The sequence below is a fragment of the Scardinius erythrophthalmus genome (genome assembly GCF_964197995.2).
Source record: "Scardinius erythrophthalmus genome assembly, chromosome: 19".
In the NCBI taxonomy this organism is placed as follows: Eukaryota; Metazoa; Chordata; class Actinopteri; order Cypriniformes; family Leuciscidae; genus Scardinius; species Scardinius erythrophthalmus.
Genome location: NC_138239.1, coordinates 11,443,698 through 11,568,826, shown reverse-complemented (window position 1 = coordinate 11,568,826; position 125,129 = coordinate 11,443,698). Strand labels below are relative to the sequence as shown.

At 37.7% G+C, this 125,129-nt stretch overlaps 1 protein-coding gene across 2 annotated transcripts; it reads right to left on the bottom strand.

Annotated features, from left to right (window-relative positions):
• Positions 1-7,547: 7,547 nt before the first annotated feature.
• LOC308707841 (uncharacterized protein) lies at positions 7,548-95,538 on the bottom strand. Of its 2 annotated transcripts, none has more exons than XR_014032226.1 (5): positions 95,350-95,538; positions 28,331-28,512; positions 25,068-25,174; positions 16,815-16,883; positions 7,548-8,891 (listed from the first exon to the last, which is right to left on the bottom strand). XR_014032226.1 is itself a non-coding variant. In XM_081394533.1 (5 exons), exons 3-5 carry the CDS (start codon positions 25,121-25,123, stop codon positions 16,559-16,561), a joined length of 306 nt encoding a protein of 101 aa, XP_081250659.1. In that variant the 5' UTR covers positions 25,124-25,174; positions 28,331-28,512; positions 95,350-95,496; the 3' UTR covers positions 15,981-16,558. The 2 variants fall into 2 exon arrangements, 1 of the variants encoding a protein (XP_081250659.1); XM_081394533.1 differs by lacking the exon at positions 7,548-8,891 and adding an exon at positions 15,981-16,739 and having other exon boundaries at positions 95,350-95,496.
• Between the last annotated feature and the right edge of the window lie 29,591 nt (positions 95,539-125,129).

Here is a 125,129-nt window from a genome sequence, read left to right as displayed (position 1 = left end):
CCTCAGGGAGAGGAAAGGTTGGAAAAAAACATGATTTAACCACAGTGTTAATTTGTTTATCAAACATAATCTAACTAGAAATGTTTAACAATCTATTACATTACACATTTCAGGTAATATAATCATATTGATTTGAATGGGATAGTCTTGTACCATATTGATATAAAAATACAGGAGTGCAGAGTACATGTCGAAGAGGTTGGGCTGACAAAAAAAAAAGGAATTTCTGAACTACATACATACAAAAAGGAATTAATTTGTGCATTTGAATGTGTTTGAAAGACAAAAGCCTCTGAAAGACAGTAATACAAGGTTAAATTAGGCAGTGGATTTTGAATAATTTACTGCCATTTTGTCAATAATAAGTGGTGTATCAGAAAACACACCTTTTTTATTCCATCTTTTAACTATATGTATCCTTACTCATCATATTCATTTATATACCTAAAATATCAGTTAATCATTAACCTTAACAGTAACCATTTATATGACTATATTGTGTTTTATTCAACATACAGTATATATGCATTCTTGAGTTTGAATGCTTATGCTCCATATATTCCACATTTAACCTTAAGCCTGTGTCCCTCTTCTTAAGTTTTACCATGCATTTCTGCTGTTGTTATGAGTGATGACTTATTTCTGCTATTGTTATGAGTGATGACTTGTTAAGAGATGTCAAAACCACATTAGTTCATCAATAAGTTTGTCCTGCACCTTAACATTTCACCGTGACCTTCTAGACATTCACATGACCTTTAAAAAGTCCCAATAAATTATGCTTTGCAGCAGGTAATTCCCCGTCATGCAATCTAGCCTATAAAGTAACTTATTGCAAATGAGACTTCTTGCATTTTGCATTCACTTCATAAGGCACATCTTCTTTTCTTCCTTGAACTTCATCTCTATGAGAAAGAAATAGTTAGTCGCAAGTTAGTACCATGGAGAAATACATCGACTCACTTAACTTCCGTTACTTTAATTCGATTTTTTGTTATCTTTATTTTTTTTCAGTCTGCCTGGATCACACTGCATCAATATGTAATCATGTAATCAATTAAAAGGTAACTGTAGTTTGATGATGAGTATTTTAAAATGTAATATAATCTAATTACAAGTACTTATGCTGTATATAACATGCTTGCAGTTTCCAGCTGTTATTTAGTTCACCTTTTAACACCTAAAAGCAAAGCATAAAGAGTGTGCGGCAAAAGTAAATCCAACAAACATTGCCTTCTGACCCAACCTTGACCTGTCAGCAGCCATTAGCAATGGTCTACAGATGAACCCAGACCTGAGGAAATGCTCTGCAGTGTATGTGAGTCACTGGCAGGAGAAAAAAAACAACAAAACAAAACCAAAAAATAACCCCGCACATAATGTTTCTGGGAAGTTCGTCTTCAATAATGCCTTTTCTGAAAGAGACCAGCAAAATTGACCGAATAGAAACAATGATGTTAATTGCTGGCTGACCAGAGGTTTAATACCCCAACTTTATCAGAAACCATACTTTAAGTAAAGCTTTTGGAAGACTCAGGCAAAGCAGCTTTGTGCAAATAACAGGCAAACCTTGCATGTCATTGACACAAAGCATTGCTGTTATGGACAGGCTTTGAGCTCAGATGGAAAAATCACATGAAAGAAAACGGCATCTATAATTAATAAGGAAGAACTTAATTATTATGCATGTTTGAGAGAAATAAAAAAATCCATTAGAGACAAAAAGAAAAAAACACAGTTTGAGCTGCTTTTAAAAAGTCTTATTACAAAGACGCGGAGAAGGGGGCACTTGTGCTTTTAGTCTTAATTTAGAGAAGTCTGTTAAGGGTCTGCTCCTTATGTGCAGTACTTTACCATCATTGTTCAATCCTCCATTGCTTTATGCATACATATGAATCCTGCCTGAAAACATAATCTAATTACCATAAATGGCCTTAGATTATGAAGGTCACTTTTCCCCACTATGAGCAAAAAACATTTCACATTTACCTTGCAACAAAGACGTAAGGAATAATAATTCAAAGAGGAGTGAGCGCGCTGTGCTCTTGCCAAGGCCACTCAGGACTTGTTGACTGCAATTAAGTTAGTGTTTTATTCTTCATGGAGTGAATCTCAAAATATATTGCACTTGAGGGTCTTTGGGAGAGAAAAAAAATTAACCTCTATTAAAGTGCTTATCCGGTTTTCTGTGACAAGAGACTGTAGTTTAAAGTGTAACTTTGCCGATTTTCAACCTGTCTTCGTAATGTTACAATATCTGTAGTATATGTAAATGAACCATGTTTACTCATTCTCTGTGTTACCTGGACCGAGAAATTCATGTTTATTTGCCAGCAAAACACGTTATACGGGGGACTTTTGACAGCTCCAGGGCTTTCATGAAAACTACAGATATACCTACGCATTTCTGTATACCCGCACACGGACAGTCCGATCGGCAGAGGGTTATTAACAGAACAGTAATTGTAAGAGTACTAGGTTTATTGTCTACTTTTCAAACAGCAGTATGGTAAAAATTGAATATTATGGCAACATTTCTTACCTGTACACGACGGTGTTTTCATACTTGTATGAAAATGGCATTTTGCTTCGGGCAGAACTGACAGAACGCAGTTTCTTTCAGTTTTTCCCCTCAGATTGGCATAAATGACCACAAACACAGAGGTTTTTCATATGTTCCATTGCGGCGTTCTCTCTGTATTTACGATTCTTCGCAGCCTTTAACCACTACAACATGCTGGATCCTTGACTGGAAACCGAAACGCTAACGCTAACTCATACTAAACGTTTAGTCTTTGAATTCTTGCACCCGATGGGAACAATTCAAGTCGACACCATTATGACAATGTTTGCTAAGTAGTTATTTCCTACTAAAGCAAGGTAGTATTTGATTCTGGTAAGCGCATCCATACGCTGATTTCACGCAGCCGCCATTTTGAAATCGAAAGTAAGGCTCCGGTGGGAAAAACCCCGGAAGTAAAGATAAACAACAATGCCTTTGGACTACCAACCTGAACCTGCTGCCGCGATTTACACTTTTGGATGTTAATATCCAATATAGGATATGTATATAGTTCATTCCTGCTTCTTTTTTTACTTTCTGAATTATATATAAAAAATATTTTATTTATAAATGAATTTCACTGTAGTCTAAAGTATTAAAGAAATGTATGTACAGTTTTAGAATTGACACAACATCATTAAACACAACAATACGCCATCGCATTCAAGACTCTCCTATGATCCGGTTTTCTTCCCACCGGAGCCTCGCTTTCGATTTCAAAATAACGGCTGCGTGAAATCAGCGTATAGCAGACTGGTGGAGTGGCCTTGGACGGCAACATGCCCAGTGCATTATGGGTGTTGAAGTTTTCCTACCTACTTGGCAAGAGGGAGGACAACAGCCTTTTTTCTCTGTTCAGGTAGTACCGATATAAATTTGTTTCACCTTTTTACTGTATAGGCAGCCAAGTTTTATCGAAAGCCCATTTTTGCCAGCAGTGAAGTACCCCCTTAAAAACTAACTGATGTGGATTTTTATTTATTGATTGATTTTATCTCACAGTTAGAGTCGTTAACAAAGTGGATCTATTGCTATATTGTCTAATGAAACATCTTGAATGTTTGAATGAAATTTAGAGCAGGGCTGATGTTTTGCACATTAGAATTTAGAGATTCTAAAAAAATAAAAAAACATTATTTACTCACCCTCATGCTGTTCCCAACCTGTAGGATTTACTTTATTCTGTGCAACATGAAAAGAAAACTTTTGGTAGAATGTTTCAACAAAGTATGAAAGCACATACTTTCAATATATGGACGAAAATACCTTTCCAAACAGTTTACAGTTACTCGATATCAGGTAGCCTAATTGTTACAAAGATGACAGATTTTAAGTCATGGCAGCTTAACATTTTATTTAATTAAATAAATGTAACTCAATAAAACCATGCAAACTGTTGCAGTCATTCTCCAAACCCACATTTTTACAGTGAGGACTGATGTTCTTTCTCTCTCTCTCTCTCTCCTCCAAAACGAAGAGATTAGTGTGAATAAATAGTGGAGAAAAGGGACTCAGGTGCATGTGGTTTGGGTGATCTCACCCCGTCACACATGAGCACACATGACAAAAGTGCCCGAGTGCTGGCAGGCCATCAGACCTCTTTGTCTTGTGTGTGTGGGAGTGTGTGTTCATGAGACTTTCCAGGCCATGCCAAGTTAAGGAGGTTCGGGCCAACACCTCCTGACAAGGGCAGATCAGCATGGAGAGAAGAGAGTAGATCGGTCTTACTCTGATCTTGCTGCCTTCCAAAGCATCCGGGACCATTACATTACATTAAATATGCTTTTATTTGTATGGTCAACAGGATATTAAATTACTTAAGACAATGTCGTAGCTTCTGAACCAGAAACATTCTTCTTCTTTTTTTTTTTCAGTTAAGCTGAGCAAATTTGATTGACACACACTATGAAATCAGTTAAAAGTAAAAGGTGTGTGTAAAATAATCATAGTAATGTTAAAATTAACCTCTTATTTCCTTAGATCTTTTTAATAAGTTTCTCTGACTTTATAACAAGCATTTTTCAGAAATATGACTGATATTTTTTCAAACTTAACTGTTTCTGTTTGAGATCAGTGACCCTTGAAAAAAAAAATCACATAAAAAAAAACACAATAAAAATGACTAATTTAAAATAAATTTTAAACTTTTTTCAAATGTATTTATTCATTAATTGTATTGTTATAATACAAATCATTTTATTGTTTTCATCTTAAATGAATTGGTGCGCGTAATCAAGTTGAGATCGGGTGTATGATACGTCCTCATAAGCGTTAAGTATATTTTGTGAGACATTAAAAGGGTCTTGGGGTCTCCAAACAGAACATGAGGGTCAATTCATCATGACCTTAAAAAGAGTCCACAGAGAGTGATGTAGCCACAGTCACACTGTGTAAAATTGTCCTGATCACACAACAGGAAGTAGTGGTCTGATCCACCGTCCCAGCTGTCACACAGCTTTCACCCGAGCCAGTCATGTCAATTCTCCCAGCGACCCAAGGAATCCACGTAATGAAGTTATTATACATTTACACGGTTTCACACCCGCATCTGCGCACGCACACACACCAATACAGATGCGCGAAATCACACGACGTATCCTCGCAGGGGTGAGGCTCGAGTTGAAACGCTAAACTAGGGCCGCCCGAAAAAAGCGAACCTGCGAGCCAAGCGGAGTGGTGCACTTTTGATAGACGCTGTGTAGTTGTCAGCCTCTTTGATGTCGTCGGATTGATCTGGCAAGAGCTGGGGGCTCTTTGTTTCTCTCGGCGTCCCCGCGAGCTGTCTGATCCCACAATGCAGTGCGACACTGAATCTCTGGGGTTACCATCATCTGGGCAGGCTGGGCGGCTCGCAAGAGAGAGCCTCGCTGGATTTCTCCCACGTGAGCCGGCTCTCCAGATGGCCTCAAAGAGTCGAGCGAACGGCTCAGCCAACATTTCAGCCCCAACACACACAAAAAGGAAGCAAATGCACTCTAAATATTTTATAGATATTCCACATTCCCTCAATGATGGAATGACAGACACTGCATATCATAAAGCGGAATAAAAGAGAGATTTTGATGAAAGATTAATCACATCTTTTGCCGTGATTTTCAACACTAGCACTGTTTACTCGCTCCTGATGAGTGTTGGGAGATGAAAGAAGCACCTTGGTTGATTGTTGGAGAGCGCCTTTGGACGGCAATCTGAGAACGAGATCAAATAGTTGCGCATAGTTTGATTTAATGACTTTTGTGACCGTTGGAAAAGGGCCTTGTGAAACGGCGGCTCGATCATGGGAATCTTGACCGGGAGGAAATCACGAGCGGGTCTGGGTGTGTCTTTCGAGGCGTCCAAAGGTATGTCACCGGCATCGTGACTCATCCGACTCTACCGGTGAAACAAACGGAAGCGGTTTCATTTGTAGTCTCGCGATTGGCCTTTTCCGCATCTGATATTTCAGCCGCACGTCAATAGTGGCACCGATGCTCAAAGTAATTGGTGCTTAATTTGTACATAAACAGCAGAGGCAGTTTCCATCACAGCCTGTGTCTTTAGAAATCATTAATCTCTAATTAGGGCCAGTTGGGACCAGCAGTTAGAAGGTTAAAGAGGTTCTGACAGCCCTAATCATTGCTCAGGAAGCTGAAAATATATGCAAAGTCTCAGCAGATGGGGCGAGATCAGCCTCTGCCAAGTGATAACTGTTATTCCTTTGCACCTCCAAAGCTGTCATCCTAATAGGCACATTTTGAATTTATTAATGCTCTAGTTACAGTGTCTGCTCGGTCTCTAATGGTATGTCAGCCGGAGAGTGTAAACCAAACGATTAACTCGTATTACCTGGTAATGATAGAAATGTTTGTCATGATTACACTCCCCTCACACGAATTAGCGCAAGAACGCTCAGACCAAGAGGGAGACCCCTGAACAGCTCTTGAGCCAAATTTGCGTCTTGCTTCATGGTTTTTTTTCCCCCTTCTTCCCTTCATCTGTTTGTTGTGACACACTGTGACATGCTTATTTATTTTTAACCCGTTCTTTTCCGACAAGAGAAGAACAGCTTGGTGCTAAGTGATAGAACGCTCCGGGCAAAAGAGACCACGACAAATTAGCGTGCGCACATTCTCCGTCTGCTACAGCATCTGATCGTAGTCCGCATTCTCTGTTTTGGCTTTTCAAATGTAGCTAAGATTTTAATATCTAGCTGTTGGTGCCACAGATGTAAAATTAACAATTAACTGGGCAACTAGGAAGAAACAAGCCACTCTTTTCTCCATCAAACAGGTGGCTTTGAGCAATGAGAAATGCGCTAGTTGCACTTAGCATCAGTGCTATCGCTTAGACAACAGCAACACGTGTAGAATACTTCTGATTAGCAAAGTGGCACAGATGTAGAAAAATGAAAATGCTGGTGGAGTAAAAACAGGTTTTTTTTAAAAACAGATTGTTTAAAAAAAACTAAGATAAATAAATAAAAACAACAACAACAAAAAAACATGATTAGATGAGCTAGACTAACTGGTGAGAATAATTGGCATGCTAGTAAGCAGAGTGCATGCAGTGGTAATTATACACTGCAGTTCTCCGTCCACAGAGCAGGTACATTAACTGGCTAGCGGAAAGAGCAAATTACACTGAAAGCTTTCCTCACCTCAGCCAGTGAGGCTTTGAGATAATAACTTCGCTAAAATATATTCCACTCACAAATACTGCCCTCCTTTCATTCACAGTACTGGATGTTGTCTCTAATGAAGTGTATTCATGATGGACAAACATGTAGCATATTCAGCATATAATTTTCATTTAGATTTACATAGATGTTAGAATCAGGAGCAATCTTGCTTTTGCAAGACATTAACTGAAGAAATAATTGTTGGAGTTACAATTTTACACAACAAACAAAGAGAACCCTTAAATTGAAAAAGTCTTACAAAAGGGTGTTATGTACAATTATTTTTTATTTATCTAAATTTTATTTTAGTTATGTTCTTTCTTTTTTATATAGGTGTCACCAATGGTAGTTGCGGCCTATTTGGTGGCCTAAACAAGATGAAACATGACCAAATGTATTTTACATTATAACATTTAATGACAGAGTATTCAAATGGTACTTTTTTTGGATTAGATTTGTATTATAATAAGCGAAGCAAAATGACACCTCAACTTGATAGGCAGTGATAATGCATTTTGTTAAAGAGCAATTTGAACATTTTGTTCCACCAAAAAAAATTATATATAAAAAAAAAATCTAAATGTGAATCTAAGGAAGTACAATTACCTGAAATTTAAAGAAATGTGTATATTTGTCTTTTTTTTTTTTTTTTTTTTTTTACTAACATAGCACAGTTAGTTTAAAAGTAATTTTTAGTGTTGACATGAAAATGTATTTGTATTTTAATTTAGATCAAACTTTTGTGAACCAGGTGGAAGAACATTAATTTCCTAGAATGCATCAACTCATCAATTCTCTGAATTGCAGTTTAGTAAATTCCTTTTTGTGTCACTCTAATTCAACTTCCTGTCGGGTGTGGCCAATTCCACTCATATTCCAATTTATAAATTGAAAAGGAGGCAATTGATTACTGACCAAATTTAGAATCTGCCACAGTGTGTTTTTACCCAAAATGATACTTAAACGTAATTGTAAAAGACACCCAACAAATGACTATGGAAGTTGCATTCAAAATCCATCCAAAATGCTTTTGGTCACAGGTGATTTCCAAGGCAAATGTGTCCGTTTAGTAACAGCACACCTGAAGGGTCTTCCTCCTGTTGGTGAGCTCTGAATCTCTCGACCCCTCGTGGGAGGGAGGGCAGCATGAGAAAAGATCTGTAGCACAGATGAAAGAAGAAGTCTTCTAAGAAGCTCATGTTACATGCCATCACAATAACAAGGAGCTACTGTTTCCCTCCTTCACTTCTTGCGCATTGTCTTGCATTTTGACACCTCTATTGACGATTGAGACAGGATGTGTCCCGTCACAATAGGGTCTATGCTGAAAACGTTGATTATCTTTATTTGAAATCTTGCTTCATGTTACTGTACAGTCCTCGTACGGCTCCTCCGAACAGGCTTGCCCTCGACCCTGACACGCCGGTGACTTTCTCACTCTCTCCACAATGATTAAGAGAACAAAGTCTCACATTATCAGCGCTCAGAGTCTCTGTCACTGAAGGCTTTCACCCGTTTTAATACTTCTGCCCGTGCATGAAGAAACCAAAGTCGACGGCCTTGTCTTCCACTCAACTTGAATGGCCTTTGTTTGGTGGGCTGTTTTTTTGTGCATGTCCGTCAACCTGTGGCCTCGCCCTGAAGAAACCTTCAGTCAGCGTGTCCTGAGCTCTGAAAGATGGGATTCACATGGAGTAAAATATTTATACATGAGGGGCAGCACTATCAGTTTGACCCTGTGACCCCTTTTCATTAGAGTACAGGTCGGGGCAACTGTAACTAACACTTTTTACCTCCCTCAGCTCAGTTATAATGCCACCCTTCACCGGAAAGCATACATAAGCGCACACGCACGCACGCACGCACGCACGCGCACGCACGCACACACGCGCACACGCACACACACACACACACACACACACACACACGCAAACACACACAGTAACACACACACACACACTAACACTTTACAATAAGGTCTCATTTGTTAACACTTAATGCTACAACTAACATAAACTAACAATGAACAATACTGTATATTCTTACAGCAATTTTTACCCTTTATTAATGTTAATTAATGAAAATGTCCATGTTAGTTCACAGTGCATTAACCAATGGTATCAGATACAAGTTTTGATCTTAAAAATGTATTAGTAAAAGGCTGAAATGAACATTTAAGATTAATAAATGCTTTAGAAGTATGTTCACTGTTAGTTAAAGTTAACTGTCTTACCAAATGAAACCTTACTGTAAAGTGTAATATATGCATATATGTATATATGTATATATATGAAGAGTTCAGATGCAAAAGCCTCTAAATGCCATCTAAAATTTTCTTATAGAATGACCATTTTAATCAAGCTTGTATATGTAATTCAGTAATTTCACTTAAATGACAATAAATAGGTAATCTTCATTGCCATTTAAGTGAAATTATTGAATTTAAATATACAAGCTTGATAAAAATGATCATTCTATAAGAAAATTTCAGATGGCACTTAGAGGCTTTTGCATCTGAACTCTTCATATGTATATGTGTATATATATATATATGTGTGTGTGTGTGTGTGTGTGTGTGTGTGTGTGTGTGTGTGTGTGTGTGTGTGATGTTTCAAAATGGGTTTTAATACATCCTATTTTTTGTCCTGTATCCCTTTATTAATATAGGCATTGATATGGACTTAATTTTCTCTTGTACATATTTCACTCCTTTCATCTTGTTGGCTTAAGAAATCCTAACACCACATTGCTAAAAATCCACAAAATGCGAAAACATAAAAGATTTCTTAGAAAATTCTTTTCAAGGCTTCAAGACAAAGCATCATTGTGTGCTGTTGGCACTAGAGAAATGCATCCATACAAATACTTACAAGGATATGCTTAAGGCATTTTCAAAAGCATCTCTCTTTTGTTTTGATATGCATCATACTTGAGTGTCGTCTTATTTTACGAATAAAAGATTCCAAGGACAGTCTCAAAGGAGCAGAATGAAATGACACATTTCAATTAAATAGCATAACTTTTAATTAACTTCTTTATTCCGGTTTACTTTCTCACATTTTCTCCAGTTTTTAAGATAAGATTTCTGGAAAAATATGCAAAAAACTACTTCACATTAATAGTGAACTGCTGTGTGTGGGAGATTTTGATAAGGCGCTCCAACCTTTCAAGTTTTACCTTACTGACCTTTTATTCTCAAGCTCAACTTCCATCAAACACGGTTGCACTAAAATTGCAGTTTGTTCAATTGAAACAGAAGCTCCTATGGAACTAAAACAAGGGTTTGGTGATGCCTTGTAATTTTTACCATAGGAATCCAGATTTTTTCAACCAAACTTTTTTTCAACTCTAATTTGCTGCATTGTTCCAGATTCCCCCAAGGCAAAGGTAAATGAAGGTTAGCTTTGGCCGATGGCTGAGCAGACAGAGAGAGAGAGAGCGAGAGCGAGAGAGAGAGAGAGAGAGAGAGAGAGAGAGAGAGAGAGAGAGAGAGAGAGAGAGAGAGAGAGAGAGAGAGAGAGAGAGAGAGAGAGAGAGAGAGAGAGAGAGAGAGAGAGAGAGAGAGAGAGAGAGAGAGAGAGAGAGAGAGAGAGAGAGACCTGCTCACTGTGCCTTTGCGATTGTTCTAGCCCTCATCCCAGCATGCAAGAGCTCAGTATGAGTCTGCTACAGCAGGTTTTAAGTTCCACTTCGTGTGTAATTTATCCATCAAACTGTCCACCCCATGTCCCTGTACTTGCCAGTCCACTGAAGGAGACCTGAAACTGTTCAGGGAAACACCAGTCGCCTCGTTTTCTCATGTTTTAGATCTTCTCTCTCTCTCTCTCTTTTCTTTTTTAGTCCTGACCACCTTCACACTATAACTCAAACAATTCAAAATGAAGGAGGCAAAGTCACGGAAAGTCATTTAGAGTGGAAATAAGTCAAATTTTTACTTTTAATTTTATAAAAGCAATAATATTACATATTCTGGTAAAACCTCTGCATTCTTTAAGCAAAGTCATTCTTGCCAGTTTTATGGTTGTTTTAGTATCTTTGGCATTACGTTATGGCAACAAAGTAAAATTTGAAACAACTATACGCAGAAAAAATGTTTGAGGATTTTTTTCATACTAAAATCATGTTAGCACACATATTGTTTACAGCTTGTGGCATATTATTAAAATCTGGAGTCATTTAATTTTATCGATTGTTTCCTTCATACTTCTGTAACGTTACTGTAATTCATTTTTATGCCACAAGTGATTGCTTAAATTGTAGTGAACCTGGAATATTCCTTTGTTGACTTGTGTGAATTTGCATTTGTTCGTATTAAAACGAAAGTGTGTGATGAAAATGTAAACAGTGAAAATAGAAAGCCTTTTACAATGAGATAGAAAAAAGGCAGTGAAAAATTATGAAAAGTGAATCTATAGGACTGGAAAAGAGCTGTAACTCATTCTCTATTCTAAAACATGAATTCAGTTCATTACATCTTTAATTAACAGGGTATTAAATACCAATATGTGAATGGTCTTTGATACCCCATCCTTTAAACATTCAAAACTGAGTTAGGATTTACAACTTTTGCTGTTATTATCTAACCTACAATAAATTCAAATCCATTAGTTATTACAGTGAGAAAAATAAAGCTAGTAAATAACATGACATTTCAATGTCTTTAACCCTCAAAGTAGGTAAGAATGCTAATAGCGCATTTGATTAGAAGAAATGCTAATTCATGGAATGTATAATCATAAGGGGGGTTTATATTAAGCACATTACATACAGTACAAGTGCTTCACGTTTCTTTATGAAAGCATTCTTCCACTTAGAGGATGTGAAAGGTCCTCGGATAGATGCGGAGACAGCAAACGTAGTCCATAGCTAATTAATTCATCATTAGCCTTTCTTTGGTAAACACAAAGCCACAATTGCAGTGCTCCTTTAACCTTGAAGTTCAGGAGTGGCCAACTGTGATAATCTTTCCCACTGTCGTTATTATTATCAAAGGGCTCAAAGAGTGGTGAGCATTTGTGCGAGCGCACACACACACACAGAGAGAGAGCGGGAGTGTGCGAGTTAGAGGAAATGGAAAAAAGCGAGAGAGACATTTCAGGCTGTCCTTAGCGCGGCCCTTTTGTCACAGCAGAATCAGATCTGCATTACCCGTGCTCATCAGATAGTGAGCGTTTAGAAACAGGAGGGGGATATTGACTTTTCCTTTCTTTTTTTTCTTTTCTTTTTTTTTTTTCAAATCACTGGCGAGGCATTTAGTGCCTGCAGGAATGTCAAATCTCCAACCTGCATTTTGATGTCTATGCCCCAGGTTAGGTCTGCTCTGGCATGCTTGGAGCTCCGTTGTTTGTGCTTTAGCATCCATTAAGCGTCCTTGACTCAATGTTACCCAGGGCCTTTATGGTCAGCTCAGGGCGTCATGGCTACAGCAGGTCTGAGAGCAAGGTGCAGGGATCGGGTGGAAAGAAAGAGTTTCCTTTAATAGCGCTGAGCTGAAGCAATTGCTTTTGACTTTTCAGATCTTGCCACAATAAAGATCACTATTAAAGTGAGTATCAAGGGTAAGTGGTGTCAAAAGAATTTGCAGTTTGGCTGAATGGAGGCTGGTGTAATGTGTGCTTTTAATTAATTTTACAGTAACTTCCCAGTGCTAATGCTGTTAAAATATGCAGGATATTTAGTTTAGTAGTATACTGTTGATATTGAAAAAATATTTCATTTAAATTCTCTAAACAGTGCCTATGTATATTAGATTTTATTAAGCTAAAGTCTCTGGTGAAATAATGGACTTTAGGGTAACCTAACTTATTCCATCTGTCACTATATGAATAGTTTTGATTAACCTAAAAAAAAAAAAAAAACGCCTGATGAAGGCGTATCTATCTATCTATCTATCTATCTATCTATCTATCTATCTATCTATCTATCTATCTATCTATCTATCTATCTAGATTAGCCTTAAAAAAACGCCTGATGAAGGCGTATCTATCTATCTATCCGTCTGTCTGTCATTCATCTTTAATTTTATTTAGTGTTTCCTCTTATTGGCCAATGCATCACTCAAAATATGAGTGAAGGGAGGTAGAGAGAGCGTTTGCAACCATAACTTTAAAAAAGCATACAATAAGAACTCACTGTTGATTGGCATTTCCTGCGGACTTGGGTGTTTGCCAACTTTTTTTACGGAATCCAAAATTTTGTAAAATAATTCTCACAGTGGCAAACGTGAAAGCTGAATTATCATCATTTATGTATAAACATGAAATCAATATTTCATTTGTTTAAGTGTCACAGTTATTGCCAATACCGGTATATTGTGCAGTCTAAAGCTGTGTGATACCTTTGTGTGAGGAACAGACAGAAATTTAAGCTATAATTCACTGAAAATGACTGTCATGGTCCCCATTCAATTTAATTGTACGGAAAAGAGCAGCATGAACATTATGTAAAATGTCTTGTTTTGTGTTCCGCTGAAAAAAAAAAAAAAAAAGGGGTTTTGAAAGACATGAAGGTGAGTACTGTAAATGATGACAGAATTTTTATTTTTGGGTGAACTTTGTCCTTAAAGTGTACACAGATTGGGACAGTTTCGTACAGCAGACTCTCACACTTTGCGACCAGCCAACAGCAGTTATAAGCACTATATGGTCAAGGCAGCAAGACGAAAGCCTGCCATTCCATTATTTTTTCCCACTGCCATTTTCCTCAGTCATTTACAAATACGGCATCCCGTACTTGGTTTTGGCAGACACACCCATATCAGTTTCTGTCTCTATTATCCCTACAACTGTGTATGCATTAGCCCACCGGCCCCATATTCAAAACCCTCATTATGCCCGACCGCTATCTGATGTTACAAAAACGGTAATGGCACACATCTCTAAAGATGGCAGAGAAGCGGTGGCCACAAAAAAAAAAACAAAAAAAATGAAAAGAAATATCCCCGCTAAGATGATGAGAGCGAAATCAAGCCGCCGGAGCATCCTTCTTCCTTTTACCTCAATCATCCGACCCGCGTCCCCGCGCCCTCTCGGCCCTTACTGCCAACACCCTACCGTCGTCCCCCTTCCATACCAATTTCATGTTGTTTAATGCCACCCTCCTCTTTTGAAGTTTTGAAGCAAGGTTCAAAAGAGCCAGGTGCTGAATCATAATATTAAAGCAGAGGAGGGGGGTGGGGGGGAGGAGGCTTCATAAAAGCAGGAAGATCTGAGCGGGCCAAGGCAACAAACATGGCTTTCAACTGCCTTTCTGTCGGCCCCTTCTGCAGATGTCACCAGTTGTTATCCCCAGCAGAGACTTCAAGCGTGGAGCAGCGCCCCTGGCTCCGTCCGCGCACACGTTTCAAGTGTCAATCACACGGGGGAGGGCTTCCTGGTCACTGTCCTGTGTAAAGTGCCAACATTTTGCCATTGATTTAACTCACTCAATACACAAAGATGGAGCCAGCTATGTGCGTTAGGGGTGGGGGGGAAAGACCCTTTGGCAAGGTTATTTTACTGAACGGCGGTTTTGCACTCTGTGCTTCTTGGTTTGACTGCCACTTAACAGCCGTCTATGCCTGATCTGAGCGACGGGGAAAAAATGAAAGGGGAAGGAAAATTGTTTGGAGGCGAAAGAACATGCAAACTGAAAGGGAAATCGTGTATTGAGACAGATAGCAACATTGTCTGAGACAACAAAACTTCCTTTTAACCTCGTTTAGCCTCGAAATACCTCCTGGGAGGCCGCATTGTGAAGGTTTCTTTAAACATGTTTAGCACTTCAGTGCCTCGGAAAAATGAAACGAATACTTTGTACACTCGGTCAACGCTGAGAGAGGTTTTGCTTGTTGATTGTTTGATGTTACTGCTAGGAGAGACATCAAACAGGAAAGCGTCAATAGTCTGACTAACGTCGAGGCAAGTGCCTCAGAATAGATGCTTTTTTCAGGCTGAGCTCGTGGAGCTGCTAGAACAGAAAGAGAAAAAAGGCCAGACAAAAATTCGAAAGCATAAAAAGCTTTTACACATCAGTTAACTGGCTTATTTATTTTTTCGCCATAATCACTAAACACCTGTCAACGCCATTCATGTTCCCACTCCAGTCCCACAGATTTGTCCAGTAACTTTGACCCCCAGGACCTTTAGGATACAAGTAACAATAAGACTTTTTTCTCGTTCTCTTTCACGATCGACGAGACCATCTGTTTGGAATGTGTTTTGCTCCCACAAAAGAGGAAGAAAATAAGACCACAGACACATTTGACCTTGGCACGTCCTTTCACCTCCTTGTACCTCCCTCTCCCCCCTCAGGCCCTCAGGGGTCTGGCCATGAGGACACTGTCAGTCTGAATGGGACATCCTGGATACATAATCGTGGGTAGCCGTAATGGATTTCCCCTGTTGCATGATCTTTCAACAGTTTGACTTTGGGAAGAATTACTTCAAGACTCCATTCAGTCTACGGCAGACAAACAAGTTAGCAAAGTCTTGCTGTACTTTTAACCCCTTGTTCTGACCCCTGAAATAGCAATGTTCTTGTTATATACAATCTATGTATATAACAAGAACAAACAATATATTGTATATAAGCAAATACGTAAATGCATTATTTATTTCAATTCAATTCAGAGAAATAAAGAGGTGCACCACGCTTGAAGTCCCTGCTGGGGATATTTATCGAGCATATTTTTTATTTATATTTTATATATATACTATGGCCATTGAGAAAAAAAGTATTTATAATAAATATACAATACACTAAATTATAAAATAACTGAATAGCTTTATAGACTGTTTATTAATATATATGAAAAAGGCTGTTTAAATCAGTCAGTGATACACAAACAGTATTGATTCTTTCTTGTACACACACACACACACACACACACACACACACACACACACACACACACACACACACACACACACACACACGTTGACTTTCCATAAAAAAATATATTTTTATACTGTACAAACTGTAGGCCATATCCCCTAACCTGGATTTCGGATATTGCCATCTTTGTCCCCATAATGTAGGGTTTACCAGGCCACACACACACACACACACACACTGAAAAAAAAAAAAACCTCCCAAATTTTACTTCTGTTTCATTTTCAAGGTGGCAATTAAAGAGACGGTGTTATACGTCAAACACATAAATATCTCCTCCACACCCCATCCACCTTTTGAAAACTTTTTTGCAAAGATCAACAAGCCTAATTCTGGAGAGTTAATGTGAATTCCACAGGAAATTAGTTGTTTTCAAAAGGGGTCAAATTAAACTTGGGCAGAGCGACACGTGCTGACAGACACAGGAATATACGTCATTAACCATATTTGGCGATGCCCTTTCAACTTTACGGGTCACAATGGAAGCGTGTTTGTAATGACACTGGACGCCTGTGATGAAACATGTCACAATTAGTCATGTGCGAGGTTGACTCTCCAAAACTGGCCGAGCACATGAAGGGGTTCCTGTAGATCTCGCGTACCCTCACAAGCGTGCACTTTCCTGAACCCTGTTTGAACCACGCCAAGCTGCCCAAACACAGAGAAACAGAGCAATCCCATGGGTCCGGATTTTACAGGAGGGCACTTGGCTGTGTCACGTACCTCAAACAGAGATGATTGGCCCGAGGAGTGATGCAAAGGATCTTGGGGGCTGCTTCGGGCTTCGCCGTTCTGTAAAATAGCAGGAAGCATATATCTGTCAGTCTCCATTTAAAAGTTCACCTGTAAGGAAATGTTCTGGCCAGCAGTGCTGACACAATCACGGCGCCTAGCAACACATCCTCCTGATCCCTGCCTTTTGTGATATGACATGCTTCTGAACCACAAAGTTTCCTGCTTTGTGCACAGATCGTCTCAAACAATCCTCTCGCCTTTGTTCAGAACGTAGGAGGAAAAAAAAAAAAGATAGAACGAGGCAAAAGCGAGAGGCAGAACAAGGCAGAGAAAAAAGAATGGAAGAGATGCCGGTGTCCGTCATTGTCCGGCACAGTGTTCTCTTTTTTCACAGTCACATGAGGGATGTCTTCAGAAAATCACATGGCTCTTTTTGTTTGACGGCCAAGAATACTGAAGGTTGTGATATAACGATTCTATTCTTCTGCCAACAGCACATATTGAGTGGCTCCTCTAAACACTGGGAGGACACAGCTAATGCCCTCTCTTTGTTTGCCGAGAGGTAGATTTCAATTACATGGGTGGGAAAAGAACTAGTTGTACAATAATTTTTTCCCCCCTTCACATAATTTCACGATCAGAAGGCTGTTAATGTCTGACACCAGAGTGTATGGCGCGGGGTTAATACCGCGGGGGTGTAGAGCTGTGTAAGAGTGACAAAATTGTTAGGTGACTTGGGGGCCTTACAGTGTCCAACTGGCTCAGTTTGCTGCCAAAGTTTCTATCACACCTCTGAGATCGCTAAGCCCACCTCTTCACCTCGCTCCCCTGGCACATGCCTTGTTTTCGGTGTTGTTTTATTCCCTGTGGAAAGGGTCAGCCAATGAAATGACCTCTATGGTCCTCCAAATCCTAAACCAAACCAGACCGATTTGCATAAAAGACAGGAGAAACCAAAGTTGAAAAAAAGAGGAAGTAAAGGTTTCCCAAATGGGGGTTCATCAACAAAAAGTTGAGATTGTGGTGCTAAAATGTCAAACTAAATTAAATAAAACACATAGTAATGATAATAATGCAGCTGTAATCATTTCAATAGAAAAAGAGGTTAGTGAACATTCAAAGGTGATTTAAATTCATTATTATTGTTAAAAAAATATTTAAAATGTAATATTAAAGGTCATGGGTTTAACTTGACAAAAAAAAAGTTAGGCACTAACAATTGTTTTGTACAAGTGACTTTTGACATGGCAGTAAAACGTATTCCCATTTGTATCCTTGCAAATAATAAGTGTATTTTTAAAGTGTTTGAACTGAGGAAACACCCCTTAAACTGGTTATAAATATCACTAAACACTGCTGTATGAATCAGAGTCATACGGCTCTTTTCGTCTTCTCAACTGACCGTGTATTGTTCATAATGGCAAACGCTCCTTGTGTGTGGGTGTGTGAGCGTCTGCATCTGCCTTAACACAATAAGAGTTATTAGGTTGCAAGCCTAGTTCAAACAAAGACTCTTCTGGAGTACCTAAAAACATCTGAGCGTACACATTCAAAGGCCGCCGCAACGGATCAAGCAGCCCTTTCTTAAGAACCGCACATACAGTAATATGAGCTCTGTCCCAAAAAAAATGTCTCAGTCCACTCCCTAGTTCACTATGTGGACTATATGTATCAGTAGAGTGTGAACACAAAGGCCCTGTTCCAAATGGAACCTTCATTCCTCGCGATCTTCATCAGAGTCTGCATTTTCGTGACGTAAAGCCACTTTGATCGGCAGGTAGAAGTCTGCTGAGGTGCTCTGGCATATTGGCCGCATATTCTGAAACATAAAATACAAAAAAAAAAAAAAATGGGACACCCTATGGTCTTGTAAGTGACCCTAAGTGCATATGAAGTGTGCCATTTGGGACGAGACCAAATTGGAGCACTAGCAAGGGCTTTACTTAAAACTGGATGACCTGCTGTCCTGCGACACGTTTACATGGTCACGCATTAAAACATCACTGTTTTTTATTACCAAAATTGCTATGTAACACACTATGACTTAACCTTTTAGTATAAATTGCTTTGCTAATGCATCTTCATTGTATCTGTTAAAAAGCGCAGTGCTATCATTAAATATGAGCTGATATTCCATTTTTGTGAGCTTGAACTGGTCTGTGTTGCATTGTGGGAAATTTTAAGAGAATTTTTTTTGTTTCAGCACACTGGATCGATGTTGACAATGAGACTGAAATCCTGGGCAGTGCACATACTACTGAACTAGTGAGGTCCTTCTAAGCCAGCATGTTAACCATTATGAATCTCATAAGTCATTTCGAGCGCTTACCGCTCATGCAGCAGCTTGACTTGACTCAATTTAAATAGTGTTTGCTGTTAGCATGCTGCTAAGCTAACGCCACAATACTTTAGACATAAAAAATACTTGGCATACAGAAATAGGCCAATACAAATACAGAGTAAAATAACGACTGTTATATATATACAGAATATATATTCTTTCATCTCATCCATCATCTTGGATGGCTTTTTTTTCACTGAACTATTGCAATGCACTCTTGCTTTCACCATGAATCACACATGGGATGCTGCCTTATTATTTGGCTAAAATGAGGCAGCATAATTGTGTTTACTATTCTTCAGATCAGCTTTCACATTCTGAGCACTGGAGAAGTCTTACTAGATTTTGCAACAATAACATACAGCAACTTGGACATCTTGATGTGAAAAAAATTGTCCCTTTAAGTGCCGCATGTATAATGGACAGGACTCCCCTCAGGATCACAGATTTGCTAAACAGCTGACGGTCATTGGCTAAAGGCATGGTGCTGGCTGCATCTGAGTGTGTGAGCTTTTTTTCTCAGCTGTCATGTCTATTCACCCCCTAAATCATGACAAGCATGTGAGAGGATCTTTACAGCTATTCTTTCAATGATAAGCACTTGTTTTTCTCGTATACGGCCATTCAAGGACTTTAGTTATGGGTTTAATATGATTAAAATGTATACATTATTCTTGTTTTATCAAAAAAAAAATAAAGTTGTTTGCATGTGCAGCAGTAGTCATGACCAAGAAAGCAGGTATTTTTATCTGACTCTAATGCCATCAAGTCATAAATCTCCACCTGGAAAAAAGAAATGAATAAAATCTACAGTAACTATTTTTCCACCTCTCTTACCTCCTTCCTAAAATTTCCTGTTTGGAATCACATGAAAGTTGGAAAAAAGAATCTTCTTTTTTTCCATTCAGGTTTGGGGGGTCAAGGGCAGGTGGTGCAGTGGCACACAGCTGCATCCAAGAGTTGTTTTCCACCTCTGCTTAGCTAGAAAAACAGCTCTATTCCATCTCCGTCTCAGATCGGATTGATGCACTGCTTACGTATCATACGGTGGAGATAACTCGGACAAACACAGGACGTGAAATTTGCCATGGTGATCTTAGTTTGATTATAGACTTGATGACATTTTTGTTTCGGTTGAGATGTTTTTTTTTTTTATGTATTGCTTTTATTATACGAAAGAAGCGGCATCAACCAAAACAAAATTAAAAAAAGGACATTTATGATCTCTTGACAAATCATCCTACATTGAACCTCCATTATCTGCTTTTATCTCTGCTTAAGTCCAGCTCATCTCAGGGTATTGTCATTCTCAAGTGTTTAAGATACTCTTCCCAACCCAAATGTACAAAGCAGATGTGAGCGCCATAAGCTCCAGACTCTCTCCCTTCCATCTCTATGCCTGATGTCTTCTGGATGAGTTAGGTATTAAATATGAGAATGTTAACAGCTGGTTGTTCATCCTTACTTGAGTGCATTAACCTCTTTAGCTGCTTTTTGATTCCGGGAGAAGGGACCCTGGAAGCGCCCGGGCTTTGGCAGGGCGACAGGACGCTAAAGTCCAGAGGCAAGAGAACGACAGCGGCGAGGAAGGTAAACACGGGCGAACCCGGATGAGGTGATCGACTTGGGCAGCGGTCACCTGCTTGCTCGCTTGCACAAGAAAAAGCAAAGGTCGGGTTCGTCCAGGCAGAAAAACACTGCACTTTCTTCTGCTTATTTGGCAAGCAGGGTGGCAAAGCCACTTTTGGAAGGGTTCCAGGGACAAACATGGATAAGACACACACATACACACACACACACACACACACATACGCGTGCGGAGGATGGGTGATATCATGCCTGCTGTGGCCGGCCGAATCAGGGCTCCGCTGGAGCACTGATGGGTAATGAGGAAGAAAGAGCACATCTGCACAGGGATGCCGTGCCCTTGGAGCTTTTAGTGTATTACCACACCATAAAGACACTGCGCATGTACGACTCTCGCATGAGAATGACAGATGATAATTATGGTTATGGACAGTACATTTGTGATATGCTTCATTTATGATGGAATATCTAGTTTGGATTTCCTGTTGGCCGTGAAAATGCTGGAATCATCGTATAAGCGTAGGTTATTCTGACACAGATTAAGGTCTGCCTAAAATGAAATTCAGATATTATTCATTCAAGTCATCCAACCCTGTACACTTCTACAAAACTAGAAATTTTCTTTCCATTCAACAATGGCACTATAAATTGGTCAATATGCGCTATATTCCAAGTCTTCTGGATTCACGTTTACGTGACTGAAATTTAAAGGGTTAGTTCGCCCAAAAATTATTTTCTAACCTTTATGTTGTTCCAAATCTATAAGACTTTCATCTATCTTTGAAACACAAATGAAGATATTTTTAATGAAATCTGATTTCTGTTCGTCCATTGAAAATACACACAATCAAAACTTCCTTTAAAACGTTCATAGAAAAAGTAATCCATATGAAACGAGTGGTTAAATCCAAGACATGATATACTGTATGATGAACTTTTATTCACATATAAACATTAATCAACTTAAACAGAGCACGTCAAATATGGTAAACAAATGCCTGCTTGGACTTTCAATGGAGTGGACAGATATCTCAGTAGTGTTTGGAATATGATTGAAAGACTTATGAGCTTGGAAGGACATGAGGGTAAGCATTTGATGACAGAATTTAAATTTTTGGGTGAACTATCCAGACTCAAATATGATGTGTCAACATGAATGACAATAGCCAAATATGACACCACATTTTTTTAATTGAGTCAAGGTCTTGCAAAGGGGCAGATTACTATTTAATTGTCATCTATTCAAAACCATTGTATGGCTTCAGAAAGTATGGTATGTATGCTTGCACAATTCATTTGGCCCACTTCGATGACCTTTTTAGAGCTTGACAGATATAGTCAGTTGTTGTATGGAAAGATCTGCATAAATATTTAAAAAAAAAAATATATATATATTTATGTTCACAAAAAAACAAAAAAATTAACAGCATAGTGGATGACAGAACAATATTACAAGACGGTGAGTAAATAATAACCAAATTTGAAATTTTAAGAGAACTCCTCCTTTATGCCATGCCCTGGGCTAAGTCGCACCCTCACTGTTGTTTCTTTATTTGTTAAAGACAAAGCTAAACTGCGTCCTGGAAATAGGTTTTTATATGTTAGATCCCATCAACATCACAATAACTAATGCTCTAGGCTGAATAAATACAGACAAATATGCAAACCATAGTGGTTCACACAGACGTCAAGCTCCTAAAGGCACTGAGGAAAAAAGGATCTTTTGAATCACCAGAGAACAACTCAGCAAAAACACCTGCCAGTCTCAATGTCCTCGGTTTCAAGACCAGGGTTAAAAAGCATGGTCTCTTTGAACTTGTTCCTCCTGAGTAAATATTGTCTTATCAACGTGTCCCTAATGGACTATCCCCTGTCTTCTAGTGAGGTAATTGTAAAGAAAACAGGGTTTGAACAGAAAGCTCCTTTGTATTAATATTTCTTTATCTATTGTTTCTATATTGCAGACATTATCATTTGTGGTTAAGTTCTCCCTATTGAATACGACTTGGCAGGTGGTCATGTTTGCCAACAGAAGAAAAGTGAGCTTCTGTCTTAAGTGTGTCAACAACCTGAGAATTTTATGAGAACAGAGAGAGAGAGAGAGAGAGAGAGAGAGAGAGAGAGAGAGAGAGAGAGAGAGAGAGAGAGAGAGAGAGAGAGAGAGAGAGAGAGAGAGAGAGAGAGAGAGAGAGAGAGAGAGAGAGAGAGAGAGAGAGAGAGAGAGAGAGAGAGAGAGAGAGAGAGAGAGAGAGAGAGAGAGAGAGAGATCAGTAATGTGCAGCTCTTTTTTGTTTGAATCTATTAAGTTGTCTATGGAGAGCATGTTTTAAATTTCTGAATTATAAGTAATTTGCATTCTTTTGTGCTTAAAGTTAAAAATATCCATGTGGTGTAACAGAATGAAACAAAGAAATAAGTCTAATTAACACTTACATTTTTGCCTTCACTTTGGCTCAAATAGTTTGACATAATATTGAATTATTATTTTCGTCACACTTTATATAAGGTATCTTAAACTACTATGTACTTAGATAAAAAAAAAAATTGTGCAATGTAAAAACATGGATGTACACAATAAGTGCATTGTATCAAATAAATTAAAATGCAAGTACATACTAATTAAATACACTACTTTATATATAAATTGGGACCATTGTTTCTTTAAAAATAAGAATCGGTTTTGTTTTAAAATATGATTATAATTTTATATAAAAAGTTTAGATTTTATATTTGTAAATCAAATTCACTGACATGCAGCAAGTCATTTTGTCATCATGTGACAAAAAAAACAAAAAAAAACAGGAAATGATCTCACTGAGAGGACCCCTGTAGACTCTCATGCCTATGTGTCAAAGTCAGAGAGTTAAAACACATATTCTGACCTTTACATGACCGAATGGAGTAACCCTAATTAAAATTCATGATCTCTCATTTGAAAATCATTTGAAAACTCTAATCAAATATCAGTTTTTTTTTAATAATGATACAGTATTGTGTATTAAAAGTGTAATATTTTATCACTTTTTCAGTGATGATTACACCATTACTTTTAAAATGATATATATATATTTTTTTTACAATACCGAAAAAAAAGAAAAAAGAAAAAAAACTAGAAGAGATTACATTCATAATAATTTGGCACATGCATTGTGAACTAGATTTTTAAGCGATTTCTCCTTTCATCATCTCGGACATCTTTATTTGTCATTGACCCTCACATGTAGAGGGACATCACATCGCGGTATTCTCTTTAAAACATCACTTTTCCCTGTCACTTTACAGACAATGGGCACAAGCTCACAGGGTCGAATCACACCAGGGCCGTTTCACACGGCAACCCAGAGAGAAATTAATTAGTGAAGAGACGTTTACATGACACAATGCCCGCGTGTGACATCCTCGCCACCTTCAACTGAAGCCAGCGGAGCCCGTAGAGACCCCGTCCATGCACGCGCTCTCTCTCCCCCTGCCCCATGAGAGACACCGCAAACTCGCCCCTTTTCTTTTCACTTTTGCTTTTTTATCGCAGAAAAGAAAGCACTTTTACAAAAGTGATCCACAATGGAAAAAATAATATTTGGCCAGGAAAACCACATGAATGCAGCTGTCTCGACCCAACTGGCTTTTGATCAGTGCGGCCCTCCGCATCAAGTTTGTCTGCTGGAGACAAGAACGCCTCCAAATTGTTTTCCCCCCTCAATGGCTGGAATTAATACAGCAATGTAAAGAGCTTACGATAAGTGTCTATCTGCCTCCAGCACTTGCACACAGAGGAAGGCTCGCACGCTTCGCCTTAATATGTGTTAATTCATTTGGTCACAGACTGAAATGTGTGAAAGTTGATCCTATGAAAAGGGAAATTACAAAAAGAAAACATTACGAGCGAAAGCACAATGAAGACCCGTACGACTAAAGTCAAGGGTGGGTTTGCCTGAATGCGGCAACATTTCTAAGTGGATGTAATTCCATGGTGATTATAATAAGCGGGTTAAGATAAACCCGGAGGACACTAGCATAATGCACATGCGTCTATTTGTCATGTTTTTCCTTGTATTTATTGTATTCACAAACTTTAGCAGCACTCTCTTACTTATCAAAAGAATGGCCAAATACGTATTATCCCCGTGATAATTCGTCGAGAAAAAACAGCAAGGATGATGGATGGAGAAAAAATAATATGTCTTTGACATTTTTGTCCCAGAACATCCTCCGCCAATGACCTTCTGTACAAGACACGGTGAAAAGAAATGCTTCTCAAAAGATGAGCTGGCCGTGGAGGAAGAGGAGAGAGGAGGAAACAGAGACTTTTTCACCTCTTGCATGTCGCTGGTTTCCTCATTGGAGAGGCCGGCTCCTCACCAGCTGTCATCCTGTAGGAGAACAGAGAGTCCGGAACACCTCCTTCATAGCTCAGCAGACTCTGCAAGAAAACACACACACACACACACACACACACACACACACACACACACACACACACACACACACACACACACACACACACACCTTTGCATTTAACAGTATTAAAACTATTTTTAAACTATTTTTTAAAACAAACACTCTACACAACATGTTATAAGCCCATTTAAGTCAGAGTATCTGTTATCTGTTATTAAAATAAATGATTCATAATCCATGGCACCCCATGGTCAAATATACACGTTTACATTGTTACAAAACAAAAAAAACTATTTCAAATAAATGCTGTTCTGAAAACAAAATGATCACGATTTCCACAAAAATATTAAGCAGAATTACTTGTTCAACATTAATGATAATAAGAAATGTTTCTTGAGCACTAAATCAGCATATTATTATTTCTGAATATTATTAATATTCTGAATATTATTTCAGTGACACTGAAGACTGAAGTATTGTCTGCTGAAAATTCAGCTTTGCCATCACACAAATAAATTACATTTGAAAATATCTTAAAATGAAAAATATTTGTGATAAAATGTACAATATTAATGTTTTTACTTAATTTTTTGTTCAAATAAATGTTGCCTTGCTGAGCACAAGAGATTTATTTCAAAAACATAAAAAAATATTTCCGACCCCAAACTTTTGAATTGTATGTATAATTTGAAATGTTATATTATATATATATATATATATATATATATATATATATATATATATATATATATATATATATATATACACATATACATATACATATATATACACATATACATATACATAGACATGCATACATATACATATACACATACATATACACATACACACACACTAACCTGACAAACTTGGTATTGTAAACGGACAAAGAAGCTCAACTTTTTACAATACAATCGATTCCTGTCATTCCTGTACTTTTACTCTTAAACACATCACATTACTGAAGTAATATGTCTTGTAGCAACAATTCAAATGGACCTTGGTACTTTACAGAAGTAGTTTTAAAAATACAAACTCAAATGATACATAAATACATTAATAAATATGAAATGTTTGTGACAGTGTAGTCTGCTAATACAAGACAGGACAGAAAAGCCCCTCAAGGAAACTCACGAAGACAGCAGACATTCACAAACTGCTCAGGTATGGTTTAATAATGTGTTTTGTGAGAATTCTTTCAGGGTTAGGTCTCAATCTCCCTTAGAAAAACTCAATCACAAAATGAACTGAAAAAAATGTATAATAAAAAAGCCACTTTTTTTCATTTGTAATGGTTTTACAATGAAAGAGCTCTGCAGTGATGACGTATTTTTAGTATCACCCTAGTTCCCTCAACAAAAAACTGTCATGATAATCTACACAAATGAGCACAACTTTTATAAATGTTGAAGACTAAATACTATTTCCATAAGTAAAAAGCTAAACATACATTCGAACTACACCAGGGTTACATGATTTAACATCACCATCACTAAGCGTCCGACAACTCTTTCAATCTTTACTTAAAATCTACAAGTTGGAGAGTTTGAGTTTGGATAGTTTGCAAGTGCGTGAGTATAAACACAATGAAGCTGTAAATGCGAACTAGTAAGTAGACGAGTTTACCTGTTCGATGTGGTGATGTTATATGTCCCATAGTTCGACAACCACTGTAGTCCCATTTAAGTAAAAGCTTTGAAAAAAAATGAATGCTATGAAAATGCTAACTCGTTGTTTCTGGGTTTAGGCCAACAAAAATATGTCAACCTTTGCAGCACTTCATAATGTCAATAGCGTCATTTGGGGGCTTTACCCTGCAAATATGTTGATATGTGATTAATTGTGATTAATTCAATTTATTAATCACATCATGCATATCACATAGCCTAATTAATTTCATTTTAAATTGACTGACAGCTCTCGATTTTTTTTGCTTTAAACCTTTTAGAAGATAAAATAACTGCTTAGCAAACCTGAAAAACAGAAAACACACACCATGAGTTGGGTCCAGTAAAAATCAAGTGCAATAACTGACCAAACTTGGCCAGACCAAACTGTCTGGGTGTTCCCTCTCAAGAGAGATAGACCGACAGAGATAAAAGAGATTGATAGCGAGAATAAAAAAAAGAATGAGAGAGCGAGTGAGAGAGAGTAGCTGCACTAATCTGTGCAAAATGCTCTTGAGAATGTGAAGCTCGAGGGAAGAAGTCTCAAAACACAAGCTGAGACATATGGCAGCCATCATCTTGATTAAACTCTGGCAGCACTTGCCGTAGGATTACAGTGAAACCCTCACAAGACAACTTAATAGAGTGAGAGACATGCATCAGGATCACTCACCCTTCTCCTGTGAAAATGTGTCACTGCTGTTTAGCATGGAATAATTTAATAATGGACTGTTGAAGGGAACGTATTTGCTAGTAATGTAATGTTAGGTCTATCAGTTTTCAGCAGCCATTACTCCAGTTTTCAGTGTTACATGATTCTTCAGAAAATCATTCTAATTCCTTGATTTGGTGCTCAAGAAACCCTTCTTATTATCACAGTTGACATGATTGCGCTGCTTAATGAAAAGATAGTCTTTTTTCAGGATTCTTTGATGAAAAGAAAGATAGCGTTTATTTTAAATGGAAGCATTTTGTAGTATTATAAAAGTCTTTGCAGTCATTTTGATCAAGTAATACATCCATGCGGAATAATAAAAAAAATCAATCAATTGCTTCCCAAACTTTGAACTCAAACTTTAGACCCATAGTGTAGCTTAAAATATTTCTAATATTTTTATGGTCATGGTGTTACCTAATATCATATCTTTGCAACATTTACAGTAATTTAAAAGTAAGATAAATAATTGTCTGCACTATATTCCAGGGCATCATTCCCAAAGTCATGGGGTTCGATTCCCAGAGAATGCATGATAAAATATATTCATTAAATGCAATGCAAGTCATTTCGGGTAAAAGCATTGACAGTTTCGCACTTACAATGGAAGTCAATGGGATAAATTCACAACAACTACCCTACAGACTTGCATTGTTCCCACAGACACTGATGATCTGTGTTAAAACATTATGAAATGCAATTGTATTTTAGCTTTCTTGTGTTGTTTCCATGATATTTAGATATGATTCCAAACTGGAGGGCTCGTTTCAATTTCTTTGTGTAAAATTGGTCTTACTCAGTAAAGATGAGCGTTTGTTGTGTCCATCTTGCTGAAGGCAATAGCAGTCTCCTCTGTGTGAATGTTAAGGAGCAGATGCCCACCTGGCCCACAGAGGAGCCTTTTGGACCAAGAGACACCCATATGTTAGAGGAGATGATTCCTGCCGAGGATCACATACTTTGCTGCCACAAATCTTACTGCGAAGAGAGATGGAGAGAGAGAGATTATAGAGAAAAAATACATTTATGATAGACTCATTCTGCACTGTATATTCTGTGAATGCACGTTTACTGTTAACCAAACAGCATGACATTAAGGGAAAGCAATTGAAAACAAACAAATAGGAAGCATCCAAGCGATGGGAAAGTCATTTTGTTAATAGGCTGTTGAATCTGCATCTACAGGACAGTTGTTTAATCCAGCGAGACATTAATAGGTCACAATTTGTTTTTACAGCACAAAAAGGAGTTCTTGACATCTTAAAAAATGCTGCTGTGAGAACACTTTCCCCCGAGGCCAGATTTCCGAGGAGAAATTGCTGTAGTCTTCAAAACGTCCCTGTTTGCTCATGTCTACCATCAGCAAATGATCTTAGCTTTGACTTACAATTAAAGACATAATGACAGACTTTGTGAAAATAAACATGTAAATAGAGGGGCAGAATCTATTTATATCAGCAGATTGCCTTGTAGTGTGGCATCAGCTGAGCAGACAAAACTTAATTCATCTCAACTGGAAATGCAGTTATCTCGGTTTTCTTTGTTTCTTTCTGACAATGATATTCTGAGCAGCACTTTTACATGTATATAATGCCTTTTTTAACAACACTGGCATAAAACCAGGCCTAGTGGGGGAAACAGGTCCTTAGAACATTATTTTAATCTCAAAGATGATAAATGATGAGATCATGTAGTCAGGATCTATGATAAACATTTGGCCACACCTTCCAATAGCAGGTGGATTAGAAATATTTACTGGCCATTAATATTTCTAAATGCTAGAATACACCAGGGGCGAGCGGGACACAACCTAACACTTTTTGACTTTCTCAGTTAGTGTAAATCCACTTGGGGTTATAAGAGTATTTTTTTCCCACATTAATTTAACACGTCTAATACAAAGCAGTCTTTTTTTATTATTACAGTGTATACCTTTTTCTTTATTTACCCTGAAAGAATGGAAGTGAAATGTGACAACATATTTTAATATGTTAAGGGCAGGTTGTAACATGACCATATGACAGATTAAAATGTTATCTGATCTAATAACAAATATACAAGACAACAATCTAAAATGTGTTTTTTTTTTCAATAAAATACAATTTACTTTATAATAGTATTAACATTTTCTATTAATTAAAAAATAAACCAGTTTTTTTGTGTTTGACAATGAAAACACTGCAGTTATGCAACACACTGTAGTTCAAAACAATAAGGGCAAATAGATAAAGAAACATACTCGGACATTAAAAATAACATAGAGCTGGAAAAAACACACACCCCTCCCAGACCTCAACACACTGCTCTCACAGAATAGGGGACAAATAGACAAGCCAGAATGCTTTAAATTTCTTGAAATTATAATTTCTGAACATTGACTTTAAAGGGTTAGTTCAAGCAACGAACCCTTTAAGTTTTAATTCACCTGTTTCTCATGGTCTCTCAATAAAATGTGTAAAAGTAATTCATGTGAATTATATCGCCAACGTCATAGAACAGCATAGTTCTAATAGCGGGACACATTGTGCTAAACAGATTGGAGATTAAAATAACAGCAGATTGGTCTCGTTTTAAATAAACGCTAAAAACTGAGATGAAAATTTTACTTTTACTATGGTTAAATAAACGTTCAGTGATATCTTCCAAAGATTTACCTAGTTCTGGCATGAAACTCTAGATGGCACGGGCTGATATAGACTCCCTCTGTGCCGGGAGCAGCAGCTCATTTGCATTTAAAGGGACACACAAAAACGGTGCGTTTTTGCTCACCCTCAAAAAGTGACAATTTTAACATGCTATATAAAAATATCTGTGAGGTATTTTGAGCTAAAACTTCATGTACACACTCTGGGGACATCAGAGGCTTATTTTACATCTTGTGAAAAGAGCATTATACCACCGCTTTAACATTGCCATATTAATTCCCATGCCAATCTCTATTACCATGCCAATCTCCACGAGTTGTCATGACAGAATTTTTAATTTTGGCACTTTAATTTTCTATATAGTGTTGATATGGAAATAGTAAATACACCAAGTTTTGTCATGCTAGCATGTATGGAAATGTTTAAACCATGTGTGTTACAACTAGCCCCACGTTACGTTGTGCCTAGTCTCAGCCTCAGACGTCAGGCCCACGGACCGTTGGCTGAACGTCTGATGCATATGCCACACTTTTCTGGAAACACTTCAGGAGTTTCGAAGCCGCGATCTGATTGGTTGAATTCTACAGGATGTCCAGGATACGCGTGTGTCGCATTCTTTATCGGCCCGCCTGGAAACAAATGCTGTGATGCCAAAACCCCTCGTGGAAGAAGAAAGCCGTTGTGTTTACAACTGTGACAATGAGCGCTTGCCAGGATCAATTAAATGTTTGTGAAGTTCGCGGCTCCATTGTTACAGTAAACTTGCACAACGTTCTTGAATTAATTATTTAATAGATGCACACCGGTCTGTTATTGTAGGGACGTCGACATTATATTGCCACACCCCTAAACATGACACCGGAACAAAACGAACTGTGATTGGTTGCATTACATGTCAGTCAAACGTCCTCTTGGGCAGTCCTTGGCCAAGAAAAGCTGCGATAGAGTCCAGACCTTCTGCTGTCAGTCTGAAGGTCTGGCTACACGAGACTACATTGTGCCCCGCTCACCCCTACATGACTTTTGCCCAGATTTGCAGTCTGGACGAGTCAATGTTTCTAAAAGTCAGATTTCACAGAAAACTGCGTAATGTAGGATGATCAAAATACAGAAAAATACAGATGTTTTCAATCATCATGCTTTGAGCCGGTTTTAGAACACACATTGTTTTATTTGTCATGTGTCTGCTTTCTCTGTGTGTTTGCTGTGTTCGAAAAGACTTGAAAGTCTGGTAGTGTGTGATCCTTAGTCACTCGATCTATGATTGCCAGTTTTTCTCCGTAATCATTTATTAAGTTGGCAAATGTATGATGCCCTGTGTTTTAAAAGTCATGTAGTGTATTCAAGTCTTCCCACTGAAAAAAATTATATTAATTCAATAAATATATAATTATTCTAATTTGAAAAACACTTTTGTTCCTATAAACAGAATTATTTACGGAAATAATTATTTAAAAAAAAATATCCCCCTATAATATTAGAGCCACCTATCACAAAAAGTTGAAGAAGACCCATTGTGATTTCATTCCTCATAACTTTTTTTTTTTTTTTAAAAATAGGTCAATTAAATTTTGCCAAATAGAAAAAAAGGCCAGGATCATTCATTTATGTTAAAGGTGCAACATTATGTTAATGAATGTGTGATTAAACATGTAAAACATTTTAATTTGGTTACTGCACTTCAGATAAACAATGGCGCAAACCTTGTCCGCTAAATCAAAGGGTTTGAAGTGTAACATATTAACCCGTCCCTGCATCGAGATCCCCCATTTTTCCATATGAATATGAAAGGCTTGTATCTGCTCCATGACTCTAATTCCCTCTGTCTGTTTGACTGATCCCTAGAGACAAGTTGTTGACCTGTGGTAACATTGTGATACACGGCCACTAAGCCACGTGGCTCCAGCAGTCTTTCCATACTCACTGGATGATGAGAGACGGGGAAGGCAAAGAGAGAGAGAGAGAATGAGAAGAGGCTGGGGATAAAGAGGAAGAGAGCGACATCGTTTTATAAGCAAGTTACCATGAAAAATTTGTTAGCAAAATATTTGCACAGGAGTGCGCTCTGTGCTGGGTAGATAACCTATCTGTGTTTGACTTTAGCTTCCCATGCTCTAAATACTCATCTTCTGCCTGTTTGGCTTATTGATTAGTTTGGCAAGAAACTAGGCCTCTCTAGCAGTGACCAAGGTCAAATGACACACACATTTAACTCACTGATTCTCAAACTTCTGTTCTCACACACACACACACATACACACCCACACAAGCAGCATTTAAGCTAACGACACAAAAATAGCTATTTTAAAGCGGCATTATCTAGAGCGTTAACGCAGTTCTCAGCACCATCAACTTGATGTCTCCAACTTTGAATCGAATATCTTTCAAACTATCCAGTCCCACCCGATCTGATGGCCTCCCTTTTCTCAAGCCATGCAGACTAATGCGATGTGCAATTAAAAAAGATCTATTGAATCTTTCTGCCGGCGATGGCCTCATCTCATCGCACTGTCCCGCACCCTGAGTGCACCGAGTGGGGAAAAAAACATCAACTTCCGACCTCAAACTTCCTTCTGATTGCTCTGGGGCGGTAGCAGAGGGAAGTTAGAGTTGTCGTGTTACCCTGTACACGCTGTTCATGCGATTAGCTGTCTATTCTTTAATTAGTCCTGGTGGAGTATGCGGGCAGAAGGCACTCATTCCTCCCCCTGATCGATGGTATTGAAATCTGAAGGTTATTTCGGGGGCGTTGGGCCTCAGATTGTCGATGTCATTCCCATCACATGTGCATTGCCCCTAAGCCTTGTTCTGGACTGGAAGCGTTAGCGAGCAACAGTGCAACAAAAAGGTCCTTAATTCTAAGCACTTTGATTAACCTCTGCCAGCAAGGACTTGTCCGAACTGACTTGACGTACCCATGTGACGCCCTATTATTAGCCCGTATCGAGCCACAGCACACTCCCAACCCCTCAAACTGGCGCTCCCTCCCAACAACCACCCCCCAACCTCTAAGTTTGTCCTTATGTAGATGTATACATATCTGCCTACTTGCAGTAGGGGAGCGGGCACATGACCTCCCATTGTGAGGAATACTTGGCACGTGGCCCCGCTCCTCAGTTAGAAGCATTGTTCTGTTGCAGAGGAGAGTGACACTGCTGGAGAAGATACTCGCTGACATTTTCGACTTTTTAACCACCATCAGCCCATTAATCAATGGCCGCATCTGTTTCAGGGGGAACGGGAGCGAGGGAGAAAGATAGAGGGCGAGAGAAAGAAAGGGAAATGGGGAGAGTGAGAGAGAGATGCCCGTGTAAATACACTAGCGCTAATCCGGCCAGACAAACGTGTGGAGGAGCTGAGAGAGAGAGAGGGTTTGACTTTGACTTGCGCTGAGAGGGGGCTTGTGTCAGTTCCACCTTTGCTTTATCTCATCAGCTCAGTATTAGCACATTGCATTTGCCACTCAAGTGTTTAGCATATATGTAAATTTTATAGCCCTCGACATGTTTGTCCCTGCTGACAGCCATGGAAATGTTTGCCCATGAGTTTGTGTGTCTGTGTGTGTGTGTGTTGGACATTCACTTTTTGGGGAAGTGCATCTGAATGATGCTCTGCAAGGTGTGAATGTGCGTGTGCGTACGTGTGTGTCCGCTCTTGGGTGTTAGTTTCCGTATGCGCTCTGATGATAAGCGAATGAGAGCTCCCTACAATAGAACACTTGAGTATCTGAAGAAAAGGGAATTGTGTTGGACACAAGATGGCGTGAACAAAAATCCGAAGACACCTTCTTTTGCTTTGAAAGGAATCTGCATTCATTCAAAGGGTTCTTTCTTCTTTAGGTACAATGGTTTGAAATTTCCTGAGCAAGTAGGCCTCTTCTTTACCCTTCAGTTGTAAAAGCAAGAGTGTTTTGTAGGTGCGAGACACGGGTGACCTTTCTTTGATAGTCGCTGTGATATACGATGGGCCTAAAAGAATAGTCTGTTCCATGCTTTGCATTCAGCTGGCATGAGGGCTTTTTTTCCCTGCTGCAAAAGCCACCTCATAATGTTTTTTAATTCTGTTCTATTTTAAGAGCATTACAGCATTCTATTTTAACATTGTCTGAGGATCGCACCACACATTCTCTGTTAATGACCTTCACTGAAAGACCACAGGAAACATACAACATACTTATGAAACTTATTTCATGTTCACAGTAGATTTGTTAGTGTATACTTAGTCAAATTAATATAGAAATAATGCTACTTAAAGATATGTGTTGATTTGGCTGAGTAACATTTCCAAAGACATACTATAAAATATTGCCATGTTGTAAAATAATACACACCTACCCCTCCTCAAAAATACTAATTATTTATAGGATTTGGTCTCAACACTGTTCATACAGTATAATATGGTCCTGCTGCACTTAGTGTTTTGCATTAAGCACAGACTTTGACAAAATATCTCTAATCAAGCACTGGAAGCCATGGATGAATTTCCAGCATCCCTGTTATGAAATTTTGGGAGCCTCCCTAAAAGTGGTGACATCATGTGCTAGCATTTGTATTGGGGGTAAAATGTATTTGATGGAGATTGTGATGTCATTTTGGACATATTGATATGACTTGATATGATATGATATCAATCAGTCACTGTGGCATGAATTGGCAATCAGCATCTGAGAGTGTGATATCATCATGTTCAGCAATTGTGATTGTGTGTAAATATATTTACACTGACTCCAGCATTAAGTTTAAGTTTATGTAAACCAGGGTTTGGGAAAATTCAGAATAGAATTGAATGGGTTACACCCCGCAGGAAGTTAAATTACCTTCTGGGAAATTAAGTCTGTTTATCTGTCTTTCTTTCTATCCAACCATTCATCCATCAATCTATTCATCAATATCTAGCTCTCCTGTGTTCTTTTCCCACTGAACCATTTAGTCATCTTATGTCTCTAGTGGAACAGAAGAATTTAGCAATGGATAACATGAGTTGATCACTTTGTGGGTCATATATGGTGGAAATAAGCACATCAAGGTCTCTGGAGATGGACTTAAATCCTTGAGATTGTCCATGCTTGACAATCCTCTCTAGCTTCCCAGATTTTGGAAGCATATACAATGTCACAAAGAAACAAGGCCTTTTCTTTATTCAGACTAGTTGGATCAGTGATTTTTTTTTTCTTCATTATAGGCAATTGATTTATTGGCTTTACATGCACACCAAAGAAAATTCTATGTGGATTAATTTTTGATTTGAACCATTTTCCTTGTAGAATTATCATATTATCAGGAAAAAAATGGCACACAAGCAAATTAACTACGGACCCCTCAATGCATTGAGCAAAGCTGAAAGAAGGTTTGAGTTTGAAAGTTTGAAAGAAATGGTACTGTAAGAGAAATGTTTCAAAAATTGTTTTGAATGTGACATTCCACTGCTAAAGAGCCTGCTTATTACCAACATGCCTGGGATTTGGTGCTTTCTCAGAAAGATAGTCTACTAAATGGATCTCAAGAACACAACACAACTACTGTCCTTGTGAAAATCTGCACAACAACCACTTCAGCATCTTTCCAGTTGCAAAATCTCTACTTGCAATCTAATTTATGGGAAAATTTTCAGAAAATGTTCAGATTTCCAAACCCTCTGTCCTTCATTGGTCAGAGAAACAGATAGCCATGCCCTATACTCAAGCCATTGGTTGGTCAGGATGGTCAGGATATTCAAACAAACAGAGAAATGTTTTGATACCGCCACAGTGTTTACACTTTTTTGAAAAGAAAATTAACCTAAATATTTTTTACTTTTAGGTCTCTACATCTTAAGCTTGGATAGGAGAAAGTATTTCAACATTTAAAAAAATAGCTTTTAAAACAAAGTTGTGTGTATAAATGTAGATTAACAGGAATATAAATCACTGTATTAACAGTTAAATTTTCTTTGAGCACAGAAACCTGCAAGCATTGGTTGCTAATACATCATTGCTAATTGCCTAAACCAATCAGTGCCAAACATATTGAATGTAATCAGGCTGAAGCACTCGGATTCAACATCCTCAACAGGCACAGTTATCTGAATTTCTCTTTATAGCCACAAGCTTGACAGCATGTTTGGGTCGTATAGGTGGGAGTTCATTCTTCCTTATTTCTTTTGGAGGTTTAGAACATCATGATCAAGTGGGATAAGGACGAAGAGAAGGAGTGATTACTGGAGATCACAGGCCCCGTTTAAAAGAAGGATTATGGCTCAGAGCAGTTTACACTCTTCTGCTCTCAACTCAATTTCTCAAGGCTCTGCTAATGATTGGACTTACACTCAAGGCCACGCGTTGGCAGTTACACTATCCAAACATACACACAGAGACACGTGCGTGCACACGCCACATTTATTAATAGCCGAAACAGCTGCGGATCCTCTGGCTCACACCCGAGGAGAGGAATTCCCAGTATTCAATGGACAGAAGTGTGTTAATCTGTGATTCTTCACCATAGGCAGAAGACAGATGGATTCCTTCACTCTTTCACTTTTCTCTGCGCGTGCGAGGGGATCAGCTAGCAAGAGGCGCGGGTATCCACCGCTAATTAAAGGTGGTGGGTGGGAATTGGAGGGATCGCTGGACAGATGGACTGCCTTCACCAAGGAGCCAGAGATCTTTGAACCCAGACTATGGAGCATATTTAATTAAAGCTCTCCAACTGTCCCAGCGGCATGAAGATTTTTATGTGAACATTGACCTCATTGTCTTTCTCAAGTTTCAGTATGAGCTCAGATGTGTTGACTTCTCTGAATCTGCCAAATATGTGACAAAATATTCAAATATTTTTAACAAAAATCGGCCATGCAAATAAAACAGGCCTAGTGTATGCATTAAAGTCTTGCATATGCAGTCTTTTAACTCTGGGTTAACATCTTTTAAACCCTGGGTTAAGGGCACTGATCTATATAATGACTGGATAGCTCATGACGTTCTAAACTGCCATCAGGCAGTGAAGCCACCGGAAGTGTTCGAGCGGCCATCTTACGATTCCCTACCAGCAGAGGGCTCCAACGACCGATATGCAGAGATTGGTAGCTCCGGCGGCACTTGATCCGCTGTGCAGCATACAAGTGTAAAACGACGTTCACAGAAGGATGTAGAAAAACTTCCCACAGGTTGTAATTCAAGCCCTATAAGTAGTAATTTATGCACAATTGTCGCTATGCCCCGTGTTGTTTTCTCCGAGGCAAGAGTAATGCTGCTTCTTCAAAAAAACAACAAAAAAACAACAACAACAACAACAACAACAACAACAATGATAAACCAGTCAACAGTAGCCTATAAGAAACCTCAGAGCAGCATTAAATCACAATTAAATGTCCAATGGCGACACCATTTGACAGCTTCAAACAAGCTTCGTGCAGAGTCCGTTCGTTACTTACATTAACTCATACAATTTGTATTATGCATTTCCTGAACATGTACTTGCTAACTAATCAAAAACTTTATTTGAGCAAACTACTGATCTATAAAACACAATCGGTCTTCCGACCTTCAGCTAAATGCACGAGGGAGAGAGAGCAATACAGCGCTTGTGTTGTCTGAAGACAGTGAGAGTTGGGGCTCTCTCTGCTCGTTCTTATGCGCTCTGTCCACTGATCTAAATAATTTGTTGTTACGGCAACTAATTCCCTCCCTCGCTTTGATTTAACGAATTACAACATGGCCACAATATAGTAAAAGGAGGGAGCAAATTAGTAAAACGCGTTGAGGTATTATTAATTCGTGGCCACGAAACAATATTCACCTGAATATTCACCAATTCACAAAAATATAGGTCTTTAGCATTTACCACTTAATTAATAGTATCAAACTGTTTTTCTTACCTGAGAAGATAGCTCTTCAGTGAAGGCCAGCTAGTGTTATCGTACAGTTTTTTATTCCTTTTGCAAAGAAATTGCCGTTTTTTAATAAGCAGGAAAAATTTTCGACTTTAAACAAATACCCATTTAAATGCTTAGGTTTTTGTATGTTTTCTCAGTCAAATCATAAAATTTCCTATTGATTCAATAGAACGCGTGAGCTCACTAGGGAATACCAATATGGCGGCGTGGTGGCTTCACTGTTTATGACATCATGAGCTATCCAGTCATTCTATATAGATCAGTGGTTAAGCACCAATTTAACCATGGGTAAAGCAATATGCATTGAAAGCAGGTTAGCATTACTTTTTGAGATGCTAACCCCGAACTGCGGTGCCAAATGTGCATAATGAAAACAACAACAACAACACAAAAAACCTTCACAAGTTGTGCAGCTATGTTTCAGTGTCTAAAAGGATACATGTTAAAGATTTCAAACATCGCCTGTTACTGGAGTGATAAAGAGGCAGTCCCTGTTAAAAATTCTCTTGTTAAACTACCCTAAACTGATGCACTGGTATGAGATGGTTTTAACTGTCTCAAGGCCTGGCCAAGTTTCTTCACTAGCTTAGTTGGGCAGATCGCCAAAATGCCCAAACCTCTCTAAAACCAGCCAACAGACCAGCAAACCAGCTTAGCTTGGTTTAAAAAAGAAAATCCAGAAAACTTAAGGTTCTCAACCAGAACAGATTTGCAACATGTGCTTGTCACATATATTTGTCCACATAATGTTTTAAAAATGATAAGAGTGGGAAATCTCTAAAAATCAATTATGGCATTATAATACAAACACTGTAAAACATATTTAAATGTATGTATTTATATATAAATGTATTTAAGTTGGGTCTCAGTGATACAATGAAGTAAAGATTTGCATGTAGCCAATCACTACTTGCTAAATGTCCAGCTTTTTCATATTTATTATTTTATTCATCTGAAAGAAGGCCTAAATGATAGAAACTTAAAATAAAACATCCCTGAGCAAACAATTCTTCACTGATATTGAAAATATAACAACTTTCACCTGTCCTAACTGGTGTTTGGTTGCACATTAGTAAACCTGCTGAACCTGTTTCTAACGAAGCCCTTTTGTTTACTGTACCACAATTGACAACCAAACACATAACTCTGGTTTCTATTAACTCCATTGTTCAGCTGGTGGAAAGGAAGTGAAAGTCTTCTGCCATGGGGTAAGAGCTTTTCAAACTGACCCCCATTTACTTGCGCTCACACCATTACAGGTGTAGAGAGGGTAAAGAAAAGCAGAACGCCAGGGGTTGACATCCAACCTCTAGATACCAGGCTAATCCATCTATTCCAACCTCATTCTCTCCCTGAATTATCACCTTTTGACATCATTTTTTAAAATCTGCTGTCAAAGGAGTGTGGGCTGTACATTATGGGGAGGATGAGGAGTAGAAGAAGAAGAAAGAGCGAGCGAGAGAGGGTGAAGTGGGTGGGGGAATCTCCTCTTAAGTCCTCAGCCTCAGTTATGATTAATGACCCAATGCACCTCAAAGTTCATAAACTTCCCAACCCGCTGATAGTTTATACAAGCTAAATGATTTATTTCCAGCGCATGCCAGGCTGCTCATTCCATGTGACGGATATTTCCAGAGTCCTTGTATGAGGTTGCATCTTGGTGTTAGACAGCAAACCTTATGAGGGTAATATAGTGATAGAACCCCCCAGTACATCTTTTGTGAGAACTTGTTAGAAGTCAGCACAGATTTCACTTGATGTATGTGACAACACCATGACAAGATGTCACCATGTCAATTTATGTGATATACATAGTAGATGTAAAAATAAAAATATCTTATAACTAGTTATTAACTTTAGGTTGGGTGGCTCCCAACTATCAGAGCTATCTAAAGACTTGGAAACGTCCTATCAGGCCTTACATACCTCACAGATACCTTGCGCTCCAACTGCCTCTCTCCCATTTAATGACCGTTGGAGGAATCTGGCGTCTTCCCCGCTAAATGCCTCCGATAGCTCCTCTCCACGCTGGTACCTACGCGTCTGAGGGATCTCTCGAACACCTGTCACCCCAAACAGCAGCATTTTCTGAGAGCCTTCTCCATCACTGTCACCCTCCCATCACCTGCTTCCTTTACCTTATCCCCCTCTCCTTTCATTCATCAACATTTTAGGTGCTGCCTTTGACAAGGTCACATCTATTGCTTGGATCGTACATCATCTTTATACTAGGGTGCTGACAAACCCTGTGATATTGGACGGCGCTTATTTGTCTATTTACATTCTGAGGTTGTACATGGTCTAAGGAACATTGTTCAAAGGAAAGTGCAGATGTATGAGGTGATTTTAAGGGAGAGTTTTACAGAGTTGAATGACTCTTGAAGGAAAAGGTTAACTGCCTGGTCAGATGTACTTTGACAGGCAATTGGTGTTTGGAAGTAGACTGACCTTCTTTTACTTTTAGGCACAATTATCCATTATCCAACTATTTTGATTCAACTAACTCCATGGAGTTAGGCCATGGAATCATTTCACAAGTTGTACTGGACTCTGAAGTCATAGGTAGAGTTCGGGGACCGCCCTTCCTGTGGCCGGAGCCCTTTTTTTTTTTTTTTTTTGAGCATGTGAAAAACAAACAAATAAAACCTCATGATTTTCAATGATTTATATGGTATACTAATGACTAAAATATCTGATTACTATATTTAAACACTAATTGCAAAAGATGTCTTTATCTTCATGAAAAAGATATGTAGGCTATATACAGTATACTAATATGGTATATAAGTCTTTATTATTAATTATGATTAATTATGAAGTGATTTCATCATACAGTTTTGAAAGCAACATGGCAATGTTGCCCTTCTAGTACAGAATGTCCTCAGAGCTGATACACATAAGAATCTCATTAAATGAAAAATGATTTAGCTGAAATCATCTGAAATTACATAACTGGGTTTATTGTATGAAAAGATAACACTTGTCTAAATTGATGATTAATTTAAAATTATTTAAAATTATTTAAAATTGATCGCAAATTATCCTACAGCTTTACCTTGGCCATTAAAGTATAATTTTCCTGTCCTGTACTCACTGTACTCACATCTGTTTCCATTAGTTTTTTGAATATATGCAGATAATACAAATTACATCAAAGGACTTAAAGGTCAAATTCTAACTGTTAGCATTAAAACTATAAAAAGGCCACTCAGTTTAAACTGTTCTGCGGTGTGATATGCTAAACTTTAAAATTACTTTGAACATAATTTTTCATTGTGTATTACAATTATTATGCATGCAATTTTTACTGATAATACTACATATTTGTCATACCTCAGAACTTATGAAAATTCCTAAATTAATTGCAAAACCTGAAGAAACCAGTTACAGCATCTAAAGACAAACACTTTACCTAATACAACTATATATCAATCGACTATATACAAAAAATAAGACTACAAGGGTGGTCACACTAAAGTTTTGATGCATCGACTTCCATTCATAACCATGCAAATGCAGAAGACCAGAAGCTAATGTGAAGAAGTTCAGCATTTTGCTGCATTCCAACAATCAAGATGGGTGAACTCTGAATTTGTATCATGAAAAAGATGTGACAAATAGATGAATGATATGTCACAGCATGACCTCTTAGCCAAAAATAACACAAACTTTAAAGCTGCAGGTTTGCAGTGTTGCAGGAAAATAGAGAAGATTGTATATATATAAATGTATTGTAAAATGTGCCAGAGCATGACGTCATATCTCTATCGGTGCAGTGTCCGAAGGAATATCGCATGCTCAAAATCTAGTGTGTCCGTGGCTTAAAAGTTACTGAATGATTTTAAACGAATGCCCAAGTGCAGCTGTTTCCTGAAGAGCGACCTGACTATATAAACGCTGTGCACCGACTGGAATAATTAAATTGTAGAATATAATTCTGCTAAATGTTCAGTCCTAACAAAACATTCAATGGCAACATGACATATCAGGGCACTCTTCAATTAATGTCTTAATGAAGTCTCCACTTAAAATAATTGGCTTGGCATGAATCGCTTAGTGCTGATAGCATGAGTCTTTGTCCCAGTTATGATTTCCCTTTTTGTTTTTTGATGAGTGTCAGAGGTCTGTGTGTTAAATAAGATCCTATCATTTGTTCTCTATGGAAAAACCTGTACAATACATATCCCAACTCCGACAATGTCTCGGAAAAACTACATTGTTATTTTTATGATTATTAATTATATTTTGCCTTTATAGCAGAGTGGAAACAATTGTGACATGACCCAAGCCAGACTTTTCAGCAACAACAAAAGTTTGGGGTCTGTAAGATTTTTTGTGTTTCTGAAGGAAGTCTCTTGTACTCTCCAAGGCTACATTTATTTGATCTAAAATACAGTAAAAAACATAATATGGTGAAATATTACAATTTAAAAGAACTGTTTTCTATTAATACATTTAAATGTATTTTAATCCAGTGATGGTAAAGCTGAATTGTAAGCAGCCATTACTCCAGTCTTTAGTCACACGATCCTTCAGAAATCATCCTAATATGCTGATTTGCTGCTCAAAAAACTTTTCTTACTAATAGCAATGTTGAAAACTTTTGTGCTGCCTTAATATTTTTATGAAAACGGTGATTATTTCAAAATTCTTTGATGAATAGAAACTTCAAAAACAGCATTAAGGTGTAATAATTTGTTACATTTATATAGCGCTTTTCTGGGTACTCAAATCGCTTTCCATGGAACCACCACCAATGTGCAGCATCCACCTGGATGATGCGACGGCAGCCATGTTGCGCCAGAACGCCCACCACACACCAGTGTAGTTACAGGGTCCACCAGCAGGGGCTAACTGGCCCGTTCTAACCAACAAAACCTTGACCCCTAGCAATAGCAAGTAGCCATCATGGGTTAAAGTTGCTCGTCTTTAGCGACTTCATTGGATCTTTAAGTTAAAACACTTCCAAAGACTGTAAAACTACTTTCATACAATATTTTTTGTTGGTGTCCATTTCTTTTGGTCACGTTATGACTTAAACAATCTACAAACTTTTCAGTGGCATGGCTAAGCGTTATTTTACAGGATTATTGTGGTTTTGTACGCATACGCTATTCGGAGAATCAAGCAGAAACACTCTTTCTGAGAAAACAGGAAGAATCTCAAAGAGCCATTTTTATTCTCTCCCGGTCATCAAGGTCATACCTTTTCACTGTTGCTCTCTAAGACAGTAAATGTTTAAGACAACAACAAAAAAAAAGACTTACAAGGGTTGCATCATTATATGTAGATAGGATAGAATGTTGAGCAAACGTGTTTATCATCCAACGAAAACACCTACAAGAAACCATTATTTATTTGTTTGCTGTAATAGCATAGCTGGGCTAAGCTGATGGCACGACAGCATGCTAAAGCAAACGGATAGCCTAACAGAAATGTCTCATGGAAATAGTTTTCAGCAGTTGGACTGAACCTTTCGTGTTGGCAGCATCCCAAACCTAACTGCTGTTTTTTAATCACAGGGGAGTTTTGTCCTCATTGTCAATGACCTGATAGCACACACCCTGAAACAGCAGCCACATCTCAAGAAAGGATGCAGCTGCTTGTGAAGGAATTGCAGGCTTCACTAAACACAACCCAACCAGTATTTCACAGGAAATCTATCAAGCACAGGACAAACAGAGCTTTACCAGAAGTGTTAGTTCACACTAAGAACTAGAAATGATGGTCCAACACTGACTCAAAGATGAATGAGCTGAAAGGGTCTGTATTCATCACCAAGGTTCTCACCTTTTGCCCCTATTGTTCCATAGAGACAATGCTGGATCCAAGGCTCAATCTAGAACTGTTCCGAATGTTTCCAATAAAAAAAAACCTGGTTCTAGAAAAATCAGCATGGGCCCCTTAAACCTGCTGGTTCCAGACCAGAATAAAGTAACTTCACAATGACCTAACAAGAGCATAGCAAGGTCAAAATTTGGCTGCTTAGGCCAACAACAAACTACTGGAGATCACAAAAACAACTGCCTTGGATGAGTGCCTGTGTGAAAGGGTACAGATTTTATTGGTCATCAATTTTGAAGAGAAATAGTGCAGAAACTGGACAAGGATGAAACTTTCTAGAGTGCATGTGTTGAACGCCTGTGTTCATGAACGCTATCAAATGGAGTATACTTTTAAAGGCTGTGCGTTCACATCAAAACTGAAGTACACTTTGGGCTTCATGTTGCCTTCACATGCTATTGGAATTATCTTAAATACGAGTTTCCTTAAACATTGGACATGCCAGCATAGCACCAGCTCCGGCACCAACCTCATTATAGTGGAAAAGTGGTACTTGTATTTCACTGTGATTAGCTATGATGTGATTTAATGTGGGATATTACATCTTGTTAAATGAAGAGCGTATTTGCGTACAATGTGAATGAGTGCTCTTGGAGCAGCTGGGGGAGGAGAAGGTGTGATGGTACGGCCCCAGCTGTAGTGACCTGTCTGTGCTGATCGCCTGCAGCAAGCCTGAGGGCGCTGAACGCCTGAAGGAGGTCCTCAATGAACAACAAGTAAATAAAAGATATGAGGGATGTCAGAGCCACAAAGACCATGGCCATCGGGTGGGAGACAGATTCCCCTGTGAGACAATACAAGCATCTACGACACAAACCAACAACTCTTTGCTTCATAAAGAGACCTTTTTCTTCTCGCCCATCAAGTATAATGCTGGTTTACAGCTGCACTGTGATACTAGGTAACATTCAGGCATAAAACATCACATATTTATCATTAATTATGATCAAAAGTATATCAAAACAACCTTACCAGTCAGCTGAATGTGTGCTAAAAACTGTGGCAAGTGTTTTGGTTAAATGAGGGATAATGTAAAGTTAGCCAGTTAAAAATCCAAAAAAGAGTGCTCAAGATTCCGACATGGAGATAAAAAAAACCAAACATATATTTTACAACTTCCTATTTCACAGAAAAACTATTCATTACAATATTAAATTATATATATATATATATATATATATATATATATATATATATATATATATCCATCAAAAGTTTTATGCTTGACACCAACTTTATCTTTATCTTTACCTTCTTTATACCAACCCAGGCTCATTGGCAAAACTGCATTACGTTGCTTCTTGCACGTTTCATGACATTCTTCAAAGTGAAATGTCCAGTGAGCGGTGCTAAAAACATGCTCAGTCAGATTTATCTGAAACAGATGAGTGTGAATCTGGCGATGTTTTTATTACACTGGTTGTATTGCTGCAGTTCGTAAATTAAAATGTGCAGTGAGTGGCGCTTAAAGGTTAATGCTGATGAATCGTGCTTGAAAATAACATACCACCTACACTAAATCACATTCTAAACCTAACCGACAGGGCCTATAAAAGCAAACGTGATATAAAAAAGCATTTGCTAAAGCAACCATGCCATTTTAGCTCACTTCTACAAGTCTTTGAGCTGTTTTATTGTGATTTGTGTTTGATGGGACTCGTAACCAAGCACTCCACATTGCAAGTGCTGTACTGTACCAGGTGAGCTAACAAGCAAGTTTACCACATCAGAATAGCCATGCATATGGAGCTGGTTATGTGATGGAAATGTTGAAATGTTTTAGTTTAAAAGTCATGCACTATTAGTAAAAGTGTTTTGAGGTCATTAAATAGTCTTGTGCCAGAAACCGTGCAAAAATAAGTCTTTATTAATCGATAATCTAATCATAATTAATGAGAAAGGGAATACAAGATGTTGAGGTTTTACTGCCACTAGTGTTTAGCTTGACACTGCAGTGAATTTTAAAATTCACTTTGCAAAAATGTAGGTAGAGGCATTTTGCAACCAATGAGCAAATGATACATTTATACAGAATATAGCCTACAGTTTTGAGTTGCAAAGCAGTGTAAAAGAAACCATAGAGATCCAGTTAGGGGTAATTATAGAAGAAGAAAAAAAGGGACCACAACTGACCAATCAGAATCAGGTATTTCAGAGACTCATAATAACAGCCTTTAGTTTGTCATACCAAGATGATTCTCAAAGTGACTAGGGGCAGTGGTCACGTTCTTAGCCATGCCTTAGTGTTCAAAAACAACTTAGCGTATGTGCAGTCGTGCCCTATCATCTCTGATCTATACTGCAAAGGAGCGAGGCGTGAGGTTTTGCATTTACTTGGTTCCCCTCCCCCATTAACTTTAGTTAAATAACTGCGTCAGTCCTAGCGCCTTAATTACTCTTGTCCTTTACAAATTAACAAACTCATTTCTTTCCCAGCATAATAACCAGATGCCCCGTAAGAGCTTCTGTCACCTCAATTCGGTTCTAATTATCTCAATTTCCCCGTAAATCATTTTTATAGGGGCAGTAAAGCAGTGTAATGCTGTTGGCAAGCCAAGACAAGGCATTTGATGGAACAAATCATGTGAAAGGTGTGTCAGTCCCGGCTCCTGGAAATCAAACTGCTGAATTTTGTTCCAGCTCTAATCAAACACCTGAATGAACTAGTCAAAAATCTTTGGGTTCACTTGAAAATTACAAGCAGGTGTGTGTTAGAGCAAAGTTGGAACTAAACTGGGTGTGTCGCAATCATCTCCTTATATCCCAAGTATGGTGTACACAAATTCAGGTGATGTCAAAGAGAGTATGGACCCTGTCTCACTCGGACATTGGGACACAGATGGTAACATGCCAACATCCTCGCAATGTCACTATTGGTATTTCTGAATGACAGCAGAAATTATATTTTTCTGAGATTTTATTTTATTTTTTTATGTTTTATAAGAGTACATTTTGATAAATACTTTGATTGTTACATATACTTGCAACTTTTTTTTATAAATGACAATTATATCTGCAATAAATTATAAATGTTAGCTAGATTATGTTCAATAATGTGTTTATGTTTATTTGGGTCAAATATGGACAAACCCAACCATTGGGTTAATATTTTAATTAAAGATTTAACCCAACAGTTGGGTTTGTCTATATTTGACCCAAATTTGGGTTGAAATTTTTAGTGTTTATAATTACATAAGTTTTTTTTTTTTTTTTTCAAAACATCTATTGCATGTCATTATTTATGGTGGCTCACGATTTGTGTTTCATGCTTCAGACTTTCCGTTAAGCGAACAAAGTGAGCATCGATGCTTCCAGGTTTGTGGGACTTTTTAGGGAGCGAACCTTTCAATGCACTGGAAGGATTTTGCAATTGAGACATCCCTTAAAATGGCAGAATCCTTGATCAGTGCCCAGACTACTGAACTAGGGAGCGGATTGAGACTGTAAAACCAAAAGTATGGTCTTATTGGGATTATCATCTACGGGTACACCATTGGAGAAAGCATAACGACCAACTTGGATCACCTGTGACTTGATAACCAATCACATTACAGCTATAAGGTTATTGCATTTCTGTCAGAGGGACATTCAGTTACTGTTTGCAGATACTATAGAAATGGATGAGTAGTGCCGTAAACTGAATCCTACCAGTCACAAAATTGTCTATTACAAAACAGCATTTTTTTTATTGTAAACTCTCAAAATAGATCAATCCAAAACAAATGTTTAATCATTTACGTTATCAGTACGGTCCGCCAATGTCCATGTATTCCATCCGTGTGCAGGCAGATTTTTGTGTCTGCGCGGACTTGTGTGATCTGCACATTCACGAAAGGACCACAAAGTAGTGCGCATGCACCAAATGCGTTCATCCGCTAGACGGAGTGGAATGCAGAACAGGAGTATAGGCCTACTCTCTGGAATAGGACTGCCATAAGCTGATCATTAATTTAGTTGATTTTAGAAAATTATTGAGAAAAACATTGGGAATTGTGTACAACTGTATGACTATATTACTTACCTGGGTAGTTGCAAGGGTGCTAAGTCGTTTCTAGGTGGTTGCTAGACAGTTGAAAGGGTGTTCTTGGTGGTTGCTACTGTATGAGGCTGTCAAAGCGCTTTAATGCTGATTGGTTGATGGAACCACAAGAGCACAGAGATCAATTTTAAGTCAATTTCAAGTTTTTAAGAGCCCACTTAATATTGGAGACTGGTTAAAAATAATAATAATAAAAAAAAAAAAAAAATAATAATAATAATAATAATAATCTACAATAATAAAAAATTACCAATTTATGTATAATTTATATACCATTTAGTCAGAATACCAGCAAAAAAATATAACATACTGTATCTTTCTTGGTCTGCCAGATATAGAAAAAATGGATTAAAAATATACAGTGCATTCAGCAAGTAAAGTATTCCATCCCCAACATTGCCTTGCATTACAATTCATGAAGAGCATGAAATAAAGTTCCTTCTTTCACCACAGGGAGGTTTCCTGCACTCAACTTAGACTGGGATCCTTCTCGCTATCACTGTAGTAAGTTGTTTCAGTCTCCAGAACATGTAAAACCATACAGAGCCAATACTCATGAATGCTTGGTCATGTCTGTTTGTTTTTCCATGTGTCCATGTAAATAGCCATGTTAACACAAAAACTTGTATTTGGCCCTAGAATGTATTTGGACACTTCACTCTTAAAAATATATGAATGTTATAAAAAAAAAAAATTTTTTTTACAAGCACAGTACTTTTGAAGCTTCACAGTGTGTGCCTTAAGTGTCTTAAAAGTTATTGTGGCCCTTGCACATGCATACTTGCATTTTGGAATTAAAATATACTCTAACCTACAGTAGAACTACAGACTACTTGGAAAAGGGTCAAATTATATTCAGTGTATTGACATCTTTGCATGTCTACCAAATTAAGTTATGCTTCTTTTACCTTAAATGACTTAATTAGTCTGTTTTGCATGAGTGAACATAAAATCAATAACAGAGTGACAAAGCAAATATAATTGTGTCTGGGTCACTGAGCTGCCCATGTGTACAGGTTGGGGGTTCTTAGACGGCAAATATGAAAATAATAACCATTTGATCAAGCTTATTACGAAAGAGTGCACTGTTTACGTTCATGGAGGGGCCTTCTGTTGTAATTATTAACCTTCTCTCTCTCTCTCTCTCTCTCTCTCTCTCTCTCTCTCTCTCTCTCTCTCTCTCTCTCTCTCTCTCTCTCAAGACCTTGGGTTGCAGCTCTTCAGCCCCAATTCTCTCTGGTGACCATTTGAACTAATTACAATGGCTTCCTCAGTAAGCATCTCTAAGACATGCTAAGGAGGATCCTCTCCCAGTCCGCAGCACGATGCTCTCTTCCATTCAAATGCTTCAAATGCTTTCTGGAAGTAATTGTCTGTCCTTAGCAATCCCCTAATGACATTAAAAGTCTCATTATATGCCATCTCGAAGGGGCTTTTAGCTGGAAAATCTTAAGCAACAGACAGCTTAGCTCCAGGGCTTTGAATAAGATCCTTATGTGAATCAAGTGTCATTTACTAATCCAAACTGTAATCTCATAAGTATTCTCACATTCCACGCTGGTATTTCCTCATTTCTTTTGTAGGAATTACAAGTTTTGATTGTTCTTGTGTCCTTCTGAGTGCACTTTTTTTTTTTTCTTAAAACAACTTCAAAACACAACTTAACTTGTATTCATAAAGGATTTATTTATTTTCTAAGAAGCTTTATGAAAACTTTCCAGAACACATTCTAATACAGTATATACAATAATTTCCAACAGATATGAATATTTATATACAGTACTGTATTTACTTCATAAACTGAACCTGGGTAAATATATATTTTACAAACAAAATCAGCATTTCCAGCTGTGTTAAAAAAAGGCAACTTTCACAGAAATTTGCCCAAAATACAAATGCTTTCAATCATAGTTGAGTTTCACCTCAAGCATAAATATACTGTATGTTTTTTACCTGGATTTGTATTTGCATGTTTCCTTCTTCCATTTGTATGCAACATCCAAAAATTCAGAATGGATGGAAACCTTTAATAAATGCATCTCAATTTATATAAAGATAATCTACCTGCATTTTTTTCTCAAATGAATTGTCCACTGTTCTATAACTAACTGCGTGTAACCACAGTCCTTCAGATTGTAAACAAACTTGTGTCTAATGTTTCCTGCCAAATCGTAACATTCAAAATATGCGAGAGATTCTTTCTAATTTAGGAAGACTCCGAATGACAAGCATTCATGCTGACTTTGAGTGGAATGCTGTTATTAATGAAATCTTTGTTTTTAGTCATAGATTTTTGGTCATATATTTTGAAGGCCACGTACAGACTTCTTAGCCTGCAAGAGCACATCTGACACGGCATGCTTGCTTGAATACAGGCTTTTCTTAAAAAAGTCTCGTCTTTATGACTAATCTATTTTCCATTACATTTCTGAACCATTCACCCAAATGTGACTGTCCTCGTTTACTATGTCATGTCTGTGTCTACAGAACAGCTTCTTGGTTCATTGACCTGTAGAGGTCAAATCATGTGGTCTATGTACAGATAAGTAAAACTTAACCCTTCTGTGCCAACGTTGTTCTGTCAGTCCAATTTGTCAATCCCAGATGTCCATCAAGTGTCTATCGCTTTTATTTGTGCTGACAACCTCCAAAAAAATTAATAAATTATGAACCAAAAAAAAAACCTCTAGACATCTCAAGCTTTTGAGCTTTCAGCAGATTAATTCAGATTTGTCTAATCCGTATCTACCTTCTTTTCCACCAGCAGATCAGTCAGATTGACACAATATAATGCACTCCCAGACCTCCCATAGTTTAAGCACACTAAATAGCCGAAGATACCTTCCAATAACAGATTATCTGTCTATCCAGGGCCTTAGTACCCTCTTATTGTACATATTAGTGTTTAGCATGTATTTTAACAGATAATGGAGCCAAGGACTGTCCTCCCCCACATGATGGAGATAAAAAGAAATGAAGCTGTACTCAGTAAGAGGGCACTGCTCAAGGAGGCCTTTCACATGCAAACATTTGTATTAGTTTTGGCCTTAAATTATGCAAAATGTCCCAATGCCTGTAAGAGGAGATTTATATATCGCCTTTTTTTTTTAATCGATACAGTACATCACATGGTGCAATATTTTAAAACAGTATACAGTGGCCTCAAAAAGTACTTGGACTTTTAATAAGAATACTTATTATGGAAATAATATACTTTATAATGAATGCTTAAAGAAATAACATAAAGAATATGTTTCAATGCCATTGCAGTGTTCTCTTCAGTTTAAGATTCTATGAAGCCTTTAGCCACTGCTTACAACATGCTGGATCCTTCACTGGAAACCGAAAGTACTGTAACTCACTCACGTTAAACGTTTAGTCTTTGAATTCTTGCAGCCAGGAACAATACAAATCAACACAATGACACCATTGTGACTAAAAGTTTGCTAAGAAGTATTTCCTACAAAGCAAGGCGGTATTTGACTCTTGTAAGCGTATCCATAGCAGACTGGTGGGAGTGGCCTTGGGCGGCAACATGCCTGGTGCATTATGGGTGTTAAAGTTTTCCTACCTATTTGGCAAAAGGAAAGACACTTTGTAGTCAACATTTCAAATTGGATGACCACGAACATAGTTCTTTAGGCCAAACGGAGGGGGGAAACTTGAAGAAACTGCCTTTCTGTCAGTTACACCCAACTTCACAAAGCAAAACGCTGTTGCGTACAAAGTAATAAAACTGTTGCCATATTGTTCCATATTTACCAAAATGCTGTTTAAATAGTAGACCTAGAACAATACAATTTTCAATGATAAACCTACCCATAGAATTACTGTTCTGTTAATAACCCTCTGTTGATCCGACTGTCCGTGGGCGGGGATACAAAGACGCAGAAGTATAATCTGTAGTTTTGATGAAAGCCTGCAATTTAGTACATTTAAAATATATTAACTTGAAATGTAATATTGAATAACACACTATAGTTAAAATAATAATCAAGTACTTTAAATGTGCTTTAGTATGTTAGTCAACACATCATAAGAAGTGTACTTCTAAAACAATTATTAAAACATAATACTATTAATTATATATAATAGCCTAATAATGATAACACACTTCAAAGTAAAACTTTTAATGCAACATTATTGCATATGTATTATACCTTCTTAAAAAGTTTTTTAAGAAACTTTAAGTACTTTTTAAAAAAAAAAAAAAAATTTAAAGTTCACAAGTGCTCATTCAATACAATTAAGCACACTTCTTTTTCACAAGGGACAGCTCACTCAAAAATGTATTTCTATTAATCAATGACGTGTGTCTTCAATATTAATTGTGTTAATTACAGTGACAATGAATTAAGAACTCACTATAAAAGCCTATTTATATATTAATGTAGAGACTGCAATTTATTAACCATGAATTAACTATAAACTAACTAATAGTTTGTTAATGATTTGTAGGTACTTTATTACTTATTATAAAGCTTAACAATGTTTAGTTTTGCTTTTGAAAGGTCCAGTGTTGTTTTATTGTATAGACAAATTTGTATTGTATGTACTTGTCATATCCGGTTGTGTGGCTATTAAAGAGATTACAGTACATTAGTCTTATATTTTCAGGGTTGAGTTAATATTTCTAGTGAGAGATAAAGTGTACAGTAAGTGAATGTTTGGCTTGTCACTCTTCAAAGGGATGTTCCTTTCACAGCTGAGAGCATTTTGTATGTATTTTAACCAAGTGTCTTCATCACTTATATTAAACTGTGATGAGAGACATTGCAGAGACCAAATTCAGATCGCAGCTTCTCTTCTCCTTCACTTCACTCTCCCATGGAAATTCTTAAGAAAATCTATACTTGTTTTGGAGAGGAAGGGAAGTAGATAAAATCTTCATTGACAACTAAATGACATTGTGTGTCCCTCGATAAGAGATTGCATCTGAGTGATCTAATCGTTTGAAATTCACTGTTGTTAATTATGGGCAAGTAGAACAGAGAGACGTAGGCATGGTATGAAGTAACAAAAAGGTCTTGTTATTGGCCTTTGTTTGAGTAATTTACGGATATTGATCTACAATGACGTCTGCTGGCCAACTTGGACTGCAATTTATCTATGAGTGGATGTTATGGTTCCCTCATCAAGCCATATAAAAAGACACAATTACGGACCATGCATTCATAAAGTACAATAAACACTTTTGTATTAATGTTATGCAACTGGAATCATCCTGTTTCAATGCGATCAAACCATTGACCACCATGGAAAATGGAAAGCCCTGTTTATGATGATGATGATATATTATTACATTAATTGCACATTTGTCAAGCAGTTAATTGACTATAATTAATACTGAGACTGATTTGGTTTTTTTGATTTTGGCATTTTTACATTAACTGTAAAAATAACTGTGCATTACTGCTGTAACAAATTAGGCGGAATTAGCATTTGCCTCAAATTAGATATTGTTAATGCTTTCACTCAAAGATTCTGCCAATCCTTATGTCGTTCCAAACCATATGACTTTCTCCCTAAATTCAATCTGATCATCATATAAAGCGATCGTGTCTCTTCAGAAAATTTGGACTAAACCGCTTTATTCATATGGATTCATTTTACAATCTACTTATGAACATTTTGAAGCATCAAAGTGGTTGTTGCATGGACTGTCAGATGAGGGACAAAAAGCTCTCAGATTTCATCAAAAAGATCTTCATTTGTGTTCCGAAGATAAACGAATATGTTACGGGTTTGGAACGACATGAGGGTGATTAAATGATGACATCATTTTTATTTTGGGGTGAACAAACCCTTTAAATGTTTGTTTTTACCTCATGCAAAATTGCAAAGTTATATAACTTCAAATTATACTGCACAAGTCTATTTTATAGTCATTTTTGTCACCATTCACTTTATTCATATGGAATAGAGAGGCATGAACAGCCTGACTAAGATCAACCTTTGTGTTTCACTGAAGTCATACAGGTTTGGAATGAGAGTAAATTTTTGGTGAACTGTCCCTTTAACAGAAAACTCAAAAACATGAACATCAGAAGTACCTTTACTAACTCAATAATTATATGAATCCTTTGTTAAATTTAATGCAGTGTTTCTTTATCCTCAGCATTTAAAGATACTAACTACCTCAATCACTTTTTGGCATCACAAAAAAAGAAAGCGAGATGCAAAAACAAGGTGCCAAATGTTGGAATATTAGATAATTTCCTCTCTTCCATCCTAAAAGCACTTGAAAAACTGATCTTTTTTTTCCCGACGGAACACACTTATAAGCGTGGCCATGGTTTATAGCAGTGAGGGGGGGGGGGGAAATGATGGAAGGGAAAAAAGGAATAGAAAAATGGAACAATCTGTGTTTAAGTAAATAATTGAATAAACTCAATTTGGGAAAGTTGGCAAACTGGGTCTAGGTAATGTTTTCACCCTGGTGCTGAAATAGTTTGAGACTGCATCGCACAACATCAGCCTCATCTTGTCAGCTCTGGAGAGCCCTTGAGCATGTTATTAGCTTGGTGTTCGCCTTGCCATTTTCCACCCGAGGCAGATGGGTAATTACCGAACTAATACTCTGATTGAGAGGAATCAGATGCAGTGGCTCACCCAATTAGATGATACATTAGCTTTCTTTCTTTGTAAGCAGCTAATGTGTGAAGCAAAGTGGCATTTCCAAGGGGGTCAGAGTCTCAAACAAGCGGTGAGTTGCAGATTGCGGCGCTCCTCTCTTTCTCGCTCTCTCTCGGTCTTACTTTCTCTTTCCCTCTCTAACTCTCTCTCTCTCTCCCTGCCTTTCTCTCTAATGGACTAATAGAGTGAAGTCTTCATCACCCGAAAAGCACACAGAATGCAAATCAGGCCCCCCACTCCCAAACAAAAGGAGGCAGAGGATATTCATGTCTGATGTGTCAGCTACAACATCAATTACACTGGAATACACTGGAGCTAATGAGAGAGACACTATAATTGTAATAATTGTATTCTTTTGTCAAACACATTGCGGTGCTTGTTGTTTTGGACAGTTGAAGACTTCACTCTATTTTTGATCAAGAAAAAAAAAAGTTAGGCGAGTAAAAAAAACAAACATCTGATTTTTCTGTATCATTTCACGAAGTGTCGGACGAGCTCAATACGCACTTTAAAAACAGAATGTGACGAGTATGTAAAAGCCTCAAAATCTCCAGTCACTCATACAATATGCTGCAAACACATGTGGCACTTTTATGTCCAAAATATTCTCATAACCCTGTTGTAGCAGGAGTTATTAGTGTCTCTGAATGATGCTTGCAGAAGAATTACCACATCTTTATCTTTGTTTTAGCTCGTCTCTGGGTGTAGCCATGCGCTTGATCTCCAGCCAAAACACATTAGAGCACATCTGTCCACTCACGCACGCCACTGCGGCCAACTCTTTCTCGCCATATTTCTGAAGAGCCCTCATTGCTGCCATTGTTCACTTTGTCTGACTATTTGCTCTATTCTCTTCAATTCCCCTCCTGTTGATGCTTGGTGACAGCTTTCAAAAAACAGCATATGAATGCAAAGAGCTAAAAAGCTGCATTTTTTCGGGGTTGTTTTCTCCAGTTGCTAAAACGATTTTGTAGTTTGTCCATTTCAGTCGAGCGAGATGATTTTGTGAAACTGATCTGCATTTGTTATTTGTACTTTTCATCGCTTGAAATGCTACATCCAATCAATGTAATACACCTTTACGGGTATTTTAGAGAATAATAATAACTGATTCACGGAGGTATCTGCATTAAGTGAGTCATTTCTAAAACTGAGGGCAGGAAAACAAAATAACTATATATGTTTTCGAATGTTTGCAGTGTATCGAGTAGTTTTGGAACTTGAATGTGTCTGCAATGATACAGAGATTATGGCATCTGGATCTGGGCAGCAGAGAATGCTCTTACCAGCTATTAGAGAAATAGTTGATTGAATGGTCATTGCTGAGAGCAGTTAGAACCCTTTACCACCTGTCACACTGGATAGTGAGAGCTGAGGTTATTCTAGCAGATATGGTAGGTTACATGACACGATACAGAAAAAAGGACAAGATATTTACAAATATTAGCAAAGCTATAGCAGGCCACCATCACACACAATTCACCAAAAAATAAGTAAATTAATTAGCAATTAGTAAATTAAATAGCAAATAACCTAGTAACTGTAAGGCTGTTACTGTTATGTCAAACGTCCGATTACAAAAATCTCTAGTAGAGGTTTTGTTCACTATAGCGTTCAAACATTTGGAGGTGGTGAGATCTTTAAATGAAGAATTCTTGAAAGATATCTGTTATCACCACAAGACTGCATTTACTTGATCAAAAATACAGTTAAAACAGTATATTGTGAAATATTCTTTACAGTTTTTCTATTTTAAAAATGTAATTTATTCCTGTGATGGTAAAGCTGAAGTTTCAGCATCATTACTCCATTCTTCAGTGTCACATGATCCTTCAGAAATTATTCTAATATGCTGATTTAATGCTCAGGAACCATTTCTTATTATTTTCAATGCTTAAGTAGCAGTTGTGCTACTTAATATTTAGAAGAAACTATGATACTATACATTTTAATGAATATAATTATTTGAAATAGAATAACATTATAAATGTCTTAACTGTCATTTTCAATTTATTGCATCCTTGCTGAATAAATTTCAAAAGAATATGTTCATAGTGTTATTTTTATAGCTAGTTTCGTTTATTCTATTGAAGGACTCTTATTTTGATTTCATTCGTTGGTTCCTGTCTTCTTAGTCAGGGCACTGATAAGGGAGTTGGCCATTTTAAAGGGTTAGTTCACCCAAAAATGAAAATTCTGTCATTAATTACTCACCCTCATGTCGTTCCAAACCCCTAAGACCTTTGTTCATCTTCGGAATACAAATTAAGATATTTTTGATGAAATCCGAGAGCTTCATCCCCCATAGACTGCAACGTAATCACCACTTTCAAGGCACCACTAACAACACATTGTTAAAATAGTCACAAAATAGTTAATTTTTTTTGCAAACAAAAAAGTATTCTCGTCGCTTTATAACATAAAGGTTGAACCACTGTAGTCAAATGGGCTATTTTAAAGATGTCTTTACTACCTTTCTGGGCCTTGAAATTGGCAATTACATTGCAGTCTACAGGGCGTCAGGAAGCTCTTGGATTTCATCAGAAATATCTTCATTTGAGTTCCGAAGATGAACGAAGGTTTTACGGGTTTGGAACGACATGAAGGTGAGTAATGACAGAATTTTTATTTTTGGGTAAACTAACCCTTTAAGGGTTGTCTCAATCGCAAAATCCTTTCAGTGCACTGAAAGTTTCACACCCTAAAAATTCCCACAAAGCAAGGTGAAAACCAGGGAGCATACAGTAGATGTTCCCTTAATGGAAGTTCTGAAGCGCGAAACATAAACCGTGCAAACAATCTCACTATTATATTTATATATTTACACTAGACAAGTACTGAACAATCTAGCTAACATTTATAATTAATGGAATTGAAGTCAAATCAAAAGTATTTATCATAATGTACTTTAAGTAGCAATAAAAAAATAAATGTCCGAAAATGTCAGTTCTGATGTTCATAAATACCAGAAGTGATGTTGTCATGTCACCATCAGTGTCTCAATGTGTAGTGAGCCAGGGTCCTTACATTCCTTACCAGTGCCCAAATTCGTGTGCACGATATACTGATTTACAACCTAGGGAGCTGATTGAGGGTACATTTACACAACAACGATGTACTAAAACGACGTACCTTTGTTTTTACTAAAACGATGTACCTTTGTTTTTCACATGCAGATGACAACGCTGTCAAAACGATCTCCGTATCTTTGCATGTCATGTTTTATGCATGCCAGTTCAGTAGATGGCGATGCCACTTTGTAAAGAAACTACACGCATATTGACTGAACATGTTGTTCAATATGTCGTTGTTTATCATCATCCTGTATATATCTACTCCTTGGTTTCTTCAGTTTTCAGTCATTTATTGTCTTAGGGCCCATTTACACCTGGTCACTTCATGCGTTTTCTCTGATCTGACATCTATCCGATCTTGAAAAGACCAGATATTGTATTGTCTATACATAAAATGACAAAAAATAATAATACCCTGATTGAAAAATATTAATTAGAGCATGATCCAGTCGCACATATACAGATTAGATTCCCATTTCCACAGAGCATCCTTTCAGTGGATAGCTTAAACCGCATGATGCAAAATTTGGCGAATTAGTAAATTTATTGGGGTGATTGACACCTCGCAGTGTTAATATCCCATTCCCAGCTTGTGTTCAACAAGGGGTATGTAATACAGTAAATGCCACTCGTCCTAGCATTAGTGAACCTTACTTGCTTTTTAGCATAAAAAATTAACAGGCTCTCAGACACAAAAGGGGTGTAGTTGAGACTTCAAGTGTAAAAAAAAGTTATTAGAGGGAGAAAGTGCATTGGAGGTGTCATTATGTGGCCAAATGGCCTTCGTGGAAAATGGTTCGACACAAAAGAGAAAAACCCCTGAGGGCATACTCAAATATTGTTACCAAACAATGACCCTGAGTGGCTCCTCGCCATGCAAATGTCAACATTCACACTTGGAAACATATGTGTGTTTTATTCCCGACGTCGAGTGCTACCTAAAGAACAATTATTCGTGTAATCTCGTCTGGCGGGACGGCAAAATGGGACGTATTCCTCCCTGGCGGGTAAAAGGAGCTCTCATTATGAAATACAAAGGCTCTGTTACAGATATAATAGAGGCTTATAAAAAAAAGACGAAGTTGGTTTTGTGTTCCACGGTCATGTTTTATTTTTTCATTAATATGTGTCGCTTTGATAAAGATCACAGTCAATATTTTGCCATAAGAGAGAGAAGCATGAACAGCCGTCTTTTGTTTGGGTAAAATAATCACTCATGGTAATATTGATGTACTCACAGTAGCCTATATCCTTGCATATGCTGTATAATTAAAATACAATATTCATGTTTCTTTACTTCATTGGAACACAGACTAGAATTTATAAGACAAACATTTTTTTTTTTTTAAAGTGACATACAGTAATTGTATACTTTGTGAAGAATTCATCTGACATCAAAGGCGAGGGGTGCTTGCTCATGCTATGACACAGTAGTATTCTGTGTGTCCCCCATGTTCCTGCTGTTTACCTCCTTTTCATTCACAAAACAACCTGAGGTCAGTCTACTCATGTTCGGATCGTACTTCAGCCCAGACAGAAAATCAATAAACACTATTGCCCCCTTTGGCAAAACGTGGTTGTGAAGCATAGGGACACTTCATGTCCGTGAATCAGGGGAAAAAAACAACTTGTAAGTGCCTGGTTTGTTGCTATTGATTTTTCTGTTCATTCTCTCACAATAACTTAACTCCTCTTGTGTGATTCCACAATACAGAGACCTGTTACTTCTTTACAGCAATGAGGGCATAATGAACATTTTAAAAACAATCCAAGTGCCAAATTGAAAAAAATGGAGACTTGTACTTGCTCATGTAATTATATAGACTGACACTGCAGAAAATCTGAAGCAAATTAATTATTGAATCGCTTTGTTATTAAAACCCAAATTGCTCATCGAGCACAGTTTTGTCGATGTATTTCCCACTGAAACAGAAAGTTGATATTAAATCCATTTGTTTAAAGTTTACATTATTTGTCTTCTGGGAAAAAAAAAAGACCAAAAATATTGATGACATCATCTTGCACTCATAGGCGTGTAAAATTTTTTGTCCAATCAAATGACGCTAACTAGAAATAGCAAGTAGCACATCATGCTAATGGCTGGGATAAGCTAAAGGCTGTTGGCTGTTTTTTTTTTTTTAAATGCATGCATCTGCTAAAAGTCAATGCTAGCACACAGATGACCTCAGATTTTGATTGTGAGTCTTCTAAGACACACATGCAGTTAAAAACGACCTTCTGTAAAAGGACCAATGGATGGTGTGCTGATGCTCACATATTGCCCCTCCCCGTTGTCTTTAGCCCCTCCTGCAGCGAGAGGGCAGGGGTGTAATTAGCTGTAGGGGGGCTTCTAGCGACCCTCGTCTCTGTCTCACCTTGTAGAGCTCGCTGCAGGCTATCCTGCATTGACTGCTAATGTCACTAATGAAAGCGTGAAGCCCTGGATTATGACAACATGATCGACTAGCAGGTCTTAACGAGTGTGTGAGGTCTCACCTGAAGTTAACGACTATAATCCTCTATTCAGTCTAGGTTATACAACATAATTATAAAAAATATAACTGACCTGCTAACATTCATAGCACTGCTAATCAATGAAAGCCCATATCAAACATGACATTTGTTCTGACAAATTCCATTTGCTGCCAGTCAAATAGTCTGAACGTCTAAAGATTGTCTTTGTTTAGGAGAGAGCAGGGATCATTGCTTTTCAAGGTTTTTTTCTCATTTATTCAGAAAATATTTTGATAGGATAATATAATAATAATATAAATAATTTTGCCTCAAACATTTTGATGTGTCAGTTACATTTATATCTTAATAGAATCAGATACAAATGAAGGTAGAAGTTCTTTTCTTTTCAAATAATGCATTATTCCGCAAAAATGTATTAAATTGATCAAAAGTGACAGTAAAGACATTTATAATGTTACAAAAGATTCCTATTTCAATTTTTTTTTTTACTTTCTATTCATCAAAGAATCCTGTACAAATGTGTATCATGGTCTTCACAAAAATATTAAGCAGCACAACTGTTTTCAACATTGATAATAAGAAATATTTCTTGGCCACCAAATCAGCATATTAATGATTTCTAAAGGATCATGTGACACTGAAGACTGGAGAAATGATGCTGAAAATTCAGCTTTGGCATCATGTGAATGTTACATTTTTAAATATATTAACATAGAAAAGAGTTATTGTAAATTGAAGTATTACATTTTTCACAATGTTACCGTTTTGCCTTTATTTTTGAATGATTTTCGATCACATAAATGCAGCCTTGGTGAGCATAAGAGACTTCTTTCAAAAACATATGACTTAACAAAATCTTACGACCCTTAACTTTCGAAATGTAGTAGTGTATTAAAATATTTTTAGTCATTAGAAACATACTATACTTAGTACATATAAATACATGTAAACACACAGCAAGCAACAAGCGAATATAATTAAATCCTAAAGAGCACTTTTTAAGTGCATAAATATTGATATTTCAGCTGAATTAGTTTAATTCATACAGACAGGAACAATGATTTGTTCGCAATACTACAAAAATCTGCAGACGCACAAGAACAAATGCAACTTTTGATAGAGAGTTTAAAATGATGTATTTGGTTACAATCACCACGTCTTCATAAACAAGAATAGCAGTGTATATGGCTTGCTTAAAACCCTTAGTTACCTCATCAGTTAAGGCACATGAGGTCAACAAAGACAGAGGGACGTCCTTATTGTCTTAATGATTATTAATTTGTTTTATTATGTTGATTTTTTTATTATAGATTGCAATTATGTCCACTTAATGACTAGAGCATTTTTGTCCTTTACATCCACCTGTAATGACATCTGCAAAAGACGATAACAGCAGAAAAGAAACGCAAAATTAAGGGGCATATTTATAGAACTTGCTTAATTAAAGAAGTTACTTGGTCTCTTTTGTCCGTTCACATTAGGAAACGGTATTATTTGCATTATTTTCTGCTTCTTGTGATAGATGCAAGGTTGTAAATTAATTAATGACCTCAACTGCGAATTCAAAAGATGGCCATCACAAAAGCTCCTTCCATCGTAAGTGCAGCTCGGGTAACTGAGCATTCTACTCTGCCTGTTGTTTCCCCTTCCATTCAACTGTAAATTGGAAAGCAATGTTCAGAAACTCATGGGGTAGGACGATATAATTGTACATAATTGGTGAAAACTGAGGGCAGAAAAAAGGAAAATATTGAAAAGGAAAAACATTAAATTAAAAAGCAGTGCCCTTGTGATTTGTGCCGCAGAGAGTCTTTTTTCTTCATTCTTCCTCAGAAATGTCTTCTATTGAAATTCTAGAATATACAGGGAGGATTTTTAAATAAAATACGCAGAAAGGACACCGTCAAGCCAAGTGAAGTAGCTGCAGCACAGCAGTACTGACAGATGATGCCAAACCGGCCTAGTTGGAGGTTACAAAAACAAGTCCTTCATAGTGAACATAAATGATTAAAAAAAATGTGGCTAAATTAATAAAGAAACAGTTCTTTATATATTTAAAAGTAGATCCATTTGGCAGATTCCCCTTCTGACCCTCTTCTCCTATGTTTCTCGTATTAATGCACTTCATATCACCGGACAAAAATAAAATGCATCAACAAAAAAGGCCACAAGGCCTATGGTGCTCTAACAATATCCTTTCTTTCCAAACCAAATGCAAATGCATTAGTGATTATTGCCTCAGTCAGGTATCAATGCCCATTGCTCATTGATAATGGAACAGATTGAACAGCACTGAACATCTTGGCACAGTGGCACCGTGTCCCTAAGACCCTGCCTGAGGCGTCACATGACTCCAGAAGGTCAGTACCTCCCCCCCCCCCATACCCGTCTACCAACGACTACTGCATGATTCAAGAGCACGCCACGCAACGTGGTACACCACTCGCCGAATCCCCCCAGACTTCACTTGCAAACTTAATCGAAGAGGCAACTTGTAATCCTTCAGCTCTCCGCACACACGGAAGCCCCTTCGCTTGAAAATTACTTACAGCTAGAAAATAATTGGTCTCAAAGGGCATATCTGCGGCTGACTATCAGGTGTGATTCGCTACTGTCACGTCTGCACTGACCCCAGCCCATGTGCCACCGTGCCAAGAAAGCCTCGCATTGTGCGTCTGCGTATACACAGACAGGAAGCACAAAGAATATGTGGACGGCTATGTTGTATTCAAAGCACATGTGGGTCTGGATGGTCTTGGGTCCTTTGTCTGATCTGAAGCTGAGTGGTTGCCAAGATAAGGAGGCTCCAAGATTTTTCGCCTCTTTGTTCTTCATCTTATTGATACGTTCCAGTATTTTTTCCCCGTTTCCATTTTTTAATGGTCCCTTTGGGAAAGATGTTCCACGCCATGAAGAACAAAAACTGAGCAATGGAAACCGCACTGTCCTGTTTGAACGTCATTATAGCTCGAATTATTCGCACCTTGAAAGAAATCTGTTTCTATATTTACAACAATGTCCCTTCTGAAGCACCATTGAGCAGCTCTGACAACTTCGTCATTGTGCACTTGGGAGTGATCCTGAAAGCTCTGGTGTTGGACACTCTCACAGTGCGGAGCAACACAAAGGCCTGAAGGTGTGAGTGACATGGCTCACAAATGTAAATGAGTGATGGAAGCCCTTGAATGACTGTCACTATAGGAGGAACCATTAAGGAGCCAGTCCAAGAGCATCTTCCCAAGTGCCCTCTGTTTTTCTGTGTTAGTTCTCCTTGCATCTTCCAGCGTCCCCTAGCCTCCCCCTAGCCCCATTCCCAATCCTCTCTCATTGTGTGAAGCTCTCCGCCCTCCCCAGACAGAAAGCTCTGAAAGCTTCCCTATAAGCCAGTCCCATTCTCCTGTATTCCCATCATTTGCTTATCTAAGTGCCCGTCCTCTGTTTACCAGGAGTGGTGGACAAGTGGTTCTGGGTGCTGGAGGGGGTAGGTGGTAGTGGGTGGGGTTGTTCAAGGAACGTTGTGGAGAAAATGAGTCTGACAAGAAAAAAAACTGGCAACAATGAGCAGACAAGTACTGTGGATGCACGCATACTTCACATATGCAGGTACTTTGTGTACACAGGGCCGCCCATCTTAGTGAGCTGCTCTCTGTTGATTTTATAATACCCCCTCATTTCCTTTCTTGTGTGGAGCACTCTGTTGTTATACCCATTATTCCCTTTCCAAGAGCTTTCTCACATCCTCGCCCATCATTATGAGATTCGAGTGCTGTTTATGCGCTTTCATTTTCAGACGGAGATCTTAATAGATTGAATTGATTATCCCTCACACAGTGTTCATACTCCAGGGCATCATCTACAAATCCAAGACATTATTTGCTCAAAGCTGTGAAGGGTTTTTGATAGAAACTTATCGTGTACTTTTCAAGACACTTTTATCCTTCTCCATTCCCTTTCATTTGCATAAACCTATTTAGTAATCATGCTATTCAACCTAACTTTGGTTGTATCTTAAAAGAGAATGAAAATCATGATTTCTTCTTTACAGCACAAAATGAGGAGTTTGGCACATTTCTTCTTTTCCATACATTAAAAATAAACAGTGACCATGGGCTGTCAAGGTCCAAAAATAATAATAATAATAATAATAATAATAATTAATCCCACCATAATGTCACATAAAAGACTTGAAATATATATCATATAAATACATATATGATTATTTCAGTATATTTCAAGTCTTTTGAAGCAATTTAAAAAGTTACAATTTCATTACACTGTGATTAGAAAACTAGAAAACTAATCTCAGCCCTAAACCTAACCTTCAGTGGGGCATGAGCAGGTCATACGAAAATGTACCAATGAGATTATACAAAATCATAAGAATTTGCTACCAATTTGCTAAAACATACAATAGTTGGCATAAGACTGTTGGTCAAGCTCCAAAAATGCCAAAGTCAACACCATTACTGAGTATTTTCTACTTAAAACTGCAGTGAACCAAGACAATTTTAAAAACGCGGTTTGAAATTGCTGGTGTTTCTGACGTCACAAACTACCTTGTAACCAATCACATCAACGTGTGATCGTCAACGAGTGGATCTCTGAGCTGGTGTGAGTGACTGGAGGTGGGGCTAATTTGCATATTCATAGAACCACGTATACTAAATGAGGCAAGGCTGTAGAGTTACATTCAAACTATTTTAAGGCATGAAGAATTTTTAATATTTAAATATGTCATTTTGGTGATCAAAGATGAGTTTTCATAGATACAGTTATTGACTACAGGGGGACTTTAAGGTCTTTAAAATAACTAGTCAAATATAGTTAACATGTAAGCTATATAGATGCTCTGTAGATGCTCTGACAGATACTTGCGCTGTTTAATGAGATGTGGTGTTTTCCTCAGTGCATAACTTACATTTCACAGGTATATTCTCCATCTGTAAATATTAGAAGGTCATGCGCGCCAAACAGACAGAGCAATAGAACATGAGCGCAATAATTCTGACTAACATACATTTTGCTAAAATATTTGTTGTTGGACAATAATTGTGTCGTATGCAGAGTTTTAAACCTACAAGTAAGTCTATTTTTATGTTAGCAGTAGCTGTAAAGTGGCCATTGTAATGGGGTAATCAAATAGCCTAATTAGTCTGTGGTTTAGTTTTTAATATTTATTATCATTTTTAGTTTAGTGAATTTAACCTCTGCTTTAAACGGTATTATTTTAGTTTTTAGATTGTAAAATTACAATGTTAGAATGCAATGTGATTTTAACCCTTTTTATACATAGGCCAATATATCCTTTATAGCCAATATGTTTAAAAAAAAAAATCTTTAATTTGTTTTCATAGCCTTCAACAAGAACATTTTTTATAGGACAACACTGGGCATGATGTGAATTTTTAAATAAATACATAAGTTGCTGCAATGAACTGGGACCCATAACGCAGAATCATTAAATGTATTCAATATGGAATTGAACAATGAACGCAAATCTTTTTGATCACCACCACGTATCTTTTTTTAAGTGGGTGGACCTGCAAGCCGCATGCGGGACAACACGTGATCTCATGGCCCATGAATGGGTGAGACAGACCCTGTGTCACCGCCCTGACCCCTCCCTCCTAAGTGGGCAGGGCCATGAACTTTCCAATTACAGCTGGAAATACAAGCGTCTCCGTGTCATTACTTTCTCAGGCGGTACACAAACTACATGCCCCTCTTCGACCGTCTCTCCCACCAGTGTAGCAGAGCACAAATCCAGATTTTAAAATTCAAAACCTACAACAGGAATATAGCAAAGTCTTCTGTTTGTCTGTGTTTCTCCAAAAGTCTCCTTTGTGAACTTCGCATCAAAGCCCTGACGAACAAAAGCGGCCAGCCGTCTGACAAAGACAAGAGCGGATGGTATGTGGAGCCATCTGTTTTGGAGGACACCCAAAATCTTGTGTATGGGCCATACTTAGCTATCCCACAATTCCATTCCAGGAGTGCACTAGCCTCCTATTCACGCAGTGGGCCATATACTGCCCATCTCTTGGCTGGCATTTTTTTCCCTGTTACAATTAAGTAATTTATTCCTTTCTTCGCCCTCCTTTTTAATGAATCCAAGCCACAAACAAGCCCCAGTTGCTCCTATTCAAGGCTCGTGATTGCATCTGGCAGTAATTGCTGCAAAAGCTGAAGTGGGAGCAGGATGGAAGCACATTGTTTTGGGGGTAATAGGTGAAGACCTGCCTCTCTTGACCTGTAATACATTAGTGTCAGTGAACATTTGGCAGCCCTCAAATGATTAGCAATGAAGATGAATTGAGAGGGGAAAAAAAGAAAAAGAAAAAGAAAAAAAGGTAGAAAATCTGCCTCATCTGAAACACTGGAGCCCCGCATACATTTGCATGCTGATTAGTTGTTCTTTTGTCTGTGCTCCTAATTATTATGACACATAATGTCTTCATCATGCAAGATTCAGATCTGTCTTGTTCAAAATTTATGTAGGCAAGGGGAGGGGGGGAAACGTTTATTGATTCTACATGGAAGTACTTTTTGTTGTGCTTGCTTTTGTTGTGCGTTCTCCTTTTTTTAACGTTTCCCATTAATTGAACACAAATTGGATTGCCTCCGACTAGTGCGTTGCGTTTTAGGGAGAGTTTTGAAAAATCATATTTGTTTTGCTCTTGTTGACAAACACGCAGGTAACCTCCTCACTTCATGCTCGTGTGGATATGCATTTGGCTCCTTTATTAGCATCTCTGGCAGGGGTGGCGAAGCCTAATGCATCCTGGAGCTTCCAAAAGGTGCATAAGGTGTAGCTGAAAATGAGGCAAAAAAGAAATCATCATCATTTGCTGTCGTGTCTTTATTGACGCACCTTGACGACACATTTTAGATGCATTTATTTTTAGTTTCATTTCCTAATTCTCACAGATCACTCCATTTACAGATATGGGGGATAAATCTCCAGATTAGAGATTACGCTGAGTGCCAGTTTTTGGAATCAGGGTGTTAAGGCTGTATGTCTTCATCTGGCAGGGGTTGATGTAGACACCTAATGTCATTTGCGTCATTAAGTAGAGACTCGGCAACTGTTGTTTTTCTCCCAAAATAACAGCGCCTAAGCAAATACGGCAAGTGTGATGTTGGACTGAGGATTCAACATTAACCCTAATAATTTAAATATACAACATGTTTTTATTGTTTAGAGGTTGCTCAGGAGATGGAGTTTTGTATCATTTAAGTATTAACTTTATCTGAGAAATAATATTTGAAAATATTTGACTTAGTATAAAATGAATGAGGATGCATTGGCTCAGATAATATATTTATCAATACTGCGCACATCATGGTTTGAGACATTGCTGACAATTCTTTTCAAACTTGAGAATTGCGAGTTTACTGATGTCTTTTTCTCAGGACAAAACATCTGAGAAGCAGGAGGCTCAATTTGTTTTCCATTTCATCTCATTTGTTTTTACTGTAAATGAGACAACTGGACACATTAAATACCGCATTTGTGATTGGTCTTTCCTGTCACTTAGGCTAGAATATGATTAAAGGCTCAAGAGGTCCGACATGCTAAAATAATTAACTCATCAACTTCAGTGCGGGCAGTTCATCTTTGTTTTTAATCATCATAACCAAACGTTCCATCCTCTCCCAGCATGTGGGTTATACTGGACTCTGGAGATCTGACAGCAGAGGGAGCTCAACAGACCAACCTCAGCTTCTCAACACATGCAATCTCTCTCTCTCTCTCTCTCTCTCTCTCTCTCTCTCTCTCTCTCTCTCTCTCTCTCTCTCTCTCTCTCTCTCTCTCTCTCTCTCTCTCTCTCTCTCTCTCTCTCTCTCTCTCTCTCTCTCTCTCTCTCTCTCTCTCTCTCTCTCTCTCTCTCTCTCTCTCTCTCTCTCTCTCTCTCTCTCTCTCTCTCTCTCTCTCTCTCTCTCTCTCTCTCTCTCTCTCTCTCTCTCTCGATGAAGATAAAGTTTGTACATATTAGCACCTTTTAGCTTTTGAACCTTAGGATTTACTCTTTTATGATGAGCTTGTTTTTCAATTAAAAATCACTTATATATTAATATCAACTTATATACTTAATATTTTTGGAGGGGAGACAAAGTAAAAAAATAGTCAGTAATACAACTCTCCTGACATCATTATAATAATGAAGAAAAAAGCCTCTTCAAGAAAACATTAAAAAGAAAACCTTATCAAGTAATATGGTGTATTCTTTTTCATTATAATTTCAGAGAAAGAAACCTGTTTCACTGCTTTATAAAAATAAAAAGAGAAAGAATAAAGAATAAAAAATAAATAAATAAACCTTCGCCCACCAAAGTCACGTGGTGCAGAAGTTAAAAGCGTGGAGTTAAAAACTTGATAGCAACAAATTAATAATACCTTTAAAATAAATACAATCTATATAAAGTTTTTGAAAGATTTAATTAACATGTAAAAAAAAAAGTGTGTGTGTATATATTTATATACACACACACACACACACACACACACACACACACACACACACACACACACACACACACACACACACACACACACACACACACACACACACACACACACACACACACACACACACACACACACACACACACGTATGTATGTATGTATGTATGTATGTATGTATGTATGTATGTATGTATGTATGTATGTATGTATGTATGTATGTATGTATGTATGTATGTATGTATGTATGTATGTATATATATATATATATATATATATATATATATATATATATATATATATATGTATATATATATATATATATATATATATATATATTTTTTTTTTTATGACACATGTTAATTGATACATTATCCTTACAAGTTTAAGGAGAAAATAGCCAAATAGCCCATTACTTTTTACTTGATGGTTACACCACACGATCTTTTTAAAACATGATAGAACTAGATTTCTCTTCATTTTTCTATCTTAAATGTCATTGACCAAGGCTTAAACCTTATATTGGAAGCTGTAATTAAAACCATCTACCCAGCACCTTGAATATACTGCAGCAGATAACAGTTCATATGGTTGAATGGACATGCATCCTAAGACCCACACACTGCCACTGCTATGTCCCGGAGGACCAGCGGCCCTCAGACGAGCAGAGGCGCAGAGGAAGCGAGGAGCACTAAGTCTGCAGCTACGTCAGCCAGTTAATTTGTTTACTGCCGGCATTTAGCCATCCGACGCACTCCAGGGGCACCTGAACACTTGGTAAAGACAATAATTATCCGGCCCACTGGAGGACACACACACACACACACACACACACACCCTGAATGCAGTTCCTTTTATAACTAAGCTTATTAACTGTTCAATAGATTGTTATGCATGTTTTTTTTTTTTTTTACAACTTCAAAAACACAGCGTGCCATAGCGTACTCTCAGAGGGCCCGCAGTGCTAACCGAGCGCATACCGCTCCTTGTTCCTCTCATGAAAAGGTCTTGTTGCAGTCGCAGTCCGTGAAATGTGCTTTATTTGATTACTCGTGCTCCACTGTACTCGTTTTTCCATGTGACTCGCTGTACCGTCAAGAGACTGAGCTTTCGCTAACATGTTTCAAACTAATAACCATTGTTTAAAATGTTCACTCTTTTATGAGATTGGCACTTTGTATAAGCAAAGAGAATTTCATAGAGTGAACTGAAACACTAGCACAGCTATGTGTGTCAGTATTTCATTGTTCATCTTTGAGGGGGGAAAGAAAAAGTGAAATGAAGTTTGAGCTGTAATTTGGACAATTGTGATAATTTAGACAATTACCCTTGCCATTAAAAATCTTACTACAAAGTACAAGTGTGACCCCTTTAATTAGTTATGACAAATTCAAATAGGGTATTTGATAATGTATCAATTTTCACTGAAACAAAAATACCCTTTTTCGAACTTGTAGAGTCTGAAGTCATAAAGGAGTGCTGTTATGCGAGTTTGACGAAAAGGGTCTGAAGGAGGTTCTTCATCATTTAAATGAATTAGGATGGATTCCTTGATAGGCAGATTATCTCACACACACTTGATCATTTCAATCAATTATCACGTTGATAGTGAGGAGAATGTAAAGGTTTTGCATGACATGACTAGCCTACTTGAAGCCCTTTAAATGAGTATATATTAGAACAAATAAAATAAATAATCTCAACATTTGTGGTGAATGTTGGCCATTATTGTTTGAGAACCTGCAATGGCAAAGGTAGTAAAAAAAGTTATGAAGCTCATAAATCGACATAAATTGGGGTCAGTTCATTATTCTAAATGTTTCTGAAAGTTGCTTATGCTCACCAAGACTGCATTTATTTGATAAAATACATTAACACTCATATTGCCAAATATTATTACAATTTAAAAATAACTGTTTTCTTGTTTAATATATTTTAAAATATATTGTAATTTATTCCAGTGGTTATCGTGCAGTTTAATATTTTTGTGGAAATATTCTTTGATGAATAGAAAGTTCAAGAGAACAGCAAATTACTTAAATTACTTTACTGTTAGTTTTGATAAATGCAATGCATCCTTGGATTCCTTGCTGATTGAAAGTATTCATTTCATTAAAAAAAAAATCTTACTGACCTCAAACATTTGAAAGGTACATAGTAAGTGTGTCTGAAAACTGAAGTCTAATGAAATCATACAATAAACCGTGGAATGACATCTAAGACATGAATACATCCAGAGAATATAGAGATTTACATGGAAAGAATACATGTAGCATGCTAAAACTGTTGGTCAAAATGCCAGAGTTTATCTTGGGTATCCTTGATGCACAAAGCCAGCATGCAAAGCCTCAGCATGTACTCAGAGCAAATGCATTTCCCAAGGCCTGGTCTCCGTTGACTTCAGCTTTTAAGTGTTCCATATATTATCCCTGCTCAAGCAGCTCACACAACAAACAACATTGGGGCTAACCCTCAGATACAACATGACTACATCTGGGGCAAGAGCGAGCACATGGGCTATGATGGAGTGAATGGAGGTATTGAAGTGATGACCATCATCGTTACAGTCACACTAATTGATACAGAAAACTACCAATGTTTTCTAAAATGCTTTCTCAGTTTCGTATGTTGATCTACACAACATATGTGATCATTCAATTTGGTGCACTGAAAATTTTATTTAAAGCAACAACAACAAAAAATAATGCTAAGGTTATGACCTTATAGGTAATGTACAATGATCTGACAAGAAAAAAACAGTAAAAAAAAAATTGTGGTAACAAAACATTTTTGGTTCACATCGTCAGTGTTGTAAAAGACAATAGCTCACCTTTTTTTATCTTTTTTTTTGTGTGAAGTCTGGTATAATTGTTAATGTACACACATAGTTTTTATGCTATTGAGCTATATGTATTTTTTAAATAAACTTTTTGAGTTTACTTTATCGAATGCAATACGCCAAAAAAAAAAAAACACTGATGGTGATTTTGACATTTTGTCTATGCATTTGGCCTCTAAATAAAGTATTTTTGTAAGAAATCTTCCACTATTATGTCGTCTCCTTGTCGAACTTTGATGTATTTAACATTTTAAAACAACTTTTTCAGTTTTTGGCACTGATGTTCTACAACCATTTGGCTGTTTTTGCTGTTTTAAACAATTACAAGGAAACAGTAAGTAACATTGACTTACTGTAAATGTGAAATTTTTGATGTAAAAAAAACTGAAATTGTATTTCATTTTATTGTAAAGCATAATATTTGATTTATTTACAACTTCGTAAAACTGTTACTATACGGTTACTGTTTTGTATGAAAGCCCATTTCTGGCACATGAAAAAAAAATTGCTTTGGCAGGGTTTTTCCTGCTATGAAGATATTTTGGCGGCTGCCAAAATTAACCTTTGTCCCGCCAAAGATTTATTTGATCATTTAACGTGACGATAATCTGCAGTTCTGCAGTACCACTTTAAAACTCTCTCGTGAGTGTTTAAGCGCTCTGTGAAGAGTATAAAATGTTTCTTATTCAGCGTTGAGCTTTAGCCAATCACAGACATATCTGTTTGGCGCGTGAACGCAATGGCAAATCAGATGTGTTTAAGATCCGCTCAATACCGCACAGATTTTATTCAGTGTGAGTTCTTCATGCTATCATCACAAATCCTTTGATTTATTGCACAGCGTAGACAACTTCATTGATTATGACAGGAGTTTTCACAAGAGTGCAGCTTTGTGTACTCGCCTTGTAATTGACAGCTTCAGTGATTGTAATGGCAGTGATCTTGCTTGCTTTCTGTATATAGGTAGCCTAGGCCTATATATTTTTCATGCTGCCAACTACCCATTGCAAAGTTTTTGGATTGAAAATTGTATTTAGAGTACCCCTGTAGTCAATAATTTTATTCCTTAAAACTAAACCAAAATTACATATTTAAAAAAAAAATTCCTGTAAAAAAAATTCTTCATGTCTTAAAATAGCTTGAAAGCACCCTTGTTTCATTTAGTATATGTAGATTCATGAATATGCTAATTAGCCCCGCCTCCACTCATGGCAGCTCACAGATTCACTGGGCCGACTTAGTGAGGTAAACGCTGCAAATGGTATCGCTGTTTACAACATCGGACACATAACTGTAATTAAAGGTATAGTGGAGGATTTTCTTTTTCCGGGTGGATCATCAAGACTATTGGTCCTCCTAATTGTCAATCATTCTGGTGATATGTTTACGTAAGGCCGTCGTACGTGCTCGTCCTATCTGCGCATGCGCACTTTCAAGTGTATATGTGTGGTGAGCTACGGTTTCAGCCATTCATTGAAGCTCGCCGTTCTCACCGGGTTTTTTCAAAATGTCTGAGGGTCGCAAGAGAAAAAGTGTCTACAAATTGTATGACAAGAAGAGAAAGGCCTCTGAAGAAAGAAACAAGACCAAAGTGTTTTTGGGAGAATATTTCACACGCTGGCGTGCGCTAAAAGCACAGGTTGGGCTTCCCACTGATGCCTCAGTCAGTTGCGAAGTTTCTACTCGACAGGTAAAGTTTGGCATGCTATTTGGAGAAATCCATTTAAAATCACTATGATTAGCGATCTTGCAACTTGTAAACAGAGTGTGGATGAGGAGAACTAGGCTCGGGCATGCTCTCTCGTGCACACGTTTAATAGGCGTTCCCTCTCGGGAGCAGGTAGAGTGTTACGCATGTGCATTTTTTCAAAAGGTGGAGAGGACGGTTCTTTTCTAAAATTCGGGAAAATCCTCCGCTATACCTTTGATATGATTAGCCTTTTGCTTGACTATCAAACAGCTAATAATGTGTTGCTAACGTTACACAAAACATGTTCCCGTTTACATCTCACAGTCAGACAGCTGCCTTCTAACAATCATCAGAAACGCTTTGAACAACTCAGAACGTCAGTGGAGAAAGGCATATTGTTCATCATAACATCATAATTAACATCATACACCCGCTATATTGTTAAATTTTGATTTTTTTTTTAAATCAACATATACCGGGATACCCTGGCTTCTCTCGAGACTACCCTGCTAGTTTGCTGTTAAGGATATGCTAAAGACCGCCGGCACGTTGACGTGATTGGTTACCAGGTAGTTTGTGACGTCAGAAACACCAGAGATTTCAAACCGCGTTTTTGAGACTTTTTTTCACTGCAGTTTTAAGGAGAAAATACTCAGCAATGGTGTTGACTTATGAATTTGCACATGGTTTGTCTTAAAGCACATTAAAAACACCACAGACATATAAACAACATTAAAAACTTGATTTTCACCACAGGATTGAATCCGATTGATAGTGATAACCATAAATAGACGGACCAAAAAAATCTGATACTGCATGTCAAATGATCTGTGCATTAAGTCTAGGAGTGTAAATGCAAAATTATAGACCAGCCACTTTTTCTATGTAATGTGTTACTTTGTTGTTAATTTGATTACTAACTTTTCAAATCAGTCACTCAGTTACTTTACTGGGCTAACAGTTCACATGGATAGGGTATTTTACTGTGTGTGTGGATAGCCGTGTTCGTCCTCCACCACCAAAGACCATTTTTGACCTAGGAAAAACCCTGTTAGGTAAATCATGATTATTACCCCAAAAAATGCCAACATTATGAAAAAACAGACATAAACAGTCCAATTTTGTATAATTATAACTTTTTTATCTTGTAATTTTGACTTTTGTCATGATTCCATCTTCTCATAATTGCTTTTGTCAAAATTATGACTTCTCTCATAACTTTTACCTTATTATGTATTACATTTTTGTTTTATGTCATAATTACACATTTCCAAAGCATTTTATTTATGTGGCAGAAATGGATTTTAGAGAGTTCTGCAATATAAAAGACCCATAAAAATAATTAAAAAACACAAAAGTTTAAGTGATATGCTTTTCCTCTGGTATTATAAAAAAATATCCTTTACAATTAAAAAAAAAAAATCGTGGAAAAACTTTATTGCTGCATACAGCTTTCTTTCCTGTAGCAATCCTTTGCCAACATTATTACAAGGTATTATAAACAGAAAGTCAGATAATTCTCAAGGAAAAAAAAAATGCTTAAAAGTTACAAAACATTCTCCCAGTTAAAAGTACCATGGGAGAGTGTGTTCTCTTTGAGTCTCACGTCTCCTCTTGCACCTCAAGGCAGCGTAATTTGAGGTTAAGGAAGGTGGAGCGTAAAACATGGAAGCTGCCCATTTTCCTCAGGATGATGAAAATTGATCCAACATTTCATATCATAACTGTCATATTATTTTCATTATTCCTGCCTGCAAGAATGTGGTATTAACACTAATGCAAACTCAGGTAAGGTAATTGCCACTAATGGATGTGAAGGACTCTAAAATTGGATGTCATTAAAGCCGTCAACACATTCTCTGGATAGTTCAATTGTGTGGCTATGCACTAAGAGAGGAAGAGGGTGGTAGAGAGACAGAGAGAGAGAGACAGACAGTGTGAGTATTAAACATATGGCAGTATGGAGAAAAGAGGTCAGAACAAGCAAATTGAGGTTATGCATGTAAGAAACTTTCAGGCACAAATCACACGTAATAAGATTCTTACTCTCAGCTCTAATCTATGTGTTTCAAGGCAATTTGATGAGGTTTTTTTGCACTTTCCGGAGAGAAGTAACCACACTGTTATTAGTTTAAAACTATATACTGTTAGCAAAGCCAACAAAATGGAGGAAAACAGATGATATTCACGTTGTTTAGACTTATTTTTCTCTTTAAAAAGAAAATCTACTACAACCACACTGTAATTTGTGTTAAGACTTAAAAAATGCAACAGTAAAATATTCATTGGCAAACTGTAAGTTACCTTATGCTGTGAAAAATTCTAATTAAAATACTTAAATGGTTTATCACATTAATTTCATTTAATTCATTTTACAGTAAAACCATATAATTTTATCATATAATTTACAAAAAAATAAACAAACAAACAAGTAAAAGAACATTTCCAGAAGGACCTGGGTGCCATGATTATATTTGATTTTATAATTTATGTTTTAGTAATGTACAATAGAATGTTTTGTGGTTTCTATTTTTTAATGTTTATTTACTGTTTTCTGTTACCAATATATATATATATATATATATATATATATATATATATATATATATATATATATATATATATATATATATATATATATATATATATATATATATATATTTATTTATTTTTTTTTTTTTTCACCAATATCACTTTTCTGGCAATCACAGCTGCCATTTTTTACCGTAAATTTAACAGGATATTTTTTACAGTTTAGATTGAGTATATGCTGTTTGTAGAGGCATTTTATTAAAATGTACAATCAAAAAAGGGCAGCAAACTAAACTATTTTGTGTTATTTTTGTTTTTTCCATGTTCTGCAGCAGAAAGAAAGTCACATGGGTTTGGAAAGACATAAGAATGAATAAATGATAAATGATAAATGTTACTTTAAAAAAAACAGCAACTGAAAATCAAAATCAAAGTTATTTGAACATTCATGTTCGCATTTGCATTCCAATTATTAAACATATCACTGCCAGACATTCAATGGAGGATGACATAAAAACTACATCTATTAAGTGAAACTGATATCTTATCATGAAACAATGAACAGGGATTATAGAACTGGTTAAACCATCTCAGTGTAATTAACAATCTAAGCGTTTTGATTAGCGCCACACCAATGTCATATATCTCCCAATTAAACTTCCCACGATCCCGCGGGTCATGCTAATGTCATTTCTTACATGTATTTTACTTCAGCAAACATAAAAGACAAGACAGTGATCCCAAGTTTTGCTCTGCCTCTTTCAAATCACAGTATGACAGCTATAAATTAAAGCATCATCCTGAAAGAGAGAGAGGACCATAAACAATGATTTCCAGTCGCATTTGCACAATTTTTTCCCGTTGCTTAAAAAACAAGGATGAGGTAAATGGCAGAGGAGTGAGAGTTAACCAGAGACCTCTCCGACTGCTCCTCAGAAGCGACTGGTGAAGGGAGATAATTGATGAGAGTGAAAGAATGGATCTGTACTCTTAAATAACAGGATTTGCGGTAGCCTGCACATTAAGGTGTTCACAGCCAGTTAGCTGCTGATGACAAAAGGGACAGGAGGCGAGTATTCTACCCTGTCAGGAAGAGGCCACTGCAAAGTGTGCTCCGAGATGTCTCCTATTCATCTGCGGTGGGTAATTACTTCAAACCCTATATTACCATGGTAATGAGACGCTACAGCACTGTCAACCCCTGCCAAGCAAAAAACAAGGCGATCTAGAAGAACTTCAGACTGATCTTTTGTCTGTGCTGTCTAGTTTCAGATAAGTGGATTTGGGAAGAAATCAGATTTCTTCCTTTAATTGTTGAGATACTTTGTGCACAAATAACCATTTTGACATTGTTTCAAATGTGACCTCTTTTTCTTGGTCTGTTGATCATGCACCGTTATAGTCTACTCATTGGAACAATTGTATTTGTAATGAAAGAATTCTTGTGGTGTCTTGTGGAACATGTTATGAGTTCATGAAGATTCTATATATTCCAGTTTTTCGCAAAGAGACAGTAAGTACTTACTCTGCCTAATAACGTCTAACACAGTGGTTCTAAAAAAATAATAAAAAAATGGGTTAAGTTTTAGCTGGTTAGCAAGGCCCAGTTAACCCCTGCTGGTATTGCATATGCACACTGTGTAAACCTTCTTTATTGATGATCAAAGTTAGCAATATATTTTGACATAATATGCTTGAAAGCTATGATCAATGGAATATAGTGAGCAAGCAATGTGACTATTTTATGATACTTTTATGATACTTTTACAATCACTTCTCATCCATCTTTCATTGATGAAAAATATCAATTATTTTTGTATTCATTATTTTTTTATATACTTACACACTCTGTGGCAGTTGCATGCTTGATTCTGATTGGCTGACAAACGTTCTAAGGTGTGAAATTATTCTCAGGGAAACGCACAGCTAAAGTAGTTCCAGGCAGGTTTGCCTTCATTACAGTTCTATATATTACCTTGGCAAATAATTAAGTTATTTCAGACTACAACAGCAAAAGAACCAAAAACCACAACGACACTGACCAAGCAAATAAATATATAGTAAACAATAGGATAAAATCAACAAATTATTTCCATGTTTTTTGCCACAAAATTACATTTTATTATGTACGGAAAGCACTCTCTTTCTCCAGCTCTCTCTCCAACACACACACACACACACACACACACACACACACACACACACACACACACACACACACACACACACACACACACACAGTATGCACACACTTGCACAGAAATCTGTTGTCAGCGCCGCTCTGACGAATTTATCAGTAAATAGTTTAACAAATGAAAAGCTACATTCATATTTTTCACTAGGTAATAACAGCCCTGTTCTTGAAGCAGATAAAGTTACAGATTCGCTATTAGTAGGGACGCTGCTGCCGAACACTTGATCACTCTCTCTCTCTTTCTCTCTCTCTCTCTCTCTCGCTCTAAAACTGCATTAGACTGCTATCAGTGGCTGAAGCCTCCGTTACTAGCTCTAGAATGACATTTTGGAATTAGCAATGCTTGGAATGCGATGCGTAAGAAATTAGTCCTACAAACAAGAGCGTTTTAAGGACAAAAACCTGACAAATATCTTGAAATACATCATCTGAACAATGTTTTGAGGTGTGGTAACCTTGTACAAGTGGAATGTTGACTCCGGGACTTTGAATTATAAAAAAACATCCGAGGTGTAACGTATTATTTTTCTAATAATTTGACGGCCTGTCGTCAATTATTCCTTACTATCCTATTATTATGGGGCTGTTGAATGCTTGATTCTGATTGGTTGACAAATGTTCTAAGGCGTGCAATTTTCCAAGAAACGCAGTTATAGTTGTTCCACGTAAAAAATGTTGAATTCACAAGTAGTTCCAGTCAGTTTAATCACCATATTAAATTAATGCACCCTCATTGAAGCACACACACACACACACATACAGACAGATTGTGCAGTGCACACACAGAAACATTCAAGACTGAAGAGCACAGAAACTTGTTGTCAACACTGCCCTGCGACTTGTATTAATAAAATAGCTTTGCTACTGAAAAACTGCATTAATGCAGTTAATGCTCAATAATAAAAAAAAAGATTTCATTAAAATACATTTAAAATAATAATAAAAAAGGGTTAACATCTAATATTGATTGCTCCTGAACCAAACCATTACTCTGTCAAATGATCTGCTTGTATCAAAGATTTATTTCTGAAGGACTGTGCTCAACATTATGACCATTGTCATTCAAATTCTCCTAATAAAAAAGAGAGAGGCATGACAAGTTGGAGGGCACTGAATCTCAAGTTACAAGTTGGCCCAATAAACAATTCAAATATCAAAACATCAGTTTCTCCAAGCTCTGACCCTTTTCTAAGTGTGTGTATTATTCAGTCAGTTAGGGATCGGTGTCCGCATCACAAGCAGACCGGCATTTGTTGTGTGACAGGTATAACCTGTCCCAGACGTACAGTATGTGTCTGACTGCCTCCTCACTTTAAAATGAATAAATATTTGTTTGTGATGCGTGTTCAATATTAAGGTCCAAATCAAAATTTAATCACAATAGTTATTCCTGCCACAAAAAAAAAAACATTGTTTGCCTGTTGTGAATGCAAACGATGTTTTGATATCCAAACTAAGTCAACTGTAATACAATTTTCATTTAATTCTGAATGAATGGACTGTCAGTCATTTAGTTGAAGGTGTAATTTTGTTATTAAAAAAACACTTTTGCAACTTTTAATTTGTTCTAGGTGGCGCAGACAGTATATTGATCCATTTGAAATCCCGTTCATTATTAGCGTGAACAGATCAAGCTTTAGATGTGACATACCCAGAATTGTTTCACACAAGATGGCTTACAATAGCTAAACGTGTATTTTAAAAACCTGTCCTTTGTGTGTCCTTTTCACACACATATAATGACATGAAAAGACGTGTACCAGGTGAAGGTTAAATAAAGAATTAGATGGAAAAAAACACTGTGTATAATTACTGGCCCCAGTTAATTTCTGGAGCACTAATGGAAGCACATGGAGGGGTGAAATGTCTTGGTTGCATCATTTTATCTGCTTTATTTTCACTGAATCTCTCCGTCTCTTTGTCAAAAACAACCCACTCTGTCCTGCCGATTGTATCTCGTAATTATCCCTTATTGTTGATGACATTCTACATAGCATAAGTTCAGGTCTAGAACGAGACAAAGCGCAGCCATTGAACCCATCAGGCTGAAAGTGGTTAAATTGTGACATCATCCAAGCTGCACAAATTTTGAGAAACAGGAAATCAAATAATATTGAACAAACACATTTTAAATGTAACGGGTGTTAAAAGTTTGTAGCCAAAAAAAAACAAAAAAAAAAATTTATATCATGAAACTCAAAAGGACATTTTAGGCAAGATGTCTAAACTGCTCTTTTCCAACAAAAGCGGAAGAGGATTTCAACTCAGACTTAAACTTACCAATATTCCAACCCAATCCCTGACCCTGCCCTTAAACCTTCCCATCACTGGGGTTTAGACAAATCGTACGAGTGAGGTCGTACGAATTAGCCACTTCATACTACGAATTAGTCGTGAAATAGCGTTGAATATTCTACCCATTTGAATATTCTGCCATAGCTAGGCCTATAATTAAATGGATTGGTCATGTGACATGCAAACTGTTATTTTACTATAATATTTTCATATTTATTCACATTTTGAATGACCTTTTATTTTTTATCAGTTTTAGTAATTTTTAAAATTTCTATTTAGCTTTTTTATTTCAGTTTTAGTCATTTTAGCACTTAAACTTAGACTATTTCAATTACTTTCCAAGGCATTTCTACGTTTTTTAAGTTTAAGGTTAAGTCAAGTCAAGTCAAGTCAAGTTTATTTATATAGCGCTTTTCACAACACAGGCTGTATCAAAGCAGCTTCACAGCAATAAATTAGAACAATACATCAATGTTTGTTTCTAGTGGAACGTCTACGTTTGGTAATGCTGATCAATAGTATCGTTGATTGATTAATTAAATTAAATATCCCCAACTGAGCAAGCCAAAGGCAACAGTGGCAAGGAACCGAAAAACTCCATCAGGTGACCTAATGGAGAAAAAAAAACCTTGGGAGAACCCGGGCTCAGTCGGGAGCCAGTTCTCCTCTGGCGTTTATATGCTAGAGGTCGGATTTAACTGTAAGATTAAAAGTATTATATGAATGCCTGGCTGAAGAGATGCGTCTTTAATCTAGTTTTAAACTGGGAGAGCGAGTCTGAGCAACGAACAGTATCCGGAAGACTATTCCAGAGTTTTGGTGCTAAATGTGAAAATGCTCTCCCTCCTTTGGTGGATCTGGATATCCTAGGTATGACCAAAAGCCTCGAATTTAGTGACCTTAAAGAGCGCGATGGATTATAGGGCGATAGAAGATCCGTTAAATAGACTGGAGCTAAGCCGTTTAGGGCTTTATAAGTCAGTAGCAATACCTTGTAATTAATACGGGACTTTATAGGTAACCAATGTAGTGATGATAAAATCGGTGTTATATGATCATATTTTCTTGATCTAGTTAGAACTCTAGCGGCGGCATTTTGGACTAACTGTAGCTTGTTTATTGAGGATGCAGGACAACCGGCTAATAACGCATTACAGTAATCTAGTCTCGAAGTCATGAATGCATGAACTAACTTTTCTGCATCAGAAACTGATAGCATGTCACGTAGCTTAGCAATGTTTCTAAGGTGGAAAAAGGCTGTTCTTGTTACAAATGAAATATGATTTTCAAAAGACAGGTTGCAGTCTAATATAACACCCAGGTCTTTTACTGTAGAGGATGAAGTAACAGGACATCCTACTATGTTTACTGAAAACATAGGTTTTCAAGGTTTTAAGGTTTTCATCTATTATATTTTATTTGATTAAAAATATTTATTTTTTTATATATATTTTTTTTAGTTAATAACAACACTACACACAAGAACCATATGTTGTTTTCAGTAAATAGTGGCAAATGTGATGCTACTAATATATTAGTTTTGCATGTAAAGATAGAAGATGCTATGGAGAGATACATCCAGTACTCCCTTTACATATGTGCACAGACTCTCATTCACTCTCACACACACACACACACACACACACACACACACACACACACACACACACACACACACACACACACACACACACACACACACACACACACACACACACACACACACACACACACACACACACACACACACACACACACACACACACACACACACACACACACACACACACACACACAACCAGCTTAGGCTAAAGCAGTTCGCCTCTCTGTGTCCACACTGGACTGTCCCTAGACAGGAATCCAATTAAGCAGCACTGGTTTATCCTCATCCGATCCTTTTTTCTCCAGCACAAGTGAGGGGAGCGAGGGGCCACTGAAGCAGGTTTTCTTACAGCAGGAGTGGGACACAGGCCCATCAGCTCGAGGTCTGTGATCTCAATGCACAGGGCTGCCATGGGCACATTGAGAGTGGGGGAAACTGATACAGACATCACATTGCAACCCTGCATTAGTAGTGCGCTTATGCATGAATGCACGCATTTGCAGATATTATTACAAAGGGGTCGCAGTGTTCACTGACCTCAGCATCTCGTGTCTCTCAAACCTCACCTTCCCATGCTGGCATGTCTGCCCTACACTACCCCCACATCCCGCTCTCAGCAGGAGACCTTCATACCTGAGCTCAGCAGAACCTACAACAGGACCTTCTCAGTTCAGTGGGCCAAGGGAGGCAAAACAACAGGGTGCCAGTTTGCTTCATCTCTATCTCAGATGAAATGGACAGGGAGAGCAGCTATAGATGTCATCTCACAGTGTCCTAGATCATGCTTGAAGAACTTGTAAAGGAATATTCTGCGTTCAATACTAGTTAAGCTCAGTAGGCAGTATGTGTGGCATAATGTTGATTACCTCAAAAAATTATTTCCTTGTATCTCCTTTTCTTTAATATATATTAACTTAAGGCACACAATGGATGTGAATAGGGCCGGTTTGCAATTTTAAAATACTCACTTAGATAAATGTGTGCTAACATGAATATTGTAATGTGAATTTTAATATTTGTGTGCAAAAAAAAAAACATACTAACCATTTCTGTGAAGTAGTTATATCCAATTTTACAACTTCACTGCCATGACAACGTACTGCCTAAAACAACTGCCAAACCCCCTAACCGTAAAAAAAAAAATATATATATATATATATATATTTTTTTTTTTTTACTTTAAATAGGCTAATTTGCTAAATTAAATGGAAGTGCTTTTATGGAATCAAATTATCAGCATCACATTTATTTTATTAAAACGTCCAAAATTGCCCCATTTACTTCTATTATAAGTGCTTCAACGTAACCTTGGTTCTGTCTTCTTTTTTTCTAAGAAAACAAAGGGGGGTCAAAATTTTTGTGGAAATCAAAATTATGCCACAAATGCTGTTGAAATCAGCTTGTACTGAAAATAGAGTACTACATGGACAGTTGGCTAGAAGTAAGACTCATCAATTGTGATTTAAAAACACATTCACACTGAAATATTTTTTTTTTTCTGTGGTGGAAAAGACAATTGAAAATGAACTCTTACACAAATGTTCATGAAGAGCTTGTTTATCTAATCCTGTCAATCATATCACAAGGGTATATGAGCAGACGCTAGCCTCATCCCCGTAACATCTCTTCCGGATTCCCTCCTCCACCCCATCCTCACCGTTATTCTAATATCCATTAAGTACTTATTCATTAATTAAATGGTCCAGGAGAAGCTTAGAGCCTGAATCTTGCGCTCAATTCTCTGCGTTACGGACAGTAAGCCAAATCTGTTTACTCACATCACATAAGGATTATATGGACAGGAATGAAACATTTTATGAAATAAAATCCCAGACTCCTTTGTCTTGATTATGTATAATAGAATATAAATAATAGAAAAGAAAGAAAGAAAGAAAGAAAGAAAGAAAGAAAGAAAGAAAGAAAGAAAGAAAGAAAGAAAGAAAGAAAGAAAGAAAGAAAGAAAGAAAGAAAGAAAGAAAGAAAGAAAGAAAGAAAGAAAGAAAGAAAGAAAGAAGAAAAAATCTACCCTTGGAATCTAAAAGTGGCCAAATGTGAAGAAGCACATCTGTATCAAATAGGAATAGGATGAAATTAATTGAAAATTAATAGAAAAAGATCTCACAAAGTAATGTCACTATATTCCAGAGCGTTGCCAACTTGGTGGACATCTTAAATCACCTCCAATTTACCATAACATGTAACCCATATGAGATCCTGTCAAGCATCGGAAAAATGCAAGGAGTGAGTAAATAAATTATCCTGAAATAATGAGCACACAACAGCAACCATGTACAGACTCCATGGAATCTTTATAAATATTTGTAAAGAGTGAGCTGTTAGAAGTAGAATAAATTGTGTGTTTTTTTGTTTGTTTTTTTTTGTATCCAGTGCGGCTCGCAAAGGTTTAAATCCACCCCTGGATCTTTGTAGAAAGGTGAATATTGTCATGTTTTTCTTATCCTTTATGCTCAGGCCAAGAAAAAAAAAAGTGACTTTGAAAAGGAAAAACAAGCAGCAAGATGCTAAAAACCCACCCCCTTTCTAACTATTCTCGTCTCACCTTGAGCTGCGTCCACACAGACCATTTCCCCCGAATCTTTCCCTGACAAACGAACGCGAGCCTCTGCGGTCCCCCTCTCCGCCACGGCACAAACAAGAGCTGTCCACACATCACTCATTAACGTGCCCCCACCCCCCCACATCAGCCTCCATTAAAAATAACCCGCCCTGACAGCCTCAGAAAGGACGGCGTACCTCCCGAACACCTTTTAGTTTCTCTCTCCGCCTGCACCCCCTGCCCCTCCTTTCATTAGGCCTGTTTTGGAGTGCGCTGTGGTATCTACACCATAACTAAGGCTGTTAGCATCTGTTTTACTCCAAGCAAAGTCAAAAGGTGCAGGGCTTTGAGGAGCAACCCCCTCTCCCGCAAGGATTCCCTCTCTGGCGCCCCCACCTCCCCTCCCTCCCTTCCTATTACTTTGCATACCCAGAAATGTCACCTTACTCCAGCAAGCTGTTACCATGCTGCCTCCATGCCAAAACAGCCAGCCTCAAAGGACACTGATGGATCCTGCATTTTTCAGTGATGGCTCTTAAAAGGCATTAGACGCCCGAGGCACCTCAGGCTTGGGCAACAGAAGAAGATGTGATATAATGGCGCTGGAACGAAGGACTGTGCCTCAAAGTCAAACCCAGCATGTGACACTGAGGGAGGTTTGGAGGGGTTGGAGAAAAAATGATTCCTGACTGCTGATATCTTGGCTGCGTCCGTGAGCCGGTTTGGACAATCGTGGAACAAGCACAAGCTTTTATAAGGGAAGCATTTATTGCAGCACATGGAAGAAGATAGATCATGCTGCTTTATAACTCTCAAGCATTAAGTGCAACTTTGATATTAAAAGCATGACATATTTTGATGCTGGCTTGGAACACTGAGTCAAGATTCACCTTGATGACCGCCAGAATTAAAATAATTAGCTAACTTTCATCAATGACCACATAACTTGTATACGATAATAATATAATAATCAGAAGAAACAATAAGCTCAAGGTCATCGCTTAATATGGAGACAAAACCAGAAAATGTTTACAAGCATGTCAAGTTCAACAGACTCTGCTCAAGTGGAAAAAATAGAAAGGTCTCAACTAGCACACAACAAGCATATTTGTTTCAGTTAGAGACCAAACTATACCAAGTATTTGTATGAAAAAGCGCTGCCGACGCACATGTAAACAGTACACCGGATGCTTTTGCGCCACATCTTGGTTTGTAACTTTGAGAAACATTACTAAACCATAGTAGATCGCATATCTTTGTTTAGAGCGGTCTCGAACGAGCCCAAACACAACATAAGGTAATGCGTAATCACGGAGTGACATGACATGCTGCTTGGCTAAAGCTGTAGAACTTCAGGGATCGCATGACGCAGTGTTTTCCAATGACATTTGAAAGCTCAACCAATGGAAACTGGATCTCAGGTATGGTGGGTGGGTATAGTGGGGAGGGACGATGTGGGGTTAGGGTTAGGGCCAATTGGACACTGTGACACTGGGCTTGTTTACCAGCTTGTCTGGGATTTATGTGTTAGTATGTCGAAATTAGGTAAAGTAGTAGGCCTATAGTAACAAACACAGTGGTTCCCAACCCTGGTCCAGGAGTACCCCTGACAGTACACATTTTGGATATATGTCTCTCTAATCTGTCACAACCATTTAAGGTCTTGAAGTCTCTACTAACAAGCTGATGAGTTGAATTAGGTGTGTTTAATTAGGGAGACATATAAAATGTACAGAGTTAGGGGTACTCCAGGACCAGGGTTGGGAACCACTGTAGTAACAGACACAAACCTGATTTTTTTTTTAACCATCATAAAGAAATGTTAAAAATAATGGAGTTTGAAAATGGTGGACCCAGTGACAAGACCCGGCAAGGAGTTTAAATCTGATGATCAGTGTATGAGGGTCACATTCTTAAGAGACAGGAGGAAATCCAGTGAAATACTTGCGCAGCATTTAGTAGCCTATGTCTTCAATTTCCAGGATATAGTCTTCAACTGTGAGAAGCAGCTAAAAAAGAAACCAACATGGAAAGGCCTGAAGCGGCAACAGGTGGTACAGAGTCCTGTCAAGCTGTAGGTTGTACCTACAGTACCTTGTTAGTTGTAGCTAAATACAACTTTAATGACTCAATCAGAAAAGTGGCAGAATATCTGAAGTTCATAAGAACAACACTGTCACTGTCACTCATAACGCGATTATTATGAGATTTAGGCAATATTGCGATTAAACTTGACCTCATGTAAACACAAAACTTTGATCAAAGTGATGTGATTAAGCTCATAATCATAGTAAACATAATAATATACAAATATGTGGCATGCTTATTTTAAATCGCAATAAACAGGCATGTAAACACTCTAATCTCATCTATCACTCAGACCAAAGTGTGCATGTGCTTGTATTGGCTACACCGATGACGTCGTCTTGCACAGATTCGTAAACATAGCAGTAAAGAAGGCATCACATTTTTGGGGTGCTGAGTCCATGTTGACAATATAATGCAGTATACTAATGGCCGAAAACAGAGAAATAAATATCCAATACATTCATAGAAATGTTTTTTGCATTTGACGCAAGTAGATTGAAACAGTGGAAACACACCGATTGTATGCGAGTTCATCATGTGCTGTGCATTGGGATATGTGAATAATACCCCATTATATAATAATCACAATTCTTAGTGAATAATCAGAATAATGAAAGCTGCATGTAAACGGGAGTGAAGTGGTATGCTCTTGCCATGTAAACATCTTACTGTGATTAAGTCCTTGTGATTATTGGAAATAATCACATTACTGGTGCACATGTAAACAATCTCAATGATTCTTATCTTCAGCCATTTGTAAAGCAGTGGGGCTTCAATTCAATCAATGATGGAGGTCACAATTTAATTCTGAAAAGCATAAACAGTAGGGCTGCACGATATTAAAGAAAATGCGATATGCGATAACTCATTAAATAACGCGATATTCGATATGCGATACGATAATGCTTAAAGTGTGTAAAATGAACTTAAATTATCTTTAAAATATATTTAAAATGATATAACTTACATACATGTTTCACATTCTATTTTTGACAAGAAAACATCCCTACAAATTCTGAAAGTGAACAGCAGTGTTACTGTAGCATAAGTGTTATTTTAACATCAGTGTAAACCACAGGGTTTAGGGTTTCAGGTAGGCCTACATTAGGTTTAGGTTTATTTAACAACAGAAACTGAATAATCAAATGTAAAAATAAACACTGCTTAGTTTTCACTGTATGAATTAAATATATAGCCAAGGCTATATACCAAAGTCCTTTTAGGCAAGTCGTGCCACTCGGCCGCCATCTTGGCAACGCCTCCGGGCAGCTATTTCGAACTAACAAGACCAGGCTCCTATCTAAATGAATGGGCAGAGAGTCAGAACTGCACTTTCACTGGTCACTGGGACATAAAAACTGCATGTATAGAAACAGCAGTAAAATATGATAAAAATCGCTGAAAAAGTTTGATGACTTTGCCCCAAAATAAGGTTTAAAACGCCTTTTTCCCCACAGGTTATACTTTTACTACGCATGCGCAAGGGTTCACGACACCAACTTCATTTACGTCTCTATCCAGAAAGCCGGTGTTGTGCATATTCAATGTCAATATTGTTCTCCTTTATTTAAATGTAAGCAGGTTTGCACTTTATCAGTAATAACAATGTAGATCTGTAGTTTTAACTATTCATTAAAATGAATCGGTTCAAATTAATCATTAGTTCGCGAATTGGACGTATCATACGGTTGTGTGATTATCCCAGCAGTTAGGACATGGACATCCCACAAGGTTAGTGTCAACACAGAAAACATTACATCACTGGATAGGTTTTTTCATTTATTTAGAGTAATTTTATGTCAGCTGAATGTGCGGAACGCATTTCAGAGAAGATAAGGCAACGTATTTTAGCACAATTCACACCCAGCGGTAATTCAGGGGGAAAAAATCTCCTAATGCTCCAACATGAAACTTTAGTCTTCCGACCTTTTACCATCATGTCGTTTTATTTTGATTTAATATGCGTGCGGGAGAGAGAGCAAGACAGTGCTTAATTTGGAGACGGTGAAGTCTTGTTTACACTTTCGCCTGGCTTCGGAAAGAGAGAGAGAGAGAGTGCGCGCGCGACCGGGGCTCTCCCTCTCTGCTTGTCCTTTCCACATGGTTCTTTCAGTTAAATATGCGCCCTGTCACTGATCTTGCACACACAACAACTCGCTGTCCCCAAATCGTCTCCGCTGTCGCAAAACCTCAAATGTGCGCATGCGTCAGTGGAACCAGATGATAGGTTTAAATGTTTCGCGGCTTGACTGTTAAAAGCAGATGATTGGCTTTCCAGCGGGAGGGGCGGGACATGTTCATACAACCGCCATCTTTGCCGTTACAGGTTTTCCTTATATAGTTCTATTGAGGATTGAGGAAGTGGCATGTCTCTTATATAAATTGTCTCTGTATATACTGATTCTTATTAAAGCTACAAAAGTTATTCAGCCAAGAGCAGTGAGTGATTTTCTCTTTGTCTTTTGTTCATGACCCCAGTTATTGCAAGCTGTTGCGATATGCATATTGCGATATACATTTGCGATATTTCGATAATTTCTTTGATTCATCATGTCCTACATTCTTGAAATGATCTTACTCAGGCCTATTGGTGCAGGTCTGCTGGTCACATCACAGCCATGACCTCAACATAAATTAAGCTGTGTGGAATCACTCGGATGGCAAAAGTTGACGTGTAACAATTAGTGTTGTCAAAAGTACCGATTTCGGTACCAAGTCGGTACTGAAATGAACAAAATGTAAATGTGAAATTGAGCTACTTGACATTGCATCTTAAAAAAGGCGTGAGATGCAGGAAAAAAAAACAGCGAGATGCGATGCAACAGACCTACAGTATATGTACAGTACATAGATCAAGTATTTTTTTAGACCTAGCCCTTTATAAAACCACAGTTTGCGTTTAACGAAGTCCCTTAAAACATAAAGAGTAGGCCTACCTTAATATTTTCCAAAAAAGCCTGTCACGTCATGCTACTAAAGCTTAACATTTTAAGACAAAGATGAAACAACGCATTTGTTCCATCACTTCATCAATTACAGCTACAGAACAATGGCCGGCAAAATAACGGCATGTTATATTGTTTGGCTGAAGCCTCTTGTCGCTGCATAATGGTGGAGAGTAGCGTGTGTGGGAGTTTCCTGAAGTACTGGAGGACTCTCATGCACAAACGGCGCTTCAGGCCGGCTAGAGGACTCTTTCAAAGTGAACAATCTGTCTCCTCACTAAAGGTCTCCCTCGCAGTAAACAGTATGTGATACTGTAGTGAAGGACGGTCACGGAGTGGCTAATCGGATGGACACAGCGAGTCTCCACTGGCGGAGCGAGAACAATGCAGCTGCGGCTGCTTAAGAGCAGCAGGTCCTGAGGCGCGACGCTGAACTGCGACCTTGCTCGTATAGACCAGTCCCTGCCACTACCTCTTTGACAAAACTTATGATTCATATAGCCCTAGTGCACTCTTTCCCTCCATCCATTTCTCTCTTTCTCACTCTCTTTCTCTCATTGCATGACCTTTACATCAGATTGCTGATAGTTATACTTTCCCTCCGCCCCTCGGATGTCCTACATATCACAATAGCCTTGCCTTAAGTGAGAGCAAAACTCTTTATGACTCTCTCGCAATCGCATGTGAAAAAAAAAACATGCCTCGCATTGTCTCCAACCTCTGGCAATGCCTTAATTAGAACACACTAAGGCTCCTCTTCGGTGTCTCTCTTTCTTTTTAGCAGTATAATTAGATTAGTGTCGGAGACCTGGTGTAATCGCTCCGAGGGAAGATGAAGGAGTGGGAGCGATGAAGGGAGACAGGTGGCCCCTCTTCGCTCTTATTTCCCCCTCTCGTGCTCCGCTGCAGGACAATACGTGGAGACAAGGCGAGGTACGTCCCCGACCCCCCTCTCTCCCCTCCCCTTGACAGGTGCTCCTTAAGTGCAGGTGTTTTGTGAGAGCCGGTCCGGCTTCAATATGTGTGCGTGGGTGCGCAAGTGTGATCTCCACCCAACGCTTACTGTTCGTGTTCAGACGACACATAAGAATGCACCAAGTTATTTTAAAAACTCAACCATCTCACCTGTTTTCTGAGAGCATCTGAAATAAAGAAATTGGTGTACTTTATAAGATTTTATGCTCATATTTCTTCAATATGTTGCACAAATGTGTCTAAATAAGGATTTTTTTTGCGTATGTCGTCGATACACTTATGTGTCGACCCCAAACCCCTCAAGAGATATATGACCCTTTTCACGCTTTTTTTACTTCTCTGAAGGTATCTTAAAATCTGACATTACTGTCCAAATCTCATTTTGCCTCCAGAACTCAAAGCTATTCAAGAGACCATTAAGATATATAAAATAGGATGGGCTAGAGATATGTGACCTCTGGGATGAATCCAGTTTTCTAAAAGAGTGCCTAAAGTGGAATGAGGAATTTCACTTTGGTGGGTGACGTCTTAAATCATGAGCTGATTTGACCAGTGAAGGTATAAAATCCGATCTATCCAAATGGGCACTGCATTTTAGAAAGATTGTGCTTCAGATTGTTAAAGAGTATCTGACAAGTGTATAATTGATTATCAAAGCTATGAGTTCAGAAACAATGAAGATGTGTGGTTTCCATTTGGGCTGCAAATATTGTCAGTTAATAGGTTTCCAATAAGACTAAATGATTTTTCATCAAGTAAGGCCGCTTAACAGCTCAGAAAGCCAAATCAAACTTCACCTTTATTTAATAATTATATAAATTATATAATAAAATTTGATTTTTCCAATAATTATTTTTTTAAAATATAGCTTAGATACTTATTAATATAATATTAACATTTCAAATGTTTATTTGAACTGGGCTGACAAGCTCCACCATTACATACTGAATTTATTGTTTTTGCATTGTTTATTTGTTTTAATATTTAGTTGTTTGTTCATTGGTTTGTCTTTATGTTTTATAGGCTATGGCAGTCGCAAATTGAGCCAATGCAAATGCATAAATTCCGTCAGGGTGTACTCAAATGATCTTTCTGTGTAAATGTAAGAGGGACTAAATTAATAAAAAGAAGCAAACATCCAAAAACACACTCAGGGTCACCATAAATAACCTATTACTAACGCTCATGTCACAGGGCTGATGAAGTCAACCATTAGGGGCACTCGAGAGAATATGTGTTGAAGATTGGCTTGCTTGTGGCAACAACAACTGCCCAAGCCAAGTGCTCTGCTCGACCACAGTGAACCAAGAGGAGATGATATTTTTCAAGCGCTCTTGTTGAATGGACAGAGCACCCTAGTGGCCATGTTCCAGGCCAAAAATTTGACTCACAACCAGAACCAAAAAGCAGTGTTAATCGTAACACGTGAACTTACTTATCAAAGACCAAATATGTCTGCTAGACTGACCTAATGCACTGATATTGTCAGTCCTAAACTTTTACTCTACAAGACAGACTTTAAAACTTAAAACACAATCTTAATATGCCCTGTAACCTGATCGGTTTACACTCAACACATCTGATATAATACCAAGCAGATGTCAACACTACTCATAAAGAACAGGAGAGTTTGTTTTCTCATGTGTTGGGTGACATGACAGTAAGACAGTCGTTGGGTATTTACTCAAGGCTCTAAGGCCATTGTTGTCCCTCAGCCTCTCCCTAAGGTCACAGGCATCAACTTAATTAAAGCTGACACACTGAAACATCATCCCTACAGCTGGTTCAACAAACCTGTCAAAACACAACAGCACCCATACAGGTTTAAGAAATATAGATCTGATGAGCAATTTCCTTGATCAGAGAGGAGAAGACTGCTTGAACCTAAGAGACAACTGACTCCTAAAATGGCTCCTACATTTAAATAATATACTAAAACTATGTAGGCTATGACACACATACAAAACGTAGGCCTATATAATAAAATTATAGTTTATTGCAAATGCTGATTGTGCATGCACATTTTAAATAGTTTTCTTCTGAATTAGCAAGGCCACACTGCTACTCAAATCTGTATTGCACATTTAACCTATTATGACAACAACCATAACAGTAACACTGATAATAGTGAGAAACCCACATGATGAATCAAAGTTCAACATAGCTTTTCCACAAGCTGAGGTAGCCTAAATACTAACATATGGAAGGTGCTCAGGTGTGTCATGCACACAACTACAAAACAACATAATGGTAACATACGTTAATAACATTAAAAATTAATTTAACAACATAAGATGTAACAAAACCTAATGTACATAACTGAAAAAAAACATAAAATAACATTGATTATCACTGCATGTATAACAAAACAAAATAAAACACAACCCTGCCTCTTTTCATTTACATATTAAAAATATTAAACATTAATATGTGGTTCAGGCAATATGCACTCAGATTAAGTAAAAGGTATAAGAAGCTATACAATAAGAAATGAAGCAAACAATTCAGTCAAACGTACAAAGTCAGCGCTCTCGTAGGCTACAACGGTAAAGTTAAATAGCCTAAACATATAAATTAAAGTTATGAAACTTCACTTTGCCCTCAGCCAAAACGATTTGCAAGGGAATAAATTATAGATTCATGAGACCAAAGATCGCCAGTTAGATACACAAGTCTAATTATATTTCATGTTTAACCACTATAGAGACATCAGGGCCAGCGGCAAACGTCAGAAGGACTAGCCAAGGTAAGGCTGTTCCAGGCGGGGTTAAAGAGCGCTGAGCACTAGAGATGCACCGATTGATCGGCTGGTGACCGGAATTGGCCGATTTTCACGTGATCGGCCGTAACCGGCGACCGGCCGGTCAGTCTGACAAATGCCGGTCAAATGCACTCGGGCGCGGCATAATTAACATCGCGCAACATCAGCATCACACGTGCACACGGAGCACATGTAGAAAACCTCGTGAATTACGTCCGTTCAGACCGCAAGCGCGTATTTTTTTTCCGGCGTGCATGTTAATCAATGAGTGCATTCACAACGGAAGCAGGAGCAGCGCGTGAGCGTCAAGCAGGAGCGTCGCGAGCAGTGAAGCGCGTGTTTCGGCGCCGAGTCTATTTGCTGCACTGCTCGCGCTCAATTAAAGGGAAAGCACACTTTTGATGGAAAATAGCCTAAATAGGGTTTCACAAAAAAGTGCCCAAAATGCACAGAATTTGTGTGTTTTAACAAGAACTGGAGCAGGCTATGTCAGAAAAGAAAACAAAGACTAATATTTATAGAAAATGTACCCTTTAAACTTGTTTTATTATTCAGTTTGTACAAGTGATTGCAATAGGCCTGTGTGTGTGTGCTTTGAGAAATATCTTTATACTGCAAGGCTATATTTATTTTATTTTTTATTTATATAGCCTATTATTTTATTGCCATTCCCTGTTTTCATACAGACGTTTCGTTTGCTAAATATATATATATATATATATATATATATATATATATATATATATATTGGATATTGAATGTGAAAAGGAAATGGTTCTTCCACAACACTGCACTTTAGATGTGTGGGAACTATGCAAATTGTAAAATGTTCTATTACAGAAAAGATATAAAATAAATATTTGTGTGTGCTGTAAAGTGGTTAGAAAAAATGAAATCGGAATCGGCTAAAATCGGTATCGGCAGGTCAAACTTAATGAAAAATCGGAAATCGGAATCGGCCCAGAAAATTGTAATCGGTGCATCTCTACTGAGCACCCAGTGATCGACAGGATCGCACGACTCCGAAAACGTCAGATTAAATTTTCAAATAGGCGCTATCTTTATAAATAAACAGATTTGAGCTTTAAACAACTACATTGTCGTGTGAAAACTCTTAAAACTACATTTCGCACAATAACAGTATTATTTTTTTTTAATTATGCAGGGTTTCTCCTCCGCTATTGCTTGCTAATTGTTGCGAGATGTATTCTGGGATACCTGGCTGTCTCAAGTCCTCACAAGTCACCTCTCGATGGATCCTCGATAAAAGGGGCGAATCAAGAACACATCCGGGGATTTGAACTGGACTTGGCTAGATGTGAACTTTGAATTGGAACAGGACTTGAGCAGCGACTGATGACATTTCACAAGTCCACAAGTACAGACAAGAATGCATATTGTAGAACAGCCACTGTTACGTGTGTCCTTCGCATCCTTCAAAACGCCCACAATCCTTTGCACACATTACAATTCACGAAAAAGAAATGACGGAATACATACATGTTATTTTTGTTTTGGTGTACATTTATCACTTGACACTAAACTGCTAATGTGAGACACTACAGATGGTGGCCATTCACTGTATTGCATTAATAGAAGCCGTTTACTATAAAAATATTTATTACAAAGTATTTTTTCCAAAATTACGTTTTAATAGTATTTTCGAGTCATGACCTTGGGGGCGGGAACATGTGTGACCTAGCCATGCATCTCTTTCTAGTGTTTGGAGGATTCAAGCCCACAAGGCTTCGTAGAAGTAGCTAACGTTACTGGACTAGGAAGGAGGACACCGCCTCACTAGTATGCAAACTTTCACTTGAGAAGCAACCCATGAGTGAGTTATTGAATCATTCATTCAACTTTCAGTCAACGCACAGACACAGTTGACTCCGATTTGACTTCTTCTTTTGGCGAATCAAATATAGACAAAGTATATGGCAATATTTGATCTAAAATGCATTTCAATTAGGTCTAATATTAGGCCTAATTTCTATCTTCCTGAACTGTTTCTCATGTGGTACTGCATTTAAGTTACCGCTATGACGCCAAACTGTTCATCATTACATTAAAAAACATCGATTCAACATGAATAGGACTCACTATAGGAAATCTCTCGTCACAGTTCCTTATGTTACAGTTGTAGCTACTTGGCGGTTGACACGTCAAAAACACAAACAGACACAAAACCACCAACAAAAACACGTCACAACACTGAATGCTGAACGCTAGCCTTGTTTAAACCCCATTGTAAGCAATCGACAAGTTAGAAAACTCGCAGAAAGGCACTTACCAGTGGTTGTTTGGGATTAAATTAAGCCCTCGTATTGTATACCTGTAAATACATTTCAAAAACACGACGCAGAACAACGCGATGTTCACTCTTGCTTGAAGGCCTCAGACTTCACCCACCTGGTACAAATATAACATTTTCATTGGCGGATGAACCTGACCATCTGTAATTAGATTATAATAATTTGTACTGTATAGGGATTCACAACATATTCTGTTTTGCTTGTAACTGTCAAATAAAAAAATCTGATTGGATGCTATTTATTTTGAGGTGGCAACAGATAATTCTGGATCTGGCATTTTATGAATTTGCTTAATAAAATTATATGTTGTTAATAAATAATATATTAATTTATTAAAATAGTATTATTTATTGAAACATTAATATTATTAAAATATGAATCATATATCAGTGTTTTCTCTCACTCCAGGATCAATAGGATATGTAGGCTACTGTATGCTGTGTATCAACTTGCAATATAATTTTAAAATGAAATGCAATGCAATACAATACTAGCCTATATGAAATAATTAGATATTAATAATATTGAAGTAGCCTAATTAAAAGACAGGTGAGTTTGAAATGGTTTGCATGTATGTAATAGACTGTAATAGGATTTAATATATGCCATTTCATAAAGAATTGAATGTGTGTAAATGATGACATCAAATACCCTATCCCTAAAAAGAATTCTTGTTTTCTTCTCATTCACCTTGTAGTCACATTCACAAATCAGTTGGGCAACTGGGCAGACATTGCCCCATGGAGTTGCCTGCTTAAGTGCGTATGAAAATAAGTGTCACTCTGGGCTACATTCAAAGGCATTTTCCACACATACAAAAAATGTCAGTCTTTCAAATGGATATCAGCATGACACCCTGCAGTGAAGTTTAAAATATTTGGGAGGGGGGAGAAGAAAAATAACTTTTGTTTTACCCCTCCTATTACAGAAACGAGCACACACAGAGAGAGAGAGAGACAGAGAGAGAGACAGAGAGAGAGAGAGATAAAGAAGAGCGAGAGAAGCCTTTTAATTAAGATTTTATGTATTAAGATGACTCCCCCCTCCAAGCAATCATTATAATTGTGTTTTACTGGCCTTGAAACTTGTTTAGACAAGGATCTTGGCTTTATTACAATATTTTTCCAGAGTCTTTCAAGCAAAGACTGTTTTGATGACATGCTTTCACCCTACACGCGACTCTTTTGAGAGCATTCTAATGCTTGTTAATGAGAGAGTCCAACTTTCATTTGAACACAGCTTTCATTAGTTAAATGCCTGCTCCTTGGGGGACGCAATATTTGAATTACCAAGAGGCCGTTCATAATTTTGACTGCTTTGAGAAGCATGCTTGGAATTTTCTCTGCCAGGTTTTAATTGTTTTGTCTTCATTCTTCCCGTTTTTGAGGAATTCAACTTCTCAAAAATTAATTTGAGAGAGCAGCTTTTCAAGGCCGTGCTTAGTGGATATTAAATATACATGAAGACGGCACATTTAAAATTAGACCACATGTTGTCTTTGAAAAATTATTTTATATATATTTCTATTCAAACATAGTAAAAATATCAAAAACCAGCATAATCATAATGTGCATGCAGGATTGTATCTCATACTCTTTTCTTTCCATCTTAATTTAACAAAGACAATCTTTTGCATGTGCTCAAATACTTTTGTGTGGTAACAATTACAACTCAACAGACATATCATGCTCAGCCAGGAGTAGCACTAGCTCGTGGTGAGATCCTCTGACAAGTAGTGCAGTGACTCCAGGCACTGGCTGGGAAATTACTCCTAGCCGTTAGCTCCCGATGCTAATTGTTTGTATTAAACAGTGTCTGACAGGAAAGGAAGTGTGCAGAGGCGCTGAGAGCAGCGACAGGTCGTGTTAGCGTAGTGACAGTTGACTGGGCAGCCTGGAGCGGAGCTGGAGAAAGACTCTAATCTGCCCTGCTCGTTACTCTTGTAGCCCATGGCACCTCTGAGACCTCTTGTTCTGTGTAAGAAACCCACTGCTGCTACATCACAGCCACATTCTCTAAGAGAACATGTTAAATAACAATATGACTTATGCTCCAGGAAAGGACACTCACATCAAAACATTTCTCACTTCCTTTTGTTATTTCTTACTGTAACCATACACCATAAGCAAGTGGAGTCATTGTTTATTCTAAACTCGTAGGACTTTCTTATATATAAATCAGACGGGTCAGATTCTCGAGTTAGACTTACTCATTATAAGTGAAGAATTATATACAACTCTAATATAGCTTCAAAAGTCTTTATTGTCTTATATATACACACACATTATGCTATATATATACACACACACATTATGCTATATATATATATATATATATATATATATATATATATATATATATATATATATATATATATGAAGAGTTCAGATGCAAAAGCCTCTAAGTGCCATCTGAAATTTTCTTCTAGAATGATCATTTTTATCAAGATTGTATATTTAAGTTCAATAATTTCACTTAAATGGCAATGCATATTACCTATTAATTGTCATTTAAGTGAAATTACTTAACTTAAATACACAAGCTTTATAAAAATGATCATTCTAGAAGAAAATTTCAGATGGCACTTAGAGGCTTTTGCATCTGAACTCTTCGTATATGTATATGTATGTATATGTATATGTATATGTATATGTATATGTGTGTATGTATGTTTAATTTGTGCCATTTTTGAATGGAAAAGTTCCAGCCCCCAATTAAAATTTAACTGTAATTGAATGGAAAAGACAACATTTTTATCATTTTGTACTCAGCAGAATTCAAATGGACATGAAACACCATGATGATGAGTAAATATCATTTTTGGTTGAACTATTCCTTTAAAATGAGATCTCTCTTCAGTTGTTGTAAGAAGCTTTCTGAATTTGTCATTGTTTCATTTTGAATTGTTCAACAATTTTTGGTAGCTATTACCAATATATGAGTAGAATACTCATAGAATACTCAAGGACTAGAGCCTAAAACAAAGACCCTCGCAGTGGAATGAGGGGAGAGAAAAAACCCAGACAAAATCAGTGCTGAGGAGTGGGGAAATCTCCTAAGTGATTTTCTAGGCTGTTACACCCGCTGTGCGATGGGTATTGAATGATTCCCAGAGGTAGTTAAGTTTGCTTTAGGCTATTTTAGGCTCATCTTAAGGAGATGGAAACACGACTCTGTAAATGTTTGTTCAACTGTCTGTGTCTGGGGGGAGATGGAAGCTCCTTGAAGCGATTACAGCAAATCAAACACGAACATTTTATTGCTATAAACGCCATTTTACATGTGTAACTACTTGGGGATTGGTTTGGAGATAAATGAAGAACATATGGAACATGAGCGTTAGCCTTTTGCAGGCTGCATTAAGTGTGTCCACTGTAGCTCCAGGCTGAGACAAGAGAAGAACAGAGTAACGGGCACTGACCCTCTCAGGCCTCTTGCCCCAGCAGATGGAGGAGAAGGCAGAGCGGGCACAAAGTGCTGGCACTGCCCATTTTGGCACCACTGGAAAGTGCCAAAGCAAAGCAGAAAGCCAAGATGTGAATCCTTTGTCTGTCTTCATAAATACAGTCTCCCCACACCCATTGGCAACTGTATTTTCTCTCCCGTTAGTCATTTTTTGTTAAAGATAAAAATGTTTGGCCTAAATTAAATTCCTGACAGAAGATTTTTTTTTTTTTTTATAGATTATTTAAACCAAAGCCAGGAAGAATAATTCTAACAGGAAGCTAGAATTATCAGGTAATACAGCTATAAATATTTGCATAAAGGAGTATTATGGGTTCAGTACAAGTTAAGCACTTGTGGCGTAATGTTGATTACCACAATTATTTTTTGCTTTTCTATAACAAATCAAAAATCTGGTTTACTGTGAGGCACTTACAATGGAAGTGAATGGGGCCAATCCGCAAAGGTTAAAATACTCACCGTTTTAAAAGTAAACCCACAAGATGTAAACGTAAAGTTAAATCCAATTTTACAACTTCATTGCCATGACAAGCATAATGCCTAAAACCATAAAGCAACTATAATACATAAATTTTAACAGAAGAATTAATGTAAGTGCTTTTATAAAATATAACCTTCACATTTCTGCTATTAAATCCTCCTAATATTGGCCCCATTCACTTGCATTAAGTACCTTGTAACCTCATATTTTGCTGCTCTTTTTTTTTTTTTTTGAAAATGGACTTAATTATTTTAATGTAAAAATCATGATTATTCCATAAATGCAGTTAATTGTGCCAAACTTGTACTGAACCCAGAATATTCCTTTAAAGAAGATGCTTATGTACTATTTCACCACTTTTTTACATTTTGGACGTCATATAATCATTAAGACACGAGTTAAATGTGCTGTATGTCATAAGAAAAGCACTCACAGTGCCCAATTAACTAATTAGCATGTCTCAGTTGACTCATTATTGTTTTTCAATCCTTCCACCATTTTTGAACATATGTAACACATATGCTCACCAATCACAACTCCCTCTGAAACGCAGCTCCACTTTATAACAAAACTAGCAGCACAAGAAAGAAAGAGAGGGAACGGCAGACAGAAGAGAGGGTTTTTTTCAGACCGCGCCGGCTCCTTTGGAAGGAGCTTCTTGCCAGGCCACCTGTCTGTGCTCATGCCAGCTGTACGTTTGCGCTGAGGAGTGTCACAAACGCTCCACGCTTCCAGCAGCACATTAGCTGCACTTGGCACTTCTTCCTCATGTGAAGGAAGAAGCGGCGAGAATCAGATGGATACATTTTGCCTGGGGTTGGGGGGGTGGTTCTGAAGGAGGGGGTTGTGAAGGTTGAGTGGCTGTCGGGTTTTTCCTTCATTTCTTTTTTCCTCTTTTGGTTCAGTTCAAGAGAAGGAGTGCCAGTGGGAAGCGGAGACACCTGGTGTTGCCTTCAAGCAGTAGCTAAGTGGAAGGGAGCAACTTGGAAAGAGGTATTGTTTCACACACCTTACCTCCACTACAGTACGTCCGCCTTCTCTGAGAAGCGTTCAGACGGCGAAATGGTGCCCAAACTTCAATCTAAATCGTTAGATTGCGTCCAAGCGTTAAATGCAGAAGGCCAAGTAAAGACAGCGCTAAGGGGGGCCAGTCGATGGCGAGCTTTCAGTGAAGTTTCTCTGAAGGTTTCTAAAGAAACTCAAGTGTTTTTATTTGTTTATATTCTTTTCATTTGGACGGAAATGGACTTTTGGAAGCTTTGTTGTCGGGGTAAACACAATCCGTAGGGTTTAAAAGAAATAATTGTTACTAAATAAAACTGGCATTCTTTTAGAGCTGAGATTAAAATGATTATCCTTCGCTCTTTTCCGTCCCATCTCCTCCTTACCGGTCTACGGTAAGGCCTACTGCACTCACACGGGTAAATTAGCAGCAATCAGCTCCCCTCCCTAAGGAATCCGAGTTGTCAAGATAATTGCAGCAACATTTGCCAACAACTCTGACACAACCTGACATTTCCAGGAAAGGTAAATGGCTAAGGCACAACGCTGGGAAGGAGAGATGAGCTGATGAAAAGCCATTATGGACACAATAATTGGATAAATGGCCATCGAAGTTTAAGAGTAAGATGGATGACGGTGGATATTGAAAAAACAAATATTGGTGAAGCTTTTTAACACATGCACAAGTGTGTAATGCATAATTGGAATAATGAGCTGGTTAATTTTTGGATGATATTCATGTAATACATCAGTTTTCAATAAGCTATAAGTATTGGTACATCTTGTCAAGGCAGTTCATTAGTTACAGTAATAATGTTACTTTTGGGAAGGAAGATGGTTCTCCTTTAGATAAACAAGGATTAATTTAATATCCAATGCATTTATAATGTCAAAATTGGAAATCATTATAAATGTGCATACATTATTTGAGTTTTGCATGATTGAATCATTGATTGCTACATGATTAAATTCCCTTGTGATTTTAGATTTTGTTGTTAGCCACCGTTTTAAAATATTTTTTTTCCAGTTCAAATTATCAGATGTAAAACAGCATAACATATTTAAAATAATAATTATGAAAGATTATCAGATAGAAAAGTAGAAAAAAGTGTTATAATAATATTGACTGGAACTATGGGAAACATGAGGAACTGAAAATAAACTGAAATAAACTGCTCTCAGTTACACTGAAGACCAATATGAACAGTATAACAACTGGCTCTCGTGAAATACAGTTTTCCCACCCTCCAATGTTCTTCTAGCACCTGAAAACAAGATCTGTAGTGCTGTTATCTGCTCTATGAGAGAACAGATGTGTTTGCTAGAGCGCTTCATATCGTTCCATGAGGCAAGAGGAAACACTGTAATGACAAAGTGTGTTGTTGTAGCCTGGTTTTTCCTTTCAAATAAACACAGACAAAGCAGTTTGATGGGAACTCAGCTCATACATTATCTTTATCTCTTTATCTTTCTCTGCCGCTATACCTGTACCTGAGCTTATTATCAAGAGCAAAAACAACGTGTTCTGTTTTAGTTTAGTTTCGTTTCATTTTGTTTTAGTTTAGTTTCGTTTCATTTTGTTTTAGTTTCGTTTGTTTTTGTTTTGTTATAGTTTGTTTTGGTTGTTGTTTTGTGTATAGCTTTGTGTGTGTTTTTTTATTTGTTTATTGTTTTGTTTTGATTCAGTTTCATTTGTTTTTGTTTGAATAGCTTTGTGTATTTTTCTTTTAGTTTGTTTGTTGTTTTGTTTTAGTTTGTTTTTTGTTTGTATAGCTTTGTGTGTTTTTCTTTTAATTTGTTTGTTGTTTTGTTTTAGTTTTGTATAGCTTTGTGTATTTTTCTTTTGATTTGTTTGTTGTATTGTTTTGTACCCCCGTGTTCTGTTTTAAAAGACCTTTTAGTATAGCTCTCATTTCACATTTACACCCCAGGTATAAAACTACCATGAATAACTGGGCTTTGAATTTAACAGAGAAACATATTTATTTTAAAAATGATACATGCAGCATGAATAACGTTCAACAGAACATTAGGGTTAATTATCCACAGTATATTCAAGATGTTTAATTTGTTCAAATTTAGAGTTCTTTAAGTGTCAATCATAATGGTGATAGATTGGTTGCCACCATCTGCGTGACCTATTGTGCTGCAAATTAATTCCCACACTGACTGGTGAAAAGAAAAGAAACGGTGTCTCTAAAGAATTCTTAATAAGTTCCTCTTTCTTCTTTGTTATAAAATAACTGCTCTAATGTGGCAAAACAGAAGTAGCCTTCCTATTACAAAGCAAAGCAACACAAGGCTTTTTTCCCACTACCCTGCCCCCTCACTCCACTCACTCCACACCGCCACCCTCTTTTGTGTCTCTCTCTGTTTTTCTCAGTCTCTCTTTTCCTCACCTCTTCATCCTGCATTTTATTTCGCAGAGGTGAAATTGAGTCCTGGAGTCTGTCAGGTCTCGTCCGACTCTCTCAAGGTGAGAGGACATGCCTCCCCTGGCCCGGTGCCGGTGGGTTCTCCCATCTCGCAGAACCGTTTAGGGAGATGGGACGGACAGTGAGAGTGACAAGGAGGTCAGCTTCACGGCTTCCGGGGAGAGCAGATGGCCCTCGGTGTGGGCTTTTTTGTCCATCATTGTTTTTCCTTTTTTCCAGGGGAATGTGCTGAGAACACAATGGCCTGGAGTGAGTGAGTTAGAGCTCCTGGCAGGGAGAAGGCCAGCGCTGAGCTCTGGATGTTGGGTCTAAATCCCCTTTACCTCAGGGAGGGACTAACAGCTCTCTTCCAGCCAAGGTTACTAAAGACCCATCCAGCCATTGTACTGTTTAACCCAAAGAGAAAGTAACGACCTGGCGTACCATGCCATGCAACATTCAAGGGTATCTTGTCCTTAACTTGCTATTTTAATTATATATTTAACGGGATAGTTCATTGAAAAAAGCTAATTCAGTCATCATTTATTTACCTTCATGTCATTCCAAACCTCTATGACTTTCGTTTATGTGGAACACAAAATAAGACATTTTGAAGAATGTTTGGATCACTTTTGTCAATACAGTGAAATTTAATAGGGTCCAAAACAACAACATTGGACCCCATTGACTTTTTTTGTGTGTTCCACAGGAGAAAGTAAGTTACAGGTTTGAAATGACATAGGCGTGAGTAAAGGATGATGCATTTTTATTTTTCTGTGAACTGTTCAAAATTTCAGCTTTTCAAGCATTACAATATCTCATGTCGCAAAATCGCAGTGAAAAATGCTTTATGATTTTTTTCTTTTATTCATAGCCTTTTCCTAGAATTCAATAAAGTGTGTGTGATTTAATTTGATTTACTTGTTTTATATATGCATTGCGCATAATATTTATACACTATCTGATAGCAGAAGACAGGTGCAGTCACTTCCCAGGAAACTGCTGGGTGTGTCTTTCTCCCAAAGTGACATCTGCTGATGCTGTTAAACTCTAAAATAACAAACATCGAATATAACAGCGTCTACAAATAATACAGCCTGGGGCACATTTAAACCTGTTGTTCATGCTGACACAAAAGTGTCTCTGGCAGGCTTGAAGTGTGTGTTTTTATTTTGAAGATGATAAGAGGCCATTAAACTGAAGTAAGACATCACTGGAACTCTGTACATGCCTCAGACCCCCAGGCAATTACGTTCAGGACATGGAGAAAGTCGTTTCCCTTTGTCAGGGACAACACAGTGGCGTTGCATTTTAAAGGAAGTTAGGTAATTGAAAGAAGGAAATTCGAGAAGTGTCTGTGAAGGGCTTTTGTGATGATTGTTCAGCTCTTCTTCTTTCATGCATGAAAGAGTTCCCCTTTGCTCTTTTAAGACCGTGGAGAGGAATAAGAACGGGCAAACTTCTCCGAGAAGTATTATCGGTTTGATATACGCTTCTCCAAAAATGACCCTTGAGCTATTGCTTAACATAACCTCAAATTGTTTGCATTAGTAAGGCAGGTAGAATGCATTTTTTCTGATGAAAACCAAGAACGCACAGTATGAAACATCAAATTTATTATTTGTAATTTATACGTACAAATTCAAGAAATATGAGAGTTAGTGGGTTTCAGTGTTTTAGACCACACTGACTTTCTTTCAATAGACAAAAACAGTTGAAACCTTCAAAATATTTTCTTTAGTGTTCCACAGGTTTTTGTAATCACCCATTTTTGGGTGAACTATCCCTTTAAGTGTGGTGAGGAAAATGCAGGAAAAAAAAAACATATCTTGTCACAGGTCATAAACTAATGAATTCTGAAACTGGTGTTGCTATTGAACATATTAATGTTAATGAAGCAAATGATACTGTAATTTTTCCATTGATGGCATTGTGAACGTTTCCCTGGGGATTAACATCACTCGACAATTAGACGCACAGCGGTGCATGACAATCACAAGGGGGCCGCCATCATAAAAGAGATGGTCATTTTACACTCAAAGAGACAGATCATGTCTCTCATGAGATTGATCACATATGTACACACTTATAAAAATTCTCGTCTGTCCGAGTGCCACATCTGGAACTGCACAATTGCATTGTACAAAGGTACTTTGCCCCCATTTTAAGAGTCTTCAACACAATGTATATGACGCAGAGACAAATAGACCAAAGACGGGGGTAAAAAACACTAATGTGTTGCAGGGTGCATGAGCCTTTTTTAGAAGCTCACATTGCTCACTTTTTGCTCTGGATGTATTTATGCCCAGTTCTCAAAATTTTAACTCTATATCTCTCAGTTATGACTTTATAGTTGTGTCCCAAATGACGCACTATGTACTATGCACTATGTACTCAACCGTGTAGTGTATGAACTTTATAGGGTTGTTTTGTCATTCAACATCGGAATCTGATAGCCCCTCCCCCTCCGCTACGTAATTAAAGCTGCAACAGTCGAGTGCATGACATGTCCATGGGGGGGGTATACCTTTTTTACTACTTAAAGGTATAGTCCACCCTAAAATAAAAATGCCATCATCATTTATCATTCAAAACCTGTATGCATTTTTTCTTTTGCTAAACACAAAGAAGATATTTTGAAGTTTCGGTTCCCATTGCCTTCCATTGTATTTTTTGACCATACAATGGAATCAATGAGAACCAGAACTGTTTAGTTACCGATATTCTTCAAAATATCCAATTCTGTTTTCAGTAGAAGAATGCGTACTGGTTTGGAACGACATGAGAAGTAAATGATGACAGAATTTCCATTTTTGGCTGGACTATAACTTTAATATAGTCCATTGGACTATACCTTTAATAGTCCATCGATCTATCCATTCTCTGCAGGGTCGCGGGCCTTTTAATTGCATGTTGTTTTTAAGATGCAAGTTATATTTTTTGGCAACTTATTTTAAAATGAACAAGCTCAAAAATCTGCAGGTGCATGTTTGAACTGACATGACACTTGATGTAAAGGATCAGGGAGTGGACGTGAGTAACCTCTATGTCTTGTTAGAGAGAGAGTGATTGGGGGATGTCACTGCTCCTTCAACAGGGGCTCAGGTGTGGCCAAATATGCCCAGCGCTGCTGCTTCCTCATGCACGCAGCCTTCATTACACACTCTCTTTGAAACTTGAGGCCAATTCATCTCTGCCCGCACGTTTTTTCCGCTTTCCGACATTATACTCAGACATGCGAGCGTCACACACACACTTGTTTAAAGCATAAACCACCATAAATGAAGTCCCAATGATGCATTCGCTCACAATAGCACCTTTTTCATGATTGCTCTGGTTTGCAACCCCCTCTCCCAGGTCGCCACGTGCAGATAAGTGGACAGTCAGTCAAACAAAAAGGGACATGCATTTTGAATACATATTCACACAAAAGGCAAGTCATGGATGTGAGACACACACTTGTCACACTGTCGTCCCTCGTGGAAACACAAAAGAGCACACCAGAGCGAGTGAAAGACAGCAAACCGGCGGTCCTGGGGTCTCTCGTGTCACTCAAAAGTTGTTTGGTGTTTTTGGGATGGAAACATGTTGTTTTCACTGGTTGTTATTTAAGGACTCACGATAAAAAGAGGGGGACTTGTTTTGGCATGAACTCGCAAAGCTGTCAGCACAAATGAAGCTATTAGTGGAACCTTTTTTCTTCTTCCTTGTGCTCAGAAAAACACCAAAGAACGTCCAAAATGAGGAATAGTTGATGAGGTGATAAGAGCCCCTGTTGGGGGGCAGGCAGGTGGGGGTAAATCTGCTAACTGCTCCCCTGAGGGTATAGGGCTGGGCCGGGGAGGGGTCAGCCTGATGAAATAGAAGCTAATGACCCCATAACCCCTGATTAAAGGGCAGGAGATTAGAATGCAAGCCAGAGCCTATAATGGAAATCAAAAACCTGGAAATTAAATGAAGATTTAATTAATGCAAAATCTGCTTCTTAATGAAACACTGAAAGCAGCTTCCTTTTATAAGCGCTTGCGTCCTCTAGGGAGTGATACATATATATTGTATTTACATTATCCACCTCCCACACACACATATACGTGCGTGCCCACACACACACTACACATGCTACCAGCAGACGTACATTTCCTTGTGTGTACGTTTATTAAAACTCTAGTAAATCACTTTGGTACAACAAGAAAATAATGATTTGTATATAATATGATGCATAATATACATTCACACTGCAGTTCAGAATTTCGGGTCAGCAATTTTTTTTTTCATTTTTTATTTAAAATAAAAATAATTAGATTTCAATTTCAAATAAATGCTGTTTCTATTCATCAAAGAATTCAGAAAAATTCACAATTTCAACAATGTTGTTAATGTTGATCATAATAAGAAATGTTTCTTAAACACCAAATTGGCATATAAGAATTATATCTGATGGATCATGTGACACTGACTGCTGGAGTAATGATGCTGAATAAGGAATACATTACATTTTAAAATGCATATTAAAATAGAAAACAATTATTTTATTAGTGACATAGAAGAGTTTTAAAATGTATATAAAGTGAGCAGTGAACTGTGCCTTAAAGAGTAGTGTTTCTTGTTTAATATATTGTTATTATTAATATTAATAATGATATATTATTTCTTAAGCAGTGAACTGTGTGAAGAGTGTTGCTAAACTGTTAATGTCCAGCAAGAAATTGGTAGTTGATGAATAAGTAAAAATATATATAATAATAAGATAAGGTAACTGACTTTCATTTTAAAATCACCTTTTAGCTTTTCGTAGTTCACTTAAATTGTCCTGCAGTGTGACAAATGAATTTTAATAGTCCTAATACTTCATGTAACCACTCAGTTAATATGAGGTCATAAAAACGGCATGTATAATTATACAAGTATTTTAAAAATAGTTTTAAATGAAGTGTGTAGCATGTCACGCTGCAGGTTAAGAACCCAAATTCAAATTTCAATCAGCGTTATCGGATGTATTTTTAAAGACTTTGTTTTACATTTAGAAACATCATAACCCATCTTGTTGTCTTCGTGCCAAAATGTGTCCTGCTGCAGGGAGTGATAATGCCCCCTACGCCACTGTTTGCTTATTCGATAGAGTGGATCAGTGTGTGTGAATCAGCACTTCAAACACAGAGAGATAATCGGACATGTACACACACAGTCAGAACCATCACTATACACACTGCCAAACTGCAAAGTCTGTCTAAAACAGTCAAAGTTTTGCGACCCTTATACCGTCAAGCAAATATATGCCATTGGAGAGGTGGGAAACAACCCCAATGATCTGTTTCTTAGGAATTACATTGACATTTTTCTGCTGGTCTGTATTAGTGGTAGGGCAGGTGAAAAAGTTGAAGGTGAAGGCAGGTAGTAACCCGTGCTCTCTGTCTGACTTTGGCATTTAATGAAGCTTCTAAACTGTGTCTTGTTTTGACAGATAGGAGCAAAATTAGCACTTGACCTATCTGATGTGACATTCCACCCCACCCTTTCCCTTACGCACGGCACAAACGGTTTATGAGGGTGGTATCCTTCTCTCTCCACAGGCCTTTATTTCTAAAAGAAAAGAGGGGATGAGAGAGGAGAGCAGAAGGGGGGAGAGGTGAGAATAGATTATGGTGTGTGGGTGTTCGGTTCAGTACACACAGCACATGTCTCCCCCTGCTGGTGAAGGCACGCCACTGAAGAGAACAACAGTACAGTCTTTCAAAAACTCTAAATTGATTTAAAGCAATCAAATTATATGTAAAGTTAAATATCCACCTTACTTTTAAGGTAAGAGCGGGTGAGGTCTTCTGTAGCTTTAATGTGCAAGGCTTTTGGTCTTACGCTTCCAGTTAATTTAACTGTATACAAAAAGTCTGTCATGCTGCTTGATACTGCATATTGGTATTTGATATATCCATTTACTGCACTTTGTCATTCTTCTAGTTATTTGCCTGTAGTGGCTAATGAAGTGGAAGTCTCACACTTCTTACACCTGCATTGAAAAATAGGGTGGGTACCAATGTCCAGCGTAAAAAAAAAAAAAAAAAAAAATGTATAAAAAAATATATATATAAAAAAAATAACAATGCTTTTTTTGCCCTAATATCAAGTTTTCATCCTTCCTGAATGTAAAGCAATTTGTTAGTTCGGCCCTTCGCGTAAGAAACCCTGGTTGATCAGTTTACACGAGACCGTTTTCAACTAAAAACTGAAAACTTTGGGTTTTCGCAAACTTTTGAAAATGGTTTTCAAAGTGCAAGTTTTTGAAAACGATTCTGTTAAAGTCTACAACAATTACAACAACGTGAGTTTATGAAAACAGTGAAGTCATGCATGCTTTTACGTGTTCAGTCTATAGACCTTATGCGCCAGAGAAACAAGGGCGCCGCCATCTTTAGAATATTGTCTTTGAACTTCCGTTTTTGCGGTCGCTTTGTATATTCCTATGGCATTGCTGTCCAGGAGTAATTAGCTTTTGAAGTGGATTTACTTAATATAAAGTTATCATGAGGATTGTAATGTTTAAACCAGTTGTCTTAACAAATGTCAGTAGACCGGGAAGATTTTAAAACAAGCCGTTCATTCATAAATACGCAAGATCGATGTGAAAATAAAAGCGGAAGTCAAAAGACAACGAGTGCAGCGCTGAAAAGGGGCGGGGCTACATAAGGTCTATAGGCGCGTAGTGTTTCTTTACAAAGTGACGTCGCCAACTACTGGCCTGGCTGCATACTGTGTTTTTAGTTGTTTTCGAGGATTGTACGTGAAAAACACAAAGAAAAACCTTTTTCCATTTTTAGTACGTTGTTGTTGTTTAAACGTACCCACAGTAGGCTATCTAGATTTCTTCTGTCATTCAAATCCCATGCCAGATGCATTTGACCTTAAGTCTTTTATATCTGATTTAAACGACCTGTTTGCTCAGATTCCTCTCACATCTTGTCTAGGTGTAACCCGAAATAAAGGTAGGCCTACTGAAATGAAGCGTTTAAAATAAAATCAGGTCCACAATCAGAGCTTTACATAATTCACAAGGAATTAAAAGAAGAAATCAGTGTTCGATGTGATAGTGCTGGCATCATGCAGTTTTAAGCAGACCGCACTGCTTATATTTGTTAGAAAGTTCTCCATAATGCAGTGAATGATTGAATGCTCATGATTCGAGATGCAATAGCCTGCCATTTCCTGGGTTATGCAGGAGATTAGTGCTCTAACTGCTGTTTCAGCCTTGTAGTACTTTTCCCCCTTGACCTCAGATGTCTTAGTAAGACTCTACCATATGTCTGAGTGTCTTTATTAAATGCTCACACAATTTCAACATGCTTTACAGCTTAAGGCCAGTCATATTTTTTAAATCGTGCTTTCAACTTAATAAAATGACATACGTTCAGCCGTCACGGCAATCTCCTTAGCTCGACTTGAAGATTTTTGTAAGCGTCTCTGACCACCGAAACAAAGTCATTTCATCACTGCAAGCAATCCCAAAAGTGCTTCTTTTAGATGATTGGAAAATCCATTGTCTCCATGTCTCATGATTAAACTAGTTTTAGTGAAATTAGGACAATGTAGACTTGCCCTCACACTAAGATTCTTCTTCATTTTACTGATAAATTTGATCAAAGAAAAAGCACAGGCGGAGGATTTGAAAAATCTGAGTGACAATATTCATTTGCCGAGATGATCGGCGAATACCTCGCTCGATTTAGATAAAGTAGTCAATGTGTAATCTGTGTTGGAATCAGGACAAGCATCTTAACCAGAAGAGACCGACTGGAAAATCACTGGGGAAACTATGTAATGCAGGTTTGAGGAAGTCTAAAGCAGAAGTGTGAGAGGAAGTGAAAAAGCAGGGATGCAAAATCACAAGTGAGATTTACTTCGAAATATAGCTTCACCAGAGAAAAATACACGGGTTATCTTATACGTTTGGAAGCCTGTTGCACCTCAGAGTAAGAAGATATTAGTTATATTAGATATAGAGTAAGAAATATTATATCTTTACTTTACTTGTAACCTACAATATTACTTTATATCTTGCAATGTGACTTTAAATCCTTCAATTGCAAATTTGTTTCTCACAATTGCCACTTTATTATTCACAATATCTTACAATATTGCTTTATATCTCGCAATGTGTCTTTGAATCTCATAATTGCAACTCCCCCCCCCCATAATTATGACTATAACAGCTGCTTTTATATATATTTTTTAAACTATATCACAATTAAAAGTCAGAGATTTCATTGTGAACTCAAACATTTCTCATTAAATTCCTTTAAAAATCTGGGCCATGATATCCACGTTTTCATCATTTTATAGTTCTACGATCTTACTGCATGTCACCAGTTGTCTCATTTGTGTCTATTTTCATTTCTCCCTAGGAATTTCAGCAGAAACATCTGTTGAAACACGACTGAGATATGGAAAAGCAACCTCTGAGCGACAACACTTTCCTCTGGAAACCGGACTGCAGAGAACAGAACCCGAGTTCAGCAGGAGCCAGGCGGCTGTGAGGTCGGAGAGGTGCATTATTTAGTGGGACAGAAGGAGTTTGCGGGCTGGAGGAGCGAGTGTGTTCACAGGACAGGAGGAGAGATGCGGGTGGAGGGGTGAGTGTCTCAGGTGCGAGTCAGGAGTTTCAGCTCAGCGGCTCTCTGATCAGCCAACAAGCACATCACGCCGCGTTAGCACTGGGTAGGTGAACAGACTGTCGCATCGTGTAAAGGAACGGACACTGTTTCCTGTGGTTCTAATGCCAGAACTGAGTGGGGGTGCAGGAGTGCGAGCGAGAGAGATAGATGGAGAGAGAGAGGGGAGTTAAGCATGAGCAGACAGATGGAAATTACCCTGGCAAGGTATCAGAGAGAAGCTGCAACAAAGACCTTTGTCTAGTTGCTTTAGAATCCCATGTTTTTTTCGCAAACCATAAGATGACGGCCATGCATATTCATTCGCTCATTTTGCATGCAAACTTCTGGTCCTGTCCAGATTTGCATTACATTTTTAAAATGCTGTTTCATGTTGCGAGTAAAGAGGACTACCTTAGGCAGTTTCGAGCATCTTTTCAATTAAACACGCGACAAAAGTCCTTCTTTTCAACAAAACGCTCTCGAGCCTGATGTCTGAACAGCTCTTGCGCAGAAGCACGCACATCAGCCGTTCTGGCGAATACGAACATTTGAATGCGCCGCTTGTAAGCGCGTGCGAATACGCAGTCATATCAGAAGAACGATGTCGTGCTTTTTACTCGAAAACAACCTTCTTGCCTCCAGGGTTGTGCAATGTAAAGGCAGGCCCAGTGTACATGGCAAAACACAACAAGCTCTTTCACACTACCAATTAGCAATTGTAACATGCTGGCTCTCAAAGCCCCATTAAAATCGCCTGTGGCGTAGGGTACGTCCTCCGTTTTAATAGCTTCTGAAACCCTTTCTGCTGCAGTAGAATGAGGCATTGAAACCTCGAACAGCAGAAAGATGGACAGGATGTTGCGCCGTTCTGTGCTGTACACTTGGACATCTGGTCAGTGGGACGTTTGAGAGCAAGGCTGGACCACAGAAGCAGGACACCTAGACTTCTGTCCAAAGTCAAATGAGTACTCAGAGAGGCTTAATAGGAGGGTTAAAATGGCTGACTTCACTCTAATATGGCCTGCTTTGTCAAGTACCGAGGGTCGGAAGTTTGTGACATTAGAGGAAATTGAACTGGCAAAGGAACAAAGCTTTGTACGCAGTCATTTTAACCAATTCTTTTGTGGCCCAAACACATTTTGTCTTTTGCATACAGCGTGTAATTTAAATTTGTTATTTTCCTTTTTAATTTTAGACTATACAGAATATATAGTGTATGTATTATGTGTGTGTGTTTATGAGGACACAAATGCGTATCATGACATAGGTATTACATCGTAAACATGGTTTATGAGGGCACTGTCATCATAAACCAAATGGCTTAAAAACATAATAAAACTGTGTTTTTTTGAAATTCCCAAAATGCAGAAAGTTTTGTGTGATGGGTAGGGGTAGTAAGGGGATAAATTATACAGTTTGTACAATATTAAAAACACTATGCCTATGGAGAGTCCCCGTAAACCATCTATTTGCGTGCGTGCGTGTGTGTTATAAAAAAGACTCCATAGTAGTGATGCACAATATATATTGCTACCATATTTGTTGTTGGTCAGTATGAGAGATTTTGTTCATTTTATCTGTAGTGTCGACATCGTATATTTGACATCGTATATATTTATTACCACTATTTTTTATTTACCACCATTTATTTATTATATTTATTACTATTTTTTATAACTACTATTATTATCAATATCATTGTGCAGTGTTTTGGATGTCATCGTTGGTTAATAAGAATTAGTTTAGAGGGAAATGAGGTTGTCACATGTAATAGTTCATCATTTATAGACAAAATCCACAAAAAAATTGTTTGTCTATCTTATAGTTTATATATAAAACCTTTTAAGTTTTAAAATGATACATATACTGAACTAGAAATGTCCTGTTTCATTTCAGAGCTCTTAGATGTATTATAAAACATAATGACACCAATATAAATTAAGTAAATTGTGGGTATCCACCTGTATTTGTGAGTAACTGAATTTGTTCGTATACATGTGTTTAAATAGGGATATTTTGGAAAAGTAAAAGCAAGTGGTAAACAATCTCTCTAACTAAATGTACATGTAAATATGTGTTCTGCAGACATTGAATATAAACCTAGGTGACATAATATAACAAATGTTTGTAAATCAGTAATGTGCTCAACTATGATGGGGGAAAAACTTTAAAGAGCTTTTGATTTCTCACTTTCTGCCGCTCCATTTCACCATGTTTTTCTCCAATACACACTTCCTGTTACAGTACAAAAATGTGATCACAGGCAAGTGTCCATTTTAAAACAAAACAAAAACACACATGCACACGCACCCACAGGAAAAATATACAGTTTTCTCCATGCATATCCAGTAGAACTGAACTGTAATTATTCCTTTGTAGCTAAAAACAGTATCATTAAGAATAATGGCATCATTAAGTACTAGAAGCTATTACTGTGGGTGAATTTGCTGCATTGATAATGAGGCTTCAGACAGGAAATGAAGATACTAATTATGGGATAAAACACCTACTCAGTTAATTGGAAGCAAAGAGCGAAGTGAAAAGAAAAGCATTTGCACAGAAAGGGAAAAAGAAAACTGTACAAGATCAGTTCTTAACCTTTTCTAGCATGGAGTAATGGTACAGTACTGTTCACAGGCCATGATTCAGCTCTGCTCCGCAGCATCACGGGGTGACGACCTCATGTTATGCTATTAAAATGGCACTGAACAGTAATAAGATGTAAGTTTGTCTTCTTTATTATCACTTAAAGAACACAAGGTAAAGAATATCGATATTGCTGTTTTATCATTGGGACATAAATTAAGAATTTACTGTTTTAAAGCATGTTAGTGGGCATATATTTTGAATGGTTAATTGGTGTGATGTTATGCAACATATAGGCAACTTTAGGCTGCAATATGTTATTGGATAATGTTAACCAATAACCAATAGCTATTTAGGCATAATTTTAGCAACGGTCTGGTTTATCGGTCTGGCTTCCATTCACAATCCATCAGACAATCTTCCAGAAATATTTTTTGTCGCACAAGACTTTATTAAAACTTTTTAACTTTATGTAAGGTTGTGCATTTATATATATCAGTTACATTTTTTTTTTTTGTTTATTATTGAAATTAAAACAAAAATTAAAACAAAATGCAGTACCACACAAGACAAGACACTGTAAAGGACTCAGGGATTCTGTCTGTATTTTATCTTTGCATATTTTTGCTATCCAGGAGGAACTGTTCCTGAGACAGTATCTCCAGAAACCAATGACAGGTCTTCAGTTCCCATCTGGGTCCCAGCCTCTTTAAGGTGTCAGACGCTTCAAGCAATTGTCACTGCCCAAGACGAAGAACTCCTAACCTCACCTGTTATGCCTCCTCTCTTCTTCTATGTCACTCAAGAGAGGTGTCCAGCAGTGACACATGCCAGAGGGCATCAGTGTTCTACTTAGACTTCATTTTTTTTGCCTCTGTAAAATACGCAAGAATGTCCTTACAGTCGACAGATTATGTCCTTACAGCCGACAGCCTCAAAGATTACCGTTAATGCAATGCCCCATATTTAAAGTTACTGTATCAATCAATTGATGCACTGCGCAAAATTTAGACAAAAAAGTATTCGGATACTTTTTGGTTTTCAGTCTTTTCTGTTTAATTATTCAGCCCCTTCTGATTGAGGGTTATCAGAATAACACATAATCATATCAGTCTCTCTCATTCAACGCTTCAAAAGGCAATTTTGCGAGCAAGAACTCCGCAATAAATAAAAATAGTTAGCACCGTTCCAAACTCGCCCCAGACCGATGCAAAACATGGCATGTGAAATGGAATGTAAAAAAACAAAATGAGAGAAGGTCAGCCAGGAATTCAAATGGAAGACATTTGCAGTTCCAACAAGACCGGGAGTGTGAGCACACATCTGAACCTCAGTCCTTGCTGGAATAATTGCGGGAGCACATCTGGTGCACTTTGAAAATGAATTGGCCCAGCACTGCTATGATAATGACTGCACGGTAGTCTAATAAGTTAGGGAATGCTGCATTCCAAATGTCACCCTGGGTCGGTCCAGCACTTACTTAGTTCATTTACTTGCATAGAGTTTGATTCCAGCTCCCTTTGCTACAAACTCCATTCCCTGTTGCATTTGTTTTGCCGTTAAATGTAACAAAACACTTATTTTGCCGTCTTTTTTTCCTCGAGTTTGTTTAAACTCTCAATACTCTTACAATAAGGTCCCATTAGATAACATTTATTAATGCAGTAACTAACAATGGGCAATACATTTGTTGCAATATTTATCCATCTTTGTTAACGTTAGTTAATAAACATTAACATTAATTAGATTAAGAAATTGCTTTAGAATTATTTTTCATTTGTTTATGTTCAACTAATATAGTTAACTGATATGAACAAATGGAACTTTATTGTAAAGTGTTACCGTAGTAATTTTATTCTAAATAATTAAATATATTTTGAAATGGAAAAAAGTCTTATGTTCACCAAGGCTGCATTTATTTGAGGAAAACCAGTAATATTGTGGAATATTGTTACAATTTGAAATAACTTTTTTCTGTTTAATATCATTTATATTGTAATTTATTCAGTGATTTATAATATATATTGTTCAACACAACAACAGCATTGGCTCAAACAATGGTGTGAGATCTGTTTTTCCGACAGTGGCAGACAGATTTTTTTCAAGTCCTTTTATCAAGTGGCGAATATACTCTAATACAAAATAGGGTTGTCACTTAAATTCATGTGGACAGAGACACATTTTTCTGGATGGATTTGTTTCGTAAGGATCCAAATAGTAGGCTATTCCAAAAAAGTACTTTTGGTCTGATGGCGACCCTGCTTAAAGTTACGCATCCACCATTTGCTCTAGTCAATCGTAAATTCTTCACATCTCTTTCATAGTCTCTTCGCCCGAGCGAGTGAAATACAGAGGGTTCTATTTTCTAAGGCCTACAGTGAGGGCCCATTTTGGCTGTTAATCTACAGTGGACTGGTTACGCTGTGGCGGATGCCCTAAAGGCAGCCACAGTCCCAGTGAGTCCCACCAGTCTGATGCTGCTCGGCAAGCATCTTCAGCTCACTCATTATCTCATCCACTGATTTAGGTATTCTTGCAAGAAATCTTGTCAGGCTGTTACTTGCCATCCAATTAGACAGCTCATCTGCGCTTGCTCACCAAGCAGAAACGGTCAACAAGGCCCACGTGCATGTAAGTGAGATTGCGCGTGTTTGCGCGCATGTGATAATAACGACCTGCGGCGCCACCTGCTGTAGGGAGCAGTAGTCCTGTGTCACAATGCCTTCTCTTGACAACATCTGGCGGAGCCCAAGGCGCTAGGAGAAGAGAGCAACAGAGCGGAATAAGGAGAAAGAGGGTCCCCTCGTAGCCGTTCGCAGGCCTGGGCAAGAACCCCTTCTGTCAGATAGCGCTGCCATTGATGTGCCATTCCCCTTGTTGCCTCCTCGTTAGTCCATGCAGTAAATTAATACAATTAAGCACAGTTTTTCTCCAGGCCCACGTGGGTATTGTTCTGAGTGTGTGCTCACTGAAACCTCAATCCCCCAAGCTCATGTGTGACAAGGAGAGAGCGAGTAAGAGAGAATGGGGGATAAGGTTAGCTGAGGAGGCCAGCCGTTCGTTTTCAATGTGACACAGATGCGTTCATTTGTAAGATGAGCATTAAGTGCTCACTAATTTATCTACGTTCGGGTACATCTGGCAGACATCAAGCAAGGTAAATTAAACAGCACAAAGTTGCACTCGCAAACTTAGCAAAATGCTCACGCTTCGCCTCGTGCAAAATTGTCCACCGGTGAGCCGAATGAGCCGTCGTTACGGAAAGAATTTTCACCTTGACCTTCTCGCACCACTTTTGGAGTCATTTGCCGAGCTACATGACAGTCGAGGGGCGCGATGTTGTGTTATCGGCGTGTAAATCTGGCTATGGGAACTTTGTCTACAGCGCTTTGTAAGACGCGCCACCCGATCAATGAGGAATGACAGCACCTGAGCCTTTTTTCCCTCGATCGAGTCGATATCGTTGGCCGCCACTCCCTGGGTACTTAGCAGATGTAAACTATCCCACGGTCAGGCTCACGCTAGCCTTAACCTTCATTTGCTCAGTGTGTATTTAAGTGTGTCTTTTTCACCCCGCCAAGAGCAATGGAAAGCGATAGCAGTCAACAAAAGACACAAACAGTGTGAAGCACTTAAAACAAGCGCTCCTTTCCAGGCGTGCGCTACTTCCCCTTTGGCTAAAAGCTGCCAGGACACTGGAAGTACCAGGAGAAAGTGGTGTAAATAAAAGCCACCCCCTGAAGCCTGCAGCTTGGATCATACTGTGTCAGCTCTCTCCAAGTATAATAGAAGTGGAAACCCAACAGCAGCCGAGACCATGATGCCACGTAAAGTGCTTTGTGAACAAACAAGCCGTGTAGAAGTGCAAAAACAGAGGCTGTTTAATACGGCTAAACCGCCGTGCCGTATCGCGAGGTCCTCGGAGACGATGTTGCCGTGCGGCGGCTAAGCGTTGTCGGGTCTCGCGGTTGGGGAGGATGGTCTTTTTTGTCCCCGCCACCCCCTCTCCGCTGCTTCCTCTGCCCCTGACAGAGAACAAAAAGGTCAGTTGTACCCTCGGCTGCCTTTGGAGCACGCTGCGCGCCGTGTTTATCAAGCACGCTAATCTATTCTTGTTACTCTCCACTTCAGAGGCAGGCACTCATCTGCGCCCTCCCTCCGCCCCAGCCTCCACCGGTCCCCCAGGGGCGGCGCTGATGGCATCTGGCCGGCGTCCAGCCAGCGCGGGAAAGATGGCACGGAGCTGCCATTAAAATCAATTACATGGGTCAATGTTTTTATTAGAGGATTTCTACTCAAACTAAGTCATCAGGATGGCAACGCGACTGCTGTTTCCCCCATCACAAAGCCCCTCCTCACCCCATGACCTTTCTGTACCCACCGCTAAATACTTGCTGAAGTGAACGCAGGAGAAGGATCTGAGGCCATGAAGGTTGTGGCATTATTTTTTCTATTGTTGTCATCTATGTGTTGCTCTGACTATAAAGCAGTGCGTGCCGATGTCATTATCATGTCTGGACTAGAGCTTGGTCTTAAAGATATCATCCCACCTTGAGGATGAAAGAATATGATTATCCCTTTTGCTGACCTTGCATATTGTTAGATGATATTCTGCACATCAAAACATCTGTTGTTGTTTTTAACCTCCACCTTCAAGTAAAATATGGTACATCAAACACCATTAAATAAACTGCACGCAATGTGTTAGCAGTGCAGCAGCAGGGCCTTGAATTAAATGTTTTACTGTTATTATAGCAACAACTCTTTTTTTTTTCTTCTTTTTCACATACGGATGTTGAAAGCCAATTACTCGCCGTAGAGTTTCAAGAGGGTTCGCGATCACCTTCCTATTGTTCTAGACACATTCACAGAAGCACACACACATACGTGCCTGGTAGGTGTGAATCCAAAGAGGCGTTTTGACCAAAAGAACACTCATGGACTATTGTGGTCTGTCTCTCTCATGTTCTTGTCCCTGAAGTACTTCTGTTGAGCAGGGACACAGGTAGCGCCTGGATTCAGACCACAATTATTCTTCTCTTATGTGCGTACCCATAAAGCACGATCCACAAAAAGATCAACTAGACATGTTCTTCCTCACCAATGTGATATAATTGTTCTGTTATTAGTTTCCTTTCAGCCCTTTGTAGAGCTGTTCAGTTTATAGTCTGGGAAAGAATTAGCATTTTTGCTCAAATTAGTGGCTTTCAGTTTTTGAGTAAAAAAGGTCTGTGGTTTGCATTACTTGAAGAGACTTTTGCATTTTGTTTGACAATATAATTTATACAAAGTCTTGTGAAGTTTGAAGCTGGTGTGTTTTTGGACAACTGTTGTAGTTCTTATGCTAACTTGTTAGCAACTTTGTGTTTTTGAGTTGTGATTGTGCTAAAATGTCAAAATATGAATATCTCTTCAAGAAATAAGGCACCTTATTTTACTCATAATTCAAAAAACATTATTTCAAAACCCATTTGAAATTCCTGAAGACACCCGTGTTGAATTAGCTTTCAGAGTTGGTTTACAGATTGACGCCATGACTCCACTGGTATTTCTCACCAAAATCATACACTTTAGTTCTGGCTAAAGATACAATTTGAAATGTTTCTTGCTGAGATCTTGTGTGGCTTTAACTGGACACCCAAAATGGGGGGTATCGGGATGAGGTCAAGGATTTAAAATAAATGGCCCTCTTCGGGTCTTCCAAAGTCATCAGGGCCAACAGCCGGGGGTGCAGGAGCGTTCCCTTTCCCTGTGGAGATCACCCCTCCTGTGCTCTGCAGAAGGCCATGCTTCAAACAGACCCACTCAGAGCCCTGACCTTTGAGAGAGAGTGAGCGAGAGCACAGGAAGTTGAGAAAGATGGGCTGATATGTGAAGAGAGGGAGAGAGGATGGACAAAAGTGGGAAAGGAGGTTAACACCATATGAGATTTCGCAGCAGTGACAAAATTTGTCAATAACTCAACATGATAACTCTACATTCTTCTCTGAGGCACTGATAATGGCAATTTCGAAAGTAAATACATTTAGTCCAAAACACAGACTCAGACATATTTTGTCCGAAAGCTGAAAGACCTTTGCAAGCAGTGTAAGATGTAGGAGGGCATGTCCGATCAAATGTTTGTAGAGGCTCCATATGTGAGTTTTATTGTTGATGATTTAATCCATTCCTAGATGTTCTGTTCCAAACTCATCTCAGAGTTGCTCAGATCTGTTAGCAAAAATTTTAATTAGTGCAGTTTTTTTTCAAGATTAGATGCATAAGAAAAGTGGACCTGACTCTTAAGAAATGTATCGTGATTTTTTCTGTCCATGTAAGAATCCAAGCTTTTAAAGAGACCTGCATCACAAGGAGCATTAAATAATATGCTAAGTTCATCTAAGTACATCAACAACTTTGAGAAGAAAAAAAAACGTAAAATCTGTTGACATTTAAGTTAATTAAATTAGGTAATTAAGAATAATGTACAAATACTGTTTCAGCTCTTTCTTTCTATATATGTTTTTCTTTGCTTTTGTAAATTCCAGAAAATCTTGTAAAAAATGTAAAAAATGTAAAAAACATAAAAAATGTCTTGTAAAAAATCCAGAAAAAATGTTATAAATAGTTTATTGAATTACATTTTGTCACTAAATATCAAGATCATATATAACACAAATATATGTATTTATAATTGATACACATATTTATTTTTTATTTTCTATTGTTAGAAAAGCTATACATTGATTTTTAAAAATATGTTATAAAAATTACTAACAGTAAAAAATACTAACTGTATGAGAGAGTGAAGAAACTTTAAAGGGGTTTAAAGTCTTCTTATTTATGAATGTCAATTGTTTACAAAGTAAATTTATTGTTGGACTTTCTTTACAAAGAAGTCACTCAATATTTTCTTGATTTTCTTAGGAGGTATCCTTATCTAAGGACTGGGCTGTGCTGCATAATCGAGGCCTTCCTTCAGTCTTTCTGAAGACACGACCGTTAAACCGTCTCCATCCTTGGCCCGTCCCAATCTTTCACCCAACCCGTCAGGCTGCTTACAGCATACGCGACTTTCTCCACTCTCCGCATCTGGCCCCTGACCCACTCTGTCTCTCTTTTTTTGACTCCTCTAAACAGGTGTTCACTAAATGATTATAAATTGGTGGCTGAGTAAACATTCATCGTGGATCCATGCAGGGCCTGGGCTAATATAATTAGAACCGAAACATCAGGACAGTGAGGCCTCCCCATCTGTCCATTTTGTCCTCCGCCATGCAACTTTAAGGAAAAACGGATGAAGGGATGGAGAAAAAAAGATGAGCGCCCGTCCCCTGTCGCCCTCTGCCAAGGCATTGAACAGCACGCTCGATTTGTGAGACGTGGCAGCTGGCCTATACCTGCGAGCATCTTGAGAAAGGACGGTAATTGTCTGGAAGAGTGTGTTCGTGAGCGCCTGCATGTGTGTGTGTGTGTGTGTGTGTGTGTGTGTGTGTGTGTGTGTAAGCGGTGCATTTCCAGAGGATGGGCAAGGAGATGGCAGGTTCCTAAGGGATGAGGAGGAGATCTGTCTCAAGGACACACAGCGCTCATCTCTCTCTAGCTCACCCTCCGTTTATCCCTCGCTTCCCTCCCTCATCTCAACCTCACCTTGCCTGCATTAAATTACACTCTGTCAAAAACTTATTTTGGGCCCCGTTTCCCAAAAGTGCTTGGCTTCGGAAGTCACTTTCACAACATGAGGGAATATAATTCGAACCCATCAAGCCAAATTCAATTCTCGCTTAATTGTTTGGATAAGGGCAATAAAACAGGGCATTGATAAATTAATGTTGAAAATGAAAATGAAAATAAAAGCCTTGATAGACTGGTTCAGCGAAAGACCAGCTTAATATTACTTGCTGTATAGCTTAATATTACTTTATACTAATTTGCTAGTCTTAGCTGCACTGTAAAACCTGATGAGTTAGTTCAACTCAAACCGTTTGAGGAAACCGATTGCCTTAAATCATTTAAGTTTATTAACTCAAACAATTTAAGCATAAAAAAATATTTGATTTGTGTCCAAGTAACTCAATAACTTAATGTTAAGATAACTTGGGTAAATAAAGTTAATAGTGCTAAGTCCATTCAATTAATATAATTCAAATCTATGAAGTACACTGTAAACCCGAATAAGTTGTTTAAGTAAGCAGAACTAGCAGATTTTTATTTTGTACTTAAACATTTCAAGTTAAGAAAAATTCAAATGTATGAGTACATTAATTCATTTAATTAACTTAAAACTTTCATGTAATCTCAATGTGAACACTTTTATTAGTATAAACTTAGTTAACTTTTAAAAGCTAATCTATTAACATACTAATTTGCTAACATATTAGCAATAGCATGTTATACAGAAGCACTTGTTGTATGAGCACAACAATATAAAGTGATTATTTGCTCTCAAATCAAGCTGCATGCACCACTTGTCACCATGATGGTAAGCCAACGTTAATAGAAATTCTTCTAAATTAGCATAACAAAACATTAATCACTTCTAAATCTCCCACTGAACATTAATCTTACACAAAAAAAGCAACATTATATTACACTTAATATTAGCATTTACTCTCCCTTTCGAGTGCCATCGGCAAAGCATGCTGGGAAATAGACATCCCAGCCGTTTCAGTTAAACTTAAGTTTGTCTAAATTAAAATAAATAATTTCATAAAACTCAAAACAATGAAACAGTTCAGTTTACTTAAAATATATCAGTTATGTGAACTTGAAAGAAAAAGAAAGTGCTAAATACTCATAAAAGTTAATTTGAGTGAACTAATTAGTTTAATTTAAGTTTGTCCTACTCAAACCAATTAATTATTTTGAGCGTTAGGGTTTACAGTGTGATCTCCCTGGCTGGTCTGGTTTCCCAGTTTAAGTGAGGTTTTGGACACTTGCTATAGCGCATGCTGGGAGATTAGCTAGACCAGGAAAAACCAGCAAACCATCTTAGGCTGGTTTAAGTGGGGTTTTTTTTCTCAGCATGATGAGTTGTGCCTTAAAACACCTGTAACCATTGGTAAATAAATAAATACTGTAATGTGTAGCCTTAACTGGCTAATTTACATTACAAATTTACAATTTACAAGATTAATCAGAGTAATGTGTTGTATTTCTACGTACAATAAGATTTTTACTTTAGAAACAAAATAGCTGGAAACAACAAGACAAATGTACTAATTGACAAAATCATTTTTGCAGTGTTGCTTTTATAAAACAAAAGCCACAGCAATATGATTAAAGGCAGCAATGTTTGATAAATTAATACAAATGTATTGATTAATAATCCGAATAATATTTTTTTCTGACTAATAACATACAGCTATTATATTTAATAAAGTCTAACATGTTTTTTTTTTGTTTTTTTTAATTGTAAAGTGTTAATAGTTGCCAAGTAACATAGCCACTTGGTGCATTAGAATTTGCAGTCATAGATTTACAGTGATTTAATATGTTTAACATGAGTTTTATTGATTTTTTATATTGGTTTTAATATTGCTGCAATAGACCTGCATAAATCCAGTTAAGACAGTGCTGGAAAACAAGATGGGTTTGTGCAGGAATAAACACTTATTTATTTATTTTCATCAGGAAAGTTTTTCAGGTATTACACAGAGTTGCATTAAAGATGATTTATCTACAGACCAGCATTGTTTTTTCCCTACAAAACAGCACTTTGATCTTCTGAAGGCATTTTCAATATCTATTTCACCCTCTGTTTCTTTTTGTCTGTCTCTCTTTCTCGCGCCAGAAGAAGCTCTTCTGCACTGCTGAGTCTTCCTCTGAAACACTCAGGCAGAAAAAAGTTGGGAAATGAACACCAGTCTGACCAGCGGAGGCCTGAAGGTCTGCCATCTGCCACCATGCCTGTGTCGCGGCGGCGGCCACCTTCAGAACATATGCATCAAAGCCCTGGGTGAGTGGACTGAAGGAGTCCTGCAGAAAGCCAGCAGAAGTCCCGCCCCAGGGCTGAGGACCGAAACCAGGCGGCCCAGCAGAAGAGGAGCTGACGGCCATTTTTGCCATCTCTTTTCTTCAGCGAGGCCCACCAAGGTCAGAAGGACAGCATGCCGGTGAGGGCCTGCCAGCAAAAGGAGGAAGAGAGCTTGGCAGTGACTGTTCTCCTGCTCTCGCTCTGTCCCTCTCTGTGTCTGTCAGGGCCTCAGGCGTTCTCCTTAACAAAAAGCTCACAGAGGGGAAAAACACTGTAACTCTTTTAGCTCGCTTTCTCTTTCTCCTGCTAACAGAATGTCGGAGGAGGTACTGGGCATGCCATGACAGCAGTGGGTCCATTTGTTTAAATTACAAAGGGATTCTGTTATTTGTTGTTAAAGGGATAGTTCGCCCAAAAATTTGAATTATTTACTCACCCTCATGTCGTTCCAAACCTGTATGCTGCCATTTATTTATTTATTTATTGCAGTAGTACAGGTGCATTTTGACAGGTCTTCACACAGTTATTTTCTATAAAACAATCATAGTTCATAGTGACCATGTCTGTTAAACTCTCAAAACGACCCCCCAAGTGTTCCATAAAACTTGTGAACTACAGTCCATGTTTTCTAATATAACACCTATATATCTATGTGAGGAACTAAATTTCTACCTATAAAGCCTGACATTTAAAAATAATAGTCAAAAAACAATTAAACTTTTAGATCAACGTTTTTAAAAGACATAAATATATCATTCAATATATTAATAATTGTTCTGTATATAATATAATATTATATGAAGTGTAATATTTTTGTCCATTTATTTTGTATTTTTTCACTTTAATTGTACTGCTGTCGATCTTTTTTGTTACCCCCCCCCCCCTTCTCTTTAATGTATTTTCAATGTCAAATTTTGTTTCACTGTTAATACTTAAAATTAGCAAACAAATTTCCGACATTATAATTTCCCTAGGGATTAATAAAGTATCTAATATGATCTAATAATTTTGTGTTTTTGATATCATACACAACAACAACAAAATATTTTATTTCTTTGCTTTGTTGTAGTCAAAAACATGCCAAAATAGGGCCATATTATAAAAACATTATATATATAAATATAAATGTGAGTATAAATCAAGATATCAAAAGAAAGGGTGCATATATAAAATGAATATAAACATCTGTCCCTACTCTAAATATATATACTGT

Bases quoted from the DNA above. Each gene is read 5' to 3' on its own strand.
- LOC308707841 (XM_081394533.1), bottom strand. From the start codon at position 25,123: ATGACAGCTGGTGAGGAGCCGGCCTCTCCAATGAGGAAACCAGCGACA. The intron at 16,884-25,067 runs GTGAAAAAGTCT...GCTATTTTACAG, and splicing joins AAACCAGCGACATGCAAGAG to AACGGCGAAGCCCGAAGCAG. The intron at 16,740-16,814 runs GTACGTGACACA...GTGTTTGGGCAG, and splicing joins GCCAATCATCTCTGTTTGAG to CTTGGCGTGGTTCAAACAGG.